Genomic DNA, 144,179 nt, shown 5'->3' on the forward strand with positions numbered 1-144,179 from the left:
GAGGAGCGAGGGGGGGCCGCCCCTTTTATCTCTCTGTAGGTTTCCTGTTCCTAGGGGCGGATCCCCTCTCTCAGTGGGTGCTGTCGTGGCGAATAGAAAAAACACTACATACTCACATTCTGATGTCTGTCATGTCCCCCGGCGTACACAGGGCTAAAACTGCTTTCGGCAGGAGAGCTTCCCTGCACTGAATGTGTCAGCACCGGCAGTAACAGCGGTGACGTCACCGCTGTGCTCTGCTTTACGGCCGGCGCTGACGTGACAGACATCAGAATGTGAGTATGTACTGTTTTTTTTTAAAAAACTTTTACAATGGTAACCAGGGAAAATATCGGGTTACTAAGCGCGGCCCTGCGCTTAGTAACCCGATATTTACCCTGGTTACAAGTGAACACATCGATCCAGCGATGACAGCAGGTGATCAGCGACCAAATAAAGGTCCTGATCATTCCCATCGACCAACGATCTCCCAGCAGGGGCGTGATCGTTGGTCGCTGTCACACATAACGAGATCGTTAACGGGATCGTTGCTACGTCTGTTATGATCTGGTGACCTTGGAGCCGCATGGACTTTCTCTGGAGTAGGTGGAACCTATACTGACCGCAATCCCTAAACTGACACCGCACCTAGAAGTAGCCGTGGGGTGTGTTATGGACGGGTGATTTAGGAGCGACATGCGACGAGCTCTGAGCAGGTGGTAACTATACTGACCGCAGTTCCTGATCTCAACACAACACTAGAAGTAGCCGTGGGATGTTCATGTCACTCCCTAGACACCTCGTCACAGCCTAAGAGCTAACTACCCCTAAAGGTAGAAACAGGAAAGCTATCTTGCCTCAGAGAAAATCCCCAAAGGATAGGACAGCCCCCCACAAATAATGACTGTGAGTGGAGAGGGAAATGACATACGTAGAATGAAACAAGATGTAGCAAAGGAGGCCACTTCTAGCTAGATAGATAGTACAGGACAGAACACTGTGCGGTCAGTAATAAAAACTAGAAAAAGTCCACCGCAGAGAATGTAAAAATCTCCACACCTGACTAAAGGTGTGGAGGGAAAAATCTGCTGCCCAGAGCTTCCAGCTTAGCTGAATAGATCCATACTGATAAGCTGGACTAAAGAGAAAAAACATAAAATGTGCTGAACAATAAGTCCACAACAAGTGGACTGCAAAAGGACAAGCAAGGACTTATCTTTGCTGAACTGGTCAGAGTATCAGAGAAATCCAAAAGAGCTGTGACTCCAAGCAGGAACAATTGACAACTGGCATTGACTGACGGATAAGGCCAGACTAAAATAGCCGAGCAGAAAGACGATCAGTGGAAGCAGCTGCTGATGCTAAATCCAAGAAGCAGCCATTCCACTCAAAACTACAGGAGGGAGCCCAAGAGCAGAACTCGCAAAAGTGCCACTTACAACCACCGGAGGGAGCCCAAGAGCGGAATTCACAACAGGGGTGTACCTAACACATCCTAGACACCTCGACACAGCCGGAGGACTAAATACCCCTATAGATGGAAATGGGAATTCTATCTTGCCTCAGAGCAGACCCCCAAAGGATAGGCAGCCCCCCACAAATATTGACTGTGAGTATAAGAGGAAAAACACACACAGGCAGAAAACAGGATTTAGCAAAAGAGGCCACTCTAGCTAAATAGAAAAGTATAGGACAGAATACTAAGCGGTCAGTATTAAAACCCTAAAAATATCCACAGCAGATAATACAAAATTCCACCATCTAACTAAAGACATGGAATGTATATCTGCATCTCCTGAGAATCCAACTTGACTGATTAAATCCAAACACAGTCAAAGCTGGACTAAGAAAAACAATGAATAGCACTGAATTGTAAAGCACACGGCATGTGTGCTGCAGAAACAAAACCAGACACTTATCTTTGCTGATTTTGGTAGCAGGGCAGGAGGAACCAGACAGAGATGCAAACCCTCCAAGAACAATGGACAACTGGCAATGACTAAAGGTACCGTCACACTAAACGATATCTGTTGTGAATTTGGATTCTGGGCTCCCCCGGTGGCTACTGGTGGAATTGAACTGGTGTCTTCATCTTCTCTGTTCACCTGTTCCCATCAAGATGTGGGAGTCGCTATATAACCTTGCTGCTCTGTTAGTTGCTTGCCGGTCAACAATGTTATCAGAAGCCTCTCTGTGCTTGTTCCTGCTCCTAGACAACTACTAGATAAGTTGGACTCTTGTCCATGTTTGTTTTTGCATTTTTGTTCCAGTGCACAGCTGTAGTTTCGTTACTGTGTCTGGAAAGCTCTTGTGAACAGGAATTGCCACTCTGGTGTTATGAGTTAATGCCAGAGTTTTAAAGTAATTTCTGGATGGTGTTTTGATAGGGTTTTCAGCTGACCATGAAAGTGTCCTTTCTGTCTTCTGCTATGTAGTAAGTGGACCTCAAATTTGCTAAACCTATTTTCATACTACGTTTGTTATTTCATCTTAATTCACCGCCAATACATGTGGGGGGCCTCTGTCTCCTTTCGGGGTATTTCTCTAGAGGTGAGCTAGGACTAATATTTTCCTCTGCTAGCATTATTTAGTCCTCCGGCTGGTGCTGGGCATCTAGAATCAACGTAGGCATGCTACCCGGCCACTGCTAGTTGTGTGTTAGGTTTAGTTCATGGTCAGCTCAGTTCCCATCTTCCAAGAGCTAGTTCCTATATATGCTGATGCTATGTTCTCTTGCCATTGAGATCATGACAGTTTGACCGGCCCACTAAAGGGTTAAAATCCTTGGCTGAGAAAGGCGAGAAATAAGTAGTCTGCTGAAATTTTTTTTTTTTTTTTTTCTCTCCTTCTAATCTTTGAATGGCTCTGTGTCCACCTGTTTGTAATGGATCTTCAGAGTGTAACTGCAGGTTTGATTAATCTCGCCACGAAGGTACAAAATTTGCAAGATTTTGTTTGTCATGCACCTGTATCTGAGCCGAGAATTCCTTTGCCGGAATTTTTCTCGGGGAATAGATCTGGGTTTCAGAATTTTCGAAATAATTGCAAATTATTTTTGTCCCTGAAATCTCGCTCTGCCGGAGACCCTGCACAGCAGGTCAGGATTGTGATTTCCTTGCTCCGGGGCGACCCTCAAGACTGGGCTTTTTCATTGACACCAGGGGATCCTGCGTTGCTCAATGTGGATGCGTTTTTTCTGGCCTTGGGGTTCCCTGTGCCTGCGGGTCTGAATGAGTCCATGACAATGGCTATTCAGATCGATAGGCGTTTGCGGGAGCGCAAACCAGTGCACCATCTGGTGGTGTCCACTGAGAAGTCGCCAGAGAGTATGCAGTGTGATAGAATTCTGTCCCGAAGCGAGCGGCAGAATTTTAGACGGAAAAATGGGTTGTGTTTCTATTGTGGTGATTCTACTCATGTTATATCAGCATGCTCTAAGCGCACTAAAAAGCTTGGTAAATCTGTTTCCATTTGCACCTTACCGTCTAAGTTTATTCTATCTGTGACCCTGATTTGCTCTTTGTCATCTATTACCACGGACGCCTATGTCGACTCTGGCGCCGCCTTGAGTCTTATGGATTGGTCCTTTGCCAAACGCTGTGGGTATGATTTAGAGCCTTTGGAGACTCCTATTCCTCTGAAGGGGATTGACTCCACCCCATTGGCTAATAATAAACCACAATACTGGACACAAGTAACTATGCGTATTAATCCGGATCACCAGGAGATTGTTCGCTTTCTGGTGCTGTATAATCTACATGATGATTTGGTGCTAGGATTGCCTTGGCTGCAATCTCACAACCCAGTCCTTGACTGGAGAGCTATGTCTGTGTTGAGCTGGGGATGTAAGGGGGCTCATGGGGATGTACCTGTGGTTTCCATTTCATCATCTATTCCCTCTGAAATTCCTGAGTTCCTGTCTGACTATCGTGACGTCTTTGAAGAATCCAAGCTTGGTTCATTACCTCCGCACCGAGAGTGCGATTGTGCCATAGATTTAATCCCGGGTAGTAAATACCCAAAGGGTCGTTTATTTAATCTGTCTGTGCCTGAACATGCTGCTATGCGAGAATATATAAAAGAGTCCTTGGAAAAGGGACATATTCGTCCATCGTCATCTCCCTTAGGAGCCGGTTTTTTCTTTGTGTCAAAAAAAGACGGCTCTTTGAGACCATGTATTGATTATCGGCTTTTGAATAAAATCACTGTTAAATATCAGTACCCATTGCCGTTGCTGACTGATTTGTTTGCTCGCATAAAGGGGGCCAAGTGGTTCTCTAAGATTGACCTTCGTGGGGCGTATAATTTGGTGCGAATCAGGCAGGGGGATGAGTGGAAAACCGCATTTAATACGCCCGAGGGCCACTTTGAGTATTTAGTGATGCCTTTTGGTCTTTCTAATGCTCCGTCAGTTTTCCAGTCCTTTATGCATGATATTTTTCGCGATTATTTGGATAAATTTATGATTGTGTATCTGGATGATATTCTGATTTTTTCGGATGACTGGGACTCTCATGTCCAGCAAGTCAGGAGGGTTTTTCAGGTTTTGCGGTCTAATTCTTTGTGTGTGAAGGGTTCTAAGTGTGTTTTTGGGGTACAGAGGATTTCCTTTTTGGGATATATTTTTTCCCCCTCTTCCATTGAAATGGATCCTGTCAAGGTTCAAGCTATTTGTGATTGGACGCAGCCCTCTTCTCTTAAGAGTCTTCAGAAATTTTTGGGCTTTGCTAACTTTTATCGTCGATTTATTGCTGGTTTTTCGGATATTGCTAAGCCATTGACCGATTTGACTAAGAAGGGTGCTGATGTTGCTGATTGGTCCCCTGATGCTGTGGAGGCCTTTCGGGAGCTTAAGCGCCGTTTTTCCTCTGCCCCTGTGTTGCGTCAGCCTGATGTTGCTCTACCTTTTCAGGTTGAGGTCGACGCTTCTGAGATCGGAGCTGGGGCAGTGTTGTCGCAGAAAAGTTCTGACTGCTCCGTGATGAGCCCTTGTGCCTTCTTTTTCCGTAAATTTTCGCCTGCTGAGCGGAATTATGATGTTGGGAATCGGGAGCTTTTGGCCATGAAGTGGGCTTTTGAGGAGTGGCGCCATTGGCTTGAGGGGGCCAGACATCAGGTGGTGGTATTGACTGACCACAAAAATTTGATTTATCTTGAGACCGCCAGGCGCCTGAATCCTAGACAGGCGCGCTGGTCATTATTTTTCTCTCGGTTTAATTTTGTGGTGTCATACCTACCGGGTTCTAAGAATGTTAAGGCGGATGCCCTTTCTAGGAGTTTTGAGCCTGACTCGCCTGGTAACTCTGAGCCCACAGGTATCCTTAAGGATGGAGTGGTATTGTCAGCCGTTTCTCCAGACCTGCGGCGGGCCTTGCAGGAGTTTCAGGCGGATAGACCTGATCGTTGCCCACCTGATAAACTGTTTGTTCCTGATGATTGGACCAGTAGAGTCATCTCTGAGGTTCATTCTTCTGCGTTGGCAGGTCATCCTGGCATTTTTGGTACCAGGGATTTGGTGGCAAGGTCCTTCTGGTGGCCTTCCCTGTCACGAGATGTGCGAGGCTTTGTGCAGTCTTGTGACGTTTGTGCTCGGGCCAAGCCTTGTTGTTCTCGGGCTAGTGGATTATTGTTGCCCTTGCCTATTCCTAAGAGGCCTTGGACGCACATCTCGATGGATTTTATTTCAGATCTGCCTGTTTCTCAGAAGATGTCTGTCATCTGGGTGGTGTGTGACCGTTTCTCTAAGATGGTCCATTTGGTTCCTCTGCCCAAGTTGCCTTCTTCTTCCGAGTTGGTTCCTCTGTTTTTTCAAAATGTTGTTCGTTTGCATGGTATTCCTGAGAATATCGTTTCTGACAGAGGGACCCAATTCGTGTCTAGATTTTGGCGGGCATTCTGTGCTAGGATGGGCATAGATTTGTCTTTTTCGTCCGCTTTCCATCCTCAGACGAATGGCCAGACCGAGCGGATTAATCAGACCCTGGAGACATATCTGAGGTGTTTTGTGTCTGCTGACCAGGATGATTGGGTTGCTTTTTTGCCATTGGCGGAGTTCGCTCTCAATAATCGGGCCAGCTCTGCCACTTTGGTGTCCCCGTTTTTCTGTAATTCGGGGTTTCATCCTCGATTTTCCTCTGGTCAGGTGGAATCTTCGGATTGTCCTGGAGTGGATGCTGTGGTGGAGAGATTGCATCAGATCTGGGGGCAGGTGGTGGACAATTTAAGGTTGTCCCAGGAGAAGACTCAGCTTTTTGCCAACCGCCACCGTCGTGTTGGTCCTCGGCTTTGTGTTGGGGATTTGGTGTGGTTGTCTTCTCGTTTTGTCCCTATGAGGGTCTCTTCTTCTAAGTTTAAGCCTCGGTTCATCGGCCCGTATAAGATATTGGAGATTCTTAACCCGGTTTCCTTCCGTTTGGACCTCCCTGCATCCTTTTCTATTCATAACGTTTTTCATCGGTCATTGTTGCGCAGGTATGAGGTACCGGTTGTGCCTTCCGTTGAGCCTCCTGCTCCGGTGTTGGTTGAGGGTGAGTTGGAGTACGTTGTGGAGAAAATCTTAGACTCTCGTGTTTCCAGACGGAGACTCCAGTATCTGGTCAAGTGGAAGGGATACGGCCAGGAGGATAATTCTTGGGTGAATGCATCTGATGTTCATGCCTCTGATCTGGTTCGTGCCTTTTATAGGGCCCATCCTGATCGCCCTGGTGGTTCTGGTGAGGGTTCGGTGCCCCCTCCTTGAGGGGGGGGTACTGTTGTGAATTTGGATTCTGGGCTCCCCCGGTGGCTACTGGTGGAATTGAACTGGTGTCTTCATCTTCTCTGTTCACCTGTTCCCATCAAGATGTGGGAGTCGCTATATAACCTTGCTGCTCTGTTAGTTGCTTGCCGGTCAACAATGTTATCAGAAGCCTCTCTGTGCTTGTTCCTGCTCCTAGACAACTACTAGATAAGTTGGACTCTTGTCCATGTTTGTTTTTGCATTTTTGTTCCAGTGCACAGCTGTAGTTTCGTTACTGTGTCTGGAAAGCTCTTGTGAACAGGAATTGCCACTCTGGTGTTATGAGTTAATGCCAGAGTTTTAAAGTAATTTCTGGATGGTGTTTTGATAGGGTTTTCAGCTGACCATGAAAGTGTCCTTTCTGTCTTCTGCTATGTAGTAAGTGGACCTCAAATTTGCTAAACCTATTTTCATACTACGTTTGTTATTTCATCTTAATTCACCGCCAATACATGTGGGGGGCCTCTGTCTCCTTTCGGGGTATTTCTCTAGAGGTGAGCTAGGACTAATATTTTCCTCTGCTAGCATTATTTAGTCCTCCGGCTGGTGCTGGGCATCTAGAATCAACGTAGGCATGCTACCCGGCCACTGCTAGTTGTGTGTTAGGTTTAGTTCATGGTCAGCTCAGTTCCCATCTTCCAAGAGCTAGTTCCTATATATGCTGATGCTATGTTCTCTTGCCATTGAGATCATGACAGATATCGCTAGCGATCCGTGACATTGCAGCGTCCTGGCTAGCGATATCGTTTAGTTTGACACGCAGCAGCGATCAGGATCCTGCTGTGATGTCGCTGGTCGTTGAACAAAGTTCAGAACTTTATTTGGTCGTCAGACCGGCGTTTATCGTCGTGTTTGACACCAAAAGCAACGATACCAGCGATGCTTTACACTGGTAACCAGGGTAAACATCGGGTTACTAAGTGCAGGGCTGCGCTTAGTAACCCGATGTTTACCCTGGTTACCAGCGTAAAAGTAAAAAAACAAACAGCACATACTCACCTGCGCATCCCCCAGCGTCTGCTTCCTGACACTTACTGAGCGCCGGCCCTAAAGTGAAAGTAAAAGCACAGCGGTGACGTCACCGCTGTGCTGTTAGGGCCGGAGCTCAGTCAGTGTCAGGAAGCAGACGCTGGGGGACGCGCAGGTGAGTATGTGCTGTTTGTTTTTTTTACTTTTACGCTGGTAACCAGGGTAAACATCGGGTTACTAAGCGCGGTCCTGCGCTTAGCAACCCGATGTTTACCCTGGTTACCCGGGGACCTCGGCATCGTTGGTCGCTGGAGAGCGGTCTGTGTGACAGCTCTCCAGCGATCAAACAGCGACGCTGCAGCGATCGGCATCGTTGTCGCTATCGCTGCAGCGTCGCTTAATGTGACGGTACCTTAATGAATCCTGCACACCTAAATAGCCCAGTCAGAGCTGCAATCAGCAGAAACACCTGCCCAGGATTGCAACCCAGGAGCAACTGCATTACCACCAACAGCCACCGGAGGGAACCCAAGAGCAGAATTCACAACATACGTCACCACAAAGCGTGACGTTGCAACGATATCGTTAATGATATCCTTATGTGTGACTCAGTCTTTACCCTTTATGTAAATACTGAATGAGGGACACTTGTTAAGGCTGGGTTCACATTGCGCTAGGGCAGTCCGTCTAACGGACACGTTTTTAAGTAGGCAAAACGCAATGTAACGGACATTGTAACGCACCCATAAACTTGCATTTGTATGATGCATTGTAACGCATGTCAAAATTGGCATGCATTAGCAACATTCCGTTTTTTTATGACGCACCTTTCAACGTGGCCTGCAGCATTTTCGGGTCCGGTCAAGCTAACGCAAGAGTAACGGAAGTGTTAATTTTGCCATTGAAATCTATTGCTAACGCAGCCAGACGCAAATCAAGCAAAATGTCCAAATGAAACCATGCCTTGGATTGCGTTAATGAGGCTAGTCCATGCGGTCATGTGGCAGGAAATATGATTTCAGCCATTTTGGAGCATATATATACTCTGCTGAAAACGCCAGCAACACACGGTGTGATCTTGTGAGCAATCAGAGGCAATGTAAGTACAATTCTATGTATTATATATTTCTGTATATGTAATGTGAGTGTGTAGTGGCCATCGGATGTGTGTGTACTAAATGTATTGTTTTGCTTGTACACAGATGTCAGATAGTGAGGGATCAAGCAGCAGCAGCGTGTCTGCAGTCTTCTCATCGCAATCGGTAGGCTTTCGATTTAAAAAGCCACAATAAATGTTGTGTGCCACTCTAGTGTATTGAGGTAATCATGTGTAATCATGTTTTTATTGCAAATAGGAATCTTCTGATCCTGAACCTGCCAGGCCACCCCCCAAAAAAGTTGCAAAAGTGTCCAAGAAGGTACATGCCACACATTTTGTGTCTTTTTACACATAACTGACTTGATACAAAAATTGTAATTTTTTTTTTTTACTACACCGTAGGTTGTTGTTGTTGAAAAAGGAAAAAAAACAAATCAGCCTCACCGCCTGTCTTCACCTCACCTAGAAGCGGTAAAAATCACTCCAAATGTTCTTTTGTGAACAAAAAAAAATACTAATTTGGTTCCTTTTTTTTTTAATTAAAAAATGAAACATACAAAACAAACATAACACAACAAACGTTTAAAACCCTGGTTAAAAAACTACATACATATCATAACATAAACCAAACAGTACAAGGACAACCAACAAAAATAAATGATTAAACATTGCAATATAATTTATAAAAAGTTAACAGTGGTAAAAATGAAAAAAAATTAGGATAACGGTCCTTCATAATAATGTAGTTTTGGTGATGAGATAAAGGTATGCAACCAAAAATGAATGTATACATTTTAATATAACGTTTTGTGTTTACATAGTCCAAGCAGCCCGCCAAAAAAAGAAGGAACATTACGGTTGACGAAGAGCCCTTGGACATTGAAAATGAGACACTAATAACACTAGTGGAAGAGAATCTGTCCAAATGGGATCAAAGTGACAGCTCCCACCACGATATTACTAAAAACCGGAAGTTGTGGGAGAAAATAATATGAAAAGAATGTCCAGCTTCACCGAATCCGTAAAAAAGAGTTTTCTTTATTCACATACTATTGAGCATAGAGGATACAGACTTCAGCACAAGCCATATGGGTAAGAATCTCAACGCGTTTCTGGAGACTAAGCTCCCTTAATCATGACATTCCAAAAGACCCATGTGTCCCACTTAAATAACCCTGAACCGGAAAACACACCGGTGGGGTAAATGATTAGCATAACTAATTTGAAAAGAAAGTGGGCGTAAGATAAACAGACATAAAGAGTTCATAGCATGGCAATCCATCTGAACAATATACATATATAACAAAGCAAAAATATTACCAATAATAATACAGATTAAAAAAAATTCATACAATGAAATTTATATAAAAAATACATAGATAAAAATTATTATAAAGAATTGAACAATTACGGCTATAGTTATGAATAACCAAATACTTTGAACATCGAACATGACAATAACAAGTATAAGTTGCAAAAAAAGGGAAAATCCAGTACCAAAAAACAAAATATTCATGAATAATTGCAATCGCAGGCAAAAGACGCAACAAATGTGCATATGGCACTAGAATGACAATTGTTGTTATTTATTTTTACATATGCCAAGTTTATTAGTGACTCAGGACGAGCGGTGGATACCGCGTCCGGACAACACATCTCTGGTGCCATATATGGCTTTTATACAGAGCTGAACCTGATGCTAAATGGGGTTAATCTCCTAAAATCTATTTACAAGTAATCTCTCTAAGAGAGGTACATTGATGAAGGTCTATGACCGAAACGTCTATTGTATGTACTCTCCTGAATTAAATTCTCACTTGCATCTCATCACGTGTGTGCCAAGTCTATCTATAACATTATATGGTTTGGGCACCTACTTGTGCACCACTATCAATAGTAGTGCCTACGGCTATCTTTCACATTCCACATAACGTCTTGCCTGGCTCAAATGAAAATTAAACATGCGTCTTGTGGAGTTTAGACTACGGCTTGAGTACGGCTTTAGGAGATTGCGTCCGAGTTGGAACGCCTCATCCCCAACTAAAATATAAGGCAAACTTGGGCCTTCGGTCCCCGGAAGAGGTCGTGCTGAGGGTATGTTGAAGTTGTTGCTGTACAAACATTTCCCCATGTTGGACTCTTTGAAGACTCTTGAATCGTTCGTCCGTCCATATGCACCAATATCCACAGCAACAAAACGGTATCTACCATCCGCAATAGCCATCAATACAATGGAAAAGTATTTCTTATAGTTATAGTAGAGGGATCCACTATGCACTGGTTTCTGAATCCGAATGTGCTTGCCATCCACGGCACCAATACAATTGGGGAAATTAGCCACATCCTCAAAATGTTTGGAAATCGATAGCCACATTTCTGTTGTCGGGGTTAGCACAAGTGGTTGTAAGTTGTTCCAAATGGCATCACAAGTTTCACAAACTAGTTGGCAAACGGTTGATTTCCCCAGTCAAAATTGAAAATGCAGTGACGCAAAAGATTCTCCGGTAGCCAGATATCTGTCGGAAATAAAAAAAAAAAAAAATTAGCACTATGGACATATTGATAAGATTTTAAAGGACAACTAAAATAAAGGCAAGTTAAAATGGAATCGGACAATTGCAAAAGTGTACATAATTATATGAGATATGCTCCACGATAAATTACATCCTGTCTTTTTCAATAGAACAATGTTAAAAAAGCATAATTACCTCAGAGTCACCACTAAACGTTGCTCCGCACAAATACTATCACGGAAAGTGAGAGCAGAACATCAAAGGTCTCAATGGACATCTGAAGATAACGTTGAAATTTAAAGGGATGATCCCAAAGCTGAACATACAGGGTGTGAAAGACACCATATGTATTCCGTAAAAAAATTCACTTCATGGATCCAATATCTCCTTTGGGAAATACGCCTTCTCCGCCGAAGTTGCAACTGCATCAAGCGAAATCTAACAAGCTCAGACACAAACATCTTGCTAGCAGAAGTTCACTCAATGCTTGCAAAATGGAGAATGTTTTCCATACACACCCAACGCTGAGAAAAGAGCAAAAAAAAAAGAGAACAACATTATTGACAGTGCCTGAACGCAAACGGATGCTTCACGAACGGACATCAAAATGACATAAACGCAGTCACGTGCGTTAACGCATGCGTTAACGTGAAGCCAAATTTTCACCAAATTTGGCTCATTTCTGGACATGCGTTTAACGGATCCGTTAATCGGATTGTACAAAACGCAGTGTGAACCTAGCCTTAGTGGTTCCTACTCACCTGGGTAGTCATATGTAGGAATCTCCTCTTTACACTGCTCATCACCACTCACATATGTCTCTGTAGTATTAATATGGGTCAGATCGTCACCCTGAAACAAATATTATAAATCACAGACAGATGACGAAGTCACATCCATGATCAGCTCTAATCCTGCCATCTCCAACATTCTCATTACACAAGTATAAAACACATAATACTGGTGGATAAAACAAGACTGAGCACAAGACCTTCACAGCCGTCTACACATCATAGAAGAGATCTCATGACACCTTCTCTCCATCTACCTAATGATCCTGAGGAACATTTTGATCTTCTTGTTTACAATCCTGTCTCCGAGTAGTTATGACTGCTCCGAGATTTAGTTTTCTTTGCCACAGCTGGATGATTTGCAGCTACTAGACAGCTTGATTACATGTGGAGATTCCCTAGCAATTAGGCAACCCACACGTACTCAGGCTGGCTAGCAGCCGTAAATCATCCAGCTGCGGCAAGGAAAACTAAATCTCCGAGCAGTCATAAATACTCGGAGACCACCTGAGCAACGAGTATACTCGCTCATCACTATTCTCAACACATTCCACTATGTAATGAATAAAGATTTACAACTGGAATATTTCATTCAGTGATATCTAGGATGTGGGATTTTAGTGTTCCCTTAATTTTTTTGAGCAGTGTCTATCTATCAATCTATCTATCTATCTATCTATATTACCATTATACCAACAGTTGTCTCCTTCTCACCCATCGTCTTACTTATGGTTTTGTAGCCCATTCCAGCAAAATGCAAATAAATTTATATAATTTATACAATGTGATTTTCTGGATTTTATTTTTGATATTCTAATCTCTCAATGTTAAAATGACCCTTAAAATTATAGACTGTTCATGTCTTTGTCAGTGGGCAAACTTATAAAATCAGCAAGGGATCAAATAATCATTTCTCCCATTGTATATAAAGCAGATAATCTGTGTGCGGTAGCCTGTGGAATACAAAACCACATTTTTCACCTGGTTTGAGTCAAATTTTGCAAGGCCCGTCTTTATCACCAGACTAAAAATACTGCGAACATTAAGGCTGTGTGCCCACGATTTTTCGCTATAAAAACACGATAAAACCGCGAAAAAAAACGCATACATTAAGCATCCTATTAAAAGAATTCAATGCGCATTTTGTATGCACTTGCTGCATTTTTTTTCCAGAGCGGAAACGCATTCTGGAAAAAACGCAGCATGTTCATTAATTTGCGGAATCGCGGGGATTCCGCACACATAGGAATGCATTGGTCCGCTTACTTCCCGCATGGGGCTATGCCCACCATGCGGGAAGTAAGTGGATCATGTGCGGTTGGTACCCAGGGTGGAGGAGAGGAGACTCCCTCCACGGACTGGGCACCATATCATTGTTAAAATAAAAGAATTAAAATAAAAAATCATGATATACTCACCCTCTGATGGCCCCCGGAGTCCCCCCGCCTCTCAGCGGTGCACGCAGTGTCTTTCATTCCCAGGGATGCTGTGTGCAAAAGGACCTGCGATGACGTCATCCCAGTTCCTTCGCACACAGCATCCCTGGGAACGGAAGCCGCCGCATGCACCGCTGAGATCGGGGGCCGTAGGAAGGTGAGAATAACCATTTTTTTTTATTTTTTTACACTCTTTTACTATTGATGCTGCGTAGGCAGCATCAATAGTAAAAAGTTGGTCACACTTGTCAAACACTATGTTTGACAAGTGTGACCAACCTGTCAATCGCCTTTCCAAGCGATGCTTCAGATTAATTTTGCAAAAAGCTAGTGTTTAGCGGGAATACGCATGCCAATTCCATATGCGATATACCCACGGCAGGAGTTGCGGAATTTCCGTGGAAATTTCCGTGGCAATTCTGCAATGTGACCAAAAGGTCCTAAGAATTCAGAAGGACAGCACCCAAAGAGTCACTCTTAAAGGGACAGCAACCATATAGTCGCTAAGGTGCAGCAACCTGATAAGTCACTCTAAAGTCTGTAATTATAGCAATGGCTGTTGTAAAAGCAGCTGGGGCCTCATTTACTCATAGTAAGATCGTTATGGTTACCTATAGCAACCAGAGTGCAGCTTTCAGCATTAAAGCTGCTGAGGTAAAGTGAAAGCTGAGCTGTGATTGGTTGCTATGGACAACTAGAAAAATAGCAAAGGGACAGATCGCCCCAAAATCTCTTATTCAAATAGCCAATAGCATAGAGAAAACAAAAATATAAAAGATAGTTTTTTTTAAAAAGGTTATAATAAAAGTTACCTCATAAAAACTAGTCCAAGTGCAAAATTCCCAAACACTTGGCCATACATGTCCAAATGGACCAAACATAGAAATCCTGAATACAAATAAACAAGATCCTATTTGGTATATTTGTGACCAGTTCCAATTTCAAACCACATTAAGATTAGATGTCAAAATCATGTGTTTTTCTTAGACTGTGTAAAAAGGATCTTTTTTTGTCATGTACGACATTCAAGTTACACCAGTCACAGTCTCTATGTGGACTAGCTTATTTGGATAGGTCCACATATACCCATAATATTTTGCAAAGCGAATAAGTTGGAAAGATCTCACCCATTAGTAGCTCTGATGCCGATCATTCATTCTTCCCCTCCAAATAATCGCTCTGCAAGCTGGGAGAGATGAGGTCCTCTTGCCCTATTTTGCCCTGTATAGGCTATTGCTGCCCTGACCCCAAATTGCTTCCGCCCTTACAAGGGCAGTCCACAGCTGACCCTTTGAGCAAATAGCCCTAACCATCCCTGTACGTCCCGATGCGTTTCGTCAGTGTATAGACTCTTCAGGGGACCTCACACTACGTTAGAATACATAACTAACTACGAGAAAAAACAGCGGTTTTTCCTCTTTAGTTCACGGGCTTTGAGTGATCATAGCACGCTGCCCGCTCCATTCACTTAAATAGGTCTCATCCTAATTGGTCAGGAAATCCATCATGATGAAACCTCCAATCATAATGACTCACCCATTAATCATTCCGCCACTTCCACACGCCATGAGTGCTCCTCCACTTGTGACAACAAGATGGCCGCTATACTTCCGGTTCACAACCCGTACGCCGCCATACTAGCGTTACGGACTCACCATGGTTACCGTTCTGCCGCTTACACACACGCTCCTCTATGTGTGGCAGAAGCACGGCCATAGTGTTTCTGGTGCACACCCCGGAAACTCTCATAATGGCATCACAGAATCCCCGTGGTTACCATTCCCCGTAAACATATGATTTATATGTCAAATACGGCTACTATATCTTCCGGTTTCAATTCCGGATGTTTGTTCTGGAACGCAACTTGCGCTCCACACAAATATCTATTACGGCCATTAAAAATGACATCACATTGCCGATTCTTTATTTACGGGGACAATTCAAACAGCGGGGAATTATGTTTACATTTAATCTAAATATCTACATCCCTCAGGGCCAAAATAAAGAGGAGTTATACACCACAAAATCCCAGTTGTAAAATGGAAAAGACCTTATTAAGAATGATTCATTGGACTATACTGTTAAATCCGCCAATGGCTGAAAAAATCAAATTCAATCCGAAATAAGGAGGTGTTATACTCCATCAGTATAGTTTTTCATAAATAGGTGTAATTTTTAAAATTGGCTCTGCCAGGTAGTTTTAATTCCCAAATTCCAGTCTTGACAGTCTCATGGCTATAGGGTATTCCAAGCCTGACCTTCACTAAATGAACTCTAGATGAAGGAACTATAATTCAGTTGCTCATTGAGCCCCCTTGGAGCTACTGTATTTAGGTGGAAGATCCATCTGGTTTCATTTTGCCACCTTTTCAATACCCATAAATTTAATGGAGCCTATATTGCCCCCCTGACAGATGTTGATATGTCGAGCAATGGGGGTCTCTCTTTTGTGAATGATGTCCCCCATATGCTCACCAATTCTTCGTTTAAACTCCCTGATTGTTTTTCCAACATACTCTTTCCCACAGACACATGTCGCCTTGTAGATGACTCCCTTACTACTACAATTAATAAATTCTTTAATTGTGTACTGCTTACCCGTGACATTACTTGTAAATCCAGCACCTGTTTCAATGTGGGAACAAGCCACACAGTGACCACATTTGAAGCACCCTTTTGTGTTGTTTGTTAACCATGTTCCAGCTACAGGGCGCTTAAAATGGCTTTTCACAAATCTATCTTTCAATGAGCGGCCTCTCCTGTATGTAATTAGTGGCCGCTCCGTTAGGTCTTTACCGATATCAGGGTTCATCAATAAGATAGACCAATGTTTGGTTAAAATCTTTCGTACTTCATGTGCTCCGTTATCAAACGTGGTAATCAATCTCATATGTCCCTCATCCTTCATTCTGGGAGCCGGTCTCAACAATTCTGATCTCTTTTTGTGTTTCACTTCCTTGTATGCCCGTTTAAGAACATCCGGAGGGTAGCCTTTCTCCAGAAACTTACTCCGCAGTTCCTGTGCCTGTTTCTCAAATGCTTCTTCAGTAGAGCAGTTCCTCCGGATCCTGAGGTACTGACTCTTGGGTATTCCTCTTTTCAAGTGTGTAGGATGACTGCTTTCCCACCTTAGCAGCGAGTTTGTTGCCGTGGGTTTCTTATATGTGCACGTAGTTAGTGTGCCCTCTTTTTTACTTATCAGGATATCAAGGAAAGGCAGCGACGATGGATCAATCACAGACGTAAAGAGTAGACCCAGATCATTTCTATTAAGGGCATCCACAAACGATGTAAATTTTTCCACTGAATCACCCCAAATTACCAGAATGTCGTCTATATATCTTATCCAACAATCGATACGTCCGATACTTTCCATCTCGCTGCCAAAGACATAGGACTCCTCCCACCAGCCCAGGAACAAATTTGCATACGTGGGGGCATAAGGGCACCCCATCGCAGTGCCCCTGAGCTGGTGGTATATCCTTTGATCAAAAAGGAAAAAGTTTTTTGTTAAACAAAACCTCATCAGTTTTAGCACAAACTCATTATGCAGGCGGAACTGGCAACCTCTAGTACTCAATAAGTGTCTAATTGCTTCTAACCCTTTATCATGGGGTATTGAGCTGTAGAGGGCCTCTACATCTACACTCCCAAGTTGCACCTCAGTATCCACTGTAAGGTCTTCCAGTCTACGAAGAAGATCAGGCGTGTCTTGTACAAAAGATTCTGGACAACTAGAACAGTCTGATTGTGAGGCAGTCACACATTCCCTGCTTTATATATAGATTCACCTATTACATCTATGATCAGTGTGAGATGATTACTAAGGGTCATAATACTAAGAACTGGTCTTTAAAATGCCGCCTAAAAACAACCATCTATTGGGCAAGTTAATCCAAAAGCTAAGAAAGCAAAACAAGCTGAGACAAATGAACAACATGAACACAAGCTTCAAAGGAAACGGATGAGACAGGATGAATCAAGGAAAGCTGAAACATCTGAACAATAGGATGAATGTCGCCAAATTGACGTAGTCAGGCTGATTTGATTTTGGAAGCGTGTCCCTACGACCAAATTCAGTACTGTAGGTCACATCTTAAAGTAATAATAAGCAAAATGGACGTACTATGAGAACATTGCCAAGCAAAAAAGTTTATCTTTAAATCTTCTAGTGTGTGGTGGTCAATGGTAATGTCAGTTTGACACCTTTAACTCTACCTCCCGAACCACATTTTTCATACATGTCGGTAACAATTCATGAGTCTAAGCATTTACCATAAATTATTAAGAGACACAATTCATCTTTCCAGATGACATCCTTTGGTACGACAGCTGGACTCAAGGAAGAAGATTTATGTCGACTTTTAAAGTCAAGGTCTGATGGTTCCTATAGCAAATGAAGACCCAACATTTTTACAAATTTACTGTTTGGGAGACGAACAGATACAAGCTGAGCGACGTTGTGAAGTTATACCTGAGACAAAAAGACATTGTTTTGAATTTGCAAAGATTTTTCCACCAACACAACCAGTTAGTAAACCTTTATAATACAGCCTTATAAAGAATGCCAAGTGCAGAATATCAGGGTGTAATAAGAGCAGACAAGACACCGGTTGGTGGCACAAAAGGAGATTTCATTCCCCCAGTGTTAATGAAGTAGCTATTGTAATGGTTGGACAGGACTTTCTTTTTAAATATTTTTTATTAATTTTTTGAATAAAAACCAGGAATTGGGAATAGGGGAGGGAAAATATAACAGTGAAGAATAGGGAGAGGGAATGGAAAGGGATACAATTAAAGAAAACAAAAAAAAAACTAGAGAACCAAATGTAATACAATAGTTCAACAGTAAAGATTCTTCATCGGTATTTAAATACAAATAAAACAAAACTAAGCAGAGAATATTTAACCTCACTATAACCTGTCAAAAATGTTCAAAAAATTGTGAACCTTAAAGGTTCTCCTGGAGGACACCAAGTAAATGGGTCTCATCTACGAGGGGGTTTCAACACAAAATTAGTGGCAGAGATCCTAAAAAGACATCTCTGGTTTTGAGGACAATAATTATTTTTAATATTAAAAGGCAAATTTTATGGGGGCGTGGCATGGACCTCGAGCGGAGCATTCACGTTTAGTATGAGCTCCTCAGCTTTTGTGCCGAATAAGGCCTAAAAGTCCGGTACCTGACCGTTCAGCACGTCAGGACCGAAGACAGGACGGCTTCGTACTCAGCACACCTGGCTCCTGCGCAACGTGAGTTCTAGTGTGGCCGGCGGAGGAGAGCCGCGGATTGGCGCCGCAACGTACCAGGAAGGAGACGCCATTACAGCTCCCCTCTGCGAAGGTCTGGAGTGGGACAGACCCGCGGCAGAAAAAGGACCGCGGTGACGGCGCCAGAAGTGAGGCAGTGAGGGGGACCGCAGAACAGCGCTGACAGCCCCGGTGAGCCTGGCCGACGGAACGGAGAGGAGAGAGAAGCTCCAGAGGGTGCAGTGAGTTGGTCGGCGTCTGTAGCGCGCTATTCAGAGTGCGACCTAATCACCGGTCCCTATCGTCCCCTCGCGCCCGTCGATTCCATAGTGGGCTCACTAGGTGCAGGGAGAGACAGAGTGCGGTAGTGATCTGACATTGGCCTGGTCCCACCTGAGACTCCTCTCCTGATCCACCCTGGGATTTCTTTTTGGCGCGAAACGCCGCCATTACATAGAGGGACTGGACTAACACAATAGGCAGCGCCGGGCACACAGAACACCCGAACATCCACAGGAGCCATTCCTTAGAGTGGAATAATATTGAAGACATTGTAAACTCGGGCGTAACTCTATACAAGTTACACTGCCTGGCTCAACAGGTTCATAAGCTACCTCCCTAAATAGAGGGGAAATCTTTATGGGGGAGAGGTCTCTGCTGATCAGGGAGTGAGCTGCGAGATGTAGCTTCCTAGGTCTCACTTATTTCCCCCGCGGCCAAAGCTAATATCTGACAATTGCTAATACTCATGGGCAAATCCAAAAAGCAAATAGAATCACCTCCAGACCCTATAGTCTCCACAGTAGACATGGGTCATTTTATAACTACAAACAAACATAGAAGTACCAGATCCCATTCCTCTATTAAAATTACGGGTGACCGTTGTTCTTCACAAGACTCATTAGCCTCACATGGCTCTCCTGAAAGAGCAATGGAAGAAGGAGATGATAGTGGCGAAACACCCGATGACCTGAATATACATGATCTTACCAGATTTATTAAACCTCTCCCTACTAAAACGGATCTGGAGAAATTTGCTTTCAGAATAGAAAATTCATACAAAAAGGAACTCCTTGCTTTAAAATCAGAATTTACCACTAGAGTGGAGGATGTAGAAAAATCTCAAGAACTCATACTGCAAGAAATACAATCCCACAGAGAGGTTATAACTAGTCACACTTTATGGATGGAGGAACTGACTACTGGAATAGAGGATCTTGAAAATCGTAACAGACGTAATAACATCAGGATCCGAGGTCTCCCTGAGTCCATAGGCCCATCTGAGCTAGACCCTGTGGTACAGAAAATATTTTTGGAGCTATTAAATGATGAGGGATCAGGCTCCATGGAATTTGATCGGATCCACAGATCCCTAGGGTCAAAGCCACAATCGGGCTCGCGACCCAGAGATGTAATTTGTAGAGTCCATTATTATAAAACCAAAGAATCCGTCATGCAGGCTGCTAGACAGAAAGGTACAATACACTATGGTGAAACGCAGATTCTTATACTTTCAGACCTATCCAGGCGAACCCTACAATTGAGAAGAGCTCTGAGACCATTACTATCACTCCCCAGGGAAGAGACATTCCATACAAATGGGGCTTTCCATTTCAGCTGATAGCTTTTAAAGGAGGAAAAACAGCCGTATTCCGTAACCTGGGCGACCTAGCCAATTTCCTGGGCACTTTTGAACTACCAATGGTTGATCTACCCGACTGGCCTAGTTCTCCTAGGCTACCAGATATATCGCCTAGATGGCTGAAAGTCCAGCGCTCTAAACAACGCAAGAATCAGGACCCCTCTCCTGACAAAACAAGAAGAGACTTACTCTCTTCTCTGGTTTACTCTTAATGTGAATTTCATGATTTACATATAGCCTCCTAACCGGTCATATCTTTAGGTTTACCATTTGACCATGATTCTCTACATTTATATATAGAAGTAGTTTTATTCGAACTTGGATTGTACTTTTCTTATTATCGTTTAAAGGTGCACTAAATGCCCCTTCAATCTAATTTTTCTTTTTGAAGTTCAAATTAAACAGTTAGACTTTACACTCAACTTTAACTGTGTTTAGAAGTCAGTCAGTGTGTATTCTCGTACTATGTTATATGATAATTGATGTGTTTAATAGGCTGCGGGGGGGATGAAGAGACCGGACCTTGTTCTCGGCCCTTCCTCACCCTACCTGATACGGGCGTTGTCTCGTTGACACGTCGACGTATCGTGATTTCCTTCTCCAGGTGTTTACTCACCATGTCCTTACCTTCTTTTTCTGTCTTCTTTTCCCTACACCTTCTTTTGTTCTCCTTCTCAACTATCTCCTTTCAATCCCGTAACCCATCCCCTGTCCAAAAGCCATATATGGATCTACCTCGGACCTGGTGCCCCATCATGTTTACCCACCCACTCAAGCAACACTTTGACTATGGCTAAGGTTAACTTTTGCTCCTTTAATACAAAGGGACTGAACATACCCGAAAAAAGGAGACAGGTGCTATATACTGGCTATAAGCAACGTGTCTCAGTCTTGATTTTGCAGGAGACTCATTTTAAATCGGGAGCGACCCCCAATTGCATATCATATTATTACCCTAAATGGTTCCACAGCACGAACCCCCATTCGAAGTCCAAGGGGGTGTCTATAGGATTCCACAAGTCCTTCCAGCCTGTTGTCCTAGATTCAATAATTGACCCAGAGGGGAGATTTGTCTTTTTGAAACTGGCATGGAGAGCGCGTGAACTTATCTTGGCAAATGTCTACTTCCCTAACCAGGGTCAACGGAAATTTGGCTTCACGTGCAAAAAACTCCTTGAAAAATTTGCAGGTGACTCGCCGATAATCCTGTGAGGCGACTTCAACCTTCCAATGGATCCCCGGGTAGATGTATCAACGGGTAAGTCCTCCTACCCACTGTCCTCTATCAAAAAAGTGAGGAAGCAACTATATGACATGCGGTTGGTAGATGTGTGGAGGGCACTACACCCCAACATAAAAGATTATAGTTTTTACTCACCTATACATGCCACTTATAGTAGAATTGACTATTTCTTCGTTTCTCACTCTATACTGAGCTCTGGGGTGGAGGCGGATGTGGGGTCGATTTTGTGGTCCGACCATGCACCCGTTTATTTCTCAATCCAACTGAACCCCCTCACAAAACCTAACTTCTCATGGCGATTAAATGAGAACTTATTACAGGATCCGGCATGTGTCCGGGAGATAAAACGATCTATTGAGCGTTTTGTGGCGGACCATGCGGTGGATCCCGCGTCCCCTTCGATTAAATGAGACCCTAAAATGTGTGCTAAGAGGCATATTCATGTCTCATGGTGCCCGTCTTAAGAGGGAACGCATAGCCGAAATTACAGACCTCTCTGGCCAAATCTTCAAACTTGAAACACAACACAAACAGGACCTCTCTCCGCTCACTCTGTCGAGTTTATCTACAGCCAGACAAAAATTGCTCTCTATTCTACATCAGAAATCTCGGTGTGTGAGAGAAAATAAAAAGCCGCTTTTACCGCCTAAGCAACAGGAGTGGCAGGTTTTTGGCAAGAGCCCTACAACCACGAGGCCCACATACATATATCCCATATATCAAAAATGCCAGGGGTGGGAAAGTTTATAGCGTGGACATACTCACCAGCTTCCATGAATACTATAATTCCCTATACATTATAGGGTGCCACTCTGTGGACCTTCCTTCTCATGCTCTCCGAGATAAGATCAAATCCTACATTCAGTTAAACAAGATGCCCTCTATCTCGGAGGAGTTCCTGACAGATCTGGAGTGGGATTTCTCATTAGAGGAAATATCTTCAGTAATTAAGGATCTGAAGCTGGGAAATAGTCCTGGACCAGATGTCTATACAGCTAGCTTTTATAAACAGTTCTCGGATCTGTTATGTTCTCCACTCCTAGATACTTGTAATTTTGTGGCCTCGGGAGGGTCTTTTCCTTCTCAAGCTTTAGTTGCCCATATATCAGTTATACCAAAGCCCAAAAAAGACCCTACACTATGTAGCAGCTATCGCCCCATCTCACTCATCAACATAGATGTCAAAATACACGCCAAAATGATTGCTAAAAGATTGAACTGCTTATTACCTCATCTGGTTAACCAGGACCAGGTGGAGTTTGTTCCTGGAAGAGAGGCGAGGGACAATACTATATGATCTATTTCTCTGATAGATGAGGCAAGGAAAAGTAAAGTCCCTCTTTGTATTTTTTCAATCGATGCCGAAAAGGCATTTGACAGGGTGGGGTGGGATTTTGTGTATCAAACATTAGTGGGAATCGGTCTGAAGGAGAAAATATTGAGAAGCATCATGGCTCTCTACGAACACCCCTCTGCACGGATCAGAGTAAATGGACTCCTTTCGGATCCTTTAAATATAAAAAATGGCACGAGGCAGGGATGCCCCCTCTCCCCCCTATTATACATACTTACTATGGAACACTTAGCCATTGCAATTCGTAACAACCCGTCCATAAAGGGGTTTAGGATTCAATCAGAAGAACACAAATTAGCCCTATTTGCAGATGATGTTCTCATATATGTTACTTCCCCTGTCATCAGTATTCCCAACATCTTATCAGAATTACAGAAATTTGGCTCCCTGAGCAATTTTAAAATAAATTCCCATAAATCAGAGATGCTGAACGTTTCTCTTTCCGCCCTCTCTGGCCTCACAGTTGCGCTCCTCCTTTCCGTTCAGATGGCAGACAGATTCACTTAGATATCTGGGCATTGCATTGACCTCGAAGACATCTCAATTGTACGAGGCTAATTATAAAGTGGCCTTGCGTGGAGTTGAGATAGATCTGGAGAGATGGAACAAACTACATTTGTCCTGGCTTGGTAGGATTAATGCCATCAAGATGGATTTACTTCCACGTCTCCTCTATTTCTTCCAAACCATTCCAATGACTCTTCCACCTTCCTTCTTCTCCAGACTCAAGGCTACAATCACGAGATTTGTATGGTCTGGCAGGTGACCACGTCTCTCATACCAACTATTAAGTAGATCTGGACGGGAGGGGGGACTGAACCTCCCAAATTTTCAATTTTATAATTATGCATCATTGGGGACATGTGTACTAGACCTATTCTACCATAAGCATAACAAAAAATGGGTAAGCTTAGAATTCAATCTTTCATTGACCAACCCCATAGCTAACATATGGCAGAGGGGAGGCTCACGGAGACAGGGAGATGACCTTCCTTTTTTCACGAGAAACTTAAACCTTTTTCTTAAGAATAGTAACTAAAAGCTTTGTATCTCAACTATACCTGGCCCCTTAACTCCGATCATCGATAATCCTGATTTCCCCGCAGGTCTAGGCAAAATGACCCTCTTACACAAACACAAAGACGACCATCCTGTAATTTATGACTATATCACTCAATCTTCAATAAAGCCTCTAGGGTCCCTCTTCACTGGTTCGGATCCCCCTCCTGATGCTTGGTTCATATATGAACAAATTAAAAGCTATATTCACAAAATATCTAGGCAGACTGATGTTTTCAGATCACTCACTCCCTTCGAGTCGACTTGTATGGGTGAGAATCCTACGCCGCATATAATATCATTCTTATACAAAATGTTTCAAGACGCCCTGGCTACTAGATCTGGCACCCCCATATTTTTCTCGAGATGGGAAAATGATTTGAATAGACCGCTGACACCAGAAGATAGAAACAAGAGTCTCCTATACACATTTAGATCCTCATTGTCTGCAGACTATCAGGAGAGAGGTTACAGATTACTAACTCGATGGTATAGGTGCCCAGATAGTATACACAACATGTTTCCCACCACTCCGGATTTGTGTTGGAGGTGTTGGTCGGACAAGGGGACATATTCGCATATTTGGTGGTCTTGCCCACGCATTCATGATTTCTGGGGAGCAGTCTTCGACCTCTATAACAAGCTAGCATTTGACAAGATACAGCCTCCAATGGAATTGGCCTTATTATCTATTTGTGATCTCTCCATTGCCTGGTTCAAAAGAGGCCTTCTTAGGGTACCGTCACACAGTACCATTTTGATCGCTACGACGGTACGATTCGTGACGTTCTAGCGATATCGTTACGATATCGCAGTGTCTGACACGCAGCAGCGATCAGGGATCCTGCTGAGAATCGTACGTCGTAGCAGATCGTATGGAACTTTCTTTCGTCGCTTGATCACCCGCTGACATCGCTGGATCGTTGTGTGTGACAGCGATCCAGCAATGTGTTCGCTTGTAACCAGGGTAAACATCGGGTAACTAAGCGCAGGGCCGCGCTTAGTAACCCGATGTTTACCGTGGTTACCAGCATAAACGTAAAAAAAACAAACAGTACATACTTACATTCCGGTGTCTGTCCCCGGCGTCTCAGCTTCTCTGCACTGTGTGAGCGTCTGCCAGCCGGAAAGCGAGCACAGCGGTGACGTCTGACGTCACCGCTGTGCTTTCCGGCTATGGCGCTTACACAGTGGAGAGAAGCAGAACGCCGGGGACAGACACCGGAATGTAAGTATGTACTGTTTGTTTTTTTTACGTTTACGCTGGTAACCAGGGTAAACATCGGGTTACTAAGCGCGGCCCTGCGCTTAGTTACCCGATGTTTACCCTGGTTACCGGGGACTTCGGCATCGCTCCAGCGCCGTGATTGCAACGTGTGACCGCAGTCTACGACGCTGGAGCGATAATCATACGATCGCTGCGACGTCACGGATCGTGCCGTCGTAGCGATTAAAATGGTACTGTGTGACGGTACCCTTAGGCACTTCCTCACAGCAGCACGCAACCTTATACCCCGATATTGGAAACAAACAAGGTCCCCCTCGCGCTCTGAGTTGATTTCAGAGTTGAACCACATTTTCAGGATGGAGCAGCTGGTGGGACAGGATACTGGAACCTTGGATAAAGTCCTGAAAGATTGGTCTCCTTGGGTTATGTTCCGAGAAACTACAGACCTGACGACCTGGATAGATAACTTATCTTATCTTTGATGTACGGAGATGAATATTCGTAATTTTGCCAATGGGTCATTGTGTCTCAATAGTAAACAAACTAGAATTGTGAATAGGGTGGATGGGAAGCCAGGATCCGAGTATTCCTCCCCCTCCTCTTTTCCCCTGACCCTCCTTCCCCTCCCTCCTTCTTCTCATTTCTCTCCTTTTTCTTCTTCTCTTTGTATTTTTCTTCTCCTTTCATCTTATAAATCTTCGGTGTAATCCTGATGGATTGCCCTCCTAATTAATAAACAATATATTCCTAAGATTGCGTTACAGGTATTGAGTACTAACCCTAAATCGCTCTTTGATGTGTTAGAGGAGGGATGTCTCCCTCAAACATAAATGATACCGAAGATTGCTGTTACTGAGATTTGCTTTATATCCAAATATGCTTTATTATTTAAATGTTACATTGAAAGCAATATATTTCTGTTTTTCTATGTATAGATGATTCTATATGTATTGACTGAATGTTTCTTGATAATTGTTTAATAAAATGATTTACACAAAAAAAAGGCAAATTTTATATTTAGATTTGGAAAAAGGGACCCTTTTTAGTCTTTGTCCTTGAGGGCCATCTCCTCAAGGAGGAAGTTAATAAATCTAGAACCCTCCTGGGGATAGCTAATTAGATAGTTTTTACTATTATACCAAACTATTAATTTAGTAGGAAACCCCCACCTATATGGGATGTGTAATTCTCTCAGTTTAGATGTTGTTTCTCCATAACTTCTTCTTAGGTCCATTGTGGCCTTTGAGAAATCTGAAAATAATTTAATGTTATTAAATGGCTCTGGGAAGGACCCTCTTTCTCTGATGGTTTTAAGGATCTTTTTTTTCGTCTCAAAAAAATGTATCCTGAGGATGACATCTCTAGGTTTATCCTTGGGAATCTCCTGGGGACGAGGGAGACGATGTATGCGATCTATGCTCAACTCTAAATCAGTAAGGTTTGGGATCAGTTGTTTAACCCCTTAAGCCCCGAGGGTGGTTTGCACGTTAATGACCGGGCCAATTTTTACAATTCTGACCACTGTCCCTTTATGAGGCTATAACTCTGGAACGCTTTGACGGATCTTGGCGATTCTGACATTGTTTTCTCGTGACATATTGTACTTCATGTTAGTGGTAAAATTTATTCGATATAACTTGCGTTTATTTGTTAAAAAAATGGAAATTTGGCGAAAATTTTGAAAATTTCGCAATTTTCCAACTTTGAATTTTTATGCCCTTAAATCACAGACATATGTCACACAAAATACTTAATAAGTAACATTTCCCACATGTCTACTTTACATCAGTACAATTTTGGAACCAAAATTTTTTTTTGTGACGGAGTTATAAGGGTTAAAAGTTGACCAGCAATTTCTCATTTTTACAACACCATTTTTTTTTTAGGGACCACATCTCATTTGAAGTCATTTTGAGGGGTCTATATGATAGAAAATACCCAAGTGTGACACCATTCTAAAAACTGCACCCCTCAAGGTGCTCAAAACCACATTCAAGAAGTTTATTAACCCTTCAGGTGTTTCACAGGAATTTTTGGAATGTTTAAATAAAAATGAACATTTAACTTTTTTTCACACAAAATTTATTTCAGCTCCAATTTGTTTTATTTTACCAAGGGTAACAGGAGAAAATGGACCCCCAAAGTTGTTGTACAATTTGTCCTGAGTACGCTGATACCCCATATGTGGGTGTAAACCATTGTTTGGGCGCATGGCAGAGCTTGGAAGGGAAGGAGCGCCATTTGACTTTTCAATGCAAAATTGACTGGAATTGAGATGGGACGCCATGTTGCGTTTGGAGAGCCCCTGATGTGCCTAAACATTGAAACTCCCTACAAATGACACCATTTTGGAAAGTAGACCCCCTAAGGAACTTATCTAGATGTGTGGTGAGCACTTTGACCCACCAAGTGCTTCACAGAAGTTTATAATGCAGAGCCGTAAAAATAAAAAATCATATTTTTTCACAAAAATGATCTTTTCGCCCCCAATTTTTTATTTTCCCAAGGGTAAGAGAAGAAATTGGACCCCAAAAAATGTTGTGCAATTTGTCCTGAGTACGCTGATACCCCATATGTGGGTGTAAACCATTGTTTGGGCGCATGGCAGAGCTTGGAAGGGAAGGAGCGCCATTTGACTTTTCAATGCAAAATTGACTGGAATTGAGATGGGATGCCATGTTGTGTTTGGAGAGCCCCTGATGTGCCTAAACATTGAAACCCCCCACAAGTGACACCATTTTGGAAAGTAGACCCCCTAAGGAACTTTTCTAGATGTGTTTTGAGAGCTTTGAACCCCCAAGTGTTTCACTACAGATTATAACGCAGAGCCGTGAAAATATATATATTTTTTTTTCTCAAAAATGATTTTTTAGCCCCCAGCTTTGTATTTTTACAAGGGTAACAGAATAAATTGGACCCCAAAATTTGTTTTCCAATTTGTCCTGAGTACGCTGATACCCCATATGTGGGGGGGAACCACTGTTTGGGCGCATGACAGAGCTCGAAAGGGAAGGAGCGCCATTTGGAATGCAGACTTAAATGGATTGGTCAGCAGCCGTCACGTTGCATTTACAGAGCCCCTGATGTACCCAAACAGTACAAACCCCCCACAAGTGACCCCATATTGGAAACTAGACTTCCCAAGGAACTTATCTAGATGTGTTTTGAGAACTTTGAACCCCTAAGTGTTTCACTAAAGTGTATAGCGCAAAGCCGTGAAAATAAAAATTCTTTTTTTTTTTTTCACAAAAATGATTTTTTAGCCCCCAGTTTTGTATTTTCACAAGGGTATCAGGATAAATTAGACCCCAAAAGTTGTTGTCCAATTTGTCCTGAGTACGCTGATACCCCATATGTGGGGGGGGAACCACTGTTTGGGCGCATGACAGAGCTCGGAAGGGACTGAAATACGTGGCACTGAAATACGTGGCACTGAAATACGTGGCACTGAAATACGTGGCACTGAAATACGTGGCACTGAACTACGTGATACGTGGCACTGAAATACGTGGCACTGAAATACGTGGCACTGAAATACGTGGCACTGAAATACGTGGCACTGAAATACGTGATACGTGGCACTGAAATACGTGGCACTGAAATACGTGGCACTGAAATACGTGGCACTGAAACACGTGGCACTGATACACGTGGCACTGAAATACGTGATACTGAAATACGTGATACGTGGCACTGAAATATGTGGCACTGAAATACGTGGCACTGAAATACGTGGCACTAAAATATGTGGCACTGAAATATGTGATACGTGGCACTGAAATACGTGACACTTAAATACGTGGTACTGAAACACGTGGCACTGAAACACGTGGCACTGAAACACGTGGCACTGAAACACGTGATACGTGGCACTGAAATACGTGGCACTGAAATACGTGGCACTGAAATACGTGGCACTATGACTGTCAGAAAATGTTCATTAAACGGTTAGGGGTGAGGTTAGGGGTAGAGTTAGGGTTAGGGTTTGGATCCCTTTATCACCTTGATGGTGGTGGGTGGCTTTTCAGTGTGTTTTCTGTTTTTTTTCGATAAAAACGCATGCGTTTTTAACGCAAACGCATGTGCTTAAAAACGCAAGAAAATACTGCAGGCTGTATTTCTGAAAATGAACACATGCAGAAAAAAAACGCATGCGTTTGAAAACACGACCAAACGCGTACAAAAAAACGCATGCGTTTTCAATGTTAAATATAGGGAAAAAACGCATGTGTTTTTTTGTGCAAAAAACGCTGCAGACAAAAACACAAGTGTGAAACCAGCGACGCTTTTTATAGCAAAAAAGTTTTTGCGTCTCCACATTTTGAGACCTATAATTTTTCCACATTTTGCTCCACAGAGTCATGTGAGGTCTTGTTTTTTGCGGGACGAGTAGACGTTTTTATTGGTAACATTTTCGGACACGTGACCGTTTTTGATCACTTTTTATTCCGATTTTTGTGAGGCAGAATGACCAAAAACCTGCTATTCATGAATTTCTTTTGGGAGAGGCGTTTATACCGTTCCGCGTTTGGTAAAATTGATAAAGCAGTTTTATTCGACGGGTCAGTACAATTACAGCGATACCTCATTTATATCATTTTTTTATGTTTTGGCGCTTTTATACGATAAAAACTATTTTATAGAAAAAATAATTATTTTGGTATCGCTTTATTCTCAGGACTATAACTTTTTTATTTTTTTGCTGATGATGCTATATGGCGGCTCGTTTTTTGCGGGACAAGATGACGTTTTCAGCGGTACCATGATTATTTATATCAGTCTTTTTGATCGTGTGTTATTCCTCTTTTTGTTCGGCGGTATGGTAATAAAGCGTTGTTTTTTGCCTCGTTTTTTTTTTTTTTCTCTTACGGTGTTTACTGAAGGGGTTAACTAGTGGGGCAGTTTTATAGGTTGGGTCGTTACGGACGCGGCGATACTAAATATGTGTACTTTTATTGTTTTGTTTTTTTTATTTAGATAAAGAAATGTATTTATGGGAATAATATATATATATTTTTTTTATTATTTATTTAGGATTTTTTTTTTTTTTTTTTTACACATGTGGAAAATTTTTTTTTTACTTTTTTACTTTGTCCCAGGGGGGGACATCACAGATCGATGATCTGATAGTGTGCACTGCACTTTATCAGATCACCGATCTCACTTACATCGGTGCAGGCTTACCAGCGTCTGCTCTGAGCAGGCGCTCGGTAAGCCACCTTTCTCCCTGCAGGACCCGGATGCCGCGGCCATCTTGGATCCGGGACCTGCAGGGAGGAAGAAGGTAGGAGACCCTCAGAGCAACGTGATCACATCGCGTTGCTCCGGGGGTCTCAAGGAAGCCCGCAGGGAGCCCCCTCCCTGCGCGATGCTTCCTTATACCGCCGGTACACTGCGATCATGTTTGATCGCGGTGTGCCGGGGGTTAATGTGCCGGGGGCGGTCCGTGACCGCTCCTGGCACATAGTGCCGGATGTCAGCTGCGATAGGCAGCTGACACCCGGCCGCGGTCGCCCGCGCTCCCCCCGTGAGCGCGGCCGATCGCGTATGACATACTATCCCGTCACCGGGAATTAAGTCCCAGGTCACCTTGACGGGATAGTACGTCATACGGGATTAAGGGGTTAAACAAATTTTTAGAGTATCCCAAAAGATCTTTCTGGAGAACACTTTCAGGTACACCTCTCAATTTATTTATTTATTTCTTCTATTCTGATCCTCAAGATCAGTTAGTTTATTCTTGAGGGATAAAATTTCGGATTGGAGAGAAGCATTCTGTTTAGAAAGAGAAGAGGTGTCTTTTTCTATAAGAGTAATTCGTTTTTCGTTTTTTTCGAATCTTAGGTTAAAGCTGGTACAAGTTTCTTGGAGGGTTTTGTTTTGTATCTCAAATCCTATCCTCATGGATTCACTAAAAGACTTAAAAAGAGTGGCAAGAAAACCCTCAGTAGCTTGTCTGTTGGAATTAATGTAATCATCTAAATTAATAGCTGGAGGCGAAATCTTTATTGGTAAAGGAGGTTCTGTATGATCTTTCTTGAACCTCTGTCTATCAGGGCTGCCGTTGGGTGAGTGGTCATCCAGAGGAATTATCGAGTCCTCGAGGGAAGGGTCTAATTTGCTTTCCTGACTGACCAAATCCTTTCTTTTAAAGGAACTGGACATATCCATTTCCTCTGTTTTTTGGGCATTCAATATTGGTGGTTTGAACGCCCCTTTATTATTCCCTTTTTGGAGGGGAATGTTAGATTGAGAATTGGAAGGTAAAGATTTCTGTTTACCCCCCTTTTAACAGCATTGCTATGTGAAGGGATGTGGGAAGGTCTTCCAGACATGAAATTTTGTTCCCCCTTCCTGTGGGGAGATCTAGATTTTTCAGGACTATGTTGATTTGAGATATCCCCACTTGAACTTGACTGAGTATTGTTGTAATGTTTAACACTTGCTCTTCTCCCCGACGACTCCATTTTGGATTAGAATACTTCCAAAATGAGTTTAGCCAAAATAAGGTGTATAGAGTATCACGACAATACAGTACAATTAAATATAATATACCTTATAACTTGTAGAGTAACCTAAGGAATAGAAAGAAACAATATATAATCTTAATATGGCAGATGTTAACTTGTATAGATTTACCCAAGGAGATATATACGGTATATATGTCTCTTATCACTAGAATATATTCCAAACAGTAAAGTTCTATTTAGCGAGTTTAGAGAGGAGTGTATTGCAAACCTGTGCACAGGTAATAATCTTATTATCATTGTTGCAGTAGTCACTGAAAATTCTAATGGATTATGTACCGATAATAGTTTCCAGGAGAGAGACCCCACACACACACACACAAAAAAAAAGAGAAAAACAAGAAAAGGGGATAGATGAATATCACCCCCGGATCCAAGTCTCAGATCTTCTTCTGTGGTGTTGCTGAATGTCTTTATATTAATAAAGACACAGTTACACACCTTTTTCCTGAGGAGACCAATAAATCCCAGTAAAAAAATTGATAAGGCAGGTGGTATGAAGATAGGTTTTCCGTAATCTTCCCTCCCTCAGAGGCACAGTCTGCTTGTTAATGAAGCGTCTATGGAGATGAGAAGCAGTCGGAACTTCTTTACAAGCTCTGTCACTGGTATCAATGCACCCGCTTTCCACCTGAGGTAACTTTCAGAAACAGCACTGTGCCCTTATTTAATTTTGCTATTATAATGCGAAATGCTTCGGACCAAGCCTGTGAAATCCGCAAATGAAAGAACCTGCACTCGCCTCCAAATTGTTATATCAATATGTAGATAGAGAGACGCAAAAATCAGAACTATTTTTCCTCAAATGCTGTAACCCTGCTCTTGTGGTCCTGTTAATAGCCAGGTTTTTGAGCTTAAATATTCCTTGTGACCCGTTGTAAATACTAGATAATAGTAGAGAAAATAACTGAGGGTCCAGTATATAAGTTTTTGTTCAGATAAATAAGCAGTAAATATCCTGTCGCCAGCCTTTGTAAAGCCACGGTTTACATCAGCTGAGGCAAATGAATAACATTTCTTGAATTAGGGTATGTGTCCACGTTCAGGATTGCATCAGGATTTGGCCAGGATTTTCCATCAGTATTTATAAGCCAAAACCAGGAGTGGAACAATTAGAGGAAAAGTATAATAGAAACATATGCACCACTTCTGCATTTATCACCCACTCCTGGTTTTGGCTTACAAATACTGATGGAAAATACTGACCAAATCCTGATGCAATCCTGAACGTGGACATATACCCTTAAAGTCTTATACTTGCGTCCAATATGACCAGCCGTATTCAGGAGTGGGTCAAAACACTGGTTAATAATAAAATATCATCCTCTTGTATATTTAGAAGTCGCTGGTTGATGTCTTATTCAGGAGCTCTGAACTCCTGCCTCCTACATTGGCAGAGCTCAAGCCACGCCCCTTACATGGGTTCTTCTAAGCCGAGATATAATTATTCAGTGACGGAGAGAACATGTTCAGCGTATTACAGAAACACATAGATCATATGATGCTCTGCAATATCCTATAATACTGTGGAATGGCCAAGATGGCGATCACTATAATCTAACAGACTGATCCCAGCACTGCGAGGCCGACCAATAAACCAACCAATAAAATATCAGCTATAGACTTCTACACCTACCAAATAATGATCAGACAACAATGGAGGCAACTTTCTCATCGATGTATAGTAGATCTGTATGCCAAGGTGGAGAGCGAGCGTCTTCTGTACATACAGCTGAACCAACAAACACTTACAGGGAGGCCATGCCAAAAGCGTGGTCTGATGGAGGATGGTCCACACTGGGACCTGACATTGCAGGAGACGTCCATCACTCGCTTTCCTCCTCATCTTCTAACCTGCGCCCTATAATAACTACAACCTGTGCACCTTCCAATCCCCGGGCTCTGTGGGACAAATACACAGAATATCCTAGAGGAGATATCCATAGAGAGCACAGGAGAGGTCATCCGGACTTAGCCATAAATGTCACTGCCGACAGATCCACCACAGTCCTCCTGACTCTAGAAGAAAGGAGCCAATGTGTCAGTAGTGACCCTCTAATAGCATCAGGTCACCGGCACCAGCTCCACCAGCCTTTGTGTTATGGGAGAGATATTCTGGGAGAGAAAAGCCAGGATTTGGGAAAGATGAGGGGATTTGTCCCAGTAAATAAGCCTCTTCTGGTTGATGACCACAGATCGGGGTATTTGGCAATTATGGCTCAGATTCCAGGTGGAAATGGGAGACTGTTCTCCTTGATGCCCCAGGAGGTTCCGGTAAAACATTCTTATTAATTTGCTGCTCTCAGAAATTCCCTCCATCAATAACATTGCTCCGGCCGCTGCATTGTCTGGGGTTGTGGCCGCTCTCTTAGATGGAGGCGCACGGCTCAGTCAGCACTAGGATTACCCCTGAATCTAGCGCTCTTGGAATCTCCCGTCTGTATTATCACTAAGGTCTATGAAAGGTCTGGGGGGATCCAATCACTTAATGGGGGGAATTGTTCTACTTTTGTAACGTTACCTGTTCTTAAAGGAGCAGCACCAGCAGAGGAGCTGAATACGTGTCAGCACAGCAGAGTCCTGAGGCCCCTGATCATGTGACCCCTGACTCCTCCCCTCCTGTGACCTCATCACAGGTCCTGTGTGCACAGAGTGGCCATATATGTGGAGTGCGGCTCTGCAGGTGGAGGTAAGTGCTGGAGATTCCTCATTACTGGGCGCGGGGAGGAGGGACATTAACCCTTTCAGCACTGAGGCTCTTTTGAGCTCTCTGTGTGGTGTGAACAGTGATGTAACGCAGAGGCGTAGCTAGGGTTTTGGTTCATGGGGGCAAAACTTCTGAGTGGGCCCTAACCAGGTAACCGTGATTACAACTGGGTGACGCTCCCTAATAGTGGAGGAGAACCTCAGCAGATGACCGCGCTGTTACTTAAAATAATCTCTATATAAAGACCAATATGGATATTACCGCCATAAGGTCAGTGGTAGATACCAGCCCTGCAGAACATATAAGAGATCACAGCACAGTTACAGATGGTGACTTACTGCTGATCTTTCTGATGGAATCATTCACTTTTCCCGTCTTTTCCATCTGGCACAGACCGACATGACAATTTCTCCACCCAGGACTCGTCTGCAGAGAAAACAACAAAGACACATTTCACTTCTCACATTCCAGCCCCATCACCATCTATTCCCAACCTGCACAAACTCCTCATCCTGCCGATACCCCAATACTGAGCCGCTGCTGCCGTATGTGTCCCTATTACTGCACCTGATACCCCAATACTGAGCCGCTGCTGCCGTATGTGTCCCTATTACTGCCCCTGATACCCCAATACCATACCTCCCAACTTTAGGGGAAGGGAAAGAGGGATAAAGTCAGCGTAGCGCGCCGCGGCAAATTTTAGGCCACACCCATTTCACAACTAGCCACGCCCCAACCACACCCATTTAGCACTTCTGATCACAATGTTTCGTTAACAATAATTATGAACAAAAAAATATGGCCACACACGACGCTCCATACTGTACAATGGCCAAGGGCCACATTATGCTCCATACTGTATAATGGCCCCACATGATGCTGCGTACAGTATACTTGCCCCACGTGATGGTCCATACAGTATAATGGCGCCACATGATGCTTTGTACAGTATAATGGCCCCACACGATGCTGGGTATAGTATAATGGCCACACAATGCTGGGTACAGTATAATGGCCCCACACAATGCTGGGTGCAGTATAATGGCCACACATGGTTACCCCACCCCCATCATTGCCTTCTCCATCAGTACACACAAACACCTTTCACCGCGCTCCCTCGCAGCAGCCGGCAGCTTCCACTCCCACGGCGCTGAATGGTGTCATCCAGCTGCGCCGCTGACTGCTGTATCCAGCATTACAGCTCAGTCCCCATAGAATGTAATACAGCACAGCCCCCATAGAATGTAATACAGCACAGCCCCCATAGAATGTAATACAGCACAGCCCCCATAGAATGTAATACAGCTCAGTCCCCATAGAATGTAATACAGCACAGCCCCATAGAATATAATGCTGCACAGCCCCCATAGAATGTAACGCAGGCAGGTGGCAGCCCCCATAGAATGTAACGCAGGCAGGTGGCAGCCCCCATAGAATGTAACGCAGGCAGGTGGCAGCCCCCATAGAATGTAAGGGGTGCTGCACCAGGTTGGTGGAGAATCCGATGGATGGGTACCAGGGGGAGAGTGGGAGCGGGGTGCGCGCACCATGGGGAGACAAAGTTTAGTTTGTCAGTCCTCCTATGCTGTCAGAGTCTCTGCTGTAACCGCAGCAGGGCAGCGCTGCATGGAGAGGGGGAGAGACACATACATTCACTTACAGTCTGGAGATCCGCTCGCTGCTCCCGCGGTCACACAGACACGGAGTGTCTCACAACTCTGCCCCCGTGCCAGAAACCAGTCCGGGTGCTGCCGCTCTGTCCTCAGAGTCCGCCCACGTCTATAGTTGTGGAGGAAGCCGGAGGCGGGCGGTGAGGCAACTCAAGGGGGCGTGGCTACAACGCAGTCCCAGGGAACGGAACGAACAGCGGCAGAGGCGTAGCTAAGGGTTCAGGCTAGGGGGGGCGAAACACATCTGAGTGGGCCCCTTAACCTGAGTAACATTTGTTTACATAATTAGGCTATGTGCACATGTTCAGGATTTCTTGCAGAAATTTCCTGAGCAAAACAGGACATTTTCTGCAAGAAATCTGCATGTGTTTTTTGCATGTTTTTACCGCGTTTTTGGTGCGGTTTTTTTTGCAGATTTTTCCGGAGGTTCCCAATGCAATAATATAGTGGGAAATCCGCAAAAAATCCACAAAATTAATGAACATGCTGCGTTTTTTACTGCGATGCGTTTTTTTTCTGCAAAAAAACCGCATCGCAGTAAAAAACGCAGCATGTTCATTAATTTTGTGGATTTTTTGCGGATTTGTGCAGAAAAATTGCGGAATGCATTCTAAATGATGGGATGCATAATGTATGCGTTTTCACATTTTTATAGCGCAAAAAAGGCGAAAAAAATGCAAAAAATCTGCAACGTGTGCACACAGCCTTATGGTGGTTTTAAACACTCTTCTGGGCATCTCAGTTACATGTGTGCCGCACGTATTACACACACGGACATGGATATGTCTGGTACCGTTTTTTCTGGTATTGGAAATAAACGGACGTGTGAAAGAGGCCTTATTGAGGCTGCACAGTTAGAACATGGCCAGGAGTAAGCAGATCGCATACTTGTTGATATGGGTAATGGCGAATCCTTAGTATGTGAGTTGTGAAGGGTCACAATTTTGCAGCCACATAGGGGTACCTGCAAACTTAAAAGGAAAAGAATCCAGCTCAACGATGCAGTGAAAGATCCGTAGCTTTATTTCACTTCAAAATAGCGTGTGAGGACAAAACATCAGCACATTAAAACCAAGATCAACGCGTTTCCGGTGACTGAGCACCCTTGATCATGATACCTGGTATGTGTCATGTCTCATGCTTATATACTGATATCCGGTCATCACACCGGTATTGTGATTAGTTTAAATAAATCAGTTCAATAAAGTAGATGCACATGGACATGACACAACGAACGCTATTTAAAATCAAGACAAATGTTCTAGCTGAGTGAATACAAGAAAAATACAAGAAAATACAGAAAAATGACAAAAGATGGACAAAAAATGAAAAAAACCACATATGATAATTAAATAAATATAGACCTAAGTACAAAATTACATTTAGAACTGTAGAAAATGCTAATATAATAATCTAAATAGAATGTACCTGATGCAATCACAAATTTTGGACGAGACATAAAATATGATATGTTAACAGAGAACACATTAGTATTGAGACTTGAGTATATTTTATGTCAAATTTCATAAATATTTAATTTAATAAGAAAATGATACAAAAAATGTGGTTTGAGGAGGGACACGAACTTTTATATATATCAGTAAATGCTTGCTGTGTACGGAGGTGCGAAATGCAAGAGGAGCTCATTAACGGCAGAGCTACAGGCTTTTTCAGTGCCGGAATCACCTCGGGATATGTCAGGTTCGTAAATAAATATAAGCATGTAACAATTACATATGAGGTGATAGTAACCTAGGAACTCTCATTGTCGTGATAAATTTAAAGCACCGATTTAACCGCAATAGCGTTATAAACACAGTCACTAAGCAAAAGGAAAACAGTACAAAAGAAAATATAAGTGAATGGATGCATAAGTATTAATCCTTGGTAGGAATTTATTGAAGAAGATTTAATTAATTATTTATTTAAATGCGGGGAAAGCTATTTAGAAGAAGGACACGAACTTTTATGGGTGCCAGTAAATGTTGGCTCCATTCACAATTAAATAGTACATGTAAGACTCGCAATCAGCAGAGCTACAAGTTTTTTTAGTTTCAGAGTGGCCTGAAGATTATTATGGGCTCATAAATGGTTGTAAAACAATCATCCTCAAAGACATCGTAAATTTGAGACTATCTTTATCAAAACAAAGTGTAGCGCCGCTGTAAGCGTCGTGATAAAACTGTCAGCGTAATTACTAAGCAGGGGGAAGAAAGAAAAAGGAGGTTATATATATCAGTAAATGCTTGCTGTGTACGGAGGTGCGAAATGCAAGAGGAGCTCATTAACGGCAGAGCTACAAGCTCTTTCAGTGCCGAAATAACCTCGAAAATATGTCAGGTTCGTAAATAAATATTAGCATGTAACAATTACATATGAGGTGATAGTAACCTAGGAGCTCTCATTGTCGTGATGAATTTAAAGCGCCGATTTAACCGCAATAGCATTATAAACACAGTCACTAAGCAAAAGGAAAACAGTAAAAAAAAAAAAATATATATATAAGGAAGTGAATGCATAAGTATTAATCCTCAGTAAGGATTTATTGAAGAAGATTTAATTAATTATTTATTTGAATGCAGGGAAAGCTATTAGAAGAAGGACACGAACTTTTATGGGTGCCAATAAATGTTGGCTCCATTCACGGTTAAATAGTACATGTAAGACTCGCAATCAGCAGAGCTACAAGTTTTTTTAGTTTCAGAGTGGCCTGGAGATTATTATGGACTCATAAATGGTTGTAAAACAATCATCCTCAAAGACATCGTGACTTTGAGACTATCTTTGTCAAAACAAAGTGTAGCGCCGCTATGAGCGTCGTGGTGAAACTGTCAGCGTGATTACTAAGCAGGGGGAAGAAAGAAAAAGGAGGTTATAATACATGGAAGAATAAATTGTTATATTATTGTGCGAGTAATAGGCAGAATCTATATAGAAAGAATGTGCCACACATAGTCGATGACTAAAGGTGGAAAGAAAAACTACATTAATGGTAAACTACCAATATGTCAATAAAATAGCATTAAATCCTTCCTTTTATTTAAACCATTCGGAATTCTGGTTCCAAGTTTAAAAATCCACCATATTTCTCTATTTCTCAAGGTCGCTTCAGTGTCTCCTCCTCTAAACGGTCTATTGATTTTTTCGATTGCATAGATTTTAAGTGACTCAAGATTAGACTGATGACAACTAATAAAATGTTGTGAGACTTGTGATGTATTTCTGTTGGCATTTACGTTCTCAATATCATAGATATGTTCACGAATTCTTTTCTTGAGAGAGCGTATAGTGCTCCCAACATATTTCAGATGACAGGCTGTGCATTCCATAATGTATACCACATTTTTAGTATTGCAATTAAGAAATGTTTTAATTGAAAAAGTATTTTGGTTGGCAGCATCAGAGAAAATGCAGCATTTGCTCGAGAATTTACATGTTTTACATGCCACAGCACCACATTTATAGAAGCCTTTCGTACTGAGCCAATGAGAAGGCTGTGTGTGAGGAGTACTAAAAGAGCTCGGTGAGAGACTAGAACCCAAAGAGGGTGCCTTTCTGGACACAATTCTGCATCCATTTCTCAGGACTTCAGCTATATCGGGATCCTCTTTAAGGATGACCAGATTATTATTGATAATTTTCTTTATGGAGTTAAATTGGCTACTGTATTGAAAGACTGCAGTGATTGGGTTTTGTGGAGGTTGGTTACGATTTTCTTTAGTATGAAAACGTGATCGTCGTCCGACGATTTTTTCTGCTCTTTTCAGATGCCAATCACTGTAGCCTCTCTGTATAAGTCTCTCTTTTATTCCCTCAATTTCTTGAGAGTAATCATCTTGTCTGCTGCAATTTCGTTTTGCCCTTACCATCTCTCCCACAGGAATACTTTTAATTGTATGCTTGGGATGGTGACTATTTGCACGCAGTATTGTGTTTCCTGCTGTATTTTTCCGAAAAGTGGAAGTGATGATAGGGGTATTAGGTATGCCCCTCAATTTCAAATCCAAAAACTCTATAGATGTATGGTCATGCCGTGAGATAAATTTGAGATTAAAAGGATTACAATTAAAGTAATTGGTAAGATCTTGTACGGTAGATACATCGGAATTCCAAATAAGGATCAAATCATCGATGTATCTACCGTACCAGCATATGCAATCTTTGAACGGATTCTCGTCATTATAGATGTAGGATTCTTCCCACCAACTCATTACCAAGTTTGCAATAGAAGGTGAATACTTAGCGCCCATTGAGACACCGCTAATTTGCATAAAGTATCTTTGATTGAAACAGAAAAAATTAGTGGTCATAAGAAAAGAAGTGACCTCTATAATATAGGACTGAAGGTCCATAGAGAAATCGCTATATTTTTGCATGTGAAATTTAAGAGCGAATATCGCCACTTCATGTGGTATGGAGGTGTATAGCGAGGTAACATCTGAGGTGGGGGGTATTTCTCCTTGTGGGTTTTTGGTAGAGCATATAAGATTGGAGTCACTGGGTTAGGCACTTTAAGATGGTCACTCTCCTTTTTGTTAAAGATTCCCAGACTAAACCCCTCGTCTATGAGAATATGAATTCTGTTTTGTATTTGTGAGGTCGGATTAGCGGGCAGGCACCTATACACAGAGGAATCCGAAAGCATGTCATCCACCCATGTGATATAATTAGCCTTTTCCATTACAACAACGGACCCACCCTTGTCAGAGTTTTTAATGACAAGGTTGTCGTTGTTTTGTAATTCATGCAGTGCCTTCTGTAGCCTAGGTTTGAGATTACCACTGTATAACTGTTTATCCCGCACACCTTCAGAAAGGCCTCTACCAAAAACCCACAAGGAGAAATACCCCCCACCCATGAGGCCAATTGTTTCAGGTATTGGTTCTCTGGGTGAGAGGCTGGGAGAGTGGCTGGATCTGCTCCTCCAGCCTCTCGTCCAGAGGACACCCGGTTATCTCAGGGAGAGCACTGATGTCCTTAATTTCATGAGGGATTTCATCTGGCACCGGGGTCTCTCTTGGATCACCTCAGATGTTACCTCGCTATACACCTCCATACCACATGAAGTGGCGATATTCGCTCTTAAATTTCACATGCAAAAATATAGCGATTTCTCTATGGACCTTCAGTCCTATATTATAGAGGTCACTTCTTTTCTTATGACCACTAATTTTTTCTGTTTCAATCAAAGATACTTTATGCAAATTAGCGGTGTCTCAATGGGCGCTAAGTATTCACCTTCTATTGCAAACTTGGTAATGAGTTGGTGGGAAGAATCCTACATCTATAATGACGAGAATCCGTTCAAAGATTGCATATGCTGGTACGGTAGATACATCGATGATTTGATCCTTATTTGGAATTCCGATGTATCTACCGTACAAGATCTTACCAATTACTTTAATTGTAATCCTTTTAATCTCAAATTTATCTCACGGCATGACCATACATCTATAGAGTTTTTGGATTTGAAATTGAGGGGCATACCTAATACCCCTATCATCACTTCCACTTTTCGGAAAAATACAGCAGGAAACACAATACTGCGTGCAAATAGTCACCATCCCAAGCATACAATTAAAAGTATTCCTGTGGGAGAGATGGTAAGGGCAAAACGAAATTGTAGCAGACAAGATGATTACTCTCAAGAAATTGAGGGAATAAAAGAGAGACTTATACAGAGAGGCTACAGTGATTGGCATCTGAAAAGAGCAGAAAAAATCGTCGGACGACGATCACGTTTTCATACTAAAGAAAATCGTAACCAACCTCCACAAAACCCAATCACTGCAGTCTTTCAATACAGTAGCCAATTTAACTCCATAAAGAAAATTATCAATAATAATCTGGTCATCCTTAAAGAGGATCCCGATATAGCTGAAGTCCTGAGAAATGGATGCAGAATTGTGTCCAGAAAGGCACCCTCTTTGGGTTCTAGTCTCTCACCGAGCTCTTTTAGTACTCCTCACACACAGCCTTCTCATTGGCTCAGTACGAAAGGCTTCTATAAATGTGGTGCTGTGGCATGTAAAACATGTAAATTCTCGAGCAAATGCTGCATTTTCTCTGATGCTGCCAACCAAAATACTTTTTCAATTAAAACATTTCTTAATTGCAATACTAAAAATGTGGTATACATTATGGAATGCACAGCCTGTCATCTGAAATATGTTGGGAGCACTATACGCTCTCTCAAGAAAAGAATTCGTGAACATATCTATGATATTGAGAACGTAAATGCCAACAGAAATACATCACAAGTCTCACAACATTTTATTAGTTGTCATCAGTCTAATCTTGAGTCACTTAAAATCTATGCAATCGAAAAAATCAATAGACCGTTTAGAGGAGGAGACACTGAAGCGACCTTGAGAAATAGAGAAATATGGTGGATTTTTAAACTTGGAACCAGAATTCCGAATGGTTTAAATAAAAGGAAGGATTTAATGCTATTTTATTGACATATTGGTAGTTTACCATTAATGTAGTTTTTCTTTCCACCTTTAGTCATCGACTATGTGTGGCACATTCTTTCTATATAGATTCTGCCTATTACTCGCACAATAATATAACAATTTATTCTTCCATGTATTATAACCTCCTTTTTCTTTCTTCCCCCTGCTTAGTAATCACGCTGACAGTTTCACCACGACGCTCATAGCGGCGCTACACTTTGTTTTGACAAAGATAGTCTCAAAGTCACGATGTCTTTGAGGATGATTGTTTTACAACCATTTATGAGTCCATAATAATCTCCAGGCCACTCTGAAACTAAAAAAACTTGTAGCTCTGCTGATTGCGAGTCTTACATGTACTATTTAACCGTGAATGGAGCCAACATTTATTGGCACCCATAAAAGTTCGTGTCCTTCTTCTAATAGCTTTCCCTGCATTCAAATAAATAATTAATTAAATCTTCTTCAATAAATCCTTACTGAGGATTAATACTTATGCATTCACTTCCTTATATATATATTTTTTTTTTTTTACTGTTTTCCTTTTGCTTAGTGACTGTGTTTATAATGCTATTGCGGTTAAATCGGCGCTTTAAATTCATCACGACAATGAGAGCTCCTAGGTTACTATCACCTCATATGTAATTGTTACATGCTAATATTTATTTACGAACCTGACATATTTTCGAGGTTATTTCGGCACTGAAAGAGCTTGTAGCTCTGCCGTTAATGAGCTCCTCTTGCATTTCGCACCTCCGTACACAGCAAGCATTTACTGATATATATAACCTCCTTTTTCTTTCTTCCCCCTGCTTAGTAATTACGCTGACAGTTTTATCACGACGCTTACAGCGGCGCTACACTTTGTTTTGATAAAGATAGTCTCAAATTTACGATGTCTTTGAGGATGATTGTTTTACAACCATTTATGAGCCCATAATAATCTTCAGGCCACTCTGAAACTAAAAAAACTTGTAGCTCTGCTGATTGCGAGTCTTACATGTACTATTTAATTGTGAATGGAGCCAACATTTACTGGCACCCATAAAAGTTCGTGTCCTTCTTCTAAATAGCTTTCCCCGCATTTAAATAAATAATTAATTAAATCTTCTTCAATAAATTCCTACCAAGGATTAATACTTATGCATCCATTCACTTATATTTTCTTTTGTACTGTTTTCCTTTTGCTTAGTGACTGTGTTTATAACGCTATTGCGGTTAAATCGGTGCTTTAAATTTATCACGACAATGAGAGTTCCTAGGTTACTATCACCTCATATGTAATTGTTACATGCTTATATTTATTTACGAACCTGACATATCCCGAGGTGATTCCGGCACTGAAAAAGCCTGTAGCTCTGCCGTTAATGAGCTCCTCTTGCATTTCGCACCTCCGTACACAGCAAGCATTTACTGATATATATAAAAGTTCGTGTCCCTCCTCAAACCACATTTTTTGTATCATTTTCTTATTAAATTAAATATTTATGAAATTTGACATAAAATATACTCAAGTCTCAATACTAATGTGTTCTCTGTTAACATATCATATTTTATGTCTCGTCCAAAATTTGTGATTGCATCAGGTACATTCTATTTAGATTATTATATTAGCATTTTCTACAGTTCTAAATGTAATTTTGTACTTAGGTCTATATTTATTTAATTATCATATGTGGTTTTTTTCATTTTTTGTCCATCTTTTGTCATTTTTCTGTATTTTCTTGTATTTTTCTTGTATTCACTCAGCTAGAACATTTGTCTTGATTTTAAATAGCGTTCGTTGTGTCATGTCCATGTGCATCTACTTTATTGAACTGATTTATTTAAACTAATCACAATACCGGTGTGATGACCGGATATCAGTATATAAGCATGAGACATGACACATACCAGGTATCATGATCAAGGGTGCTCAGTCACCGGAAACGCGTTGATCTTGGTTTTAATGTGCTGATGTTTTGTCCTCACACGCTATTTTGAAGTGAAATAAAGCTACGGATCTTTCACTGCATCGTTGAGCTGGATTCTTTTCCTTTTATGTTTGCCTACGCCCTGACACAGCGGTTCCGTGCTCCGAGCCTCCGGGAATGTCGATATGGTGAGCTGGACTTTGTTTTTTCGTACCTGCAGACTTGCAGCATGAGATCAGACAATCCCTTTAAATAAAGTGCAGCTAGAGCCATGGTTATTGTATGAGGGCGTGCTATACCAAGGCTGTGTTTCCATGGTCATGAAACCTTTCGTATTTGCTGCGGATTGGACGTTGCGTACAGCCGCAGCATCAAATCCACAGCGTCTAGATGTTACAGCGTAGTAGAGGGGATTTTATGAAATCCCGTCTCCACTATGCGTACAAACACGCAGGTGGCAGACCCGCATAACCGTACATGCAGCGCGTTTTTATAGACCGCTGCATGTCTGTTTATCTTGTGAAGATGCTTCATCTCCACAAGATTAATAACCCAGTCTATGAATACGATGCGGTGATTCCGCCTGTGTTCAATTAACACAAGCGGAATCACCGCGCATACAACAGGGGGCAGCGCTTTTGGTGGAGCGGGGTATTTGCTGCATCCAAAGCGCAGGGAATCCTGAACGTGGAGACATAGCCTAACAGCTGAAAATATAATAAGCCCCCTACATCCACCCAGACAACTATTAGATAATAATACTCCATGAAAAGAAATACAGCAGGCAGGCCCCTACAGCACCACCCACCCCCACTACCCTACATACTCCCCCTCCCCCCCTAACATTCACTTCACTCCCACAGTAGCATTACTAGCATTACTTCATGTGCAGTGTCATTTGTGCTTTCATTTATTTAAAAGAAGTCGAACATTGCACTAATTTCCACAGTCAGCAGCCCTTACATTTATGAATATGTCCGTCCTCCTGACTCCTGTCTCTCTCCCGTCCGTCAGTTTGTCCAGGTGGCAGGCCAGGAACTATCTTGGGCTCTTGGCACAATAAGAGATGCTGCTGAGTGCTGACTAGGACCTGAGAACAGCGGACCAATAGGAGCAGCAGACCTGGGGTGGAGGCGGAGCTATCTGCAGCGCTGCCAGCCTGTCAAGATGTTATCAGGTTAGCAGCGCTCCAGCTCCAGCCCGCATCGTGCGCTCGCAGTGAGACTCTGCTATTGGCTGCTGTGCAGCGTGCAGAGTCTCCAGCTGAGCAGAGACCAGGCAGCAGTGCGTCGCCATGTCTGGCCTGCAGAGAACCGCGGCCGCTTATTGCTTAACACTGAAGCGGCCGCGGCTCTGGATGGATGGGCCCCTCCTGCATCATGTTACAAGGCCTGGGGCGACGCTGCAGCCTGCGCTCCTGCCTCCTCCTGTACTCTGAAACATCAGAGAGCCGCGGCCGCTTATTGCTTAATGACTAAAGCGACCGCGGCTCTGAGTGGGCCCCTCCATGTGACTGGGCCCGGGGCGATGGCCCCCTTTGCCCCCCCAGTAGCTACGCTACTAAACAGCGGGTACTAATCGGGCTCTCTCTACGTCCCAGAAGTGGGCGGGGCTTCACCGGCGGCCGCAAATTCGGGATTTTAAATGCCCGAAGCGGGACAGCGGGACCCCGGTGCCAAAGCGGGACTGTCACGCTGAAATCGGGACGGTTGGGAGGTATGCCCAATACTGAGCCGCTGCTGCCGTATGTGTCCCTATTACTGCCCCTGATACCCCAATACTGAGCTGCTGCTGCCGTATGTATCCCTATTACTGCACCTTCTGTGTGGTTCTCTGCGCCCTCTAAATTCAAAAGCAACCATTTTTTAATATAGTAATAGCGGGTGCAGGTGCCCTAGAAAACACATTTTGTCCCCTAGAAAGTAATATTGCCCTGTGTGCTCCTTTGACAGTCACAGTAACCTGAGTTCCCCTATAACAATAAGTGCCCACTTTACATTTTACAATGTCCCGAGTCCCCCTGTACAGCTCCCCTATACACAGGATGAAGCTCTCTTATACAGTCTAATGTCCCCTCACTGTATATATAATGACCACTTAGTATCCCCCAAACTATTTGATAGCTCCAACACTGTAATCTCCACACTGTATGATAACCCCATAGATAGCCTCCATATAGCATAACGCACCAGACAATCCTCAATATAGTCCTCAATATAAAAATCCAAAATCCCACAAAAGTATATGTTAACCTCACAAACAGCTAAATTACAACAATTCTCCACATGAAAAGGAGAAACACAGAGGCATCCATAAGATAATAAATATACAATATTTTATTGAAAAATTCTTATTACATAACGTTGATAAACCCACGGATTAAATCCGTACAATAAATAACATTTGCCCCCATATGGAAGAAGACTGGTAGGCGAAACGGCGCTGTCGGGGTAGCGGCACGGGCGCAATACGTGCAATACCTGATAGATCATGTAAGTTACATTCATCTCATACAAAGCTATCTGGGTCCAAGTAATGGTTTCTTTGTGACACTGTTTCAGCGTACCTTTTTCCCTCTTATTTTTGAGGTTTATATAATCATTGATACAGATTTTTTGCTTCTAAAAGTGATCAATAGGTCTATTTAGACTATTGATCTTTAGCACCTTGCACTTTTTTGCGATTGTACATTTTTCTTTAGCCTGGAATCTAGCTTTATATATCTCGTGACTATTCCCTTTGTTCCATCATAATTGTATTTGCTGTTATTTCACATTATATGACTATTTTAGGTCCGCAGCAAGATTGTATTTTTACATTACAATTATTTTGTATGGGTTTTCATTATATGGGGAATTGATTGTCATAATTATACCTTATTTCTTACATGCCATATATGAGATTGTATTTCCATTCTTGCCCGTTGTTGCTTGTTTTTAATCGAGTTTCCTATTGTACGGATTTAATCCGTGGGTTTATCAACGTTATGTAATAAGAATTTTTCAATAAAATATTGTACATTTATTATCTTATGGATGCCTCGGTGTTTCTCCTTTTCATGTGGAGAATTGTTGTAATTTAGTCCTCAATATAGTATAATGCACTCCCCATAGGCAAACTATATAGTATAATGCACTCCCCATAGGCCTCCATGTAGTATAATGCACTCCCCATAGGCAGCCTCCATACTGTATAACGCACTCTCCCATAGGCAGATTCTATAGTATAATGCAGCCCCCCATAGGTAGTCTCTATAGTATACTGCAGCCCTTAATAAAATGCACCCCCTAGGCAGACTCTATAGCATAATGCAGCCGCTAATATAATCCACACGCAATAGGCAGCCTCTATAGTACAATGCATTCCTTGAAGGGAACCCGTCACCAGTTTTGACCTATATACCTTATATACTCGAGTATAAGCTGACCCGAGTATAAGCCGACCCCCCTAATTTTGCCACAAAAAACTGGGAAAACTTAATGACTCGAGAATAAGCCTAGGGTGGAAAATGCAGCAGCTACCGGTAAATGTCAAAAATAAAAATAGATACCAATAAAAGTAAAATTAATTGAGACATCAGTAGGTTAAGTGTTTTTGACTATCCATATTGAATCAGGAGCCCCATATAATGCTCCATACAGTTCATGATGGCCCCATAAGATGCTCCATACAAAATACGCCCCATATAATGCTGCACAAAGGTTAATAATGGCCCCATAAGATGCTCTATAGAAACATTTGCCCCATACAATGCTGCACAAAGGTTGATGGCCCCATATGATCCACACATTATGCCCCATACATTGTGGCCCCATAGATGCTCCAAACATTGTGGCCCCATAGATGCTCCACACATTGTGGCCCCATAGATGCTCCATACATTGTGGCCCCATAGATGCTCCATACATTGTGACCCCATAGATGCTCCACACATTGTGGCCCCATAGATGCTCCAAACATTGTGGCCCCATAGATGCTCCAAACATTGTGGCCCCATAGATGCTCCAAACATTGTGGCCCCATAGATGCTCCAAACATTGTGGCCCCATAGATGCTCCACACATTGTGGCCCCATAGATGCTCCACACATTGTGGCCCCATAGATGCTCCACACATTGTGGCCCCATAGATGCTCCACACATTGTGGCCCCATAGATGCTCCACACATTGTGGCCCCATAGATGCTCCACACATTGTGGCCCCATAGATGCTCCACACATTGTGGCCCCATAGATGCTCCACACATTGTGGCCCCATAGATGCTCCACACATTGTGGCCCCATAGATGCTCCACACATTGTGGCCCCATAGATGCTCCACACATTGTGGCCCCATAGATGCTCCACATTGTGGCCCTATAGATGCTCCACACATTGTGGCCCCAAAGATGCTCCACACATTGTGGCCCCATAGATGCTCCATACATTATGGCCCCATAGATGCTCCAAACATTGTGGCCCCATAGATGCTCCACACATTGTGGCCCCATAGATGCTCCACACATTGTAGCCCCATAGATGCTCCACACATTGTGGCCCCATATGCTGTTGCTGCGATTAAAATGTAAAAAAAAATCACATACTCACCTCTCTTCGCTCCGGCCCCGGCACTTGCGATAGTCACCTTCCTCGTTCCAGGCGCTGCTCTGTCTTCCATCCTCCGTACTGACTGTTCAGGCAGAGGGCGGCGCGCACACTAATCGCATCATCGCGCCCTCTGACCTGAACGGTGCAGAGGATGGAAGAGAGAGCGTCGCGCAGCGATGGAACGAGGAAGGTGACTATCACGCACTGCTCACCTTCCCCGATATACTCACCTGCTCCCGGACGGTCCCTGGCAGCGTCTCACTGTCAGATGGTCTCCGGGAGCCGGCGGCATCTTCCTGTGTTCCTCGGTCACGTGATGTGTTCACGTGACCGCTGAACACAGGAAGATACCGCCGGCTCCCAGAGACCATCGGACATGCAGGGACCGCGCTAGGAACAGGTGAGTATGTCACCGCGCCGCTCCCCCTCCCCCGCCAACCCCCCCGCTGCCAATGACTCGAGTATAAGCCGAGAGGGTCACTTTCAGCCCAAAAAAGTGGGCTGAAAATCTCGGCTTATACTCGAGTATATACGGTAAGTTACGGCCATCACTTTTCAGGGCTGATATACAGCATTCTATAATGTTGTATATCTGCCCCCAACCCGACCTGTAAGAGAAGAAAAAGATCTTTTATTATACTCACCTACGGGGCAGTCCAGTTGAAGGGGTGTCGCAGGCTTTGGTCCAGCACCTCCCATCTTTTTGCAATGCCGCCCTCCTGCTTGCTTCATGTGGCTGATGCGTCTCTGCGTCATCCAAACAGACTCTTTGGGATTGCGAACAGGTGTCGTGAAAGGTCAAAGAGCCCTGGCACCTGCACACTGCAGTACTTTGCTCTGCCCTCAGAGAAGTACGCCTGGGCAGGAGCGCGATGCTGAGGAGACTGTGGATGACGCAGTGACGCATCATTCACATGCAGCAAGAATGAGGACGGTGATCATAAGATGGGAGGCACTGGACCTAAAAGAGCGAGACCCCTTTGACCAGACCACCCCACAGGTGTGTATAATAAAAGTTATTTTTCTTCTCTCACAGGTTGGATTGGGGGCAGATATTCTGCATTATAGAGTGCTGTATATTAGCCCTGAAAGGTGATGGCCGTATCTCTTATCTGCCAAACCTTTAATATAATGCACCCCATAGGCAGACTCTATCGTATAATACAACCCTTAATATAATGCACCCCCATAGGCAACCTCTATAGCATAATGCAACCCTTCATATAATGCACCCCATAGGCAACCTCTATAGCAGTGTTCCCCAACTCCAGTCCTCAAGGCCCACCAACAGATCATGTTTTCAGGATTTCCTTTGTATTGCACAGGTGATGCAATTATCACCTGGGCAAGACTAAGGAAATCCTGAAAACATGACCTGTTGGTGGGCCTTGAGGACTGGAGTTGGGGACCCCTGCTCTATAGCATAATGCAGCCCTTCATATAATGCACCCCCATAGGCAGCCTCTATAGTATAATGCAGCTCTTCATAAAATGCACCCCCATATGCAACCTATATAGCATAATGCAGCCCTTCATATAATGCAACCCCATAGGCAACCTCTATAGCATAATGCAGCCCTTCATATAATGCACCTCCATAGGCAGCCTCTATAGCATAATGCAGCCCTTCATATAATGCACCCCCATAGGCAACCTCTATAGCATAATGCAACCCTTCATATAATGCACCCCATAGGCAACCTCTATAGCATAATGCAGCTCTTCATATAATGCAGCCTATATAGCATAATTAAGCCCCATAAAAAAATAAATCCAATACTCACCTTTCTTCCTGGTTCCTCCACTGCTCTGAGTGCCCGCACATCTCCAGACAGCGGGCACCAGGTAATGACGTAATCGCGACCACCTGTCAGTGTCGGCATTGGTGGAGTCAGATGCTGACAGGGGTATAATGGGAGAGGAAGGGTAATGCTCTTTCTCTCATCAGTGTTGTCAGCTGTATCGGCATCTAGCCGATAGAGCTGAACTTGTGATGATGGGGGGCCCCTTGCTGGCACTGGGCCAGATACTAGTGATGAGGGAGCCGCTCTCCACTACTCGATCCGGCAGCGGGAGCTCGGACAAGCTTGTTACTGGAGTATCGCAGGTGATGGAGCGCCGTGCTCGAGTTCCCAGCCAATAAACATGCGGGGATTGCCCGCCATACACGGTGATGCTGTAGCCATGTTGGGTACTGGCATTACTGTGACTGTCCGGCCTCATCACGTTATCGGGTTTATAAAAGACCCAGTGACGCGATGCTCGGCACACCGTCCTCAGGAAGCAGCTCAGGGAGAGTTGTTATAGGAGGGAGCGCTTAGATTATTGTCAGCCCCCTAAGTATTATAAAGTTGTATCCTTTAGTGTCTTTCATGTGGCGCTATAGGGTGTATTTAACCCCTTCAGCCCAAAGCCAGTTTTCACTTTCCTGACCACTTCAATTTTTTCATTTTTCACCACTGTCACTTTGTGAGGTGATAACGCTGGATGCTTAAATGGATCCTGGTGATTATGACATTGTTTTCTTCATGTCATATTGTACTTCATGATAGTCCTAAAATTTCTTCAATATGATGTTTATTTGTGAAAAAATTGGAAATGTGTCGAAAAGTTTGAAAACTTTGTAATTTTCGAACTTTGAATTCTTGTGCCCTTAAATAAGAGAGATATATCACACAAAATAGTTAATAAATAACATTTTCCACATGTCTACTTTACATCAGCACAATGTTGGAAACATATTTATTTTTTGGTTATAAGGGTTAAAAGTTGACCATCGATTTATCATTTTTACAACATATTTACAAAACAATTTTTTAAGGACCACATCACATTTGAGGTGACTTTGAGGGGCCTATCTGACAGAAAATACCCAAAAGTGACACCACTGTAAAAACTGCATCCCTCAAAGTGCTCAAAAACCCACTCAAGAAGTTTATTAATCCTTCAGGTGCTTCACAGGAACCGAAGAAACGTGGAAGGAAAAAATGAACATTTAACTTTTTAGCCACAAAAATGATATTTTAGCACGATTTTTTTTATTTTCACAAGAATAAAAAGAAAAAGTGGATCACAAAAGTTGTTGTGCAATTTCTCCTGAGTACGCCAATACCCTATATGTGGGTGAAAACCACTGTTTGGATGCTCGGAAAGGAAGGTATATTGTTTTGGAATTCAGACTGAGGGAATGGTCTGCGGGCGTCATGTTGCGCTTGAAGAGCCCCTGATGTGCCGAAAGAGTGTCAATACTCCATATGTGACCCCATTTTGTAAGCTACACCCATCAAGGATTTTTTTATCTAGAGGCATAGTTTTATAGTAATGATTATAATTCTTTTGGTTTTACTAGTGTGTGAATTTATAATGTGGTGTTATGTGTAAGATGTGTGGAGATTATAAAAGTGTGTTGTGTCAACAGGGTAAAAACTAATTTTATTAAAATCCCTTTATTGGCACATTGCCGATGTGGGGAGGTTACAGTGCAGGGAGAGGTGCAAGAGTGTTAGCAGGGAGGCCACAGAAAAGGATGTTGCAGTAGTCAAGGTGGGAGATGATGAGGGCATGCACAAACATTTTAGTAGATTGACGGTTGAGGAAAGGATGGATTCTGGAGATGTTTTTTGAGCTGGAGGCGACAGGAGGTGGAAAGAGCTTGGCCGTGCAGTTTGAAGAACAGGGCAGAGTCAAGGGTTACTCTGAGGCAGCTGACTTCCGGTACGGGGAAATTGTGATGTCGTTAATTGCGATAGATAAGTCAGGTATGGAAGATCTATGAGATGGAGGAAAGATGATGAGTTCAGATTTGGCCACATTGAGTTTGAGGAAGCGAGAGGAGAGGAAGGAGGATATGGCTGATAGACACTCCGGGATTCTGGACAGCAGAGAGGTGACATCTGGGCCAGAAAGGTAGGCGTGATTGTGGCATGTTTGAAAGCAGAAGGGAAATTTTTTGCAATAAAAAGCGTCTTTTAGTGTGTGACAGCTGTCAATCATAAAAATCAGCTAAAAAACCCGCTATAAAAGTAAATCAACCCCCCTTCATCACCCCCTTAGTTAGGGAAAAATAAACAATTAAAAAAATGTATTTATTTCCATTTTCCCATTAGGGCTAGGGTTAGGGCTAGGGTTAGGGCTATGGTTGGGGCTATGGTTGGGGTTAGGGGTGGGGTTAGGGCTACAGTTAGGGCTGGGGCTAAAGTTAGGGTTAGGACTGGGGCTAAAGTTAGGGTTAGGGTTGGGGATAAAATTAGAGTTAGGGTTGGGGCTAAAATTTGGGTTAGGGTTGGGCTAAAGTTAGGGTTAGGGTTTGGATTACATTTACGGTTGGGATTAGGGTTAGGGGTGTGTCAGGGCTAGGGGTGTGGTTAGGGTTATGGTTGGGATTAGGGTTAGGGGTGTGTTTGGGATAGGGTTTCAGTTAGAATTGGGGGTTTCCTGTTATGGACCTGGTGGTTAGGAGCACCTGGAATGACCTGATGGTTAGACTAGAAGACAGGACAAGCTCTGGGAAGTGGGAGCTCTGCTGACCGCAAACCCTAATCCTATCACACACACTAGAAATAGCCGTGGAGCGTACCTAACTCTCCCTAGACGCCTCTTCACAGCCTAAGAGCTAACTACCCCTAAAGATAGGAAATAAAGCCTTACCTTGCCTCAGAGAAATTCCCCAAAGGAAAAGGCAGCCCCCCACAAATATGGACTGTGAGTTAAGAGGAAAGTCACAAACACAGGAATGAAACAGGTTTTAGCAAAGGAGGCCAGTCTTCACTAAATAGACAGAGGATAGAAAAGGGATCTATGCGGTCAGTACAAAAAACTACAAAAAAACACACAGAGTGTGCAAAAAGACCCCCGCACCGACTCACGGTGTGGAGGTGCCACTCTGCACCCCAGAGCTTCCAGCTAGCAAGGCAATATCATGATAGCAAGCTGGACTAGAACTTAGCAAGTACTAAGAAATATATTCAGTACGCAATGAACAACAAATGAACTAGCAGGGACTTAGCTTCTGCTGGAGTAGACAGGTCATCAGAAAGATCCAAGAGAGATCTGAACCAGTACTGGGACATTGACAGCTGGCATGAAGTAACGATCTGTTGTGAATTTGCTTTTTGCTCCCTCTAGTGGTTACTAGTTTTTTGACTCTGGTTTTTCTGTCATTCCTTTTATCCGCACCTGGGTCGTTAGTTAGGGGTGTTGTGTTGCTATATAAGCTCCCTGGACCTTCAGTTCAATGCCTGGCAACGTAGTTATCAGAGCTAGTCTGCTGTGCTCTTGTCTACTGATCCTGGTTCCAGTTATATCAGCTAAGTCTGCCTTTTGCTTTTTGCTATTTGTTTTGGTTTTGTATTTTTGTCCAGCTTGTTCCAAATCTATATCCTGACCTTTGCTGGAAGCTCTAGGGGGGCTGGTGTTCTCCCCCCGGACCGTTAGACGGTTCGGGGGTTCTTGAATTTCCAGTGTGGATTTTGATAGGGTTTTTGTTGACCATATAAGTTACCTTTCTTTATTCTGCTATCAGTAAGCGGGCCTCTCTGTGCTAAACCTGATTCATTTCTGTGTTTGTCATTTCCTCTTACCTCACCGTCATTATTTGTGGGGGGCTTCTATCCAGCTTTGGGGTCCCCTTCTCTGGAGGCAAGAAAGGTCTTTGTTTTCCTCTACTAGGGGTAGCTAGATTCTCCGGCTGGCGCGTGTCATCTAGAATCAACGTAGGAATGATCCCCGGCTACTTCTAGTGTTGGCGTTAGGAGTAGATATATGGTCAACCCAGTTACCACTGCCCTATGAGCTGGATTTTTGTATTCTGCAGACTTCCACGTTCCTCTGAGACCCTCGCCATTGGGGTCATAACACGATCTGAGTGGAGTTAAATAGAGAAGCCAGCATAGCAATAAACGAGGCCAGCTGAGCAAGCCAACCTCAAGGACCAGCAGTTCCACTCAAGGCCACCAGAGGGAGTCCAAGGACGGAACTCACCGAAGTACCATTCACGACCACAGGAGGGAGTCGGAGAACGGAATTCACAACAGTTTCCACTGTTTAGGCACATCAGGGCTCTCCAAACGAGACATGGCGTCCGATCTCAATTCCAGCCAATTCTGCATTGAAAAAGTAAAACAATGCTCCTTACCGTCCTAGCTCTCCCGTGTGCCAAAACAGGGGTTTACCCCAACATATGGGTATCGGCATACTCAGGACAAATTGGACAATAACTCTTGGGGGCCAATTTCTCTTGTTACCCTTAAGAAAATAAAAATTTGGGGGGCTAAAAAAACATTTATGTGGGAAAAAACTTAATTTTTATTTTCACGACTCTGCGTTATAAATTGTAGTCAAACACTTGGGGGTTCAAAGTTTTCACAACACATCTAGATAAGTTCCTTGTGGGGTCTATAGTTTCCAATATGGGGTCATTTGTGGGGGATTTCTACTGTTTAGGTGCATCAGGGGCTCTGCAAATGCAACGTGACGCCTGCAGACCAATCCATCTAAGTCTGCATTCCAAAAGGTGCTCCTTCCCTTCCGAGCTCTGCCATGCGCCCAAACGGTGGTTCCCCCCTACATATGGGGTATCTGCATACTCAGGACAAATTGGACAACAACTTTTGGGGTCGAATTTCTCATGTTACCCTAGGGAAAATACAAAACTGGGGGCTAAAAAAAAATTTTTGTGAAAAAAAAAAAAGAATTTTTATTTTCACGGCTCTGCGTTATAAAATGTAGTGAAACACTTGGGGGTTCAAAGCTGTCAAAACACATCTAGATAAGTTCCTTAGGGGGTCTACTTTCCAAAATGGTGTCACTTGTGGTGGGTTTCAATGTTTAGGCACATCAGGGGCTCTCCAAACGTGACATGGTGTCCCATCTCAGTTCCTGTCAATTTTGCATTGAAAAGTCAAACGGCGCTCCTTCCCTTCCGAGCTCTGCCATGCGCCCAAACAGTGGTTTACCCCCACATATGGGGTATCTGCGTACTCAGAACAAATGGCACAACAACTTGTGGGGTCCAATTTCTTCTCTTACCCTGGGGAAAATAAAAAATTGGGGGCAAAAACATCATATTTGTGAAAAAAATGTGATTTTTTTTATTTTGACGGCTCTGCATTATAAACTTCTGTGAAGCACTTGGTGGGTTAAAGTGCTCACCACACACCTAGATAATTAGGGGGTCTACTTTCCAAAATGGTGTCACTTGTGGGGGGTTTCAATGTTTAGGCACATCAGGGGCTCTCCAAAGACAACATGGCGTCCCATCTCAATTCCAGTCAATTTTGCATTGAAAAGTCAAACGGCGCTCCTTCCGTTTCGAGCTCTGCCATGCACCCAAACAGTGGTTTACCCCCACATATGGGGTATCAGCGTACTCAGGGCAAATTGTACAACAAATATTGGTGTCCATTTTCTCCTGTTACCCTTGGTAAAATAAAACAAATTGGAGCTGAAGTAAATTTTTTGTGAAAAAAAGTTAAATGTTCATTTTTCGTGAAACATTCCAAAAATTTCTGTAAAACACCTGAAAGGTTTATAAACTTTTTGAATGTGGTTTTGAGCACCCTGAGGGGTGCAGTTTTTAGAATGGTGTCACACTTGGTTATTTTCTATCATATAGACCCCTCAAAATGACTTCAAATGTGATGTTGTCCCTAAAAAATATTGGTGTTGTAAAAAAGAGAAATTGCTGGTCAAATTTTAACCCTTAACTCCCTAGCAAAAAAAAATTTTGTTCCAAAATTGTGCTGATGTAAAGTAGACATGTGGGAAATGTTACTTATTAATTATTTTGTGTGTCATATCTCTGTGATTTAAGGGCATAAATATTAAAAGTTGGAAAGTTGCAAAATTTTTGCCAAATTTCCGTTTTTTTCACAAATAAACGCAAGTTATATCGAAGAAATTTTACCACTATCATGAAGCCCAATATGTCATGAGAAAACAATGTCAGAATTGCCAAGATCCGTTGAAGCGTCCCAGAGTTATAACCTCATAAAAGGACAGTGGTCAGAATTGTAAAAATTGGCCCGGTCATTAACGTGCAAACCACCCTAGGGGCTTAAGGGGTTAATAAATTTGCAAAAATTTCTACATTTCTTTTTTTTTCAGTCAAGATTGGGTGCAGAGTGTACATTAATGAGAAAAATAGAAACTTTTTTGAATTTACCAAATGGCTGCAATGAAATAGTGAATAATTTCAAGGGGTCTGAATACCTTCTGTACCCACTGTACGTGACATAAAGAAAATAAATGAAACAATAAAATAAGGAAAGAAACAAACAACCACCACACGTCCATAGTGACAGGATTATTAGTTATTACAGCAAACCTGTCACCAGCTTTGGCCTATACGAGTTATTGCCACCACCTTTCAGGGCTTATTCACAGCATTCTATAGTGCTGTAGATAAGCCCTCGATCCGACCTGCAAGAGAAGAAAAATAGCTTTTATTATAGTCACCTGCGGGGCGCACTCCTGCTTGCTTCTTGGCTCCCCGGAATCACGCTCACACGCAGACATACTTATCTGCCCTGATGAGGGCTGAGCAAAGAACTTCTATGCGCAGGTGCTGGGCCTCTCTAACTTTTCCTGGCGCCTGTGCAGGAGCGTGATGCCCTGGATCCATGAAGCAAGCAGGAGGGCGGCATCGCAAGAAGATGGGAGGTGCCGGACCAAGACCTGCGACATTCCTCAGACCAGACCGCCCCGCAGGTGACTATAATAAAAGTTATTTTTCTTCTCTTGCAGGTCGGATCGGGGGCTTATATACAGCATTATAGAATGTCGTAAATAAGCCCTGAAAGGCGGTGGCCGTAACTCGTATTAGCCAAATCTGATGACAGGTTCCGTTTAATACTAGAAATATATTGCACAGCGGATATCGCAGCCAATTCTCACAAGAAGAATCCTGGAAACACAGAATTAGAAATTATTCTTTCTCCGCAGTTTCTATAGGACTTAATACATTCCTGATTCCGGAGAGTAATAGAAATACGGCAGAAAACAGAGGAAGAAAGTTCAGAGAAGAAGCTTCATAGAAAGACACTGAAGTTACAGATGTCATTTAACCCTTTGGGAGAAAATGATTCCAGCACTTTACCTAGTAAATCAGAATTGTAGCAGGTAAAGACCCCAATATCCACAGGTGTCCCTTCTAATTGGGGAAAACTATCACCTCTAATAGTCCTCGGACAGTTCTGACAAACACGGAAAAGTGCCCCTTTATGGAGGTGACAGAAAGTCTGTTTAGTCACTTTAGCTTCATAGTATCAGCTCTAATCCAATGGTGAGAGAGCGATTTACCCTGAAGAGTCACAAATTGTGGGGTTGTTATAAAATGTTATATTTAGGGGGTTTTGTGTTGCCTCCTTATAAGAATCACAATGGTTTTGTTCCTTTTCCGCTGATAGATACAAAAGACCCAACTATGAAAGAAGAGAACCAAGGAAACGTGTTAGGCCTGAGTCACACTAGAGAGGAATAGGGATGAGTGCTATGCGAGAAAAAATCACGTAGCACTCGGACCAATGTTAATCTATGGGGCATCTCTCATCATCCGTTGTTTTCTCGGCCGTATTATACGTGTGAGAGAAATCACAGCCTGCTGTGATTTGCATCGTATATCGTCCGAGACTCGCCAATGAAAGTCTATGGGTGCGAGAAAAACTCACACCACACGGACCATCAGTGTGACTTGCGAAAAATAAGCACCGGTGTCCTATAGAAAAGCTTACAATTCAGCGCTGTGTAATGTAGAATTACATTGACATGTTAGAATAAAATAGATAAAATAAATATCTACACATAGTATAGACCAGACCTGGGCAAGATGCGGCCGCATCCGGCACGCCTGATGATTTTAAACGGCCCGCCAGCTATCTGTCACTTCTGACAGCTGCCCCCGGCACCGCTCGGCCAGCCGCCAGCCCCAAGCTCATCCACACGCTGTCGGAACTGTATGCGCTTGCAGCGCATACAGTTCCTCCAGCGTCCAGGGTCAGGATGTGATTGACACAGCATCAGGAGCCATTGGCTCCCGGCTGTGTCAATCATTCTTGTGACCGGAGGTAGCATTATCCCACCAGTCACAAGAGGCAGAGCCGGGTTGATCACCTGTTTATCGTTGGTGGCGGCAATCTTCCCGAGGCCGATGGAGTGCTGTGCTTCACGGGGCTTCAGGAAAATTGCCGCGGGAGGCCGCACGTGCACAGATGGACATCGCGGCAGCTATATTCCTGAAGCCGAATTTGCAGATTTAGATCTCAGCTTCAGGAAAATGGCCGCCGCGATCTCCATCTGCGCACGCGCGGCCTCCCGCGGCCATTTTCCTGAAGCCCCGCGAAGCAGAGCACTCCATCTGCGCACACGCGGCCTCGGGAAGATGGCCACCGCCACCGATATTCAAACTGGCTCTGCTGCTCACATTGCATTCCGGGCCGCTGCGTCACCTCACCGGTGGAAGGGACCCTGCGCACGCCATACCGCACCTCTGCCATCGCCACACCACTGCTGCAACCCCGCCATGGACACCAGGCCGTGGCGTAGCCCACCTAAGCAGGAAGGGACCCTGCTCAGGTGCACGCCACACCGCATCACCCCACTTTTGCCCACACCATGCCTCCTGTGACCCTGCTCTGCCACCGCCAGCCCTCAGGTAAGGCTTCTTTCACACTAGCATCGTGCACTGCACATCGCTATGCGTCGTTCTGTAGAAAAAACGCATCCTGCAAAGTTGCTTGCAGGATGCGTTTTTTCTCCATAGACTTGAATTAGCGACGCAGTGCGACACGTCGCAACCGTCGTCACAGAAAAAGTTACATGTAATGTTTTTTTGTGCGTCGTGAGCGTCGCGAACTCCGCCCCGCCTCCCCGCACCTCACAATGGGGCAGTGGATGCGATGTAAAACAGCATTCGCTGCCCCCGTTGTGTGGCGCTTCCACACTATGCGTCGGTGCGCTGCAACGTCGCATAGCGACGTGCAGTGCATGACGCTAGTGTGAAAGTAGCCTAAGATACTGTAAATTCGGCCAATAAGACGGACCCCCATCTTATAAAAAATATTTTTTTCTGCAAATTTCACCCCAAATTTGGGGTGCGTCTTATAGTCCGAAAAATACAGTAATTATATTAGTCCGGCCTTCTAAAACCATCCCAATTTCTCATGCGGCCCCATGGCAAAATTAATTGCCCCTGGTATAGACGTATACAATGCTCAAAAAAATAAAGGGAACGATAAAATCCCACATCCTAGATATCACTGAATTAAATATTCCAGTTTAAATCTGTATTCATTACATAGTGGAATGTGTTGAGAACAATAAAACCTAAAAATGATCAACGTAAATCACAACTAATATCCCACAGAGGTCTGGAGTTGGAATGATGCTCAAAATCAAAGTGGAAAATGAAGTTACAGGCTGATCCAACTTCAGCGGAAATGTCTCAAGATAAGGAAATGATGCTCAGTAGCGTGTGTGGCCTCCACATGCCTGTATGATCTCCCTAAAATGCATGGGCATACTCCTGATGAGGCGTCGGATTGTCTCCTGAGGGATCTCCTCCCAGACCTGGACTACAGCATCCCCAACTCCTGGACAGTCTGTGGTGCAACATGACGTTGGTGGATGGTGCGAGACATGATATCCCTTATGTGTTCAATCAGATTCACGTCTGGGGAACGGGCGGGCCAGTCAATAGCTTCAATGGCTTCATCTTGCAGGAACTGCTGACACACTCCAGCCACATGAGGTCTGGCATTGTCCTGCATTAGGAGGAACCCAGGGCCAACCTCACCAGCATATGGTCTCACAAGGGGTCTGAGGATCCCTAATTAGGTACCTAATGGCAGTCAGGCTACCTCTGGCGATCACATGAATGGTTGTGCTCCAAAGAAATGCCACCCCACACCATTTCTGACCCACTGCCAAACCGATCATGCTGAAGGATGTTGTTGGCAGCAGATTGATCTTCATGGCGTCTCCACATCTGTCACATGTGCTCAGTGTGAACCTGCTTTCATCTGTGAAGAGCACAGGGCGACAGTGGCGAATTTGCCAATCCTGGTGTTCCGTGGCAAATGCCAAGCGTCCTGCACGTTGTTGGGCGGTGTGCACAACCCCCATTTGTGGATGTCGGGCACTCAGACCATCCTCATGTAGTCAGTTTCTAACCATTTGTGCAGACATATGCACATTTGTGGCCTGCTGGAGGTCATTTTGCAGGCCTCTGGCAGTGCTGCTCCTGTTCCTCCTTGCACAAAAGCATAGGTAGCGGTCCTGCTGCTGGGTTGTTGCCCTCCTACGGCCCCCTCCAAGTCTCCTGGTGTACTGGCCTGTCTCCTGGTAGCACCTCCAGCCTCTGGACACTACGCTGACAGACACAGCAAACCTTCTTGCCACAGCTCGCATTCATGTGCCATCCTGGATGGGCTGCACTACATGAGCCACTTGTTTGGGTTGTATCATCCATCTCATGCTACCATGAATGTGAAAGCACAACCAACATTCAAAAGTGACCAAAACATCAGCCAGAAAGCATTGGTACTGAGATGTGGTCTGTGGTCCCCACCTGCAGAACCACTCCTTTATTGAGTGTGTCATGATAATTGCCAATAATTTCAATCTGTTGTCTATTCCATTTGCACAACAATATGTGAAATTTATTTTCAAACCGTGTTGCTTCCTAAGTGGACAGTTTGATTTCACAGATCTTTGATTTACTTGGAGCTATATTCTGTTGTTTAACTGCTTTCTTTATTTTTTTGAGAAATGTGTATATATATATATATATATATATATATATATATATATATATATATATATATATGTATATATGTATATATATATATATATATATATATATATATATATATACTAGATGGTGGCCCGATTGTAACGCATCGGGTATTCTAGAATATGCATGTCCATGTAGTATATTGCCCAGTCACGTAGTATATTGCCCAGCTACGTAGTATATTGCCCAGCTACGTAGTATATTGCTCAGTGTCGTAGTATATTGCCCAGCTACGTAGTATATTGCCCAGTGATGTAGTATATTGCCCAGCTATGTAGTATATTGCCCAGTCACGTAGTATATTGGCAAGTCACATAGTATATTGCCCAGTGACTTAGTATATTGCCGAGCTACGTAGTATATTGCCGAGTGACGTAGTATATTGCCCAGCTACGTAGTATATTGCTCAGTGACGTAGTATATTGCCCAGCCCACGTAGTATATTGCCCAGCCCACATAGTATATTGCCCAGCCCACGTAGTATATTGCCCAGTGACGTAGTATATTGCCCAGCTACGTAGTATATTGCTCAGTGCCGTAGTATATTGCCCAGTGACGTAGTATATTGTCCAGCCACGTAGTATATTGCCCAGCTACGTAGTATATTGCCCAGCGACGTAGTATATTGCCCAGCGACGTAGTATATTGCTCAGTGCCGTAGTATATTGCCCAGTGACGTAGTACAGAGCACAGAGCCACGTAGTATATTGTCCAGTCACCTAGTATATTGCCCAGCTACGTAGTATATTGCTCAGTGCTGTAGTATATTGCCCAGCTACGTAGTATATTGCCGAGTGACGTAGTATATTGCTCAGTGACGTAGTATATTGCCCAGCTACGTAGTATATTGCTCAGTGCCGTAGTATATTGCCCAGCGACGTAGTATATTGCCCAGCGACGTAGTATATTGCCCAGCGACATAGTATATTGCCCAGTGACGTAGTATAGAGCACAGAGCCACGTAGTATATTGCCCAGCTACGTTTGTCACAGGTTTAAAAATAAAAAATAAACATATACTCACCTTTCCGAGGGCCCCTTATAGTCCACTGCAGCTTCCGGTCCCAGTTTTGGTCTGAGCGCAGGACCTGTGATGACGTCGCGGTCACATGACCGTGTAGCGGTCACATGACCGTGACGTCATGGCAGGTCCTTTCCGCGCATGCGCGCAGGACTTGTGGTGACGTCGCGGTCACATGACCGTGACGTCATGGCAGGTCCTTCTGCCAGACCATCCGTGGCACTGGAACGTGCCGGTTGCATCGCGAGGAGCGGGAAAGGCGGCGTAGGTGAGTATATACCGGTAATCTTTTTTAATTTTTTTGCACAGATGTTTTTACTATTGGCGCTGCATAGGCTGCGTCAATAGTAAAAAACGTGGTCACACAGGGTTAATAGCGGCGGTAACGGAGTGCGTTACCCGCGGCATAACGCGGTCCGTTACCGCCGGCATTAACCCTGTGTGAGCGGTGAGCGGAGGGGTGTATGCGGGCGCCGGGCTGTGAGTGCAGGGAGTAAGGAGCGGCCATTTTCTTCCGGACTGTGCGCGTCGCTGATTGGTCGCGGCAGCCATGACAGGCAGCTGCCGAGACCAATCAGCGAGCGAATAACCGCGACAGACAGACAGAAGGACAGACGGAAGTGCCCTTAGACAATTATATAGTAGATATATATATATATATATATATATATATATATATATATATATATATATATATATATATATATATATATATACAGTACAGACCAAAGGTTTGGACACACACTCTCATTTAAAGATTTTTCTGTATTTTCATGACTATGAAAATTGTACATTCACACTGATGGCATCAAAACTATGAATTAACACATGTGGAATTATATACGTAACAAAAAAGTGTAAAACAGCTGAAAATATGTCTTATATTCTAGGTTCTTCAAAGTAGCCACCTATTGCTTTGATGACTGCTTTGCACACTCTTGGTATTCTCTTGATGAGCTTCAAGAAGTAGTCACCTGGAATGGTCTTCCAACAATCTTGAAGGAGTTCCCAGAGATGCTTAGCACTTGTAGGCCCTTTTGCCTTCACTCTGCGATCCAGCTCACCCAAAACCATCTCGATTGGGTACAGGTCTGGTGACTGTGGAGGCCAGGTAATCTGGCATAGCACTCCATCACTCTCCTTCTTGGTCAAATAGCCCTTACACAGCCTGGAGGTGTGTTTGGGGTCATTGTCCTGTTGTAAAATAAATGATGGTCCAACTAAACGCAAACCGGATGGAATAGCATGCCGCTGCAAGATGCTGTGGTAGCCATGCTGGTTCAGTATGCCTTCAATTTTGAATAAATCCCCAAAAGTGTCACTAGCAAAGTACCCCCACACCATCACACCACCTCCTTCATGCCTCACAGTGGGAACCAGGCATGTAGAGTCCATCCGTTCACCTTTTCTGCATCGCACAAAGACACGGTGGTTGGCACCAAAGATCTCAAATTTGGACTCATCAGACCAAAGCACAAATTTCCACTGGTTTCCACTGGTCTAATGTCCATTCCTTGTGTTCTTTAGCCCAAGCAAGTCTCTTCTGCTTGTTGCCTGTCCTTAGCAGTGGTTTCTTAGCAGCTATTTTACCATGAAGGCCTGCTGCACAAAGTCTCCTCTTAACAGTTGTTGTAGAGATGTGTCTGCTGCTAGAACTCTGTGTGGCATTGACCTGGTCTCTAATCTGAGCCGCTGTTAACCTGCAATTTCTGAGGCTGGTGACTCGGATAAACTTATCCTCAGAAGCAGAGGTGACTCTTGGTCTTCCTTTCCTGGGGCAGTCCTCATGTGAGCCAGTTTCTTTGTAGCGCGTTATGGTTTTTGCAACTGCACTTGGGGACATTTTCAAAGTTTTCCCAATTTTTCGGACTGACTGACCTTCATTTCTTAAAGTAATGATGCTCACTCATTTTTCTTTACTTAGCTGCTTTTTTTGCCATAATACAAATTCTAACAGTCTATTCAGGAGGACTATCAGCTGTGTATGCACCAGACTTCTGCTCAACACAACTGATGGTCCCAACCCCATTGATAAGGCAAGAAATCCCACTTAACCCCTCCATAAAAATGATATTTTCGCCCCCAATTTTTTATTTTCCCAAGGGTAACAGGACAAATTGGACCCTAAAAGTTGTTGATAAATTTGTCCTGAGTACGCTGATACCCCATATATGGGGGTAAACCACTGTTTGGGCGCATGGCAGAGCTCGGAAGGGAAGGAGCGCCGTTTGACTTTTCAATGCAAAATTGGCTGGAATTGAGATGGGACACCATGTCACGTTTGGAGAACCCCTGATGTGCCTAAACAGTGGAAACCCCCCACAAGTGACCCCATTTTGGAAAGAAGACCCCCTAAGGAACTTATCTAGATGTGTAGTGAGCACCTTGAACCCCCATTTGTTTCACTAAAGTTTAGAATGTAGAGCCGTGAAAATTAAAAAATCATTTTTTTTCCCACAAAATTATTTTTAGCCTGCAATTTTTTATTTTGCCAAGGGTAACAGGAGAAATTGGACCGCAAAGGTTGTTGTCCAATTTGTCCTGCGTACGCTGATACCTCATATGTGGGGGGGAGCCACTGTTTGGGCGCATGGCATAACTCGGAAGGGAAGGAGCGCTGTTTTGGAATGCAGACCTAAACAGTAGAAACTCCCACAAGTGACCCCATATTTGAAACTAGACCCCCCAAGGAACTTCTCTAGATGTGTTGTGAGACTTTTGAACCCCCAAGTGTTTCGCTAAAGTTTATAACGCAGAGCCGTGAAAATAAAAAAATAAAAAATTTCCATGAAAATGTTATATTAGCCCCCAAATTTTCATTTTCCCAACAGTAACAGTAGAAATTGGACTCCAAAAGTTGTCCAATTTGTCTTGAGTACGCTGATACCCCATATGTGGGGGGGAAGCACCGTTTTGGCGCATGGCAGAACTCGGAAGGGAAGGAGCGCTGTTTTGGAATGCAGACTTTGATGGAATGGTCTGCGGGCTCACGTTGCGTTTGCAGAGCCCCTGATGTACCTAAACAGTAGAAACCCCCTAAAAGTGACCCCACGATCTGACAGGCAGTGCAGGAGGCTTTCTGGTGCCTGCTCTTAGCAGGCGCCGGCAAGCCACCTCAGTGAAGGACCCGGAAGGAGCCCCGCGACCATTTTGGATCCGGGGACTCCTTCCAGAACACTGGAACAACGCGATCGCATTGCGTTGTTCCGGTGGGAGAGCGCAGGGAGCCCCCGTCCCTGCGCGATGCCCCTCTATGTGCTGTCACTACTCACAGCGGCATCAGAGGGGTTAAATGCCCACGATCGGCGCTAGAGCCGATCGTGGGCATTGCTGTGGGGTGTCAGCTGTCAGATACAGCTGACAGCCGCACACGATGGCCGCGGTACTCACTGTAAGACCTCTCGATTGTGCCACAATACTAGTACTAGCAGTACTAGTATGGCGCATGTCGGGAAGGGGTTAAACCTGACTGGGCACACCTGTGAAGTGAAAACCTTTTCTGGTGACTACCATCCAGAGAATGCCAAGAGTGTGCAAAGCAGTAAGTTGCTACTTTGAAGAACCTAGAATATAAGACATAATTTCAGTTGTTTCACACTTTTTTGTTAAGTATATAATTCTTTCCACATGTGTTAATTCATAGTTTTGATGCCTTCAGTGTGTTAGAGGTCGAGTTCCCGCCTCTGCACAGGGGGAATCTTGGGCCATCTCCGCTGCAATCTCCCATTCTTCTCCTGCCGCAGTGGAGCCTGCTCAGCGGAGACGTCGGTCCCAGAGTCTCGCTCAGTCTGACTCTGTACAAAGAGTTACTGCTGCCTTTCCTGCTTCTGCCATTGAAGTCAGTGCTGGGCAGCGGTGAGCAGATGCTTCTGGGACTAAGTCCTGCTTTTCTCGTTCTTAGCATGCACAGAGTAAGATCTCTCAGTGGAGATCGAGGGTCACATGATCAGATACTGCAGCTAAGGCCATTGGTCCTTCAGGAAGGTCCTGTAGGTGCTCACGCTCTGTGGCAGCCTCTCATTGGTCCTTCTAGGAAGGTCCTGTATGTGCTGCAACTATTTAAGGCTCGCATGGCCGCACGGCCATGTGCTAGTATTGTTCTTTATGTGCTTTGCGCCAGTGTGGTCACGTGAGAGTGTGTTCAGGGACACAGCTGAAATAAGCCCCTAGAATGCTGGCACCTCCGGCAAGGAGTTTGTGTTTGTATGTATTCAGGGACCTGGCTGAAATAAGCCCCTAGAATGCTGGCACCTCCGGCGAGGAGTTTTGTGTGCATGCGTGACCACTGACTGCTCTCTGTTTGGGCAGTTAGCCTGTGCCTCTGTGAAGTCTAACAGGGCACAGTGCTTTGCTTTCACGGCTACTCGGTGAATTAACTGAGTTAGTCCATACCGCCATATAGTGCTGCCGTTTGCTAGCAGCAGGTACTCCTGCACGGTGGACCCCGGGCTGCGAACGCACCAATATCAATAAAAACATCTCTATTTACTCGGTGCGTTCCGCTAGCCCTAACAGAATACTAGCGCCAAGGTCTGGCTAGTAAATGGCGGACATTCAGCAATCCTTGCGGTATATCCAGCAGCTGGAGGGTAGGTTGGCAGCTCTCTCGAGAGACCTCAGCTGTGGATGTCACCGCAGGTGCTGTACAGGCTGCTAGCGTGGCTGCAGCAACCTTGTCCACTGCCACCCCTGTTCCGACATTATCTCGCCTCCCACTGCCAGAAATATTTTCTGGAGATAGCAAATCTTGTAGGGGATTCGTGAGTCAGTGCTCTATTCACCTCGAGCTCCTGGCTGCATGTTTTCCCACTGAGCGGGCTAAGGTGGGATTTATTCTGTCTCTCTTGTCAGACAGGGCGTTGGAATGGGCTAAGCCACTGTGGGAGCGTGGCGATCATGTGGTTCAGAGTGCTCCGCTGTTCCTGAGCACTCTGAAACAGGTCTTTTTAGGACCTCAAGTCACCCATGACACGGCGCTCCAACTGCTGGCATTAACTCAGGGTGAGTCCTTGGTCAGCCATTTTGCAGTCCGCTTTCGCACTTTAGCTTCTAAGCTGGAGTCGTCGGATAAAGCCCTTATCCCCATATTTTGGAGGGGCCTGGCTGATCACGTTAAGGATGCTCTGGCCACTAGGGAGATTCCTGCCACACTGGAGGAGTTAATAACTGTCCACTCGAATTGACCTCCATTTTAACGAGCAGAGGTTAGAGCAATCCCAGTGTAGGCAGAGGTTTCGGCTGGCTCCCACCTTCGCCAAACCTCTGGAATCTCCGGTCCTGGTTACTGAGTCACATGAGGCCATGGAAGTGTCACGAGCGGGATCTAAGTCCCAGACCGCTTGTGCACTCAAGGTCTGTCATGTTTGCCAGCAGTCAGGACATCTTGCCACCAGATGTCCCCAGCGGTCGAGGAAACGTCCGGGTCTAGTGGTAGTAGGTGGAGGTACACTAGACGTTTGCCTCCAAATTGTCCTTTAAGGGGACAATTATTATAGGCTCAACCTCCCACTCGGTAGAGCTCTGCGTGGATTTTGGGGCAGAGGGCAATTTTATGTCGTCTGCCTTCACCCAACGTCACGCAATACCGCTGGTTATGCTAGCTCAACCAGTAACGGTACGAGTGGTGAATGGGTCGACACTGCCCTCACAGATAACACACCAGACCATCCCTCTTACTCTGTCCATGTCGCCATCCCATCAGGAGATTATATCTCTGCTCGTCATTCCTGAGGGAATTGATGAGGTCCTGTTGGGGATACTTTGGCTACAGTACCACTCTCCTCATATCGAGTGGTCCTCAGGCAGAATTCTGGGATGGGGTGAATCTTGTGGGGGTAGGTGTCAGAGGGAGTGCGTTCAGGTTGCGACCACAGAGGTACCCACAGATCTATCCTCTCTCCCCAAGCAATATTGGTCTTATGCAGACGTGTTCTCCAAAAAGGCGGCAGAGACCATTCCGCCCCATCGCCCCTATGACTTTCCTATTGATCTCTTGCCTGGTGCTGAGCCTCCCCGGGGTCGAGTTTATTCGTTATCTCTCCCGGAGATGGAGGCAATGTCTCAGTACATTCTAGAGAATCTGGCAAGAGGGTTAATCAGGAAGTCAGTGTCACCTACTGGGGCTGGGTTCTTCTTCGTGCAGAAGAATGGGGAACTGCGTCCATGTATAGACTACAGGGGTCTTAACGCCATCACCGTTAAGAATAAAGGCCCCGTCACACACAGCGACGCTGCAGCGATACAGACAACGATGCTGATCGCTGCAGCATCGCTGTTTAGTCGCTGTGTGGTCGCTGGGGAGCTGTCACACAGACCGCTCTCCAGCGACCAACGATGCCGAGGTCCCCGGGTAACCAGGGTAAACATCGGGTTGCTAAGCGCAGGGCCGCGCTTAGTAACCCGATGTTTACCCTGGTTACCAGCATAAAATGTAAAAAAACCAAACAGTACATACTCACCTTCGCGTCCCCCGGCGTCCGCTTCCTGCACTGACTGAGCGCCGGCCCTAACAGCACAGCGGTGACGTCACCGCTGTGCTGTACTTTCACTTTACGGCCGGATCTCAGTCAGTGCGGGAAGCAGACGGCAAGGGACCTGACGGACACCGGAATGTGAGTATGTACTGTTTGGGTTTTTTTACATTTACGATGGTAACCAGGGTAAACATTGGGTTACTAAGCGCGGCCCTGCGCTTAGTAACTCGATGTTTACCCTGGTTACCAGTGAAGACATCGCTGAATCCGTGTCACACACACCGATTCAGCGATGTCAGCGGGACCTCAACGACCAAAAAAAGGTCCAGGCCATTCCGACACGACCAGCGATCTCGCAGCAGGGGCCTGGTCGCTGGTACGTGTCAAACATAGCGAGATCGCTACTGAGGTCGCTGTTGCGTCACAAAACTTGTGACTCAGCAGCGATCTCGCGACCTCGCTATGTGAGACGGGGCCTTAAGTATCCTTTGCCCTTGATATCTGAGCTCTTCGATAGGCTTCGAGGAGCAAGGGTGTTTACTAAACTAGATCTGCGGGGTGCTTACAACATGATTCGCATCCATGAGGGGGACGAATGGAAGACGGCTTTTAACACCAGGGATGGGCACTATGAATATCTGGTGATGCCCTTCGGGCTCTGTAATACCCCAGCCGTTTTCCAAGACTTTGTGAATGACATCTTCCGGGATATGCTCACCACCTCGGTCATAGTCTATCTGGATGATATTCTCATCTACTCTCCAGATATTGACTCCCACCAGAGAGATGTTTGCAAAGTCTTCGACCTCCTATGGGCAAACTCCCTCTACGCCAAGTTGGAGAAGTGTATGATCGAGCAGGAGTCCTTACCTTTCCTAGGCTATATCATCTCCGCCCAGGGATTGGCTATGGATCCTGCCAAACTACAGGCTGTGATGGACTGGCAGGAACCCCATTCTCTTAAAGCGGTGCAGCGCTTTATGGGGTTCATTAATTATTATCGCCAGTTCATTCCGCACTTCTCAACTTTGGTAGCTCCCTTGGTTGCCCTCACCAAGAAGGGGCAAATCCCAAATTGTGGTCTGAGGAGGTCTCCAAGGCCTTTAACTCCATAAAGTCACACTTAGCTAGCGCTCCCATCCTACATCGCTCCCAATGTAGATAAGCCATTTATCATGGAGGTGGATGCCTCATCTCTTGGTGCTGGAGCAGTCCTCTTCCAAAAGGATGCTCAAGGTCGGAAGCATCCTTGATTCTTCTTTTCTAAGACCTTCTCACCAGCAGAGAGGAATTATTCCATCGGGGACAGGGAGTTGCTAGCCATGAAGTCGGAGTGGAGACATCTCTTGGAAGGAGCTCGTTTTCCCTTCCAAGTCTTCACAGATCATAAAAATTTGGTGTATCTACAGACAGCCCAGTGGTTAAATTCTCGCCAGGCCAGATGGTCCTTGTTCTTCTCCCGGTTTCATTTCACCCTCCATTTTCTTTCTGGGGAGAAGAACATTCGTGCTGACGCTCTCTCTCGCTCCGTTGTGTCATCTGTGGAGGAGGAAGAGGAGCCTCGGCTTATTGTCCCCACCGAGAGCCTGAGAACTGTGGCCCCGGTTTCGCTAGAGTCTGTGCCTCCGGGCAAGACTTTTGTACCATCCAGTTTGTGACCGGAGGTTCTCTCTTGGGCACACTCGTCCAGGGTGGGTGGACATTTTGGTTCCAAAAGGACATCTGAGTTACTGGCGAGGACATACTGGTGGCCACATATGGCTCGTGACGTCGCAGACTATGTTCGGGCGTGTGTCTCTTGCGCCAAGAACAAGTCCTTTCGGCAATGGCCAGCTGGGTTGCTTTAGCCTCTGCCAGGGGCAGACAGGCCCTGGGAGATGGTAGGGATGGACTTTGTGGTGGGCTTACCCAAGTCTCGTAGTTGCACCATTATCTGGGTGATCACCGACCATTTTTCCAAAATGGTTCATTTGGTGCCTCTTCCACGGCTGCCTTCTGCACGGGCTCTGGCAGCCTTGTTCATCAAGCATATCTTTCGCTTACACAGAATGCCGGACAAGATTGTTAGTGACCGGGGTCCCCAGTTTGTGTCTCGATTCTGGAGGGAGCTTTGTCGCCTACTCAGTATTGAGTTAAATCTCTCCTCGGCTTATCCCGAGACGAAGGGGTTGGTTGAGAGAGCCAATCAGAATCTGGTCACTTATTTACGACATTTTGTTTCTGCCAGGCAGGATGATCGGGCATCCTTGTTACCGTGGGCAGAGTTTGCCCTTAACAACGCTGTAGCCGACTCCACTGGTCAGACTACTTTCCTCCTTAATTACGGCCAGCATCCGCGGGTTCCAGTGCCTATGCCCGTGTCCTCTGCTGACTCCAGGGTGGCAGACTGGGCAGTGGAGGCACGAGACATTTGGGACCGCACTCAGGATGCCATCCGGGCCTCCAAGGAGAGAATGAGGTCCTCCGCCGATGCACATCGGCGCTCTGCCCCGACCTTTGCTCCTGGCGACTTAGTGTGGCTCTCCGCACGCAACATCAGGCTGCGTGTTGAGTCCACTAAGTTTGCTCCTCGCTACTTGGGTCCCTTCAAGGTCCTCGAACAGGTTAATCCCGTGGTCTACCATCTAGCCCTTCCACCACGCCTAGGTATCACCGACCGCTTTCATGTGTCCCTCCTTAAGCCCGTATATTATTGCCCCATAGCTGTACCATAGAAAGCTGTGCCATATAATGCTCTGCACCGTTCATTATTGCCCCATAGCTGTGCCATATAGTGCTCTGCACCGTTCATTATTGCCCCATAGCTGTGCCATATAGTGCTCTGCACCGTTCATTATTGCCCCATAGATGTAACATAGAAAGCTGTGCCATTGCTGCTGCTGCTGCAATAAAAAATAAAAGACATACTCGCATCTCTTGCTTGCAGCTCCTCAGCATCCCGTCCCGGTGTCTCTCTGCACTGACTGATCAGGCAGAGGGCGGCGCGCACACTATATACGTCATCGCGCCCTCTGACCTGCACAGTCAGTGCGGAGAGACGCCGGGAAGATGGAGCGGCGCCCGGCGTGTGGAACGCGGACAGTTGAATATGTAATACTTACCTGCTCCCGGCGTCCCGCTCCTTCCCCCGGACAGCTGGTCTTCGGTGCCGCAGCCTCTTCCTCTATCAGCGGTCACCGTTACCGCTCATTAGAGAAATGAATATGCGGCTCCACCCCTATGGGAGTGGAGTCCATATTCATTTCTCTAATGAGCGGTCCCATGTGACCGCTGAACAGGGGAAGAGCTGCGGCACCCGGAGACCGTGGGACTGCAGGGACAGCGCCAGGAGCCCCGGAAGCAGGTAAGTATGCCTCAGCGCCCTCTCCCCCTCACCCGCCGACCGTGACTCGAGTATAAGCCGAGAGGGGCACTTTCAGCCCAAAAATTTGGGCTGAAAATCTCGGCTTATACTCGAGTATATACGGTAGATAGCAAATCTCCTGCACTGCAATATGGACGGTGTTGGGTGCCTCTGACCTGCCAGGCCCAGGCCCCTGACCTGCCGGGCCCGGTCGCACTGGCGACCGCTGCGACCGCGGTAGTTATGTCCCTGTGCTCTAACCTTGGTTACTTATTCTTCACATCTATTTATATAGGAATGAATTTGTTCAGTTTACACTGCAGTTTTTACTATTGTATCATATTTTTTTTGTATGCAGTACTTTTTGAAAGAAAATGCAAGCAGATTCTTTCTGTGAACAACATTCACTTTTAAAGGGGCGGCACTTTCTTTTTTTAGATGCCCCCTATCAGGTGCCAAATTAATGGAGCATTTTTTCTGACCAGGGTGTATTAATTACATTTACTCTTCATTTGATTTATGTACAGTACAGACCAAAAGATTGGACACAAGTTCTCATTTAAAGATTTTTCTGTATTTTCATGACTATGAAAATTGTACATTCACACTGAAGGCATCAAAACTATGAATTAACACATGTGGAATTATATACTTACCAAAAAAGTGTGAAACAACTGAAATTATGTCTTATATTCTAGGTTCTTCAAAGTAGCCACCTTTTGCTCTGATGACTGCTTTGCACACTCTTGGCATTCTCTTGATGAGCTTCAAGAGTCACCGGGAATGGTTTTCACTTCACAGGTGTACCCTGTCAGGTTTAATAAGTGGGATTTCTTGCCTTAGAAATGGTGTTGGAACCATCAGTTTTGTTGGATACACAGCTGATAGTCCTACTGAATAGACTGTTAGAATTTGTATTATGGCAAAAAAAAAGCAGCTAAGAAAAGAAAACGAATGGCCATCATTACTTTAAAAAATGAATATCAGTCAGTCCGAAAAATTGGAAAGCTTTGAAAGTTTTCCCAAGTGCAGTGGTAAAAACCATCAAGCGCTACAAAGAAACTGGCTCACATGAGGACTGAACCAGGAAAGGAAGACCAAGAGTCACCTCTGCTTCTGAGGATAAGTTTATCCAAGTCACCAGCCTCAGAAATCGCAGGTTAACAGCAGCTCAGATTAGAGACCAAGTCAATGCTGCCACACAGAGTTCTAGCAGCGGACACATTTCTACAACAACTCTTAAGAGGAGACTTTGTGCAGCAGGCCTGCATGGTAAAATAGCTGCTAGGAAACCACTGCTAAGGACAGGCAACAAGAAGAAGAGACTTGTTTGGGCTAAAGAACACAAGGAATGGACATTAGACCAGTGAAAATCTGTGCTTTGGTCTGATGAGTCCAAATTTAAAATCTTTGGTTCCAACCACCGTGTTTTTGTGTGACGCAGAAAAGGTGAACGGATGAACTCTTCATGCCTGGTTCCCACCGTGAAGCATGTAGGAGTAGGTGTGATGGTGTGGGGGTACTTTGCTGGTGACACTGTTGAGGATTTATTCAAAATTGAAGGCATACTGAACCAGCATGGCTACGACAGCATCTTGCAGCGGCATGCTATTCCATCCGGTTTGTTTTTAGTTGGGCAATCATTTATTTTTCAACAGGACAGTGACCTCAAACACACCTCCAGGCTGTGTAAGGGCTATTTGACCAAGAAGGAGAGTGATGGGGTGCTACGCCAGATGACCTGGCCTCCACAGTCACCAGACCTGAACCAATCGAGATGGTTTGGGGTGAGCTGAGTGAAGGCAAAAGGGCCAACACGTGCTAAACATCTCTGGGAACTCCTTCAAGATTGTTGGAAGTCAATTCCCGGTGACTACCTCTTGAAGATCGTCAAGAGAATGCCAAGAGTGTGCAAAGCAGTCATCAAAACAAAAGGTGGCTACTTTGCAGAACCTAGAATATAAGACATAATTTCAGTTGTTTCACACTTTTTTCTTAAGTATATAATTCCACATGTGTTAATTCATAGTTTTGATGCCTTCAGTGTGAATGTACAATTTTCATAGTCATGAAAATACAGAAAAAATCTTTAAATGAGAAAGTGTGTCCAAACTTTTGTCTGTACTGTGTGTATATATATATATATATATATATATATATATATATATATATATATATATATATACTGTGTGTGTGTGTCAATGGCATATATATTGTAACAACCCTGCTGGCATCACTGCATGGCCTCCCATCCCTCACCTGCATTACACTCAAACTCACTTCTCTGGGCCTTGTTGTGACTTCTCTTTGCTGCCAGCTCCATGCTTTGTGCCTCATGTCTGCTGTTTACTCTCTGCATGCTCTGTCTGTGTGCATAGGGGGACGGCGCTGGCAACTCCTGTGTCTTATTGAGACTGTGTGCACCTTGCTAAGGTGTCCCCGCCTAATCGCCATGAGGCTTCCTATATTTAAGACATCCCCACCCATTGATGGGGGCCTGTGCAACTTACTCCATCAGTCAGTTCTTGAACTTTCCTGGCTTCACTAGTTCCTGCCTCGTCTAGAGATTTTAGATTTAAGATGTTCCTCAGTATATGATGAGTTTTTGTCCAGCTTGCAATATGTGATTCTCTGTTTGCTGGTAGCTCTGGGATTGCAGTGTTGCTCCCCCCGCATCGTTAGTTGATGCGGGGGTTCTTGCAATCTCTGCGTGGATATTTTTAGGGTTTTCTACTGACTGCACAGACTCTTGCTATCCTCTGTGTATCTAGTGATTAGCGGGCCTCCTTTGCTGAATCTAATTTCATCTCTGCGTTTTGTATTTTCTCCTGAACTCACCGTTATTATTTGTGGGGGGCTTCTATATCTTTGGGGGTTACTTCTCTGAGGCAAGTGAGACTTTTGCTCTCTCTTTAGGGGTAGTCAGTTTCTCAGGCCGTGAAGAGACGTCTAGGCATTTAGGTAACGTTCCACGGCTACTTATAGTGTGTGTGGTTAGGATCAGGTTTGCGGTCAGTCCAGTTCCCACATCCCAGAGCCGGTCCTATATTTTACTTAGCTGGTCAGTTCAGCGATCCTATGCCACTAAGGATCATAACAGTACAGCAGGCCCCAAAAGTGTTAATGCATCGCCGAAGCGGGATAAGAGAAGCCTTGTGTGTTTTTTTTTTTCTTCTCTGTAGTTTGTCCAGCTTCTCTCCTCCCCTTAAAATCTGGGTGGCTCTGAACTCAGCTTTTGACATGGATATTCAGAATTTGGCTACTAGTGTGGAGCATCTTACTGCAAGGGTACAAAGCATTCAGGATTATGTCATACACAGTCCTATGTCAGAACCTAAGATTCCTATTCCTGAGTTGTTTTCTGGGGATAGGTCTAGGTTCCTGAATTTTAAGAATAATTGCAAATTATTCCTTTCTTTGAGACCTCGTTCCTCTGGTGATCCTGTTCAGCAAGTTAAAATAATTATTTCATTGTTACGTGGTGACCCTCAAGATTGGGCCTTCTCATTGGCCGCAATTTTCAGAAAGGGTCTTTCTGAAGCTCTTAAGAATGTTATGGTGGGATTCCCCACGCCTGCGAGTCTGAATGAGTCAATGGCCTTGGCCATTCAGATTGATCGGCGTTTGTGGGAGCGCAAACCTGTGCGCCATTTGGCGGTATTCTCTGAACAGAAGCCTGAGTCTATGCAATGTGACAGGATTCTGACCAGAATTGAACGACAAAATCATAGACGTCAGAATGGGTTGTGCTTTTACTGTGGTGATTCTGCTCATGTTATCTCAGCATGCTCTAAGCGGACAAAAAAGTTCACTAAATCTGTCACCATTGGTACTGTACAGCCTAAATTCATTTTGTCTGTTACTTTGATTTGCTCTCTGTCATCCTACTCTGTTATGGCTTTTGTAGATTCAGGTGCTGCCCTGAATCTGATGGATTTGTCATTTGCCAAGCGCTGTGGTTTTATCTTAGAGCCTTTACAGTTCCCTATTCCACTGAAGGGAATTGATGCTACGCCATTGGCCAAGAATAAACCTCAGTACTGGACTCAGGTGACTATGTGTATGACTCCTGCACATCAGGAGGTGATTCGCTTCCTGGTTTTATATAATTTGCATGACGTTGTCGTGTTGGGTCTGCCATGGCTACAGGCTCATAACCCAGTCCTGGACTGGAATGCAATGTCTGTGTTGAGTTGGGGTTGTCAGGGAATTCATGGCGATGCTCCTTTGGTGTCAATTGCTTCCTCTACTCCTTCTGAAGTCCCTGAATTTTTGTCAGACTACCAGGATGTATTTGATGAGCCCAAGTCCAGTGCCCTACCCCCTCATAGGGAATGTGATTGTGCTATAAATTTAATTCCGGGTAGCAAATTCCCTAAGGGACGACTTTTTAATTTGTCTGTACCAGAACATGCCGCTATGCGGAGTTATATAAAGGAGTCTTTGGAGAAAGGGCATATTCGCCCGTCCTCGTGCCCTTTGGGTGCGGGATTCTTTTTTGTGGCTAAGAAGGATGGTTCTCTGAGACCATGTATAGATTATCGCCTTCTGAATAAGATCACGGTCAAATTTCAGTATCCTTTGCCATTGTTGTCTGATCTGTTTGCTCGGATTAGGGGGGCTAGTTGGTTCACCAAGATAGATCTTCGTGGTGCGTATAATCTTGTGCGTATTAAGCAGGGCGATGAATGGAAAACAGCATTTAATACGCCCGAGGGCCATTTTGAGTACTTGGTGATGCCTTTTGGACTCTCTAATGCCCCTTCTGTGTTTCAGACCTTCATGCATGACATCTTCCGAGAATATCTGGATAGATTTAGGATTGTGTATCTTGATGATATTTTGGTCTTTTCTGATGATTGGGAGTCCCATGTGAAGCAGGTCAGGATGGTGTTTCAGGTCCTGCGTGCCAATGCTTTGTTTGTAAAGGGCTCTAAATGTCTATTTGGAGTCCAGAAGGTTTCCTTTTTGGGTTATATTTTTTCTCCTTCTACTATTGAGATGGATCCAGTCAAGGTCCAGGCTATTCAGGACTGGACTCAACCTGCTTCAGTGAAGAGTCTTCAGAAGTTCTTGGGTTTTGCTAATTTTTACCGTCGCTTTATCTCTAATTTTTCTAGTGTGGTTAAGCCTTTGACGGATTTAACCAAGAAAGGTTCTGATGTCACTAATTGGTCTCCTGCGGCCGTGGAGGCCTTTCAGGAGCTGAAGTGGCGGTTTTCTTCGGCTCCGGTTTTGTGTCAGCCAGATGTCTCTCTTCCCTTCCAGGTCGAGGTTGATGCTTCTGAGATTGGTGCAAGGGCTGTTTTATCGCAGAGAAGCTCTGATGGCGCTGTGATGAAGCCATGTGCTTTCTTTTCAAGAAAGTTTTCGCCTGCCGAGCGAAATTATGATGTTGGTAATCGGGAGTTGGCAATGAAGTGGGCATTTGAGGAGTGGCGTCATTGGCTTGAGGGAGCTAAGCATCGTGTGGTGGTCTTGACTGATCACAAAAATCTGACTTACCTCGAGTCTGCCAAGCGGTTAAATCCTAGACAGGCTCGTTGGTCATTGTTTTTCTCCCGTTTTGATTTCGTGGTTTCGTACCTTCCTGGGTCGAAGAACGTGAAGGCTGATGCTCTTTCTAGGAGTTTTGTGCCTGACTCTCCTGGAGTTTCAGAGCCGGTTGGCGTCCTCCGAGAGGGGGTGATTTTGTCTGCCATCTCCCCAGATTTGCGACGGGTGTTACAGGAGTTTCAGGCTAATAGACCTGACCGTTGTCCACCAGAGAGACTGTTCGTCCCAGAGAGATGGACCAACAGAGTTATTTCCGAGGTTCATTCTTCGGTGTTGGCAGGTCATCCAGGAATTTTTGGTACCAGGGATTTGGTGGCTAGGTCCTTTTGGTCGCCTTCCTTGTCGCGGGATGTGCGTTCCTTTGTGCAGTCCTGTGAGATTTGTGCTCGGGCTAAGCCCTGTTGTTCTCGTGCCAGTGGATTGCTTTTGCCTTTGCCTGTTCCAAAGAGACCCTGGACGCATATTTCCATGGATTTTATTTCAGATCTCCCAGTCTCTCAAAGAATGTCTGTCATTTGGGTGGTTTGTGATCGTTTCTCTAAGATGGTCCATTTAGTGCCCTTGCCTAAGTTGCCTTCCTCCTCCGATTTGGTTCCGCTATTTTTTCAGAATGTGGTTCGCTTGCACGGCATTCCTGAGAATATTGTGTCTGACAGAGGTTCCCAGTTTGTGTCCAGATTTTGGCGGTCCTTTTGTGCTAAGATGGGCATTGATTTGTCTTTTTCGTCGGCCTTCCATCCTCAGACGAATGGCCAAACCGAGCGAACTAATCAGACCTTGGAGACTTATTTGAGATGTTTTGTTTCTGCTGATCAGGATGATTGGGTGACTTTTTTGCCATTGGCCGAGTTTGCCCTTAACAATCGGGCTAGTGCCGCTACTTTGGTTTCGCCTTTTTTCTGTAAGGGTACCGTCACACAGTGGCATTTTCATCGCTACGACGGCACAATTCGTGACGTTCTAGCGATATCGTTACGATATCGTTGTGTCTGACACGCTACTGCGATCCGGAACCCCGCTGAGAATCGTACGTCGTAGCAGATCGTTTGAAACTTTCTTTCGTCGTCTAGTGTCCCGCTGTGGCAGCATGATTGCATCGTGTGACACAGGTTATATACGATGTGCGCACAGTAACCAACGGCTTCTACATCGCAAATACGTCATGAAATTATCGCTCCAGCGCCGTGTATTGCAACGTGTGACCGCAGTCTACGACGCTGGAGCGATAATCATGCGACGCTGCAACGTCACGAATCGTGCCGTCGTAGCGATGAAAATGCCACTGTGTGACGGTACTCTTACTCTGGGTTTCATCCTCGTTTTTCCTCAGGTCAGGTTGAGCCTTCTGACTGTCCTGGGGTGGATTCTGTGGTAGATAGGTTGCAACAGATTTGGAACCATTAAACCCAAAAGAATGGAGTAAAAAAATCCAAAACCACATATTTATAAAATGTATATCAAATCTTTATTTATTTAAATCAGACTCAAATATCGACAATTACATAAAAGTACTATTGTGCAATATGCACCAAAGGAGAACAACAGGGAGGAGACATGACAACCCAAGCACAGTTGGGGGAGCACAAGTAAACATATATCCCTTTTAAATAAGCAAAAAAAGGTAAAGCCCTGATCACATATCCAGGGTCCAGCCGGTATCCCCATAGAAAGAAATAGCCTAGATATACTACTTTAAATAAATCACAATAAAGGAATCAGGCTTACCCATTACAGTCATAAGAAGTGAGTTACCCCCTCCTTGCTTGGTGCCCCCGGACGCGCGTTTCGCGTATTCGCTTTCTCAGCGGGGTACACTCAAGGCCAGTCTCCTGTTGTTTAAATAGTCATGATACAGGAAATGGAGCCGAGGGTGCAGAGCATGCGCGGTGGCGCCCGGCGCTCGTCGCAGCTGGAGCCGTCACAGCAGGGCGGGCGTAAGGTGGAAATCCACCCATAGACGTCATGTGACGCACACCCTGCTGTTAAAGATAGCTGCAGCAAGCGGCCAGCACTCCGGGCGGCAGCGGGCATGCGCACCTCCGGCGGCCATTTTTAAGAAGACCACGGCAGCGGCCATGTTACAGAAGATCAGAACGACCTACATAATCAAATCCTCCAAGAAGTGTACCTAGTGACTGTGGTAAACAGTGATGACACACAATGGTGTTAGTATATGAGAAAAAACTAACTAAACTAACCGTTTCACACAGTATTGGAACTAAGAAAAAACAATATTATAAAAACAAAAACAAAAAGGTTAAGATAAATTGTGTAGCAAGAACTACTATAAATATGATTACATGTTAAAGTGACAAGTGCAGTGAATAAGGACATTTACATGTTAATACATAAACAATTAGAATTGAAGCTCAATTATCCTTTAACAATTCCTTTTTTCCGTGTTCATTTTTCTTATTCCTTTTGACGTGAGTCATTTGTGGCTTCCGTGCATGAGAGGGAGGAGAGAGTGATGTAGTCAAACTGACAACCACACCCGTGGACATATGTGAAACAATACTAAAACAAAGCACAACATAAGACAAAATGTTAATAAAACATTAAAAGAAAGAATGGTGGATAAATATAACTCCCAGAGAGAGAAGAATGATAAACCTAATAGTAAATGGTATATCCAATACCACACAGGCCACACAAAACAACGGTGTACATTAATTCATTTCAACTGTGCAAATATGATCCTGTTGATCATAAAAATGGGGAGAAACTTAGTTTCTCATTTAGCCCTTTTGGGGCCATGGTGTCAAGGGTGACAATCCACCTACACTCGCGTTGTGCGAGTATTTTGGTCATATTGCCACCCCTGATCCCACCATGTATTTTCTCAATGCCCCTTACTTTCACGCCTCTGGGGTCAGATCCATGACACGTCCGAAAGTGTCTGGGCAAGGTTTTCAGGCCCGACACATCTAATACTTCTTTCGCGGCCAGAATATCACGTACGTGTTCGCGTGTCCGAATTCTTAATTCCCTAGATGTGAGACCGACATAGACTAGGGAGCAGGGACAAGTGGCATAATACACCACAAAGGACGTACTACACGAGATATAATCTCGTATTTTAAACTCCCTGCTCCCATCTGAAGTTTTGAAGGTCCCACACCTGAGAATATTCGGACACGCGACACACGACCTGCATGGAAAGCACCCCTGTCTTGGACTACTCGCATCCATGAAACTTCTGTTCTTATTCTTGGCCACATAATGGCTCTTTACCAAAACATCTTTTAGATTTCTACCCCTACATTGTGTCATTAGGGGAGTTTTTGTCAAGTGTGAAGCCAATATGCTGTCGGTTTGTAAAACTGGCCAATGTTTGTTCAATATCTCACGGATGCGATTCCATTGACAGTTGGATGTAGAAATGAACCTGACCCCAGAGCCATCATCTGATTTGGATCTCTTATTTTGCAACAGTAGATCTGCCCTTCGTGTGGACTTTGCCCTTCCATACCCTGCCCTGATGCAACGACGACTGTAACCCCGTGCCCGGAACCGTTCAGTAAGGATGGCGGACTGCCTCTCAAAGCGGGTCTCCGTAGAGCAGACCCGTCTATTCCTCAAAAACTGCCCAACCGGGATGGCCCTAATCACAGAGTAATTGTGTGCCGAGGATGCATGTAGCAGCGAGTTCACCGATGTTTTTTTCCGGTAAAGATCAGTCTCGACAGAACCATCCCCGGCAACACATAACGTGATGTCCAAGAAATCAATCGTATTTTTGTGCCAAACATAAGTGAATTTCAAATTAAATGTGTTATGACTTAACTCCTGCATAAATCTGGATAGGCTGGCCTCGCCACCGTTCCAGATCATCAGAACATCATCGATGTAGCGAAACCAGCCTACCACTGGGTCTGCGGCGTGTGCCCCGTCTCCCTGGAAGATATGTCTCTCCCAGAACCCCAAAAATAGCTTTGCATAAGACGGGGCACATGCCGCGCCCATCGCAGTACCTTGTACCTGTAAATAATATTTATCCTTGAAAACAAAATAATTGTGAGTCAAAATAAACTCAAGTAATTCCAAAATAAATTCTGAGAAATGGCCATCCCAGTTGGTGCCCTCGAGGAAGAAACGGGCCGCCCTCAATCCATCCTCATGTTTGATCGATGTATACAACGACTCAATGTCGATAGTGACAAGAATCATACCCGCCTCAAGAGACAGTCCATCCACCCTTCTTAATACATCAGTAGTGTCCCTGACATAGGAGGGGAGCGTTTCCACTAAGGGTTTCAAATAGAAATCTACAAATTTGCAGATACCCTCACACAACCCCCCTATGCCAGAGACGATCGGCCGTCCGGGTGGGTTAACGGCGTCTTTATGCACCTTGGGCAGGGCATAGAAGGTGGCAATTCTAGGGAACTTGGGCATAAGTCCATCCAACACCTTCCCCGGGACAATACCTGACCCGGGGGCAGTTGTATTTGGAGTAGTCCTGACGCTTGGTCGTCTATTGGGTATTGTAGGGGTATTCATTTGGTTCGCCCCCCTTATACTGTGGTGCTTTCTGATTCAATCATTAAAGATTTGGAACCATGTTGTGGACAATTTGACGTTGTCACAAGAGAAGGCTCAGCGCTTTGCTAACCGTCGTCGCTGTGTGGGTCCCCGACTTCGTGTGGGAGATTTGGTGTGGTTATCTTCTCGTTTTGTCCCTATGAAGGTTTCCTCTCCGAAGTTCAAGCCTCGTTTTATCGGTCCTTATAAGATTTTGGAAATCCTCAACCCTGTGTCATTTCGTTTGGACCTCCCAGCATCGTTTGCCATTCATAATGTGTTCCATAGATCTTTGTTGCGGAGGTATGTGGTGCCTGTGGCTCCTTCTGTTGATCCTCCTGCTCCGGTGCTGGTTGAAGGAGAATTGGAATATGTGGTGGAGAAAATCTTGGATTCTCGTATTTCGAGACGGAGGCTGCAGTACTTGGTTAAGTGGAAGGGCTATGGTCAGGAGGATAATTCCTGGGTTGTCGCCTCTGATGTTCATGCGGCCGATTTGGTTCGTGCCTTCCATTTGGCTCGTCCTGATCGCCCCGGGGGCTCTGATGAGGGTTCGGTGACCCCTCCTCAAGGGGGGGGTACTGTTGTAAACACTGTGTGAGTTCTCCGTTTACTGTTGTGAACACTGTGTGAGTTCTCCGTTTTTTTGTCTCCCTCTAGTGGCCTTTTTATTATACTGCAGCTTGTGGCTGGAATCAGCTGTCTCGTCACTTGTTTGTCAGGTTTGCTATTTAAGCTCACCTGAACCATTATTCCTTGCCTGCTGTCGGTGTATTCAGTGCTTTTCTGAACTCTCCTGGCTTCACTAGTTCCTGCCTCGTCTAGAGAAGCTAAGTTTTCCTGCTTGTTTTTTGCTCATCTTAGATTTAAGATGTTCCTCAGTATATGATGAGTTTTTGTCCAGTTTGCAATATGTGATTCTCTGTTTGCTGGTAGCTCTGGGATTGCAGTGTTGCTCCCCCCGCATCGTTAGTTAATGCGGGGGTTCTTGCAATCTCTGCGTGGATATTTTTAGGGTTTTCTACTGACTGCACAGACTCTTGCTATCCTCTGTGTATCTAGTGATTAGCGGGCCTCCTTTGCTGAATCTAATTTCATCTCTGCGTTTTGTATTTTCTCCTGAACTCACCGTTATTATTTGTGGGGGGCTTCTATATCTTTGAGGGTTACTTCTCTGAGGCAAGTGAGGCTTTTGCTCTCTCTTTAGGGGTAGTCAGTTTCTCAGGCCGTGAAGAGACGTCTAGGCATTTAGGTAACGTTCCACGGCTACTTATAGTGTGTGCGGTTAGGATCAGGTTTGCGGTCAGTCCAGTTCCCACATCCCAGAGCTGGTCCTATATTTTACTTAGCTGGTCAGTTCAGCGATCCTATGCCACTAAGGATCATAACACCCTCCATTCTTTTCTTAATCTTAAAATAATAAATCTCCTCATATGTTTCCCTTATCTCCAGTAATTGTATTATTACACAGGATTTTATGATGTTACATCGGCTCATCTTCTTCTCATTCAGGTCTCTATAATATCAGATCCTCTCAGAGAAGATCTTCTACATAAGAAAATTTTCCTGATTTACCCATCAAGGATTGATATGGACAGAGATGATATGGCGGAGAGGATATTACACGTCACCCTAGAGATCCTCTTCCGGCTTACTGGAGAGGTGAGAGTTTCTGATGACGTCACATTGCATCATTCTTATCTATGGGAATAACAGATGGACAGAACTGGAGAGGTGAGGACTCTGGAAATGTCTGTAGTGAGATTTATTAATGTGTCTCTCCATAACCAGGATTACAAAGTAGTGAAGAAGACCTCTAGTGAGCGCTGTCAGGACCCTGTATCTGAGGGATGGGGAAGATCCCTGAGCCCAATCACGGGGACTACACCTCACCCCCTGATACATGAGGACGTCAATGACCAGAAGATCCTAGAACTCACCTACAAGATGATTGAGCTGCTGACTGGAGAGGTGACACTGCTGGGAATGCTGGGACCTAACACAGTAACACTATGAAGGGATAGGGGGATGACGGTATCATTGTATGTGTCAGGTTCCTATAAGGTGTCAGGATGTCGCTGTCTATTTCTCCATGGAGGAGTGGGAGTATTTAGAAGGACACAAAGATCTGTACAAGAACGTCATGATGGAGGATCCCCAGCCCCTCACATCACCAGGTAATAGACAGGACTAAATACACACGGCCTATAATTATCTGTATGAATTATTTCAGTCCCTGTATGTGTTTCCTCCAGATCTATCCAGTAAGAGGGCAACACCAGAGAGATGTCCCCGTCCTCTCCTTCCACAGGACTGTAAACAAGAAGATCTCAATGTTCCTCAGGATCATCAGGTAGATGGAGAGAAGGTGTCATGAGATCTCCCCTATGATGTGTAGATGGCTGTGAAGGTCTTGTGGTCAGTCTTGTTTTATCCACGAGTATTATATGATTTATACTTGTGTAATGAGAATGGTGGAGATGGCAGGATTAGACCTGATCATAGATGTGACTTCTCATCTGTCGGTGACTTTTACAATATTTGTTTCAGGGTGAAGATCTGACCCATATTAATAATACAGAGACATATGTGAGGGGTGATGAGCGGTGTAAAGAGGAGATTCCTACATATGACTACCCAGGTGAGTAGTAACCACTAAATGCAGAGAAGTCACAGATTGTTCTCAGTCACCGGCTGTGGCTGCTTTATCGGTGGTGTAGTCCGCCGACCTTAATACAATAGTGTGATCACAATTTGGCCTCAAATCCACAACACTCTCCTCCACCCAAAGCTGTTCAAATGACTTTGGGCATTGAAAGCCCTTTTCTATAGAACTTCCTCCTGGAGGATCTACCTACCCCCTGGGATTAGAAGACGCTGACACTTACCTGCCCAGATCTGTAAACTACAAAGCCAAATGACAGCGTACGTAAACTGTGCTGACAAGTTAGAAAACCACTTGAAGAAAAATATTATGATCAGCCTGTAAGAGAAAGCGAAGTGTAATGGTGTTGTTGGCTTCCTAGAACCCTGATATCTTATTGGATGAATCTACCTTATCTCCTTTCTGTGCTGCTGAATGTGCTCATATGGTCCCTACAAGACCAGGTCCAGTCTTTTTGGTTAAACTCTGCTTTTATGAGTGACAACTAAGGTCGGGGAACGTCATCGGTGGAGTAGCGGGTCACAGGGGCTAGAGCCAGCGGCATCAGCTAACTCCTGTTGCCTCTGCAATAATATATTATTAATAAAGAGAAATGAATATTCACTGCATTCCACGCCAATTGGCTTGGAGGGCAATAAATATTAATTTCTCTTTAATAATAATATCTTGGTATGTTTGGCCCCCAACCCCGGTCCTGGTATGCATTGCCCCATCGTTATAATTGGCCCACGCCCCCATCCCCAGCCTGGTATGCATGGCGCCATCAGAAAACATTAAAATAAAGTATTACACTTACCTTCCCGGCGCTCCCTTCCAACGTCCTGCTCCGGTGTCAGCAACTGCTATATGCTTGTAAGCAGCGCGTGGCAGTGACGTCATGTCCTGCTCACAAGCAGAGCACAGCTGCCAGGACTATGTGCGCAAAGAGCAGTGAGTATTCATTGCTCTTCAGTAGCATGCAGTGTCAGCCGCCGGCTTTCTGCTGCTACCGGTGGTCACGTGTGGCGATACTTAAGAGAAATGAATATTAATGAATACTCACTGTTCTCTGTGTTGCTTACAAGCATAAAGCAGCTGCTGGCACCGGAGCAGGAGGCTTCGAGGGAGCGCCGGGTAGGTAAGTGTAATGGTTTTTTTTTTTATTATTGTTTTCTGATGGGGCCATGCATACCAGGATAGGGATGGGGTTGGGGGTTACTTATAAGGATGGGGCCTTGCATACCAGGATGAGATTGGGCCCTCAAGTACAGAATTAACCACATTTTGTGCTTCAGTTTTTTTTTCCTAATTTCCTCCTTTAAAACCTAGGTGCGTCCTATGGTGCGGTGTGTCTTATTGTCTGAAAAAATAAAGTAATTTCAAGGAGGATTGTGATAAACTACAGGAAAAACATTACACCTGTGCCATGTGTAAGATAGCCCTTACTGAATGTAGTGGGGGACACGCCAATGCAAAGCAAACTTCATAACCCCACCGAGTTATAGCAATCACCTCCACAAGTGCTTCCTGGTGTTCTGTCCCCACATGAGGCGAATGGAGGTGTGGTTGATTAATAGTCCTTGTGAGAGAGATAATCGTACCTTCGGTATTTTCCTCCACGTGAGGCAGACAGGACAAATGCTGCTCAGCATCCGAAGAGATGATGCACTCCAGGGATTGTGCAGTCCAGACTTGTTTATTTTGTAAATCTGGACATACAGCGTATAACTGGTAATACAGTACTTTCTCCAGAAATGCAGGTGTAGACCAGGTACAGTAAGATGTAGCACCAAGTATGACTGCAAGTGTGAGCAACAAAAGAGGTCGAAAGACTGATGCCTTCCTAAGCCTGGTTAAAGTGTGTCCTCTCACAACAGCAAGTAACTGAAACTGAAATGGCTGCCAGAGGAAAACAAGACTTGACCCCTGAACCGGAAGTGGAAGACATGCCCACAAGAATAATTAATAACAAGCTGCCATACGGAAAAAGGCCATTGGGTGGCAGCAGAGTAAAATATAACAACATACATAAAAACTGAAGAACATATATGAAACAGCACACTCCTCGTATGAAATTCCGTAAGGGATTTCACTATATTAATGTCCTTGAAATAAAGTCCAACAACCAAGAAAATGAAACCAAACATGCATGTAATGCAATAATAACAACTTTTAACAAGATAAGACATTAATTTAAGTCAGTTTCGGAGATAATCCAAAGGAAAACCCATCTTCGGATCAGAGAAGCCGCACTAGGCCAAACTATCTCTGACCCACTATAATCCAATGGACAAAGTACTATTGCAGTGTTCTGTTCATAGTTTATCCTACCGGAATGTCCTCGATCGGTAGTACCAATACGAGCTCTTGGATTGGCCTCTGAAATGTCTTAGGTTCACCATTCCTAAGGACCTTCAGCTCCACCTTCCGGACCTTACCGTCTTCACTAGGGAAAGTCTTTGTAATGATTCCCATAGGCCAGTCAATCCTTTGAGCTTGTTGTTCCTTCATTAATACGATATCTCCTTCTTTCAAGTTCGGTTTACTCTGTCGCCATTTTCTTCTTCCTTGCAGAACCACAAGGTACTCCTTTCTCCACTGGTTCCAGAAGTAATCGGCGAGGTACTCTATGCGTTTCCACTGCTTCTGGTAGGAGTTTGTGTGAGTAAACTCTCCGCTGACTGTTAGCGGGTCCCCGATCTTTTGGGTATGAAGAGTAGCCGGTGTAAGAATAGTTGGCATTTCAGGATCCATTGACACTGGGACAAGGGGTCTTGAGTTGATTATGGCAGAAACTTCAGCCAGAAGAGTAACCAAGGTCTCATGCGTAAGTCTTGAAGAGTTTATGTCCATAAGCATAGAGTTCAAGATGTTGCGTGAGATCCCGATCATCCTTTCCAAGGAACCTCCCATGTGAGAACTATGCGGAGGATTGAAGATCCAGGTGCAACCTCTCTCTGCCAGTTGATCCTGAATTGGCTTGATGTCAATATCCAGCTCTCGACATGCACCGATGAAGTTGCTTCCGCGGTCGGACCGTAACTGTTTCACTGGTCCTCTGATCGCTAGAAACCGTCGAAAAGCGTTAATCAGGCTGGATGTGTCCATAGATTCTATCACTTCTATGTGAACGGCACGGATACTCATGCAAGTGAATAGTATGGCCCAACGTTTGCTGTTGGCATGACCTCCACGAGTCCTGCGTGCAGATACCATCCATGGCCCAAAGACGTCTAGGCCGACGTAGGTGAAAGGCGGTTCAGCACTCAGTCTGTCGAAGGGTAGGTCGGCCATTTGTTGATGCACCTGTTTTCCTCTAGTTTTGTGACATTGCACACAGCGATGTATTGATCCCGCTACACTTCTTTTCATGCCTATGATCCAAAGTCCCGCAGACCGTATCTTGCCCTCTGTGACCTGCCTGCCTTGGTGTTCAGTTTTTTCATGAAAGTGCCGAATCAGTAGATCGGTGATGTGATGTCTACTGGGAATGATGCAATGATGTTGCTCTGAATACTCTAGCTTGACTCGATTTAATCGACCACCGACTCTCAGCAAACCGAAGCTGTCCATTAGTGGATTCAAATGGGCAGTGGGGCTTTTCAGAGGGATCTGCTGTTTGTGGTATAAGCATTCCCATTCAGTACTGAATACACTCTGCTGGACATAAAGTATTATAAGGGACTCGCAGTTAGAAATGTCCTCAGCAGAGTGTTTTTTGGCAGACGTGCCAACCATGACAGTCTTTGTCTTCATGTGAATTGTGATAAGATCTCACAATGTTGACTAGCCTTGCGATAGTCTTGACGAGTTTCATCCAATTGGAGAAGTGTTCGAAGCACTGGCACCTGAAGGTGGAGGTTGGTTTAGCGTTCGTGGCCAGAGCACTGACCTCGGGCGGACTTCTGGATCGTCATCCGGATCCTGGATGCTGAAGACTTCCTGGAAACATTCGCTTCCCTTCTGTTCCAGCAGAAACTTTGGCCCTGAAAGCCAAGAAGAGTTAGCAAAAGAATTTATAGACATAGGTCTAGTGGCATGGTCGGCTGGATTAAGTTCAGATGGGATATAGTGCCACTGTTCAGTTTTGGAAGACCTTCTTATTCTCTCAATGCGGTTACTGACGTACATGTAGAAGCGCCTTGTTTGGTTGTAGATGTAACCTAAGAAAACGTTACTGTCACTGTAGTATTGTATGTCATCTATGTGAGTGTCCAGCTCATGCTGAATAAAGTCTGCAAGTTCTACTGCAAGCACGGTCCCACAGAGTTCAAGCCTGGGAATAGTGTGGTCAGGCTTGGGAGCCAACTTAGCCTTGCTGAAAACGAAACCAACATGATCTTGATTGTCGGATCCCATCACCTTCAGGTAGGCAACAGCTGCAATGGCCTCCGTGGATGCATCCGAGAACACATGGAGTTCTGTCCTAGTGCTAGCAGCAAGTGAGATTCCAGCGTAGCATCTCGGTATATGGATTTTATCCAAGGCACACAAAGACTGCTTCCAGGTTTCCCATTTTGGTTCCTTATCAGGAGGTAGTGGGGCACCCCAGTCCTTGACGGTTTCGGAAAGCTGTCTCAAAAGGGATTTACCTTGTATGGTAATTGGTGCTACGAATCCCAGTGGGTCATATAGGCTATTTACCACTGACAGGACACCACGTTTAGTGAATGGTTTGTCTGCACAGCCGATTTGGAAACCGAAGGTGTCGGCTGACAGGTTCCACCTCAGGCCTAAGCTTCTCTGCACAGGCGGACGGTCTGGTCCTAGGTCTATGTCCTTGAATCCAGGTGCGTGGTCACTTGACTCAAAGGCTCTCATGACAGCCAGGCTGTTTGAAGCAATTTTGTGCATTCTAAGCTTAGCTCGGTACAGCATATGTTGTGTCCTTTTAAGTAGGTCGATTGCCGCTTCTTCTGTGGGCAGAGATTTTAGTCCATTGTCTACGTAGAAGTCTTTCTCTACAAAGTCTCTGGTGTCTGTTCCATACTCGGACTCTCCTTCTAGTGTGGTTCTCCGCAGGCCATAGGTTGCCACTGTGGGTGAAGGGCTGTTCCCGAATACGTGCACCTGCATGCGATACTCCACCATCTCTTTGCTGGGGTCGTTGTCCTTGTACCACAGGAACCTGAGGTAATTCCTGTGGTCCTCTCTGACTATGAAACAGTGGAACATCTGTTCAATGTCGGCGGTGATGGCAATGGGCTCTTTCCTGAACCTCATCAACACTCCTAATAGGTTGTGTGTCAGATTGGGACCTGTGAGGAGGACATGATTGAGAGATACACCTCGATGTTTGGCGCTTGAATCAAAGACAACTCTAATTTGTTTAGGTTTCTTAGGGTGATATACTCCAAATGAGGGTAGGTACCAGCACTCCTCATTTTCCTTTAAGGGAGACACAGGCTCCGCATGGTTGTTATGGAATATTTTGCCCATAAAGGTGACAATGTTTTCTTTCATCTCTGTTTTATTGCTTAGTATGTGCTGGAGAGAGTTGAATCTGGACAAGGCTTGTTCACGATTGTTTGGGAGCCTTACCCTGGTAGCTCGGAAGGGTAGGGGAAAAACCCAGTGATTAGTCTCGTCCTTAAGGAACTCATTGTCCATTATCCTGACAAATTCCTTGTCTTCCATAGATGGGGCTACTTTGTTGTCATCCTTAGTGGTATGAAACACCAATCTTCCCAGGTTGTCTGCATAGGGAGAAGAGATAACATCAGGCAGCTCTACAGGATCTGGAGGCTTTTCCTTCACCTCATAGTGTTGAGGACATGGTTTGCAGAAAGTAGTGCACCCATCCCGGCGTACGTAAGTCTTAAAGGAATGGACTCCTGTTCGGTCCAAGCATACATTTCCTATGACTACCCACCCCAAGTCAAGTCTCTGGGCGTAGGGGGCATAGTCAGGACCATTACACTGTTGGCGGACTTTATGTATCCTTAAATTATCTCTGCCGAGCAGAAGTAGGATTTCAGCATCTGTGTCCAAAGGTGGGATAACGCTGGCTAAGTGTCTTTAAGTGTGGTTGGTGGAAAGCAGCTTCCGGGGTAGGGATCTCATCCCTTTGGTCTGGTATTTGATCGCATTCGATTAGCGTAGGTAGGGGTATCTCTACGTCTCCATTGACAGGAGAAGCAATGAAACCTTGTGCTCCTCTGCCGCTAGTCTCTATGCGCCCCGAGCAAGTATTCAGAGTGTAGGGCAGTGTTTCCCAAGTCCGGTCCTCAAGAGCCACCAGCAGGTCATGTTTTCAGGATTTCCTCAGTATTGCACAGGTGATAATTGCATCACCTGGACAGGCAAGCATTCAATGACCTGTGCAATACTAAGGAAATCCTCAAAACATGACCTGTTGGTGGCTCTTGAGGACCGGAGTTGGGGAACACTGGTGTAGGGCATTGCTGGTCCCTTGATTCTAAAGGCTTCAAAGAAGTTAGGTCCAGCTAGGGATCGATTGCTCTGATCGTCAATGATGGCATACATTTTAACTGCCTTCTCTGGTTGCCCTTCTGGATAAACTCTGATTAGGCATATCCTGGCACAGCATTTAGCACTTTGATTCTCCCCACATACCTTTGAGCATGAGCAGGAAACAGCTGTGGTGGACTTGGCATGATTCTGTGGCTCCCCGCCATGGCTTGTAGCGGGACTAGAGGTAACTGTGACTGCTGGATCGCTGGTGGCTGAGGCTGGGTGCAAGGCTGATGGGTGTCTGTCGCTGTGACACTCTTCACACTTAATGGCAGATTTACAGTCCTTGGTCATGTGTTCTGATGAAGCGCAGCACTTGAAACATACCCCAAGTTCGCTGAGGATTTTCTTGCGCTCCTGCATGGTTTTCGACCTGAAGCCTGTACATTTGTTCAGTGAGTGTGGTCTTTTGTGAATGGGACACTCACGATTGAAAGACTTATCCCTCGACGGAATAGTGTACTGCTTATCGGCAGGTACTGCAGGTGATGGCAGGTTAGGCTTTCTGACGCTTACACTGTTCCTCGAGTCCTTGCATCTATGTGCGGTGCTTTCATACCTTGATGAAGGTGTTGCTGGAGCTGCAGTGTTAGATTCCAGGAAGTCAAGGCTAGGGTCGTTCCTCATTTGGGCTTGTAAGTCAATGAACTTGCAGAACTGAATGAACGGAGGAAAGGTGACGTCATGTGACCTTTTATACCTGGAGATGCACACTGCCCACTTCTCTTGCAGACTATGTAGCAGCTTTGAGACGATTGGGTTCAACCCATGGGCAGTGTCCAGGTAGCACAGTCCAGTCAGACGATGATCTCTTTTAGCAAGCTCCAGCTCCATTAGCAGATCACTTAAGTCCAGAAGCTTGTGGGCTTCCTTAAGGTTGATCCTTGGAACATTCTGCAGTCTCTTGAATAGGGACTTTTCTATGGCTTCAGCGCTACCGTAGGTTCTTTCGAGTCTCTGCCAGGCAGCTGCAAGACCTGCTTCAGCTTGCCCCACATAGACGGTCCTAAGACTCTTAATACGATTTGTGGATTCGGGACCCAACCATTTTACCATGAGGTCGAGCTCCTGCTCCGCGGATAGGTTGAGATCAGCAATGGCAGCCTTGAAGGTTGCTTTCCAGGCTCTGTAGTTCTCGTTGAATTTTGAGAGTCTAGTGCTGATTAGCTCTCTGCTCACCATGAACCTGGCAAACTCGGTCCGATCCTTCACTCCTTGTTACCGTATTAGCTTGTGGTGCCCCTCGGGCGTGTAAGCTGTGTGGCGTGGAAGGGTGAATTGTTCCTGGGTAGAATGATGTCGCTGCAGGGTTGAGCTGTGGTTTGACCTCTGGAGATTCCGATGACTGCTGCTTGAACTGTGGAGGCAGGCTGGAGTGCGCCTTGCGGTCGTCTTGCGGTGATGACTGCTCCTGAGGGGGTGCATCATGGCATTGGTCTTGGGTCTCTGTAGGGGCTGTGGGCGATACCGGCACCATAGGTTGGGCTGACTTGGACATTTCCGCAATGTTGGGTTGAACGTCACTGGAGAAGGTGTGTGCTGCAGGTATCTGTTTCTGCACGTAGTCGCTAGTACGAACAGCTGGGTCGTCTTCTTCCTGTGGTGGCAGGCAAATCGGGTCGAGGTTTTGCATCAATGCTTGCTCGAGTATTTTCACTTTAGCTAGCGCGATTTCTTCCTCCATTTCTGTTTGAAGAATCTTTGTTCGAGCCTCTGCTTCTGCTTGAAGAATCCTTGCTCGAGCCTCTGCTTCTGCTTGAAGAATCCTTGCTCGAGCCTTTGCTTCCGCTTTCTTCACTTCTGCTTCTGCCTCAACTTCCTTGACTTCTACCTCAGCTTTCTTTTCTGTGTAGGAACGTCTTAGTTTGGACCGCTCTGCATTTAAGCGGGCCTCTAGAATTCTGTCGCTGAGGGCTGAAGTTCTTAAGCAGGATGATTTGTATGACTGAACAGAGTTTTTAGATGAGGCTGACCTGTGTGATCTAGTTTGTTGCAGATGGGCGATAAGAAGCTCCGCTTTACCTTTGGTGTCTTGCACGGCGGCGTCCCTTCCTCTGTCTGTGGAATCTGCCTTGCTTAACTCTGATAGGGCTTCGTCGATTTTATAATCTTTTAGGAAGGCAAAATACTTTGCGGACAGTCTCTTGTATCTTCCGTGGGCTGTGTCTAGCTGTGTTATAGTGTCCTGTAAACTCGCTGCATCATCTTTGTGGCGCTGGATGCTTGACATGAGGGAGGCAACTCGTTCCCATAGGTCGTCCAGGTTGTCATTGAACTCATCCCTTGTGGAATGGTAATTCTCGAGGACCTTTAATGTTGGCTTGATGGAGCGTACTGGTCGTGCATCTTGGTCTGCTGAGGAAGTCGGCTCTGCTTCCCTGTCTTCATAATGGACAGTATCGGGTTGTATTTGCTCTGTTTCAGCATCAGGGAACTGCGTAAGGTCCTTTTTGGCCATTTTGATTTAAGGTGTGCTGTCCCTTTAAGAAACGTAATTTTTGAATTGGGGGCTGGAAATCACGGTGCAGCTTAGTTGCGACCCCCTGATAAGATTCCCAAGGTGTTTTTGGAGAATTGTGGGGTTCTGCGGTCCGACAATCTGCAGCGATGTGGTATAATATACAGAGAGCCTTTATGCACAATGCGGTCTGAGTTGACGCTGCAGGAGATTTCGTAGCAGAGCAGGGCTGCAGTATGTGAGCAGGCGGAGCGTGGGCACATGGATAGGGATATAAGAATGATTCTGGCCGGGCTTCAAGGCAGTCTATCGACTGTTCTGTCCCCACATGAGGCGAATGGAGGTGTGGTTGATTAATAAGCTTGTGAGAGAGATAATCGTAACTTCAGTATTTTCCTCCACGTGAGGCAGACAGGACCAATGCTGCTCAGCGTCCGGAGATATGATGCACTCCAGGGATTGTGCAATCCAGACTTGTTTATTTGTAAATCCGGACATACAGCCGATAACTGGTAATACAGTACTTTTTCCAGAAATGCAGGTGTAGACCAGGTACAGTAAGATCTAGCACCAAGTATGACTGCAAGTGTGAGCAACAAGAGGTCGAAAGACTGATGCCTTCCTAAGGGTACCGCGTCACACTAAACGACTTACCAACGATCACGACCAGCGATACGACCTGGCCGTGATCGTTGGTAAGTCGTTGTGTGGTCGCTGGGGAGCTGATATGGTAAGAAGGAGAAAAACGTAGCCACGTAAAAAGAATGCACACCCGAAGGGTATGGACCAAAATGATCAAAAAGTACAAAAGTTTATTGAAAACAGAAACCAAAACATGACAATAAAACCATATTAAAATCTAGCAACCACACCCCTGATCCCAGGATAAGTATTAAATAATAAACGGTACAGATATGCGCACAATATTGTAACACAGAAGAATAATAAGTCATATGTAACACGACAATAATAATGATGTAACGCTATGTAGCCTAAAGCTCTATGTAAGCATATTATGATATAGCTCATGGGATTGAGGACTCAAAGGATCTTATACATAAGGCACAAGAATACAAAGAGTCTGGGCGTCTCCAGACCAACCTATAAAGAGACCCCAATAAGTCAGAAGGCACAACAAAACCAATAAGGTATGATGCAAACGAAAGTAAGGCAATAAAGGGTAAAGAAATAACCTAATGAAAAGACATTGTGACACTGACTATGAGACGGTGGTCATATTGATAAGGAGATGTACCATAATACTGGGGAGAGCACAAGGCTAAAGAGTAAGTCACCTAACCAGATAGTCCAGTCTGTAGAGTGGACCGTCGGTTGTCAGAAAACAAAAGTAAGGAAGGGTGATCCCGGGATCCAAGAGGTGTGGGGGGAGCCCCACGCGTATCGCTGCTAAGCGCAGCTTCGTCAGGGGAAGTAATGGCGAGTAGGTGGAGAGGGCTTAAGTAGCGGTCAAGAGTAGCGTTAATTATTGACAGGTGGATGAAGAGTACCCAGGAGCATACCTTGATCGAAAAGGGGGAGGAACGAGGACGTGCACAAGCGCCGGTCAGAAGAGGCGACGGAGAAATGAAAGTGAAAGTGCGCACACCGCTTGTTGCTGGCCAGCAGGGAAGTACAGGCGCACAACACATCGCTCATAATAAAGCTGATGTGTTGTACGGAGAGCCGGTTGAGCCAAAAAGCAGGGCACAAGCGCCCAAATGACCTGTAGTAACAAGTCAATACAATGCAGGTGCTTATAAAAGCGCTGTCACCCCCAGCGTAAGTAGTGAGCAAACAGCAGCCCATGAACCAGGCGCATATGTACAGTTAGCCTAAGGAGTAGAGTAATGATCTACAAGTGCAAAAGTATAGAACCGAAGCGCAATGCTGATAAGGCATGGATAATATGGCAAGCAGTATCAAAAGAAAAAACATTGTACATATTTATTGATTATAGAAATAAACAGCGCATATCACAATGTGCTGACCAAAGCCACATGTAGAAGCCAAATGTGGCCAAGATACAGGTCCTAAGGCAAAAAAATGATGTTACTGTGTACCTGAACAACAGAAGTGTAATTTTAACAAGCGAGGCCAATAAAAATATGTAGAAACCCCGTAACATCAAGTATAGAAAATGTCCGAACCAGTGGGCAGGGGTGAGACCCACAAGGAATATAGTGTCCATAGGGCAAGGGGACAAAAATTCCTTCACACGGGGGCAGAATTATCACAAAGAGTCCAACAGGAACTTGAAGTGCCTCCTCGTCCTCAATTGATGTCAAGAAGCAGGATTGTCCAACCCAAAAGATCATCCCAGGAAGCTAGTGAAGAGTAATTCCTCATTCAGCCCCGTGGGGGAAAGACTTCGCAGATTGAAGATCCACCGGGACTCGATTTGGAGCAGAAGTTTCTTGAGGTTGCCGCCTCTGATGCTGGTGAAGACCTTCTGTAAACCAAAAAATGAGATGTGAGACGAGGAGCCACCATGCACCGTTAGAAAGTGGGATGCAACCGGGGAAACCAGCCTGCCCTTTCTAGTGTCAGACGCTGCCAGATGAATTGTCGACAGATGCTTTTGTGCCCTCTTTCTAAACTCCTGGGATGTTTGGCCTACATACACCTTATTGCAAGGGCAGACGATGGCATAGATTATGTTAGCCGTTTTACAATTCATGTACGAGGTCAGTCGGTGTGGTTTTGAGTCCAAAAGATTAATAAATTGATCTCTTGTAACAGGGACATGTTGACAGACACTACAGCCCCCACAGGGGAATGATCCCCTCAAACGTATGCTCCGATTTAGATTAGTAATAGGGTGAGAGAAATGACACTTGGTCAAAATGTCACCAAGATTTGGAGCCCTTTTGGCTATCAAGGCAAGACGGGGAGTAACTAGAGTGGAGGTCAGTGGTGAGGATGTCCCAATGGGATGTTAGGACACTTCTTACTCGGTCCCACTGATCGTTAAAATCTGTGATGAAGCGGACCCCGGTATCCTGATGACGAGTCACACAGACAGCTCTCCAGCGACCAACGATCAGGGGAAAGACTTCGGCATCGTTGAAACTGTCTTCAACGATGCCGAAGTCCCCCTGCAGCACCTGGGTAACCAGGGTAAACATCGGGTTACTAAGTGCAAGGCCGCGCTTAGTAACCCGATATTTACCCTGGTTACCATTGTAAAAGTAAAAAAAAAACACTACATACTCACCTTCTGATGTCTGTCACGTACCCGGCGTCCACGTGCTGCTGCAGAGACCTTTCCCTGCACTGAATGTGTCAGTGGCGCCGGCAGTAACAGCGGTGACGTCACCGCTGTGCTCTGCTTTACGGCTGGCGCTGACAGTCAGTGCAGGGAAAGGTCTCTGCAGCAGCACGTGGACGCCGGGGGACATGACTGACATCAGAAGGTGAGTATGTACTGTTTTTTTTTTTACTTTTACAATGGTAACCAGGGTAAATATCGGGTTACTAAGCGCGGCCCTGCACTTAGTAACCCGATATTTACCCTGGTTACAAGTGAACACATCGCTGGATCGGCGTCACACAAGCTGATCCAGCGATGACAGCGGGTCATCAGCGACGAAATAAAGGTCTGGACTTCTAGCTCCGACCAGTGATATCACAGCGGGATCCAGATCGCTGCTGCGTGTCAAACACAACGAGATCGCTATCCAGGACGCTGCAACATCACTGCAACGTCATGGATCACTGTCGTTCTCGTTGTAAAGTTGCTCAGTGTGAAGGTACCTTTAGCCTAGTTGAAGTGTGTCCTCTCACAACAGCAAGTAACTGAAACTGAAATGGCTGCCAGAGGAAGAGAAGACTTGACCCCTGAACCGGAAGTGGAAGACATGCCCAAAAGAATAATTAATAAGAAGCTGCCATACGGAAAAAGGCCATTGGGTGGCAGCAGAGTAAAATATAACAACATACATAGAAACTGAAGAACATACATGAAACAGCACACCTGGACCGTTGATCGCAGTCTAGCACCATATGTAAGATAGCGCTTACTGAATGTATTGGGGGACACTCACTTGGCTGCGAAATTTAAGGCACACAGGAACACTTTCCTCTTAAACAGTGTATGCAGTTTATTATGCAGTCATAAACCGTACCGCGAACATTCCATTACATGCTGTACTGAAACATGACATTAAGTTGCGCTCACTAAACATGCTGGACCTTACTCCGTCCAATTACCATGGGTGACCGAACAGTTCATTAACTGATCCTCGTCAGAACACACAGTCCCCCAACTCTGGGTTACCTTCCTGGAGCTCCTGCTCCACACGCTGACCTCCTGTCAGTCCTCTCTCCTGGGGAAACTGTCTAACTGTGATCACCGTCCTTGTGACCATTGTACTCACGACAGTCCAGACCCTCAGAAGCAGCAGTAGCTTCCCAACGCAGTGCCATCACAGACTCTGCACATGCGGCCTCTCCACGTGCTATTCAGGAAGTCCTACTCCCAGGATCTTCCAACACAGGCCTTCAGATCCATGGCCTCACTATCTGCTCTTCAGGGATCCGATCCTACTCTCAGGATCTCCCAACACTCAGGCCATCCAGGATCTCAGAACACACAGCCCATTCAGGTCCATATACTCTCTCTCCCCCAGACACATGTGACCCAAACCATGGTCACATTATTTACCTGTAACCACTCCTATAGGTGGGATGTGTGTGTGGTTAGTCAGACCTGCCCAGCTCTCCCTCTAACCCTGTAATCCTCCCTTTAAAGCTACACAAACACAACTCTTATGGAACTACAAGTCCCAGAACAACAATACTGGCTAACAGCGCAGACTCCCTCTGCGACACATACTGGCCATTTACAATTAAACCGAACACTGTTTCACAAACCCAGTTACGCCTCCATGTGTATCCTGAGGGGCCCACACAGCGCCCCCTAGCTGCAGCATGGGTCACTGCATCACACATGATATATCCCTAAGCTGTGGATGGCTGATGGCTGTAAAAAACATGTATTCACGCCTGCAGGAGATGTGTTGGCATGGTTCAAGCCCTGGTTTCATAGATTTATTTAAACGTCATGAATTCCATTATGTTTTCCATCCTAAGGATTTCAGATTTCTACACAATCTCTCCTGAAATGGCCGGTGCTAATACATTCTCTATGCTTTTGGTCAGGACTCATAGTAGCGCCAATGGTCCACCATAAATGAGTGCAACTCCGGTTTAGTGTTCTCCCCTCTTACATACGTTGTTGTTGGGAATGTAACATTTTTTTTATTCTGTCTTTTTTTACCTGTTCATTCTGTATGATAGTTTGATTGTGGTGGGATCGGCCTTCCTGACTAATGTGAGTCTGTAACTCCCTGTTAGCCTGGAAAAAAAAAAAAAAGCTCTCCATCGCCTCTTCCAAATGCTTAAGATCTAAATTTAAAGGGAACCTGTCAGCAGGGTTGTGCACAGTAACTTACACAGTCAGGTCAGTGCCATTATAGTGCTTAAAATGATACCTTGGTTGACAAAATCAGTCTTGCGGTTGTTGTTTAATCGTGATTTGTAGTTTTCAGTTAAAGGGCCACTGTCACCCCCCTCCAGCCGTTATAAACTAAAAGAGCCAACTTGTGCAGCAGTAATGCTGCATTCTAACAAGGTGGCTCTTTTAGTTTTAGGTTCAAGTATACCCCAAATAAAGCGTTTTTATACTTAGCCACAATTCCTGTCTCTAGCCAGGTAGGCGGGTCCTCACTCCCCAGCTTGGCCAGCTCCTCTGCCGTCATTCACATCTTCCTGCGCTTTCGGCGCCGCCCCCTCAGCGCTGTTATCGTTTCCAAAACCGGCGCCTGCGCTGTGTACTGGTGTCCTGCGCAGACGCAGTAAGCTCTGGCCGTCTGATGTCCCAGCCAGGCTTGCACACTGCGCCTGCGCGGGCATTGTGGCCACCCACCTTTGGAATCCCCACCCCGCACTGTGCATAATGCATAACACATAGTGTGGGGCTGGGATTCCAAAGGTGGGTGGCCACAATGCCCGCGCAGGCGCAGTGTGCAAGCCTGGCTGGGACGTCAGATGGACAGAGCTTACTGCGTCTGCGCAGGACACCAGTACACAGCGCAGGCGCCGGTTTTGAAACGATAACAGCGCTGAGGGGGCGGCGCCGAAAGTGCAGGAAGATTGGAGTGACGGCAGAGGAGCTGGTCAAGCTGGGGAGTGAGGACCCGCCTCCCTGGCTAGAGACAGGAATTGTGGCTAATTATAAAAACACTTTATTTGGGGTATACTTGAACCTAAAACTAAAAGAGCCACCTTGTTAGAATGCAGCATTACTGCTGCACAAGGTGGCTCTTTTAGTTTATAACGGCTGGAGGGGGGTGACAGTGGCCCTTTAATGAGATTCTCGTGCTCTGGGACAGGGCTGTGAGTGGGGCTGTGGGCGGTGCTTTAGGTGTTGCTCTGCGTACATATTCATCTGTATTGGCTTATGACAGGACCTACCCCCTATTTTACATAATGCATATAATAGTGTTAATATTATGTTGATAATGTATATAATATTGTGGCTATTGTGAGGAAAAAGTTTTTTACAAATGACACTGGCGGCACCTGTGCAGTAGTGTCTATCTCTTACTTACAGATGCTACTGCGCAGGCGCCGCCATCGTCGGTGACAATTTGCTGGATGTAATTTTTTATGTAAAATAGGTGGCAGGTCACTGAAGGATCAGTGACCTGTCATAAGCCAATACAGATGAATATATACGCAGAGCACTACATAAAGCCCCGGCCACAGCCCAAGCCACAGCAACATTACCACCCTGAAGCACGAGAATCTCATTAACTGAAAACTACAAATACAGATTAAACATTTACCAGCCCGCAGCTACCCAGAAAAGGCACATCTATTAGATGCGCCAATTCTGGCACTTTGCCTGGCTCTTTCCACTTGCCTGTAGTGGGGGCAGGAGGGGTTTGTATTTTTTGGGGTTGATGTCACCTTTGTATTGTCAGGTGACATCAAGCCCATGGCTTAGTAATGGATAGGTGTCTATCCATTACTAACACCATAGTTACATGGTAAATAAAGACACAGCCAGGATAAAGTCTTTTATTCGAAATAAAACAAAACACAGTTTTCCATTTTTATTTAAGAATAACAAACACAGTTATACTCACCTAACGCTTATTTCCACCGATGCCCTCGTTCTCCTGTAATAAAAATAAAATAAAAAACAACAATATACCATACCTGTCTGTCATTCTGTCCCATGCCGTAATCCATGACTGGGGGATAATTAATTGGTAACCTGGATGGTGAAAATTGTGACCGTCCAGGCTGAGAACCACTGGTGAATGAGCTGCTGCGAGTGCAGCATCATTAACCAGCAGTGACATCATCGAGGCTTCCAGCCTGGCTGAACTGCAGTGACCTCAGGACCATGGGAAATATTCAGTGATGAGGTCGCCACAGTTCAAGCTAAGTGACTTCACAGCAGATCACCATGAGAATTCTGTGTTTGTTATTTTTAAATAAAAACGAGAACTGTGTTTTGTTTTAATTCTAATGAAAGACTTTATTCTGGCTGTGTCTTTATTTACCAAATAGCTATAGGATTAGTAATGGAGAGGTGTCTTATAGACACCTTTCCATTACTAAGCCGTGGGCATGATGTCACCTGGAAATACAAGGGTGATATCAACCCCACCAATATGAACTCCACTTTCCACCGCTACAGGGCAAGTGGATAGAGCCAGGCAAAGCACCAGAATTGGTGCATCTAATAGATATGCCTTTTTGGGGCAGCTGCGGGCTGCTATTTTTAGGCTGGGTTGTCAATATCCATGGCCCCTTACCAGCCTGAGAATACCAGCAACCAGCTGTCAGCTATTTAGCAAGGCTGGTTGTCAAAAATGGTGGGACCCCCATATAATTGTTTTAAATTATTTATTTAAATAATTTAAAAAAAAACAGTGTGGGGAACCCTCTATTCTTGACAACCAGCCTTTGCTGAAGCTGAAAACTGAGGGTTGCAGCCTCCAGTTGTGAGTTTTGCCAGACTGGTTAAAGAAAATACAGGGGAACCCACGCCGGGTTTTTCACCAATTTATTTAGTTATAGAGCAGGCGGCGGGTAAGAAATACCCCCATCATCCGCTCCTGCTGTGACTGTTCTTAGCAGCAGGTATAGGTTGATGGGAGTAATAGTCCCAAAAGCCCCCACCTGCTGTCATCATTCTGACTTTAATATAACTCTCATAATTCTCCTCCCAGCAGGTGGAGACTGATGAGAGCATCTTCAGCACCCGCCGCCGGAGAACAGTGCTTACTGTAGCGCTTATTCCCTGCCAGCCGTCCATGTGGTACTGATGCTGCACACGAGCGGCACACGGTTTCCACACGTGTGCCACAAGTATTACACACGTGGACATCTCTGGTACCGTTTTTTCCGATACCGGAAATATCAGGACGCGTGCAACCGGCCTTATAAACAGTTCTCTTTAAATACCTAATATTTTTTGTAGAAACTCATCTGACCGAAAATATTGGAACTTACGATAGTTTATATTGTGAAGTCTCCGAGACCCATATGCTAATTACACCAGAGGTTTCACCACTATTAAGAGATAATCCACTAGTGCTCGACACAAAAGAAATAATGAAGTTTCCAGCTGCCTATCTGGGGAACAGCCACTACCTGCCGTTACTGAATGAAAAGGTTTCACCACTAGTTACTCATTTATTACTGATGAAGACTGTTGAGCTTGATCATTTCAGTAGTTCCTAATCAGGCCCCATTTTTCATATCTGTGTCACTTTATGTGGTGGTAAGTTTGGAATTCTTCACAAAGAATATTAGAAAACAAATGGATCTTTCAAATTATTTTCTAGCTTTGCACAATACCCTATATACAGTTGTACACTACTGTCTGGCCACATGGCAGTGTTCAGAAGGGAAGGAGCGCCACTTAGCTATTTGAATACAGATCTTGCTGGAATAGTTTAAAGACACAATGTATTGAGAGCACTATTCGTGGTCACTTGACAGCTCAAAAGATGTCCACCATGAACAAGCTTGGCACTATCTTCTCTGCTTTCCATATCCCAAGGATTGCCTTGCTCATGACCCTTTAGCACCCTTACATGGAAGATGAGATTGGACACATCAAATGCAGAAGCCCTAATATAACTAAATGACAGAAAACCAGAACAGTCTAAATCCCCACAAAGTGATTCCATTTTATAAATTAATTCACTGAGGGTTATAATCCTTTTGAGGAGTGAATATTTTGACTCCACAGCCAGTTTTTGTAAATTAACATACGGTGGATGTTGGAGAGTGAAAAATTACACACTTGCCATTTTATTACCCAACAGATAGTGCCCAAATTGTGCTTCAGGAGACACACACTATAAATTAAGTGGGTTCTACTCACTATAGTATTGCTAAATACAGTGATACTAAAATGTTGTTTGAGCACACTGGAAGACTCAGAAGTGAGAGCTGATTTTGCTGAATTGGTTTATGGAAACCTTGTTGCTTTTCAATAGCCTTTGAGACACTAATAGTGTGGGAACCTCTGCTTTTCCATTGACAGACAATAGACCTGAGTGGGGACTTGTTTTTTTTTTTCGCTTACATAACATTAGTTTCTTTTTATTCGATATTTGGGAGGCATAATGAACAAGCAGTTGAACACCATGCATTACTGGTTCATCCAACAAGGTTTTCTATTAGACTGTGAACTGTCATTGTCTTGGTAGTGATGTTGGAGAGTGAAAAATTACACATTTGCCATTTTATTACCCAACATATAGTGCCAAAATTGTGCTTCAGGAGACACACACCATAAATTCTCGCTATAGTATTGCTAAATACAGGGATCCTAAATGTTGTTTGAGCACACTGCAAGACTGTCATTGTGTTGATAAATAATCAAAGTTTTTTTTACATAGCTTGCCATTTTTATGGATAGTTTAAGTAGAAATGTTCAAAAATATAAAACTCAAGGATATTTTATTAAAAAATAGTTTTTTATCTTAGCAGATGACTGTACCAGATTAGAGGGACAGCTGACATCTTCAATTTTTAAATCCGATGATCTTGAGATCCTACAAGATACAACTGAAATGATTGCTATTACTCCAGATATACCATACGCTATTCACAGCAAAGATCTGTCATCCGATCCTATGAAGCAGGTCCCTTCTGATTTATTACCGACTACTAAGGAAAATCAAAGTCCAAAAAGAGGCAATAAAAAACAAACTTCTCCTAAAGCAAAAAAGCCATTTTCATGTTCAGAATGTGGGAAATATTTTACATGGAAATCACATTTTGTTACTCACCAGAGAATTCACACAGGAGCTAAACCTTTTTCATGTTCAGAATGTGAGAAATGTTTTAAACAGAAATCAGCACTTGATATACACCAGAGAACTCACACAGGGGAGAAGCCTTTTTCCTGTTCGGAATGTGGAAAATATTTTGCACAGAAATCAAATTTTGTTACCCACCAGAGAACTCACACAGGGGAGAAGCCTTTTTCCTGTTCAGAATGTGGGAAATGTTTTATTCAGAAATCGGCTTTGGATAGCCACCAGAGAGCTCACACAGGGGAGAAGCCTTTTTCCTGTTCAGAATGTGGGAAATGTTTTAATCAGAAATCGTCTCTTGATATCCACCAGAGATCTCACACAGGGGAGAAACCTTTTTCCTATTCAGAATGTGGGAAAAGTTTTAATCAGAAATCGGCTCTTGATATCCACCAGAGATCTCACACAGGGGAGAAGCATTTTTCCTGTTCAGAATGTGGGAAAAGTTTTAATCACAAATTGCCTCTTGATATCCACCAGAGATCTCACACAGGGGAGAAGCCTTTTTGCTGTTCAGAATGTGGGAAATGTTTTTACAATAAATCAGATTGTGTTAAGCACCAGAGAATCCACACAGGAGAGAAGCCTTTTTCATGTTCAGAATGTGGGAAATGTTTTGCACGTAAATCACAGTTTGTTACCCACCACAGAACTCACACAGGGGAGAAGCCTTTTTCCTGTTTAGAATGTGGGAAATGTTTTAACAATAAACCAGATCTTGTTATGCACCAGAGAACCCACACAGGAGAGAAGCCTTTTTCATGTTCAGAATGTGGGAAATGTTTTGCACATAAACCACATTTTGTTACCCACCAAAGAACTCACACAGGGGAGAAGCCTTTTTCCTGTTCAGACTGTGGAAAATGTTATTCACAGAAAGCACATTTGGTTGTCCATCAGAGAACTCACACAGGGGAGAAGCCTTTTTCCTGTTCAGAATGTGGGAAATGTTTTAACAATAAATCAGATTGTGTTAAACACCAGAGAATTCACACAGGAGAGAAGCCTTTTTCCTGTTCAGAATGTGGGAAATGTTTTAACAATAAATCAGATTGTGTTAAGCACCAGAGAATTCACACAGGAGAGAAGCCTTTTTTCTGTTCAGAATGTGGAAAATGTTATGCACGGAAATCAAATTTGGTTGTCCATAAGAGAACTCACACAGGGGAGAAGCCTTTTTTATGTTCATAATGTTGGAATAGTTTTATCCAAAATCGAATCTTCTTAAATGGGTTGTCTCTTGTCATTCCTCATGTTTGCTGACAAAAGGATAAAACTAAACGTTATTAATTCCAGTTGTAAAACTATATGCATAATTCACCCCCTGAAGGTTAGTCAGAAAGTGACTAATAGAAAAAACATATACTCAACATCTCAGTATATAGGGTGCGGTGACGTTTATACACTCACTCTCCAAGCCTCTCATTTCATCGACCTCACCAAAGACGTCTCATCAGGAGACTTTATGTAATATTGACCTATATTCAAGCGAGACTAGACAAAAAAAACTAAAATCATGTATCACATTATTCGAAACTGTCAGAAAGTTAGCCATATATAGGCAGATCCCAGAAGTCAAACTATATGCTTCGTAAGTATATAAGCCACTCCAGTGTCCGAAACTTACCTGCTCCAAAGATCATTTGCAACTTCTAACTAATGGCCATGATGTGGTTTGTCAGGGAATGAGTGCAATATCTTTATAAAGACTAGGGAAATGTGCAACCATAATGTCTGGGAGACCTATGCAATTATTTATTATGAATATGGAAATTATCTCTGGAAGTTAAGTGTACCCTGAGCGGTATATACTGTATTTTCACATACTATCTATTCCTGACACTGGAGTGGCTTATAAACTTCCAAAGCATATAGTTTGAAGTCTGGGATCTGCCAATATATGGCTAGTTTTCTGACTGTTTTGGATAACATGATACATGATTTTAGTTTTTTTTTTTCATTTAGTCTCGCTTGAATATAGGTCAATATTAATCTCTTGATGAGTCATCTTTGGTGAGGCAGACGAAACCAGTAGAAATGAGAGACTTGGAGAGCGAGTGTGTATATGTCACCTCAACCTATATACAGAGACGTGGGGTATATGTTTTTTCTATTAGTCACCTTCTAAATAACTTTCAGGGAGTGAATTATGAGTATATTTTTACATTTGGAAATAATAAAGTTTAGTTTCATGCTTTTCTCAGTGAATCTTCTAATCAAGGGATAATTATATATACAGTGGGGAAAAAAGTATTTAGTCAGCCACCAATTGTGCAGGTTCTCCCACTTAAAAAGATGAGAAAGACCTGTAATTCACATCATAGGTAGACCACAACTATGAGAGACAAAAAGAGAAAACAAATCCAGAAAATCACCTTATCTGATTTGACAAGATTTTTTTGCAAATTATGGTGGAAAATAAGTATTTGGTCATTAGCAAAAGTTCATCTCAATATTTTGTTATATATCCTTTGGTGGCAGTGACAGAGGTCAAACTTTATCTGTAAATCTTACAAGGTTGGCACACACTGTTGGTGGTATGTTGGTCCATTCCTCCATGATCTCCTCTAGAGCAGTGATGCTTTGGCCCTGTTGCTGGGCAACACTGAATTTCAACTCCCTCCAAAGGTTTTCTATGGGGTTGAGATCTGGAGACTGGCTAGGCCACTCCAGGACCTTCATATGCTTCTTACGAAGCCACTCCTTCGTAGTCCTGGTGGTGTGCTTGGGATCATTATCATGCTGAAAGACCCAGCCATGTTTCATCTTCAATGCCCTTGCTGATGGAAGGAGGTTTGCACTCAATATCTCACGATACATGTCCCCATTCATTCTATCATGTACACGGATCAGTCGTCCTGGTCCCTTTGCAGAGAAACAGCCCCAAAGCATGATGTTGCCACCAGCATGCTTCACAGTAGGGATGGTGTTCTTTAGATGCAAGTCAGCATTCTGTCTCCATACATGACAAGTTGTGTTTCTACCAAACAGTTCTACTTTGGTTTCATCAGACCATATGACATTCTCCCAATACTCTTCTGGATAATGCAAATGCTCTCTTGCAAACTTCAGATGGACCCAGACATGTAGTGGCTTAAGCAGGGGGACACGTCTGGCACTGCAGGCGTAGTGTGGCATTGAGTCCCTGGCGGCATAGTGTGTTACTGATGGTAGCCTTTGTTACGGTGGTCACAGCTCTATGCAGGTCATTCACTATGTCCCCCCCGTGTGGTTCTGGGATTTTTGCTCACTTTTCTTGTGATCATTTTGACCCCACAGGCTGAGAATTTGCGTGGAGCCCCAGATCAAGGGAGATTATCAGTGGCCTTTTATGTCTTCCATTTTCTTATTATTGCTCCCACAGTTGATTTCATCAAACCAAGCTGCTTGCCTATTGCAGATTCAGTCTTCCCAGCCTTGTGCAGGGCTACAATTTTGTTTATGGTGTCCTTCAACAGCTCTTTGTTCTTCACCATAGTGGAGTTTGGAGTGTGACTGTTTGAGGTTGTGGACAGGTATCTTTTATACTGATAAGTTCAAACAGGTGCCATTACTACAGATAATGAGTGGAGGACAGAGGAGTCTCTTAAAGAAGAATTTACCGATCTGTGAGAGCCAGAAATCTTGCATGTTTTTAGGTGACCAAATACTTATTTTCCACCATAATTTGCAAAAACAAATCTTGCCAAATCAGACAAGGTGATTTTCTGGATTTGTTTTCTCATTTTGTGTCTCATAATTATGGTCTACCTATGATGTCAATTACAGGCCTCTCTCATCTTTTTAAGTGGGAGAACATGCACAATTGGTGGCTGACAAAAAAGTTCATTTTTTTCTCATTAATGTACACTCTGCACACCATCTTTACTGAAAAAAAACCAGAAATGTTTGCAAATTTATTAACAAAAAAACTGAATTATCACATGGTCATAAGTACCGTCCTTTTCACTTTATAAGACGCTCCGGATTATAAGAAGCATCCCAAATTTTGAGGAGAAAAATAGGAAATTGTTTTTTTAATAAAATGATGGTGCTTCTTATAATCCATGAGTCTTACTGCTTACTGGGGGTGGTGGCTGCGGGGAAGCGAGGACCCAGGGTCGCTGCTGGAGGAGGCAGGAGTGGGGTGATGCTGCAGGCCAGAGGATGGGATGAAGGGGTGTCCGTCCGGCACTGCTATGGGTGTCCAGCACTGCTACCCGGTGCTCTGCAGGTGTCTCCGGTGTTGCGGGTTCCCGACCGACACTGTCCGGTGTTGCAGTGGTGGTCTCAGGTGCTGCCCGAGCTCTGCCGACATTTTGTGAAAGGCCAGTCCCATGGTTTCCTGTGAGGTGGACTTCGGGAAAATGGCCGCCCAGTGGACGGCACATACGCAGATGGAGATCGGCACAGAGATTTCAGCAGATGAGATTTCAGCGCTGAAATCTCAACTCCCAAGAGCTCGGTGCCGAGATCTCCTGTGCATGCGCTGCTCCCCCGGCTGCCATTTTCCTTGAGTCCACCGCACAGGAAACCATAGGACTTCCGGGTTGAGCACCGGAGACCGCCGCAGCAGCATCGGGCAGCACCGGAGACACCAGCAGAGCATCGGACAGCAGCGCCGGACACCTCCGCAGTGCCACTAGGCACCGGAGACATCCGCAGAGCAATGGACAGCAGCGCCGGACACCAGCAGCACCGCCAGACACCCCTTCATCCCAGCCTGTGGCCTGCAGCAACGGTAACGGTAAGGTACATGCGCATTATAAGACGCACTCCTATTTTCTCCCCAAATTTTGGGGGAAAACAGTGCGTCTTATAATCCAAAAAATACGGTATTCAGACCCTTTGCTCAGACACTCATATTTAATTCACATGCTGTCCATTTCCTTGTGATCCTCCTTGAGATGGTTCTACTCCTTCATTGGAGTCCAGCTGTGTCCTGTCTATATAAGGGCTCTTTCACACGTCAGTGTCTCCGGTACGTGTAGTGACCGTTTTCTCACGTACCGGAGACACTGACACACGTAGACACATTAAAATGAATGGGTCTATGCACATGTGCGTGTTTTCACACGGACCGTATGTCCGTGCTGAAAACACGTCGACATGTCCGTTTTCTACCGGCAGCACGGACCACAATACGGACAGCACACGTGCACACGGAGAACAGTGTGCACTCTCCTCCGTGTGCACGTACCACCCGCAGGAGAGACAGCGCTACACTAAGCGTTGTCCCCCCCGCCTGTGGTGCTGAAGGCAGAATTCATCTCTTCTCCCCCGCCGGAGAGAACAGATGAAACATCATTTTTTTTTTTTTGGGGGGGGGGGTGAAAAATAAAGTTTGCATGTGCCCCCGCCTCCCCCCTCAGTGCGCCGCCCGGCCCCTTGCCGCAGAAATACTCACCTAGCTCCCGCGATGTCTCCTCTGTCCTCTCCGCGCTGGCAGCTTCTCCTGTGTGAGCGGTCACGTGGTACCGCTCATTACAGTCAGGGAATATTCACTCGAGTTGAGGCTGAAACGTTTCTCCAGTGCTACTTCAGCACCAAATAAATCTGCAAATATACCGAAGTTGAGTGCGAGACTTCTTTTTCTGCCTAAGAGCACAGTGACCTCCATAATCCTTAAATGGAAGAAGTTTGGGACCACCAGAAGTCTTCCTAGACTTGGCCGTTCAGCCAAACTGAGCAAACATGGGAGAAGAGCCTTGGTGAGAGACGTAAAGAAGAACCCCAAGATCACTGTGGCTGAGCTCCACAGATGCATTAGGGAGATGGGAGAAAGTTCCACAAAGTCAATTATCACTGCAGCCCTCCACCAGTGGGGCCTTTATGGCAGAGTGGCCCAACAGAAGCCTCTTCTTAGTGCAAGACATATGAAAGCCTGCATTGAGTTTGCTAAAAAAAACACATGAAGGACTCCCAGACTGTGAGAAATAAGATTCTCTGGTCTGATGAGATGAAGATATAACTTTTTGGTGATAATTCTAAGCGGTATGTGAGGAGAAAACCAGGCACTGCACATCACGTGCCCAATACAATCCCAACAGTGAAACATTTTGGTGGCAGCATCATGCTGTGAGGGTGTTTTTCTGCTGCAGGGATAAGACGACTCGTTGCAATTGAAGGAAACATGAATGAGGCCAAGTACAGAGATATTCTGGATGAAAACCTCTTCCAGAGTGTTCTGGATCTCAGACTTGGCCAAAGGTTCACCTTCCAACAACACAATGACCCTAAGCGCACAGCTAAAATGACAAAGGAGTGGCTTCAGAATAACTCTTTAACCATTCTTGACAGGCCCAGCCAGAGCCCTGATGTAAACCCAATTGAGCATCTCTTGAGTAACCTGAAAATGGCTGTCCATCATCATTCACCTTCCAAACTGACGGAACTGGAGAGGATCTGCAAGGAAGAATGGTGAGGATACCCAAATCCACGTGTGAAAAACTTGTTGCATCATTCAAAAGAAGACTCATGGCTGCACTAGCTGAAAAGGGTGCTTCTATTCAATACTGAGCAAAGGTTCTGAATACTTATGACCATGTGATATTTCAGTTTTCTTTTTTAATAAATTTGTAAAAATTTCTACATTTCTGTTTTTTTCAGTCAAGATGGTGTGCGGAGTGTACATTAATGAGAAAAAAAATGAACTTTTTTGAATTTACCAAATGGCTGCAATGAAACAAAGAGTGAAAAATGTAAAGGGGTCTGATTACTTTCTATACCCTCTGTATCAGTAAAAATAACATCTTTAGTAGATAAAGTATAAAAGAATTGCACCATTTTCCGATACCAGTCACGTCTCCATTTTTCATAATCTCAGGTTGGGTGAGGGCTTATTTTTTGTGTGCCAAGCTGATGTTTTTAATGGATACCATTTTGATGCAGATACAATCTTTTGGTCACCCTTTATTGCATTTTAATGCAATGCTGCGGCGACCAAATAAAGGAATTCTGGCATTTTGACATTTTTTTCTTGTTACGCCATTTAGCGATCGGGTTAATAATTTTTTTAGATTTATAGATCGGGCGATTCTGAAAGCTGCTATAACAAATATGTGTGTGTTTGGTTTTTTTATTGTTTTATTTTGAATGGGGCGAAAGATGGGTGATTTTATATATTTTTTAATATTTTTAAAAACAATCTTTTTTGCTTTTGGCATTGTGAACATATACAGCATTGTATCTTAATTAACCAGATGACTATTTTTTAGCAAACGAAGAATAATAGAATGTTATCTGTATATTGGCTTTAAATTTAAGTGTTGATTTCTGGTTGGTCAAGAAAACAGGCTTTTGTTTGTGTAAGCCTGGAATATTGACTTTTATTGTGTGCTTATCCTTAATTCACTACTGATGTTTGCTGATATGATAATTATGCATTGTGTTATGGAGCCAGTTTGTTGACTTCTAAACAAGAGAAGGAAAAACTGCAAAATTGTTTAAATAATCAAGTAATCCTACTTGATCTCATCTCTATTCTTACCCTTTATGTAAATGCTGAATGAGGGACACTTGTTAAGTCTAAAAATAGGTTACATGCCTCTGTATAAAGAGACTGAGAGAGAAACAGCCAGAGAGTTTCTGCCAAGACATTTATACATCCAAAGGACAAGAGACAGTACAGCAGCCACAACATCTTCACAAGGGACATGGATCTATCATTCTATAGGAAACAACCTAGGGGTTTTCAGCCTTGGTTGGAAGAATACAGAACTGCTCCATTGACCATCACTGAACCATGGAGAAGCCAGGTTGTGATCCTCAGATCAACTGGCCTTGTACCTTGTATGGACTCAATGGACTGTCATCTTCCTGCACTTGTTACCTCCTCTCTGTGTGCATGCCACATGTGGCGTAGTCGACCCTGAAAGATGGAGCCAAGTTGTGATTCTTTGATTAACTAGCCTTGTACCTTGTATGAATTGTCATCTTCCTACACTTGTCATTACCTCCCCTCTGTGTGTGTGCCAAAGGTGGGGTAGCGACCCTTGAAGTCACAGCAGCTATTTTCCCAGTGAGTCCATGGAAGGGTGAGTGTCATCATCCAGACCGGGGTTTGTTTGTTGGCTCGTCTGACCACTCTCTCGCCACCTAGTGGCATCTGCACTGCCGCACTGTGGTGCGACACCAAGAGCGCAACCTCTCTTCCTTCACCAGCTCCCCCTGGTGAAGGTGTGCACACTGTGCTGCAGCAGCATTACAGTGAGACTCTATCCTGGGCCCTATCTTGGGTATTGTGCTGGGACTGTTCTATGTGTTATCTGCCTGTTTTGTGGTTCAATAAAGCATTGGTACACTGTTTTACCCTCGCCCTATGTTGTCTGAGTAGCGTTTTGCCCATGTTAAAAGGAGAGCAGGGGGGCGTGGCCTGGGTTGCTGCAAGGACGATCGTGTGCTTCATTAGCTCCCGTCCCCAGGCCAAAAAACCTATTAATTCCTGATCTAAAAAAATCAATAAAGCATAAAATCAGCCGGGAACTGCTTCCCCCTGTGCCCCAAGGGAAACGAACAGCAGTGGTTGTCCAGGAGGCTACGGAAAGCTCCTGGAAGAGTGAGCCCTGTGTTTGCCGCTTGCAGGGGCCTCGTGAGAATGGGATCCATCCCAGGCCCCGCTGGAAAAGTGCCGCAGGTCTCCCCCATTAATAACGCCTGACTGCGATACTCACCGGATCCTGTGGTTGCTCCGACCATACGTCCGCGGTCACTGCACAGATGAGCTGTCTTCCCGGCCACAGTTGAGAGGAGCGGCGCCCGTGGGGGTGAGTCCTGCTGCGATGCGACAGCGGCGCCTGTGGCTACCTGCCCTGCTGAACCTGGCTTGCCTCGACACCTGGGTGGCGTGCAGCCAGAGGAGTGAGACAGACTGAAGATCCCCCATTCCTCCGATAGAGGTGCGAGGCGCAGTATGGAGTGGGGCCCCTCTCCATCGGTGCTTCCATGAGGCCGTCGCCATTTTCCCTTGCAATAACCACTGTGGGACATGATACAGTTTTTTCTTTTTTCAGTTTAGAGTACACTGCCTCATTTAGACCCAGACTGATCTTAAGGCTGGATGAAAAGTAGCCCTGCCACACATAAATATATGTTTGGACTGAAATGTTACTGTTTTTTCTTATTTTTATTTTTTTTACTTCATATTTACTTTCTCACTGATTCCTACGAAGACCTATGTTCCAACCTTCTGGCTGACACAAGAGCGACACCTACTGTTCAGTCTGCAAAAAGTCGCTCAATTCATTAACCCCTTCCCGACCTGTGTCGCCACGTGACCTATGTGGCGTCATGGCGGGATCGTGTTCCTGCAGATCGGGTGAAAGGGCTAACTGAAATTTCACCATATCTGCAGAAACAGGGGGACTTGTACTTTAGCCCAAGGGGGGTGGCTTTGCCCCCCCTTTGGCTATGATCGCCCTGGTGACCACTTTTTCACCACCCCCCAGATCTGATTGGAGCTAGCGTCCATGTGACTTTTGTGTTGTTACCTCATAAAGGGACACTGGTCAGAATTGCAAAAAATGGCCAGGTCATTAAGGTCAAATTAGGCTAGGTCATGAAGGGGTTAAAATTGACAAATAATTGCCTCTAATATGTTCAAGTGGTGATCATACACTTAGTAGGAGGAGAGGATCATCACCGCTCTGCCACAAGAAGAATTCCAGGAATAGTGAAAGTTCAACGTGGTTTATTCAACGCATTTCAGGGTTCAGGTGACCCCCTTCGTCAGGACATACCACTTACAATATACAGGAGTCAGAGAAGTCCAGGGTTTAAATACATTCTCACATTTGAAAAAACGGCACCAAAAGATCAGATGACACACAGTTTTAGAGTTCAGGGTCATCAGAAAGTTCAATTGTCCAAATCGGTGTTATCAAAAGAAATTAATTAGAAAGGATTTACTAAAAAGAATAATCTGTGTCTAAAAGAAAGACAGGCATTGAAAGCACTATCCACAAATAACACGATTATAATCAGATCAGCGGACGAGGGGGAGGAACTGTAGTCCAAAACATATGTGATTATATTAAAAAAGCATGCAGAATTCTGTCTGATGAAAATTATTGTGAGAAAAGTTCATATAATAACTATTTTTGTTCAATACGGGCATACCATGACCTTATTACTGAAGGGTTAAAATCTAATATTTTTAATAATAAAGAAAAAAACTTTTTCTGTATAAAGAATCCTAGCATTCCATTTTTTTACCACCTCCCTGCTGAATCCACCAGGTAGACCTATTATTGTCGGTATCAAATCCTTGGCATCTAACCTGGCACACTACATAGATAGAATCATGCCTCCCCATGTTTTACAGTTAAATAGCCACCTTCGTGACTCCACCCATCTATTAGGGCTTCTTCACGATTTGTTATGGAAACCCCATTATGTTTTTATCACCATGGATGTGTCCGCATTATATTCCAATATTCCACACAATATTGGTCTTATTTGTTTTCAGCACTTTTTTAAATTTGATCTTAGACTCTCTGAGACACAGAAGGATTTTATTATGAAAGGAATGGATTTTATATTGAAATATATTTTTTTTTACATTTGAATATGCATTTTATCATCCAACCAATGGGACCGCGATGGGGTCTAAGGTAACACCTACATATGCCAATCTCTTTATGGAGGTTTTTGAAGAAATTTTTCATCATGGACAACAATTGGTGCAAAATATCATTTTTTATTAAACATTTATAGAGGATTTATTTTTTAGCTGGGATAATATTAATAATAATATAGAGGATTTTATTCAATATATTAATTTTAATCGCTGGGGTCTTTTTTTTACTTTTTTTTTTATAATAACCTCTCTATTAATTTTTTAGATGTAACTTTATTTATTGAAGATGGAAAAATCTGCAGTAAAACGTTTTTTAAAAAAGTCGACACTTCAGAAGTGGGCATTATAATAAATGGCTTAAAAATATTCCTAATAATAATTCCGCCGTATCAGAAAAAACTGTACATCTGATGAGTGATGATAGAGAACAATCTGAGGCTGGTTTCACACTTGCGTTTTGATCTGCAGCGTTTTTAAAAAAAAACACAGGTGGTGAAAAACGCATGTAAACGCGGCAAAACGCCACGTTTTTTAGACGCATGCATTTTTTCCTGCGTTTGCGTTTTTTAAACGCATGCTGAGAAGTGTGTGACAGCTGCCAATCATCAAAATCAACTAGAAAACCCACTATAAACAGAAATAGCTAGGGTTAGGGTTAGGATCCCTAACGAACCACGGCCACGAACCCACAGCACCGGAGACACCAGCAGAGCATCAGACAGCAGCGCCGGACACCTCCGCAGTGCCACTAGGCACTGGAGACATCCGCAGAGCAATGGACAGCAGCGCCAGACACCAGCAGCACCGCTGGACACCCCTTCATCGCAGCCTGTGGTCTGCAGCAATGGAAATGGTAAGGTACATGCACATTATAAGACGCACTCCCATTTTCTCCCAAAATTTTTGGGGCAAAAAGTGTGTCTTATAATCCCAAAAATACGGTATTCAGACCCTTTGCTCAGGCACTCATATTTAAGTCACATGCTGTCCATTTCCTTGTGATCCTCCTTGAGATGGTTATACTCCTTCATTAGAGTTCAGCTGTGTTTAATTTAACTGATAGGACTTGATTTGGAAAGGCACATACCTGTCTATATAAGACCTCACAGCTCAGAGTACATGTCAGACCAAATGAGATTGAAAAGGTCAAAGGAACTGGCCAAGGAGCTCAAAGACAGAATTGTGGCAAAGCACAGATCTGGCCAAGGTTACAAAATAATTTCTGCAGTACTCAAGGTTCCTAAGAGCACAGTGACCTCCATAATCCTTAAATGGAAGAAGTGTGGGACCACCAGAAGTCTTCCTAGACTTGGCCATTCAGCCAAACTGAACAAACGTGGGAGAAGAGCCTTGGTCCTTGGTAAGAGAGGTAAAGAAGAACCCCAAAATCACTGTGGCTGAGCTCCACAGATGCATTAGGGAGATGGGAGAAAGTTCCACAAAGTCAATTATCACTGCAGCCCTCCACCAGTGGGGCCTTTATGGCAGAGTGGCCCAACAGAAGCCTCTCCTCAGTGCAAGACATATGAAAGCCCGCATTGAGTTTGCTAAAAAACACATGAAGGACTCCCAGACTATGAGAAATAAGATTCTGGTCTGATGAGATGAAGATATAACTTTTTGGTGATAATTCTAAGCGGTATGTGTGGTGAAAACCAGGCACTGCACATCACGTGCTCAATACAATCCCAACAGTGAACCATGGTGGTGGCAGCATCATGCTGTGGGGGTGTTTTTCTGCTGAAGGGATAAGGCGACTCATTGCAATTGAAGGAAACATGAATGAGGCCAAGTAGAGAGATATTCAGGATGAAAACCTCTTCCAGAATGTTCTGGATCTCAGACTTGGCCAAAGGTTCACCTTCCAACAACACAATGACCCTAGGCGCACAGCTAAAATGACAAAGGAGTGGCTTCAGAACAACTCTTTGACCATTCTTGACAGGCTCAGCCAGAGCCCAGATGTAAACCCAATTGAGCATCTCTTGAGTAACCTGAAAATGGCTGTCTATCATCATTCACCTTCCAAACTGTCGGAAATGGAGAGGATCTGCAAGGAAGAATGGTGAGGATACCCAAATCCAGGTGTGAAAAACTTTTTGCATCATTCAAAAGAAGAGTCATGGCTGCACTAGGGTGCTTCTACTCAATACTGAGCAAAGGGTCTGAATACTTCTGACCATGTGATATTTCAGTTTTTCTTTTTTAATAAATTTGCAAAAATTTCTACATTTCTGTTTTTTTCAGTCAAGATGGTGTGCAGAGCGTAAATTAATAAGAAAAAAATGAACTTTTTCGAATTTACCAAATGGCTGCAATGAAACAAAGAGTGAAAAACGGAAAGGGGTCTGAATACTTTCTATACCTTCTGTATCAGTAAAAATAACTCATCTTCAGTGGATAAAGTATAAAAGAATTGCACCATTTTCCGATACCCATCACGTCTCCATTTTTCATAATCTCAGGTTGGGTGAGGGTTTATTTTTTGCATGCCAAGCTGATGTTTTTAATGGATACCATGTTGGTGCAGATACGATCTTTTGGTCACCCTTTATTGCATTTTAATGCAATGTTGCGGCGACCAAATAAAGGAGTTCTGGCATTTTTACATTTTGACATTTAGTGATCGGGTTAATTATTTTTTTATATTGATAGATTGGGCGATTCTGAATGCTGCTATACCAAATATGTGTATGGTTTTTTTTTTTATTGTTTTATTTTAAATGGGGCGAAAGGGGGGGGTGATTTTATATATTTTTTAATATTTCTAAAAACAATCTTTTTTACTTTTGGCATTGTGAAGATATACAGCATTGTATCTTAATTAACCAGACGACTATTTTTTAGCAAACAAAGAATAATAGAATGTTATCTGTATATTGGCTTAAATTTAAGTGTTGATTTCTTGTTGGGCAAGAAAACAGACTTGTTTGTGTAAGCCTGGAATATTGACTTTTATTGTGTGCTTATCCTTAAATCACTACTGATGTTTGCTGATATGCTAATTATGCATTGTGTTATGGAGCCAGTTTGTTGACTTCTAAAGAAGAGAAGGAAAAACTGCAAATTGTTTAAATAATCAAGTAATCCTACTTGATCTCTTCTCCATTCTTAAGGTACCGTCACACTGAGCAACTTTCCAAGGAGAACGACAGCGATCCGTGACGTTGCAGTGTCCTGGATAGCGATCTCGTTGTGTTTGACATGCAGCAGCGATCAGGATCCTGCTGTGACATCGCTGGTCGGAGCTAGAAGTCCAGAACTTTATTTCGTCGCTGGATCACCCGCTGTCATCGCTGGATCGGTGTGTGACACCGATCCAGCGATGTATTCGCTTGTAACCAGGGTAAACATCGGGTTACTAAGCGCAGGGCCGCGCTTAGTAACCAGATGTTTACCCTGGTTACCATTGTAAATGTAAAAAAAAACAAAACAGTACATACTTACATTCCGGTGTCTGTCACGTCCCTCGCCGTCAGCTTCCCACACTGACTGTGAGCGCCGGCCGTAGCAAACAAGTATTTCCATTCCATGCTGTCAAACGCTTTAGCGGCATCAAGGGACAGAACTGCCCTCCTCCCCACATTGTCCGCCCCCACTTGCATATTGAGATATAGTCTTCTAACATTTAGGGCCGTTGACTTACGAGGCATGAATCCCTTCTGATCCGAGTGTATTAGAGATTCCACGACTTTTGAAAGACGAATGGCCAATACCTTTGCTAATAGCTTAACATCTACTGTCAGAAGGGAGATTGGTCTATACGAGGCCGGGAGGGTAGGATCCTTATCTTTTTTGGTAAGACAGTAATAATAGCTTCCCGCATAGAAGGCGGAAGGACCCCAAGCCCGAGGCTATCGTTATTTGTAGTCAATAATATTGGGAGTAGAACCGACTTATATTTTTTTATAGACCTCCACTGGTATGCCATCCACCCCCAGTGATTTGTTATTAGATATAGTGTTCAGAGCCTCTTCAAGCTCATCTAAACCCAAAGGTTCATCTAACAAAGCTCTATAAGCATCAGAAAGTTGCGGGAGCCTGGCGGCTTTTAAAAAGTCTGCAAGCTCTTCCGTGGAAGCCCCAAAATGAGAGGAATACAAGTTAGTGTAAAAGGCCCTCAAAATCCTTAGAATTCCGGGTGAATCCGTAATAAGTGTCCCATCCCAACCACTGAGCCCAGGTATGAACGAGGACCCTTTTTGTGCTGACGTTATAACCGAGAGTAGTTGCCCCACACTCTCTGCACTTTCAAAGAATTGGGTCGATTGGAACATACGTTTCTGCGTGGCCGCCTCTAGAGTCATTCTGGTCACTCGTGACTGAGCATCCCTAAGTCTCCTCTGTGTGTTAGGGGCGACCTGCATTGAGAAAGCCCGCTCTGCATCCTCCAACTCCTGAAGTACAAGTTTAGATTTTTGTCTTGAATTCGACTTAATCTTTGAAATCTCGCGAATAAACATACCACGCAAGCATGCCTTCAGAGTCTCCCACACCACCAGACTAGAGGCTGAGTTCTCATTAAACCGAAGGAATTCCTGTAATTTCTGAGGTGAACATATCAGTCTTATCCACTAGCTGCAACCAAAATGGATTTAAGCGCCACAGAGGCCTACTCCGTGACACCACGTCATCCCCCTTGATCACAATGGACAGGGGTGAATGGTCCGACACTGTCCTCGGCAAATATTCAACATTTTTAATTTTCCCCAGCATGAGACCATCCCCCAAGGCCAGATCGATACGAGATAGGGAAGTAAAAGTAGGGGAAAAACATGAATACTGATACACCTCGGGATTCCTGCATCTCCACAGATCAGTTAAAGCTAGTTCTCGCAGGAGCACCCCAAATGGTGTGCAATTACCTCCCGGTTTTATAGGTGCGTGATTACCTCTATCCCAGTGGGCATCTAAAATGTTATTGAAATCACCCACCACTAAATATGGGACCCCTGTAAAACATCTCAAAATAGTAAGGATTTGATATATGATCTTACTACTATATGGCGGAGGAATATGTAAAGATATGAGTATCATTGTAACTGCAGACAAGGTACAACATAAAATAACAAGCCGCCCCTCCTCGTCCACCGCCACCTGATTACATGAAAACTGTGCACCCCGTCCAATTAGTATACTAACCCCTCTGGAATACTGGGAATAAGTGGAGTGATATCCCGCCGATATCCATCTCTTATCTAGAATATTGAGTGTCTCTCGGGTAAGACGCGTCTCCTGCAGACAGATTACAAAAAAAGAAATCGCCTGTCTTTTTACTGGGGATTTCATCCCTCTAACATTCCATCTAAGAATCCTAACCTCCCCCATAACTAGTAGTTTTAGTCATACACAACAATATCCAGTTAATCTTAGCCAAACCTATTTTAACATATGTGCACATATCAAAGGACCTAACACCCCCCCCCCCCATTCCCTCCCACCCTCCTAACAACCCATCCCAACATAACTTTGAATTGTGTTGGATTCATCACACAGAAGAAGCGTACTCTCCCCTCTGGAATAGATAAAACCCCAACACCGGGCGTTTTAGTTCCCATCTCGCCCCCCACATTTTACAGGATAACACCCCACAGCACAATGCGACCATCTGAGCACAAAGACAACTTAAAATGTCTAAGGCTATGTGCACACGTTGCAGATTATTTGCGCTTTTTTAGCGTTTTTGCGCTATAAAACCGCAAATAATCTGCATACATTAAGAATCCCATCATTTATAATGGAATCCGCAATTTCTGTGCACATGATGTGTGTTTTTCCGCATGAAAAACGCATTGCGGAAAAATAATGAACATGCTCATTAATTTAGCTTTTTTTTGCGGATTTCCCACTGTCTAATGCATTGGGAAATGTCCGGAAAAAACTGCGCACAAAACGCGTCAAAATCGCGCAAAAAAGCGCAAAAAACGCATGCGGATTTCTTGCGGAAAACCGGCAGAAATGTCCGGATTTTTACAGGAATTTTCTGCATGAATTTCTGAACGTGTGTAGGGGGCCTAAAAGTTCCCTTTTCCCCACTGCGGTCTTCCATCTCTCTTCTTAAATGTTGTTCATTCAGACCCAACCAATCAGCTGCCTCCATAGCGTCCAGAAAAAAATGAGATTTATTCCCAGCCTCGACCCGCAATTTAGCCGGGAACATCATTGAGTATTTCAGGCCAAGAGCCCTCAGCCGTTTTTTAATATCAACAAATTTTGCTCTCATTTTCTGCACTGTCGGTGAAAAATCCGGATAAAATGAAACTCTGGAATCATCAATAGTTAGTTCAGGGTGATCTCTTGAAAACGGAAGAATGTTCTCTGTCTCTGTAGTGGAGTAATTTGGCCAAAATAGGTCTTGGTGGATGGCCGGGGGGAGGGGGACGGGCCGGGATCCTATGAGCGCGCTCCACCGCGTACAAGTGAGTCAGAATGTCCGGTCCAACTTTCTCCTTTATCCAGGCCTCAATAAAAGTAGTAGGATTTTTGCCCTTGCATCGTTCTGGCACACCGACAATGCAAACATTATTGCGCCTGGACCTGTACTCCAAATCATCCGTTTAGTTCCAAATCGCAGCAATATCTTTCGTGATCTCCTTATTGCATAGCTCCCAACCGTCCCTCATTGTGCAGGATTGTCCCGGTTTTGATGGTTTTCCCCGCTGTCCCGCACGGGACACGACTTCCCCGCAGACAACAGAAGCAGCCGTCACACGCCCCCTTGTGTTAGGCCACGCCCCTTCCCCATGTTCCTGGCTGAGTCTTCCAGTGCCCCCCCCCGGGCTGGTCACTTAGCAGCGATTCGGGCTGCTGGTGGCCGGCGCTGTTCTCTATGTCCGGCCAGCTGCATCATCCCAGTGGAGCAGACCCGCCCCCTGCTCCCTGTGTGCGGCCTCCTGAAGAGGGAACATGGCTGCATCTACCTGCAGGAGAGGAGCTGGTGGATGACTCACACATCAGTGAGTATTCAGCTCTCTGTGCGGTGAGGAGATGGACGCTGCTGCTCACCTCCCGGTGATAAGTCCAGGGCCGTGTGTGTGCCTCTATAGTATTAGCAACCGCTCTGCTGATGCTCACAGATTTATTGCAGAAGTCTGAACTTTCACGGTCACCCTGTCAGTGCCAGGTCATCGGCTCCAGGGTCACCAGACTGCAGGAAAGTTCAGTCTCCTGCAATAAATCTCCCTATACTGATAGTGACCAGAGACTGTCTGCAGAATCCAGCACTGGAGTGATCACGCCTGAACCTGGTGACTGGACATCAAATGCTATACACATGGCCCTGTATATATACAGTGCATGTATGGCCAGGGCCAGGTGCAGGATTGATCATCCAGTGTATATAATATTGTGTATCTGTGCCCATAGTATACAACTATCAAGGGCCTGGGGCCTGGAGCACTCTGAGCTACAAAATGGGTCGCCCGCCCCTCAAATCCTCTGCACAGGCCTTCATGCGCACTCTCTCTGTGCCCGCGCTGACCAAGGCCATGGCGGCCCACATGAGCGCGGCCCTCGTTCGTGCTTGTGCGTGTAGCTGCGGCCTTTGTCAGTGAGGTAAAACAGGAAAGCGCACGCACCTGGGCCTGTGCAGAAGTTTGAAAAGGCCGCCAATGCGTGCACAGACGCCCGAGCCTCTCTGTGTCTGATGCTGGCCAGAACCAGTGTCCGAGAACACCGCTCTCCTCACCAATCCCCGGCTGGCATCCGCTCCATGTCCATTATATAGGTGATACTGCAACTGATGTGTATATACGTTATATAGGTGATACTGCTGTATATATATATATATATATATACTGGAACTATACACTGCAATCACAGTATCACCTACAGTATATATTGTATATGCAGCATTTGCAGTTTGACCTGTCTGATGTATATTGACTGTTGTATATACAGTATATAAGTGATACTGCGATTATATACCGCAGTAGCAGTATCACCCATATAATGCATGTATAGCAGTCTATATACATTATATAGGTGAAACTGCGACTACGGTATGTACGTTATATAGGTTATACCACTGTGTAATATACTGCGTCCGCTGTTTATAGCCCATATAGGCCAGCCGCAGTGTATATGTATGTATATATATATATACACACACACACACACACACACACATTCTGTGGCTGGCTTATATGGGCTATACACAGCGGACACAGTATATTACACACAGTGGTATAATGTACATACCGCAGTCTCACCTATATAATGTATGTGTGAGTGTATGAGTATGTGTGTCTATGTATGTGTGTGTGTGTATATTATACGCATACACACACACACACACCACTCTGATTAATCGTGAAAAAAGTATGGACTCTTTATTGGCCCAAATGGCAATGTTTCGGATCAATAACAGAGCATTTCTCTGATATGGAACTGAAATGTTGCCACATGGGCCAATAAAGAGTCCACTGCTTTAACCCCTTCCCGACATGTGACGGTATAGTACGTCACATGTCGGGACCCCCGCTTTGATGTGCGCTCCGGCGGTGAGCGCACATCAAAGTCGCGACATGTCAGCTGTTTTTTACAGCTGACATGTGCGCGCAATAGCGGCGGGTGAAATCGCGATCACCCGCCGCTATTAACTAGTTAAATGCCGCTGTCAAACTCAGACAGCGGCATTTAACTACCGCATCCGGCCGTGCGGCCGGATATGAGCGCATCGCCGACCCCCGTCACATGATCGGGGGTCGGCGATGTGTCAGGAAGGTAACCATAGAGGTCCTGGAGACCTCTATGGTTACTGATTGCCGGTGGCTGTGAGCGCCCCCCTGTGGTCGGCGCTCACAGCACACCTGCAAATCTGCTGTGTAGCAGCGATCTTATGATCGGTGCTGCATAGCAGAGCCGATCGGGCTGTGCCTGCTTCTAGCCTCCCATGGAGGCTATAGAAGCATGGCAAAAGTAAAAAAAAAAAGTTTTTAAAAATGTGAAAAAAATAAAAAAAATATAAAAGTTTAAATCACCCCCCTTTCGCCCCAATCAAAATAAATCAATAAAAAAAAAAAACAACCTACACATATTTGGTATCGCCGCGTTCAGAATCGCCCGATCTATCAATAAAAAAAAAGCATTAACCTGATCGCTATATGGCGTAATGAGAAAAAAATTCGAAACGCCAGATTTACGTTTTTTTGGTCGCCACGACATTGCATTAAAATGCAATAACGGGCGATCAAAAGAACGTATCTACACCAAAATGCTATCATTAAAAACGCCAGCTCGGCACGCAAAAAATAAGCCCTCACCTGACCCCAGATCACGAAAAATGGAGACGCTACGAGTATCGGAAAATGGCGCAATTTTGTTTTGTTTTGTTTTTTGCAAAGTTTGGAATTTTTTTTCACCACTTAGGTGAAAAATAACCTAGTCATGTTAGGTGTCTATAAACTCGTAGTGACCTGGAGAATCATAATGGCAGGTCAGTTTTAGCATTTAGTGAACCTAGCAAAATAGGCAAGCAAAAAACAAGTGTGGGATTGCACTTTTTTTGCAATTTCACTGCACTTGGAATTTTTTTCCCGTTTTCTAGTACACGACATGCTAAAACCAATGATGTCGTTCAAAAGTACAACTCGTCCCGCAAAAAATAAGCCCTCACATGGCCAAATTGACGGAAAAATAAAAAAGTTATGGCTCTGGGAAGGAGGGTAGCGAAAAACGAAAATGGAAAAACGGAAAAAGCTCCGGGGGTGAAGGGGTTAAAGGGAACCTGTCACCTGAATTTGGCAGGACCAGTTTTGGGTCATATGGGCGGGGTTTTCAGGTGTTTGATTCACCCTTTCCTTACCCGCTGGCTGCATGCTGGCCGCAATATTGGATTGAAGTTCATTCTCTGTCCTCCGGAGTACATGCCTGCGCAAGGCAAGATTGCCTTGCGCTGGCGTGTACTCCGGAGGACAGAGAATGAACTTCAATCCAATATTGCGGCCAGCATGCAGCCAGCGGGTAAGGAAAGGGTGAATCAAACACCCAAAAACCCCGCCCATATGACCCAAAACTAGTCCCGCCAAATTCAGGTGACAGGTTCCCTTTAAGGGAGTGTCTCCCACTAGGACAACCTCATCTCATCTCAGCTGCTTGATCCTGGACTTCCTCTTCATGTTCAGTTTGTCTGAAGGCAGAAACAGTGACACCAGCGCTGATTGGCGCCGGGCATCACTTGTCACAACACATCACAGCCACTGTGGGAACGGCACTGGCACAGGAGGCAAGTATAGGCTTTATAATTTTATCAGGGCTGAACATTTAGGGGTTGTCCTAGTAGCGAACAACCCCTTAAAGATTTGGTGCTGCTCAGTTATGATATATAGCCTGCGTGGTGTAAATCTAAGTATCTGTATATATACACTGCACAGTACCACTCCTCCTGTATATATACGCAGCACAGTACCCCTCCTCCTGTATATATACACTGCACAGTACCGCTCCTCCTGTATATATACACTGCACAGTACCACTCCTCCTCTCCTGTATATATACACTGCACAGTACCACTCCTCCTGTATAGGAGCCGTGTGTGTGCGAGGTGTATGGAGCGGAGCCGTGTGTACAGTGTGGATGTAGCAGAGCCGTGTGTGTACGAGGTGTATGGAGTGGAGCCGTGTGTGTATGAGGTGTATGGAGCGGAGCCGTGTGTACAAAGTGTACGGAGCGCAGCCTCGTGTGTAGGAGTAGCTATGTGTGGCCATTATATGGTACGAAGTATCATGTGCGGCCAATATACAGTATGGAGCATCATGTGCGGCCAATATACAGTATGGAGCATCATGTGCGGCCAATATACAGTATGGAGCATCATGTGCGGTCATTACACAGTATGGAGCATCATGTGCAGCCATTACACAGTATGGAGCATCATGTGCGGTCATTATACAGTATGGAGCATCATGTGCGGTCATTATACAGTATGGAGCATCATGTGCGGCCAATATACAGTATGGAGCATCATGTGCGGCCAATATACAGTATGGAGCATCATGTGCGGTCATTACACAGTATGGAGCATCATGTGCAGCCATTACACAGTATGGAGCATCATGTGCGGTCATTATACAGTATGGAGCATCATGTGCGGTGATTACACAGTATGGAGCATCATGTGCGGTCATTATACAGTATGGAGCATCATGTGCGGTCATTATACAGTATGCATGCGGTCATTATACAGTATGCAGCCTCATGTGTGGCCATTATACAGTATGGAGCATCATGTGCAGCCATTATACAGTATGGAGCATCATGTGCGGTCATTATACAGTATGGAGCATCATGTGTGGTCATCATACAGTATGGAGCATCATGTGTGGCCATTATACAGTATGGAGCACTGTGTGGCCATATTTTTTTGTTTATAATTATTGTATATGAAACAGTGGTATCAGCAGTGCTAAATGGGTGTGGTTGGGACGTGGATATGGGTGTGACTAATTATGAATGGGTGTGGTCAGAGGCGTGGCCTAAAATTTGCCGCGGCGCGCGTTGCAAACTTTGTCCCTCTTTCCCATCTTCAAAAGTTGGGAGGTATGCTTATTGTGCTGCGCAGAGGCAGAAACTGTATTTTCAACCACACCAACTCTTTTTTTCCAATTGCCCAGTTCTGTCCGTAACTGTGTGGAGATCATGTTTTACATCTTGAATTGATTCCTGTAGAAAGCCCAACTGAGTGAGCACATTAGTAATGGCTGATCCACACTGCATAACAGCCACCAGCACGTCCTTTATAGTGGGCTCAGCAGGAATCTGCAGCTTCAGCGCTGTGAGCTGCTTCTTATTTTGTTAAACCAGCTGTCCCCAGTTAGGGCTGTCCCACACATCCAGATAATTCCGGTACCGGAAACAATCGGTACCGGAATTATCCGTGTCCGTGTGCCCCTGCGTTTCTGGTGAACATCAGTGTGGCACACGTGTGCCGCCCGTGTGCCCACTGGGTACCACACGCACCGTGCTGGGTACCACACGTACTACCAGCATCTGGTGCTGAATCCGCAATTCATATGTTCCCTGCAGCAGCGTTTGCTGCAGAGAAAATATGAATAATAGTGTTTAAAATAAAGATCTATGTGTCCCCTGCCCTCCCACCCCCTGTGCGCCCCCCCGCTGTTCTGAAAATACTCACCTGCGTCCCTCGTTGGCTGTCGCTGCTTCCTGGTCTGGCCCCATCTTCTCCTGTATGCGGTCACGTGGGGCCGCTCATTTACAGTCATGAATAGGCGGCTCCACCCCTATGGGAGGTGGAGCCACATATTCATGACTCTAATCGTCGGCCCCACGTGACCGCATACAGTAGAAGGCGCGGCCAGCACAGAACACAGCGAGGGAGGCGGGTGACTATTTTCAGAACAGCGGGGGGCGCACAGGGGGTGGGAGGGCGGCGGACACATAGACAATTATTTTAAACACTATTATTCATATTTTCTCTGCAGCAAGCGCTGATGCAGGGAACATATGAATCGCGGATTCAGCACCAGTGGGGGGGACAGCCCTTACTGTAGCGCTGTCTCCTGCATGCCACACGGACTGCAAACGGAGAAGGTCCGTGTGTGGTCCGTGTTTTACACGGACCCATTGACTTTAATGGGTCCGTGTAATACGTGCGCTCCCATAAACACTGACATGACTCCGTGTTTGGCACACGGAGACACGGTCCGCAAAAAATCAATGACATCTGCACAGATGCATTGATTTTTATGGGTCTACGTGTGTCAGTGGCTCCGGTACGTGAGGAAACTGTCACCTCACATACCGGAGCCACTGACGTGTGAAACTGGCCTTAGCCAGCGCATCCTGGTTCCTCTGCCCTCCAGCACTTTCAGTCTCCTCCTCCCCCTCTTCACTCATCCCCCGCTCTGTACCTTTTCCTCCTGTGTTCGGATTTTTTCCAGCTGCTTGGGGAGATTCCTTCTCCAATTCCTCCACTCGGGCATATCGCTGCAGACGAGCCGCTACTTATCTGTTTCTGGCTGCACTATCAGTCTCTGCATCTGCCAGAGCACGTGCTGAAGTGGCGGCGCCATCTTGGGAACCAGAGGCCATCTCTCCTGTAATCCTCCTTTGACCTTTTTTCGGCATGTTGCACGCCTGGAATGCTCCCTCGATCAGGGGGCGTGGGGACACGGTGGTCACGATCCCTCCCTCATGACGTTGTGGCAGTTCAAGCCACAGCAATTACTTACTTAGGCCCCCTGATTCCAGGGCATGAATGTCCCCCTGATCCCGAAATCGGCGCCTGCGCAGTCCGCACTTTCTGGCGCCATTTTCTTGGATACTGCAGTGTGTCTTCAAGAAAATGGCGCCAGAAAGCACGGACTGCGCAGGCGCCAATTCAGGGAGCAGGGGGACATTTATGGGCTGGAATCAGGGGCCGTGGGCACACAGTGGACACGATTCCGCCCTCATGACATTACTTTCATACATCTGAAGAGATACTGCAGCACGGACTGCGCAGGCGCCGATTACTGCGTCACAATCCCGCCCTCTCATGATGTCATGGCATTTCCGCCCCCATTAATGATTTTGTTACAGATATCAGGAGCATGTGTGAGAATATCTATACTATACAATACGTCAGCAAAGCTACCAAGTAACTTTCTAAAGAATATACACTCACCGGCCACTTTATTAGGTACACCTGTCCAACTTCTTGTTAACACTTAATTTCTAATCAGCCAATCACATGGCGGCAACTCAGTGCATTTAGGCATGTAGACATGGTCAAGACAATCTCCTGCAGTTCAAACCGAGCATCAGTATGGGGAAGAAAGGTGATTTGAGTGCCTTTGAACGTGGCATGGTTGTTGCTGCCAGAAGGGCTGGTCTGAGTATTTCAGAAACTGCTGATCTACTGGGATTTTCACGCACAACCATCTCTAGGGTTTACAGAGAATGGTCCGAAAAAGAAAAAAAATCCAGTGAGCGGCAGTTCTGTGGGCGGAAATGCCTTGTTGATGCCAGAGGTCAGAGGAGAATGGGCAGACTGGTTCGAGCTGATAGAAAGGCAACAGTGACTCAAATCGCCACCCGTTACAACCAAGGTAGGCCTAAGAGCATCTCTGAACGCACAGTGCGTCGAACTTTGAGGCAGATGGGCTACAGCAGCAGAAGACCACACCGGGTACCACTCCTTTCAGCTAAGAACAGGAAACTGAGGCTACAATTTGTACAAGCTCATCGAAATTGGACAGTAGAAGATTGGAAAAACGTTGCTTGGTCTGATGAGTCTCGATTTCTGCTGCGACATTCGGATGGTAGGGTCAGAATTTGGCGTAAACAACATGAAAGCATGGATCCATCCTGCCTTGTATGGAGCATCTTTGGGATGTGCAGCCGACAAATCTGCGGCAACTGTGTGATGCCATCATGTCAATATGGACCAAAATCTCTGAGGAATGCTTCCAGCACCTTGTTGAATCTATGCCACGAAGAATTGAGGCAGTTCTGAAGGCAAAAGGGGGTCCAACCCGTTACTAGCATGGTGTACCTAATAAAGTGGCCGGTGAGTGTATAACACACATCTGTGGAGCAAGGTAGCCACTTTCGACTCAATACCGCCACAGTGTCAGTTGCCATCACTGATTAAAACGGGGGCGCAGGATGGGAGCAGCACATGACAGGATGGGGACATAAGATGGCAGCAGCACATGGCAGGATGGGGATGTAGGATGGCAGCAGCACATGACAGGATGGGGGTGCAGGATGGCAGCAGCACATTACAAAATATGGGAGCAGGATGACCGCACCACATCACAAAACGGGAGCGCAGGATGGGAGCAGCACATGACAGGATGGGGACCATATACCAATATAAATGCTCGCCACCCGGGCGTAGAACGGGTTCAATACCTAGTAGAGAATAATGGGGCATCCAGCACCGACCTCCACCCGCAGAGCCACACTCCACATAGAGAACAATGGAGCCTCCAGCACCGACCTCCACCCGCAGAGCCGCACTCCACATAGAGAATAATGGAGCCTCCAGCACCGACCTCCAGACAAAAAGCCGTACTCCACCTAGAGAATAATGGAGCCTCCAGCACCTACCTCCAGACAAAAAGCCGTACTCCACCTAGAGAATAATGGAGCCTCCAGCACCAACCTCCACCCGCAGAGCCACACTCCACATAGAGAATAATGGAGCCTCCAGCACCGACCTCCACCCGCAGAGCCACACTCCACATAGAGAATAATGGAGCTTCCAGCACCGACCTCCGCCCGCAGAGACACACTCCACAGAGAATGGAGCCTCGAGCACAGACCTCCACCCGCAGAGCCACACTCCACAGAGAATAATGGAGCCCCCAGCACCGACCTCCACCAGCAGAGCCGCACTCCACATAGAGAATAATGGAGCCTCCAGCACCTACCTCCACACGAAGAGCCGCACTCCACCTAGAGAATAATGGAGCCTCCAGCACCGACCTCCACCCGCAGAGCCGCACTCTACATAGAGAAAAATGGAGCCTTCAGCACCAAACTCCACCCGCGGAACCGCACTCCACATAGAGAATAATGGAGCCTCGAGCATCTACCTTCACCCGCAGAGCCGCACTCTACATAGAGAATAATGGAGCCTCCAGCACCGACCTCCACCCGCAGAGCTGCACTCCACATAGAGAATAATGGAGCCTTCAGCACCGACCTCCACCCGCAGGGCCGCACTCCACATAGAGAATAATGGAGCCTCCAGCACCGACCTCCACCCGCAGAGCCGCACTCCACATAGAGAATAATGGAGCCTCCAGCACCGACCTCCACCCGCAGAGCCGCACTCCACTTAGAGAATAATGGAACCTCCAGCACCGACCTCCACCCGCAGAGCCGCACTCCACATATTTGGTAGTGATGTGTCGTTCGTGAACGAGCCGATACAAAGAGCCGGCTCCCTGCTATGAATGAAAGGAGTCGGCTCTGCAGCGTGAGTGAGCCGAGTCTTTTTTTTTTTTTTTCCTTCCTTGGCTGGGGCCTGCAGCTTATCAGATTCAGCTTAGGCTACGTTCAAATTAGCGTTTTTGGGCGCAGCGTCGTCGAGGCATGCCGACGCATGCGTCATGCGTCCCTATCTTTAACATTGGGGGCGCATGGACATGCGTCGGTATGCGTTTTCTAGCGTTTTACGACACATACGTCGTTTGGGCGCACCAGACAGGGCGCGGCCAACGCTACATGTTGCAGTTTTCCTGCGTCATAATTTTTTTTAAAAACGCATGCGTCGCACTTGCGTCGTAAATGCGCCACAAAAACCCATTAGTGTCTATAGAAAACGCACAGGGCTGCGTTGCTCAATGCATGCGTCTTTTGATTAAAAACAAGTGAAGTGTCAATTTCATGTAAACGTCGTACGCATGCGTCACAAAACACTGCGTTGTGCATGCGTTTTGCGTTGCGTCGCCGACGCTGCGCTCAACAACGCAAATGCGAACGTAGCCTAAGGCCTAAGTGATATCCGGAGTGCAGATGCTACATGGAAACTTCTCCTCTCAGTCAGTGACATTTCCGCCATTATTTCACCTCACTACTGGCACAATTACCCCGCGCCGCATATGTGCAGTGTGCATAGGAATTTGTTCATGGTTTTTTTTTTTAAAACTATATTCTGGCTCTCCAATGGTCTGAGGGACCGTGAACTGGACCCCTGTTTAAAAAGTTTGAGGTTTCCTGCTTTAGCGCCTTTCATGTGGTCCCTGGTTATTGGGCCCCTCCCAGCCTAAAAATGCGATCCCAGGATTGACAATCAGTGTAAAGGTACTCAGGGTTTGTTGTCAGTTCTGATTTGTCAAAAATGACAGATGGCATCAAGCCCTGATGTTATTAATGAGTAATTGCTCATCAGAGTCGCCAGGTCTCACGGAGGGCAGCGTGACCAGGTGAGTCTGATGAGCGGTATAGTTACTGACGTCACCACTCTTCAAAGCCGCCAAGTCTCGCAGAGCAGCGGGAGACAGGAGTGGCCGCGGCTAAAAGCCTATGGTCACTCAGAATGGGTCTCCATAAGTTTTTACCAAAGGATTACTGGGAAGTGGTTTTGGGAAATGCTGGACTACACCCGACCTGCGGGGGCACTCATTTTAATAAATTGGTGAACGAGGGATAGGGTTTATGTTTTTCAGATATCCATTTGTGGAGTAAGTGGGATTCCTGGCACTATTAGAAAGTTCCTAAGGATATCTTTGCCTTTGAGATTGAATCCGGAGTAATGGAAAGTAAGCCTATTTGGGGGAGGGTGTGACCCAGCTACCAGCGAGACTATTGTAGTGAGAAAATTAAATTCCATAACCCACAAACCACTTTGCATTCCCACCATATATGTAACATGGACACGGCTATACAACCACACCACCAGCACAAGTCCGACACAGAGGGGAGGATCCTATGTAGCATAGTGGGACAGGAGTGCCATCTAGATAGAATCTTATAGTTTTTCTTCTGCGCACGTCAAGTAATACATAATTTGTGGTAGAGTATGAATGCTTTTTGCCAATCCTCTGTTGAAATTTGTCTACCCAATTCATTTGACCGATCCCCAGAAAAGGGTAGAGGTCATTGCAGGTGTCCTTTTGTATAGCAAACAATACTTATGTATGGACCTAGGTCTTTTTTCAACATATGTAACTATGTATACAAGATGGTTTAGTACAAGGACCTACGTGAATGATTAAGGTTTCTAACAGAGCGACTTCATCATTTATACTAGTCATAGATATGTGAGAACTTATAAATGACCTGAGCTGGAAATAAAGCAGTCAGGATAGATGACTACCTGGACAGGAGCCACCAAGTACTGTAAAGGAAGGAAAAGAGCCTGATCCCATGAGAACATGTCTCAATCTAACCCCAGCAGATCTGTCCTGATTAGAAATGAGTCCACACTAAGCAGGGGGAAATCTGGGCTGTCAAACAAGGGCAATAATGGACCCAACCTACGAGATATAGACGATGAGATTAAGACTTGCTCCCATGTTTGCAAAAAGTGTTGAGTATTGGTAATTCTTTAGTTTGAACATGTATTTTGTCGATTCAAGGTAGAGATGTGATTATCAAGAGAGGATCCCTTCCAGTTTCACCCATTGCTTATGCTCCACAGACCTGAACCGGTCCACCGCTCTCATAAGAATAACAGACTGATTGTATTTTTTTTTTTTTTTTAAGATCTGGCAGACCAGTACCCCCTTTATTCTTGAAGCAATAAAATATTTTAAAATGTATTCTTAATTGCGTCTTTCTGACACAAAGGGAAAGTTAGAAATCAGTTCTTGTATCAGTTCAGCGTTAGAAGTTATGTTTATGGCTTCTATTATAGACTAGTTGACATTAAAATAGCTTACATGGCCGAATTCTCCAAATTTCTTGATTACGGAGGGAAATGAGATCATTGGGTCTGAAACAAAGAGCAACAGGTCATCCACTAGTTTATAGTAAGCTAGTCTATAGTGATGTGAGCCTATAGTACGTCCACTAATATCTGGATTTATACGTAATGTTACCACTAAATGTTCCATCATCAATGTGTATAGGAGAGGTGACAAAGGACACCCTTGCCTCGTCCAATTAATAGAAAATGTGTCAGATAGAAGGCCGTTTACCCCTTAGTTTTAAGGTACCTTCACACTTAGCGACGCTGCAGCGATATCGACAACGATGCCGATCGCTGCAGCGTCGCTGTTTGGTCGCTGGAGAGCTGTCACACAGACAGCTCTCCAGCGACCAATGATGCCGAAGTCCCCTGGAAACCAGGGTAAACATCGGGTTGCTAAGCGCAGGGCCGCGCTTAGTAACCCGATGTTTACCCTGGCTACCAGTGTAAATGTAAAAAAACAAACACTACATACTTACATTCGCGTCCCCCGGCGTCCGCTTCCCTGCACTGTGTGAGCGCCGGCCCTAACAGCAGAGCGGTGACGTCACCGCTGTGCTTTGCTTTCCGGCCGGCGCTCACACACTCAGTGCAGGAAGCTCTGAGCAACAGCGCGGACGCCGGGGGACGTGACAGACATCAGAAGGTGAGTATGTACTGTTTCTTTTTTTACTTTTACAATGGTAACCAGGGTAAATATCGGGTTACTAAGCGCGGCCCTGCGCTTAGTAACCCGATATTTACCCTGGTTACCATTGTAAAACATCGCTGGCATCGTTGCATTTGCTGTCAAACACGACGATACACGCCGATCTGATGACCAAATAAAGTTCAGAACTTTCAGCAACGACCAGCGATATCACAGCAGGATCCTGATCGCTGCTGCGTGTCAAACACAACGATATCGCTATCCAGGACGCTGCAACGTCACGGATCGCTATCGTTATCGTTGTAAAGTCGCTTGGTGTGAAGGTACCTTTAGCGTCAGTGCATAAGGAAAGATTTTAGATAACAAGAAAGAGCCCAACCAAATTTGTCGTACTTTGACCTTCAAGAAAGTACAATGCACTCTGTTGGTCACTTTTTCAGCATTGACAGAAACAAGACACATTAGAATCCCTGGGTTTAATAAATGTGAAATATACAATGTTTTATTTGTATTATCACTAGCTTCTTTATCCTTAAAGAAGCCAATCCGATAGTTGCTAACAATTGAGGGTAGGTAGTACGTGAGCAGTGTTGTAATTACTTTAGAGAATATTTTGCTGTCTATATTAATGATATTGGATGAAAATTAGGGCAGGCATTTGGTTCTTCTCCAGGCTTTGAAAAAAATGTTATGTGAGCCTCAAGTAATTGAGGAGCAAATAGGGAGTCTTCTAAGATATTACTGAACACTTTTCCTAAAAAAACAAACAAAAAAAACAGCAGAAAAAAAAAAGCAGCACCGCGTACCTGCCTAGGTCTTTGGACAAATGCACTACAGGATGAAGCCAATCTATATAGTAACATGTTGGCAACACAGGTGCAAAATACTAAATAGACAGTCACTCTCCACCTACCCATTCATCGAGGGGGTGACTCTTTAGTATACATTTGCACAATAAAGGCCTGTATAGTATGCTGTTCACATAAAGGAAATGCGTAGTGTCTGGTTCTCAGCCTATTAGTCGCGCCCCTACTTTTCGATTAGGCGGGCTGGCCAGCACTCTCTCAATGCATCCCAGTGTGATTTTTTTCCTAAATATGGTAATAACTGGGGTGCAAACATCTTATAAATCTATTATTGAATCCATCTGACCCAGGGCTCTTACCGTTAAGGAATGATTTAATGGCCTCTCCTACCTCTTGTTCAGTGACAGCTTTGTCTAGTACCTCCTGCTCAGGCATCTGTAAGGAAGGAAGAGCAGTGTCCATAATATATTTGTCAGTTTATGTTCTGAGAATGTTAGGTGGCATGTCGTGATATTGTCCATGGATATTATATAGCGGGCTATAACAGTAGCAAAATGTGATGAATTTCTGGCCCGGGTGCCCCTTTTATTTTGGATACGTATGCCCTTTGCATGCATAGATGTAACCTCCTTGTCAATCAGTGATCACATTTATCTGCGAATTCATACGAGTACCTTCTCATGCGATCTTGGTATTTTGGATACATTTAATCTATTGAAGACTTTAGCTCCTTTCGTTTTTTAATCGTTTTTATTGAACAAAACAAATTATTACCAACATTTAGTTTTTTTATACAAACATTAAGAGAAAAACAATGAAAAGAAAGAAAAACCAGCAAACAGTACAACAACCGGTTACAATGAGATAAATCCCAATTTTGCTCTATAATACAAAGCTTTGGAATAGTAACTTTACATTTGTACAGACATAAATATCTGAATACTTCCTATTTTTTTTCCCTATTGGGACATCCAAAGAAAAAGAATATATCTAAGAAGGGGCAATTGTGTGGTCTGAGACAATTATTATCTGCGGACACCTTGGGTATAAAGGTACCTTCACACTAAGCGACTTTACAACGATAACGATAGTGATCCGTGACGTTGCAGCGTCCTGGATAGCGATATCGTTGTGTTTGACACGCAGCAGCGATCAGGATCCCGCTGTGAGATCGCTGGTCGTTGCTGAAAGTCCAGAACTTTATTTCGTCGCTGGATCTCCCGCTGACATCGCTGAATCAGTGTGTGTGACACCGATCCAGCGATGTCTTCACTGGTAACCAGGGTAAACATCGGGTTACTAAGCGCAGGGCCGCGCTTAGTAACCCGATGTTTACCCTGGTTACCATTGTAAAAGTAAAAAAAACACCACATACTCACATTCCGGTGCCCGGCGCTCGCTTCCCTGCACTCCTCCTGCATCCTGTGTAAGTGCCGGCCGTAAAGCAGAGCGGTGACGTCACCGCTCTGCTCTGTGGGAGATGCCGGAGATGTTTGGCGCTGACACAGGATGCAGGAGGAGTGCAGGGAAGCGGACGCCGGGCACCGGAATGTGAGTATTTGTTGTTTTTTTTTACTTTTACAATGCTAACCAGGGTAAACATCGGGTTACTAAGTGCGGCCCTGCGATTAGTAACCCAATGTTTACCCTGGTTACCAGGGGACTTCGGCATCGTTGGTCGCTGGAGAGCCGTCTGTGTGACAGCTCTCCAGCGACCACACAACGACGCTGCAGCGATCGGCATCGTTGTCTGTATCGCTGCAGCGTCGCTTAGTGTGAAGGTACCTTAAGGATATAAATTCCCGATTTACTGTAAGGAAATGGAGAAACTGTCCAGTATAGGATTTCTGAAGCAATACCTGGGTTAATTAACCATTGTTCCATATGTGGATGGATTTCTTGAGAAAGTTACTTTAATATAAGCTTCCCTTTCCAAGCACAGAGAGTTATTTGTCCTGGATTTCTGTTATTGTTGGGGGAGAATTGTCTATCCAATGTACAGGGTGGGCCATGTATATGGATACACCTAAATAAAATGGGAATGGTTGGTGATATCAACTTCCTGTTTCTGGCACATTAGTATATAGGAGGGGGAAACTTTTCAAGATGGGTGATGACCATGGTGGCCATTTTGAAGCCGGCCATTTTGGATCCAACTTTATTTTTTCCAATGGGAAGAGGGTCATGTGACATCAAACTTATTGAGAATTTCACAACAAAAAAATGGTGTGCTTGATTTTAACGTAACTTTATTCTTTCATGAGTTATTTACAAGCTTTTCTTTGTTTACCGCCATTGACATATAGCAAAGGTTAACACGTGCGGAGCAGATAGAAATTGTGTAGATGTCTGGTGAAAGCAGTACCCGGGTCATTGCAGCAGATTTCAATGCAAGACACCCTATGCAAGAAAACTGGCGCCATTCCCATTTCATTTAGGTCTATCCACATAAATGGCCCACCGAAAAAAGTTTGCCTCATCACTGAACATAATGTTCGGTGTAAACTGAGGGTCCTGTTCCAATTTTTGTCTTGCCCTTTCTGTCAACAGTGGCGCGTTACTGAAGGCCACAGGCTGTGTTGACGGGGATGTTCCGATGTGCGCCGCTGCAGGTAAAAATGGCTGCTGACATTCTGAACAATAAAAGGCTTCTACACTGTGTGGGTTCTTTCGTGCATATCAAGGTTCGCTTTTCGGTTAAAACATTTCCCACATTCTGAACATGAAAAAGGCTTCTCCCCTGTGTGAGTTCTCTGGTGCATAACAAGATGCCATTTCTGGGTAAAACATTTCCTACATTCTGAACAAGAAAAAGGCTTCTCCCCTGTGTGAGTTCTCTTGTGCTTATCAAAATCTGATTTCTGATTAAAACATTTCCTACATTCTGAACATGAAAAAGGCTTCTCCCCTGTGTGGGTTCTCTGGTGCTTATCAAAATTTGATTTCTGATTAAAACATTTCCCACATTCTGAACATGAAAAAGGTTTCTCCCCTGTATGAGTCATTTGGTGAATAACAAGACCCCATTTCTGGTGAAAACATTTCCCACATTCTGAACATGAAAAAGGCTTATCCCCTGTGTGAATTCTCTGGTGTATAACAACATTTGATTTACGTTTAAAACATTTCCCACATTCTGAACATGAATAGGGCTTCTCACCTGTGTGAATTCTCTGGTGTGTAACACATTCTGATTTCTGGTTGAAACATTTGCCACATTCTGAACATGAAAAAGGCTTCTCCCCTGTGTGAGTTTTCTGGTGCATGACAAGATTCCATTTCTGGGTAAAACATTTTCCACATTCAGAACATGAAAAAGGCTTCTCCCCTGTGTGGATTCTCTGGTGCTTATCAAATTCTGATTTCCGATTAAAACATTTTCCACATTCTGAACATGAAAAAGACTTCTCTCCTGTGTGATTTCTCTGGTGCATAACAAGATTCCATTTCTGGGTAAAACATTTTCCACATTCAGAACATGAAAAAGGCTTCTCCCCTGTGTGGATTCTCTGGTGCTTATCAAAATCTGATTTCTGATTAAAACATTTCCCACATTCTGAACATGAAAAAGACTTCTCTCCTGTGTGATTTCTCTGGTGCATAACAAGATTCCATTTCTGGTTAAAACATTTCCCACATTCTGAACAGCAAAAGGGCTTCTCCACTGTGTGAGTTCTCTGGTGTATAACAGCATTTGATTTCCATTTAAAACATTTCCCACATTCTGAACATGAAAAAGGCTTCTCCTCTGTGTGAGTTTTCTGGTGGCTATCAAGATTCGCTTTACTGTTAAAACATTTCCCACATTCTGAACATGAAAAAGGCTTCTCCCCTGTGTGAGATCTTTGATGTGTAAAAAGAGATGATTTGTCTCGAAAACATTTCCCACATTGTGAACATGGAAAAGGCTTCTCCCCTGTGTGAGTTTTCTGGTGAATAACAAGATTTGATTTCCGTTTAAAACATTTCCCACATTCTGAACATGGAAAAGGCTTCTCCTCTGTGTGAGTTCTATAGTGGCTATCAAGATGCGCTTTCTGGTTAAAACATTTCCCACACTTGGAACATGAAAAGCTATTCTTCGCCATGTGAATTTTTTGATGTTTAATAAAAGACTTTTCGACAGGAAAACTATTTCCACATTTTGAAACTGAAAAAGGCTTATTTGCTTTAGGAGCAGTTCGTTTTTCAATGCTTAATTTGTGACTTTGATTTTCCCTAGTAGTCGGTAATGAATCAGAAGACAGGACCTGTTTCAAAAGATCAGATGACAGCTCTTTGCTGTGAAGGGATGATGGTATATCTGGAGAAATGGCATTCACTTCAATTGTATCCTGTGGGATCTCAAGATCATCGGATTTAAAAATTGAAGATGTCAGCTGTCCCTCTGTTCTCGTGGTACAGTCAACTGCCAGGAATAAAACCAACATTTATTTTTGAACAAAATATCCTTAAATGTTATATTTTTGAACATTTCTACTTAAACTGTCAGTAAAAATAGAAAGTTATGTAAAAATATTAAATTATTCACCAAGACAATGACAGTTCTCAGTCGAATAGAAAACCTCATAGGATGAACCAGTGGAGCGTGGTGTTTGTTTGTTTCTTCATTCTGCCTCCCAAATATGGAATAAAATGCCACCCAACACTTATGTAGGCGAAAATACCAAAAAAACTCCTACTCCTCTAAAAAAAACAAGTCCTCACTCAGGTCCATCATCTGTAAGTGGAAAAACAGAGGTTTCGACAATATTAATGGCTCAAAGGCTCTTGAAAAGCAACATGGCTTCCATTAACCAATCCAGCAATATCAGCTCGCCCAAAGTCAAATCTCCCCCTCACTTCTGAGCCTTGCAGTGTGCCCAAAACACATTTAGCATTTATATATTTGGCATTACTATAGTGAGAAGAACCCACTTAATTTACGTTGTGTGTGTCTGATGGAGCACAATCTGGGCACTATGTGTCAGGTAATAAAACAGCAAATGTGCAATTTTCACTCTCCAACATCCACCACTGCGTGCTAATATCCGTAAAGTATCTGTGGAGTCAAACTTTTCCCTACTTCTAAAGATTAATTTATTTGGGGGTTATAATTTCCAAAATAGAGTCACTTTATGGGGATTCCTAATGCTCCAAAAGGGTTTCTACACTTTTGTCATATTAGGTCTTCTGCAAATAGTGTGTCCCATCTCCTCTGGTATCTGCTTCTGCGACGCTTCCTTCTGTCACCAGGAGCCGCCTTATTCATTCTGCAGGCAGCGCTGGTAGTGGACGAGACATGGGAACCAGAAGATTCAAGATAATTTTAAAAATAATTTGTACGGTCAACTTGTTTCCTATTATCCTTTGTGAAGAATTCTAAAGTTATCACCAAATAAAGCTACACATGTCAGACTTGAAAAATGAGCCCTGATTAGGAACACAACACTGGCTGCAGGAAGTGGTTAAATCTAATTATTTTGGGCACTTAATGTTGTAGTCAAAAACTGACTATAAACAACAACACATCTACTGATATGATAAAACTCAGCAGTCTTCTTCAATAAAAAAATGAGTAACTAGTGGTGAAACCTCTCTGGGGTAATAAGAGTATGTGGCTCGGTGGCTCTTAGCAATCTAAACTATCGTAGGGCCAATATTTTCTGTCACAGGAATTTCAAGAGGAAATATTAGACGTTTAAAGAGAACTTTTTAATGTTGATCTCGGGCATTTTGAAGACAAAATGGAGACTTTTTTTTAAAGATACCAGGGATTTACAGACTCACATAAGTAATCAACCTATTATACAGAAAGAACCTGTAAAAAAAGCAATTTTTTAATTTTATGTTGCATCTTTAACAACAACATAGGTATGAGGGGAAAGCTCCAACACTAAACTGAAGTTACACTTATTTATGGTGGACCATTGGAACTACTATGAGTCCTGACCAGAAGAGTAGAGAAAGTGTTAGCACCCCCATTTCAGGAGAGATTGTACAATAATCTGAATTTCTTAGGATTTAAAACATGATAGAATTTAGGACGTGGCGTGATTCCATGAAACCAGGGCTCATTCCATGCCAACACATGTCCTGCAGGCGTGAATAAATGTATATTACAGCCATCAGCCACGCACAGCTTAGAGATATATCATGACACAGCTGTAATGTTTTTAATGTAGTTTATCAAAATCCTGTTTGAAGTTAGTCAGTTTTAAAAGAAATTGAAAAGTCAGAATAAAGGGAAACTCTGTTATTGTACAGAAATTCACACTTGGCCTCACTGCACATTTAATGTTGTCGATCATAAAAGTGAAGTTTGGCCAGAAAGACTGGACCTGGTCTTGTAGGGACCATATGAGCACATTCAGCAGCACAGAAGGGAGAGAAAGGTAGATTCATCCAATAAGATATCAGGGTTCTTGGAAGCCAACAGCATCAATACCCTCCGCTTTCTCTTACAGGCCCATCATATTTTTTTTTTCAAAGTGATTTTCTAACTTTAAACAATTTTAATCAGCGCTAGAGAACACTCCTCACTTATTATGTGGGCCGATGAATGGCACTGATGCTAAACAAAATTAAAAGCAAAAGAAGAAAAAGAAAAACCGCCAAATGAAGGGTGGAATAATCATAATAACACTAATGCCACTGCAGAAAAGATTATTATTGTAATAAGGGCACCTAGTGGTGTGTAATCAAGTCTTAAGAGTATCAGGCATACACTGTTGGGTGACAGCTTCAGGCATAGATAGAGAGGGTTTACCTGATATGCTTGATTATATTGCGTGATGTCGTTCTTTTGTGTGCTGTTCGTCTGTGTGGGGTGTCCGTTGCGTTGTTTGGAGGTCCGGTATAAGTCCTTCAGATAATGGCACTATTACCTCTGCCTCGGCCGGTAGCAGGATGCCTCTGAAGTTTTTGCTGGCATGTAGTGAATACACGTTGCGCTGTACAGCCGCTCAGTACACTGTGAGTACAGAACCTTGCGTGATGTCACGGTCACGTGATTGCTCACGTGACTGGCTAGGGGAATACGTTCATTCTGAAACGCATAGGAATTGGTCCACCGTGCTTCCCCTAGCCAGTCACATGAGCAATCACGTGACCGTGACGTCACGCAAGGTCCTGTACTCACAGTGTACCGAGCAGCTGTACAGCGCAACGTGTATTCACTACACGCCAGCAAAAACGTCAGAGGCATCCTCCTACCGGCCGAGGCAGAGGTAATAGTGCAATTATCTGAAAGACTTATACCGGACCTCCAAACAACGGACACCCCACACAGACGAACAGCACACAAAAGGACGACATCACGCAATATAATCAAGCATATCAGGTAAACCCTCTCTATCTATACCTGAAGCTGTCACCCAACAGTGTATGCCTGATACTCTTAAGACTTGATTACACACCACTGGGTGCCCTTATCTATATATATATATAATTGTCTAAGGGTTTTTCGGTCTGTCCTGGAAATCCCGCGTCTCTGATTAGCATGGCGACGATGATGTCATAAAGGTTGCCTCGACCAATCAGCGACGGGCACAGTATCGACGTATATGTCATAATGGAAATCCCGCGTCTCTGATTGGTCGAGGCCGCCAGTCCTCGGCCAATCAGCGACGGGCACAGTATCGACGTAGATGTCATAAAGGTTGCCTCGACCAATCAGCGACGGGCACAGTCTGCCGCGAATTCGCCTCGACCAATCAGCAACGGGCACAGTATCGACGTAGATGTCATAATGGTTGCCATGGCGACGATGATGTCATAAAGGTTGCCTCGACCAATCAGCGACGGGCACAGTCTGCCGCGAATTCTGGAATCATCATTGTCAATATACTACGGGGACATGCATATTCTAGAATACCCGATGCATTAGAATCGGGCCACAGTCTAGTTACAATAATAATCTTTTCTGCAGTGGCATTATTGTTATTAGGATTATTCCACCCTTCATTTGGCGGCTTTTCTTTTTTTGCTTTTAATTATGTTTAGCATCAGTGCCATTCATCGGCCCACATAATAAGTGAGGAGTGTTCTCTAGCGCAGATTAAAATTGTTTAAAGTATCTATAGACATATATGCAGTAGAGTGGTACTGAATTACTATCTGCTGCAGGAACATTGGTGTTGTTAGCGCCACTGGATTTTTAAACTTTTGATTTTCTAACTTGTCAACACATTCTACGTACACTGTCATTTGGCTATGTAGTTTACAGATCTGGGCAGGTAACAGTCAGCGTCTTTCTTATTTCAGTTGGTAGTTGGATCTGCCAGGTTGTAAGTTCTATAGAACAGGGCTTTCAATGCCTAAAGTCATTTGAACACTTTTGGATGGTTGAATACGTTGTGGTCGAAATGCAAAATGGTGATCACAATTGTGATATGGCTGGACTACACGACTGAAAAAGCAACCCCAGCGGGTGACTGAGAAGAATCTGTGATTTCTCTGCATTTATTGGTTACTACTCACCTGGGTAGTAATATGTAGGAATCTCCTCTTTACACCGCTCATCATCCCTCACATATGTCTTTGTAGTATTAATATGGGTCAGATCTTCACCCTGAAACAAATATTGTAAAAGTCACAGACAGATGGAAAAGTCACATCTATGATGAGCTCTAATTCTGCCATTTCCACCGTTCTGATCACACAAGTATAAAACATAGAATACTGGTGGATGAAACAAGACTGAGCACAAGACTTTCACAGCCATCTACACATCATAGAAGAGATCTCATCACACCTTCTCTCCATCTACCTGATGATCCTGAGGAACATTGGTATCTTCTTGCTTACAGTCCTCTGGCAGAAGAGGACTGGGACATCTCTCTGGTGTTGTCCTCTTACTGGATAGATCTGGAGGAAGCACATACAGGAACTGAATTCATTCTTTACATACAGATAATTATAGGCCGTGTGTATTTAGTCCTGTCTATTACCTGGTGATGTGAGGGGCTGGGGAATCTCCATCATGACGTCCTTGTACA

The 144,179-nt window shown here is 44.5% G+C and overlaps 2 protein-coding genes and 1 long non-coding RNA gene across 5 annotated transcripts in view; 1 reads left to right on the forward strand and 2 right to left on the reverse strand.

The window, feature by feature from the left end:
* Window positions 1–9,348: 9,348 nt before the first annotated feature.
* On the reverse strand, window positions 9,349–34,453 carry LOC143767717 (uncharacterized). The gene is made up of 3 exons (XR_013213750.1): window positions 34,390–34,453; window positions 12,100–12,190; window positions 9,349–11,862 (listed from the first exon to the last, which is right to left on the reverse strand). It is a non-coding gene; the product is annotated as an uncharacterized LOC143767717 (long non-coding RNA).
* Window positions 34,454–34,529: 76 nt separating this feature from the next.
* LOC143767656 (uncharacterized) lies at window positions 34,530–106,174 on the forward strand. Of its 3 annotated transcripts, none has more exons than XM_077256113.1 (7): window positions 34,530–34,557; window positions 84,415–84,564; window positions 84,694–84,873; window positions 84,956–85,079; window positions 85,158–85,255; window positions 85,453–85,543; window positions 104,496–106,174. In XM_077256113.1, exons 1-7 carry the CDS (start codon window positions 34,531–34,533, stop codon window positions 106,016–106,018), a joined length of 2,193 nt encoding a protein of 730 aa, XP_077112228.1. In that variant the 5' UTR covers window position 34,530; the 3' UTR covers window positions 106,019–106,174. The 3 variants fall into 3 exon arrangements, with proteins under 3 accessions (XP_077112228.1, XP_077112229.1, XP_077112230.1); XM_077256114.1 differs by having other exon boundaries at window positions 104,499–106,174; XM_077256115.1 differs by lacking the exon at window positions 34,530–34,557 and adding an exon at window positions 58,073–58,316.
* Window positions 106,175–136,896: 30,722 nt separating this feature from the next.
* Window positions 136,897–144,179, reverse strand: part of LOC143767642 (uncharacterized) — a 7,915-nt gene continuing 632 nt past the window's right edge. Inside the window, exons 3-6 of the mRNA XM_077256089.1 lie at window positions 144,132–144,179; window positions 143,951–144,048; window positions 143,662–143,752; window positions 136,897–139,609 (exon numbers count right to left, since the gene is read on the reverse strand). The exon at window positions 144,132–144,179 is cut by the window's right edge and continues 76 nt beyond it. Coding sequence (XP_077112204.1) covers window positions 137,853–139,609; window positions 143,662–143,752; window positions 143,951–144,048; window positions 144,132–144,179 — 1,994 coding nt within the window. The 3' untranslated portion in view covers window positions 136,897–137,852. The remainder of the gene's footprint in view (window positions 139,610–143,661; window positions 143,753–143,950; window positions 144,049–144,131) is intronic.

This window comes from Ranitomeya variabilis, chromosome 4, assembly GCF_051348905.1.
Source record: "Ranitomeya variabilis isolate aRanVar5 chromosome 4, aRanVar5.hap1, whole genome shotgun sequence".
Taxonomy (NCBI): Eukaryota; Metazoa; Chordata; class Amphibia; order Anura; family Dendrobatidae; genus Ranitomeya; species Ranitomeya variabilis.

Bases quoted from the DNA above. Each gene is read 5' to 3' on its own strand.
- LOC143767656 (XM_077256113.1), top strand. From the start codon at position 34,531: ATGTGGAGTGCGGCTCTGCAGGTGGAG. The intron at 34,558-84,414 runs GTAAGTGCTGGA...CTTCTCATTCAG, and splicing joins GTGCGGCTCTGCAGGTGGAG to GTCTCTATAATATCAGATCC. The intron at 84,874-84,955 runs GTGACACTGCTG...TGTATGTGTCAG, and splicing joins TTGAGCTGCTGACTGGAGAG to GTTCCTATAAGGTGTCAGGA.